Below are 134,578 nucleotides of genomic sequence, written 5' to 3'. Positions count from 1 at the left end.
TGGTGTATATGGGGTCTTACAACGTTAATCCGTTAAAATGTGTGTTTATTTGCTGCCCGCAATTAAGTACGAGTGAAAATTTTCTAGATGGTCGACCGTCTTATATCTTAAAAATTGTACCTGGGGTACGCGCGAACCAGAGCCTGACAGAGTTGAGGGTTTCAAAAAACTTAAAAACAGAATAATCGACAAACTGACATTTTCAATCAGAGGTGAAAAAGGACAGATCATCAACAACAAGGGGGTGAGTATAATGATAGAGTTAGAGATCTTTTAATTTTAAAATCATTTGATATTAAAAACATGAGTGTAGATAATAAGGAATTATACCCCGATATTTCTGGAGATGTACTCCGATTAAATAGTAACGAAGAAACAAAAGTGTACAGACTTAAAAAGATTGAAGAGATTCGATCTTTAATCTTGAGAGAGAGAGACCACTGAGAGCGCACTTATAAAAAAAATTAACAAACTCCAAACTTAACACGATTGAAGAATACGTGTCTCAAGCCATCAACGATGGAGATATATCGCAGAAAGAGTTTTTATTGATTACGAGAGAGCTCGCAAAATTTAACGAGCTTCAGCAGAAAATTAGAACAAAGACCAGCACAAAGCTTCAAAAAATTAAAAACGATTCAGACTTTGAAAAAGAAGTTAAAAAATGGGTAGACGAACAGCTGACAAAAGAAAAAAATCTCTTATCGAAAAACTTACAAGTTCGAATTCTCGGTAAATAAACATTATGAAAGCGATCCACCGAGTTATACATCGATACCCTCTATATCACCTCTAAGAGTGGTACCCTCTGCCCCGCCTTTATTGTAGTGGTCATCGTATCTTTTTAAGGCTTTTATATCAAATTGATTTTGTGTCACTTTAAATAAAGCTCTGACTCGTTCTTTGTCTAGACGTGATGATAACACGCTGCTATTAATGATCTTTTGACGCATCCGTTTCCCCTCAATGTTTTGTAATGAACGAGCTCGTTATATTTATTGATCGTTTCTTGGACGTCTTCTGAGTCTTGCTCTGGAGACACGTATAAAATCAACTTCTTAATATTTGTCTTTTGATTCTTCTTTACAATGGACCAATTGATACATTGTCCTTGCGCATTTTCTGCCGAAAAATCAAAGTAACGTGAGATTATTTCGCCAAAGGTTTTACAAATTAAAAATCCATTCTCGATGATAATCTGGTGATCGCATTGATCTGTTTCGTCCGAGGATGTTATCGTCGGTATTTTATCCCGCAAATTACCAAATACCTCGACATATTCACTCTGAAAAGAAGCCATTGATATATTTAATAAAAACTATACCATTTTTAAAATAATTTTTCAAGTAGTCGTCGGTCTGATTATATTTCTCTCCATTTTTTATATAAAAAATAGCTTCTCTACCTTTTCACAGGTAGAGAAGCTATTGTTTTTTTACATTAGAGTTTCAAGGTCATATTGTTTACGCCAAATTTCAAGGTCACGTTGTTTACGCCAAATTTCTAGCGTGCCTCAACACGTTTCAAGATTATGTTGTTTACGCCAAATTTCAAGGACACATGTTGGTGACCCACAAATTTTTCAAGGTCATGTTGTTTATGCCAAATTTTTTCAAGGTCACGTGGTGGTGACGTCACATCATTTTAGCGACGTCAGATTTATTTTTTAAAACCAGAGCGACAGGTCCTGACTTGACACACATTTTTTCCATTTTGCTCCTGTACCCCCACATCCCCTACTACTACATGTACATGTACATGTACATGTTTATGCAGCTCTGTGGGTTGTTCTTAGGATTTTGAGTCACTTTAGGACCCCATACACTTATATTTTCTATATTTTCATACGGTATTTTAACTTCATACTAAACATATGCCCTCTCCGAACTCAATTAGTATTCACTTTCCTTTTTTGGACTGAGTGATAACGTCATTAAACTAGAAATAACCTGTGCCTGTACATAAACTGTATACTGAAATTTGATACATTTTTGTTTTAAACAAAATCATTGGTTGTCCCCGGCACTTTGGGCACTAAAATAAATCCGATTGCCTTAATACTTGGGCATACACTTAGACCAGTACCTGCTGCTGTGTGCCGAACATTGACGTCATCATGACGTCATCATGAGTCACGTGACATCACAATATAGGTGCATATTTTGAAGGCCTAGGGTAAACTGGGGTAAAAACGCCAGATTTTTTAAGTTTGTGTTAAATATCTCAGTACTACTTGGAGACACCAGGAAATAAATGTGTGGTTTTATGCAATACATGTCCCCTCTATCAGGTGCAAATATAATATCATGGGCATAATATTAATAGGGGGAAATTTTCCCCCCTTTTCGGGAGGAAGTTTGGCGGGCGTTTTTACCCGGGCCTCGGGGTAAAAACGCCCGCCCACATTTATAAAAAAAAAATGGCTATACCACAGGCTTCCCTGATGTATAGTCATATTTTTGAGTGGTCAGGCACAACCCGACCACTCTTTGGATTTGTTGCGATTAATCTTTCTTTCTTCCTTTCTTCCTTTCTTTCTTTCTTTCTTTCTTTTTTATCTGCATAGCACGTTTCCGCAGGTTTTCTCCTAAACGGCATATGATATGAACTTGTAACTTCTAACATATATTGACCCTAATTCCGAGTGGTGCATATTACACTGACATCATTATGACGTCATCGGGTGTCAAATTACAAGCGATTTGTTAAAAAAATTACGATCTTCTTTCATCTATAACTCTTCAACAAAATAATCAATTATGCTCCAACCTTGTAATCAGATAGACCAAAAATTGATAAACATTTTTTTGTCGTGTACGTGAACTCACTTGACCTTTACTTCCGGGTCTACCGGAAGGTCAAAGTTAGGTGAATTCAAAATGAAGACTTTAGCCTGAAATCGAAACAAAGCACAATTTCTTCCAAACAGTTTATGGTATGATCATAAAACCTAGTGTGAACTTGTAACATGTTACGAAGATGTTATAACTGTCGTTACGTAATCATGACGTCATCAGGTATCAAATTACAAGCGATTTGATTGCATGACGTCATCAAACTTGATGTTAGCTGTTATTATTATGTACACTTAATTTCCATATTTCCATGCGTTATTTTTACTTAATGATAAACAAGTGTCCTCCCTTCCCTGTTTTGACTGATGACGCCATCAAACCGGAAATAATTAACTTGTACGTGTACCCAACTGTTTACTGAAATTGATCATACAAAAGACGCATTCTTTTTGAACAAAATAATTGGTACTGGAAAAGTTGAAGTTCTTGGTCCTTTTTTTCTGACATAAACATATTCATAACTTGACTGGACAATGTCTAATGAAATGGTTGTCTATCCGACCACTCTGCGTTTGTAACAACAAACGCGAACCTCTAGTTGTAATTAATTTAATATTGAGGAATACTTCATCAAATACAAATAACTTTTCAAACACAACTGGTTAATTATATCTTCAAACTTGATCATTTGAAACAGGTATTTTTATGTGGAAGGAAGCGGAACATTAGCGTACATAATTCGCCCATAACAAACTTGTATTGAAAAATCTATTTCAATCTTGTTTAGCCAAATCAAAGTTCCATGTTATTAGGCATGTATGTATATTTCTAGCCTTCTGCTGATAACCTAAGGCTTTGTCAAAGGAGAACTACGGTACTAAGATACGCACATTTCTGTAACAACGAGACAGAGTTCTTAGAGAAAAGAAATGTGTTCGTGGACATGATGGAGAAACTTCTACTCTGTAACCACAAGAAAGAGGAAATTGCCAACTGGTCATAAAAGACGTACAATTTGAAATCTGTGAGCAATACATCATGAATGAAACACGACCAAAAGAACCACCTCTAGTCTTCAAGATCACCTACACACCACTCATCAAAACCCAGCGGCTAACAAAAGTATTGCTGAAAGACTGGCATTTAATTCCAGAACGCCTGCAATTATGCAATCCGTTTCCCAGTGGACCAATTACTGCCAAAATAAGGCCAAAAATCTTGAAGGTGTACTTGTCAAATCAAGATTTATCAATAACCAGGAATTGGACTCATTACAAGGTTCACAAAAATGTTATTAGATGCACTTATGTGTATCTATGCACTCTAACATTTGACACGACTAATTTAGCCGAATATAAACTACCGGTTTTGGCGTACTACTAGTGAAGCTCTGCTATTAGAGCATGAGAGCAGAAACCAGTCTAGTTGGGTCTTAGAACCATTTCTAGTCATTTTTACTTATTAAACAAAAAGTACACTGAAATCACCCATAGAGGTGTTATTTTTTTTTCTTGAGAAAATGCCATGAGCTCATGATTTCTCGGGCATTCCCTAACAAATGCTAGTCTGAGTACGTTATCCACGGAGCCCAGACTCCTGTCTAACGTCTGATATATCAAAGCATGCAGATTTATGCGATCTCACGCCTCAGCCAATTTGCAGTTGACGGACTTTATTAAACGTCATTGCATTCCCAAATCAGGACTACCGGTAAAAGTTTAATTGGTTAATTCGAATGCAGTGTTTTGTAATGCAACAACAGCCGGGTGCCTTAATGCGTAACATGATAACAGAGTGCGCGACGCAGGGCTTTTTAATCCATTGTCTATGACGTGCAATGGATGAATGAAGGAAAACCCGATATAGAAAGCGCCCGCTGATTGGTCAAAATCTAGGAGGTCAAAGAGGCGGGGTCTTGGCTTATTAATCAGCGAATCTGCTCACATATCATAGACCCACTATTAGTACATAGACTAAACAAATGCCAGATTCCTTGCCACTACGTAACGTCAGTTAGCTATACGGCCTTACATGTACCTCCCCACTTCACACAATACACTGTTTAATATTTATCTGGTAGGACTCTAATAGCTAATGAGTAAGTACTCATACAACAAACATAATGCAGTAGAAAGTTCTAACAGTGAGGTTTTTGAAGATAAATGAGGCTTCATTAGAGTTTGATGTCAAGGAGAGTACTGGGCGTTTTTACTCCGAGACCCCTGATTTGCCCGGGGTAAAAACGCCCACTCAAATAAACATTATTAAGCAAATATTAAAATAGATTTTAATATTTTAATCATTTTTAATTATGTTATTAACCCTTCTTAATATATATCAACTAAAGAATAATAAAAATATAAAATTCTTTTTTTTATAAAATAATTTTAAGCGATATAGGCTAAAACTTCGACGGCCATTTTTTCAAACTTTTTTTTAAATATTTTTTTCAACAGCACCTATGTACCCTTCAAATATGTTAATGAATTTAATTCTTGTTATTATTAGTTTTTATCTACAGTGTACTTATTAAAAATATATTCCATTGAATAATTCATCTTGTCATTTTTTACTAGCAGTGGAAACAAGTCAAGTGGGCGTTTTTACCCCATGGGCGTTTTTACCCCAGTTTTAGAGATATATCTCTAAAACTACAGATTCGATTTGGTTGAAACCTGGTATGTACCTAGACCGGGATGTGTTATCGATGAAAATTGGCGTGACATCACGATGACAACATCACATGACATGTGACATCATATTAAAAAAAAACCATATTTTGAAGGCCAATATCTACAGAACTACAGATCCGATTGGGTTGAAAGTTGGTATGAACTTAGACCAGGATGTGTTACAGATGATAATTGAAGTGACGTCAAAATGATGTCATCAAGGGTCGCGTGATGTCACGTTAATGATTAATAGATGTAATCTTTGAAAATAAATATAAAATTAACCTTGAGAGTCCTGAACTTGACATTTGCGGGAATAGATGGAATAATCCAGGGTCATCATTTTTTGATATTACATGCAAAATCGCGTGACCCTTCCGGTTGAAACCGGAAGTGCCTTGTAATTTAAAATTGGTAAAATATGTGGATTTGCTTTCAACGATGTATGCTTTGGCTAAGTTGCTTTTTACAAAAACTAACAGTGACGTCATAAAATGTCAGAGCGCCCTCTAGCAGCAAGGTTGTTATAGATGATTAGAGATGGAAATTGATGTGACGTCATCATGACATCACGTGACGTGACCTCATAATTCAAAGCCCTATGTTACCAAAAAATACCGAAACAGCCCTGTGTTTGTCCACAAACATAAGTCTAGTCTACCTGTGTTATTTACTGTAGGACAATAGCTCAGGCTTCCATGGACAGGAAGCGTTTCATTAACAAGTGATTTTAATTAAATAATAAAAAAAACTTTGGTCAATAGTTGATATGGATTTGCTTCCTGTTGGGGCGTGCTTTGCACGTGTGGCATTTTAATAAGATTCGAAGACAGCCATCTCCTAACACATACATGATTGGACATGTATCATTATTGTCATGGTTATTAATTTTATGGTTGTTAAGTTGGTATGTACCTAAACCGGGAAGTGATGTCACGATGACGTGATGTCACATTCAAAGTACATATTTTGAAGGCTGTTTCTCCAGAACTACAGGCCTGGTTGGGTTGAAAGTTGGTATGTACCTAGACCGGGAAGTGTTATAGATGAAAAATGAAGTAACGCCATGACGTCATCATGGGTCACGTGACGTCACGTTAAAGATTAATAGATTTAATATTTGAAAATCAATATAAAATCAATAAGACATCAGAGAAACAGCCGTGTGTTTATGTATAGGTTTGTATTAAAAATAACAGTGATTTATTTCATGATGATTGATTCACTTCAGCATCGCAGCGCTGCGACGCGTCATCTCCTTACGTCATCTCGTATATCCATTGTCATGGTTATTAATTTTATGGTTGTTAAGTTGGTATGTACCTAAACCGGGAAGTGATGTCACGATGACGTGATGTCACATTCAAAGTACATATTTTGAAGGCTGTTTCTCCAGAACTACAGGCCTGGTTGGGTTGAAAGTTGGTATGTACCTAGACCGGGAAGTGTTATAGATGAAAAATGAAGTAACGCCATGACGTCATCATGGGTCACGTGACGTCACGTTAAAGATTAATAGATTTAATATTTGAAAATCAATATAAAATCAATAAGACATCAGAGAAACAGCCGTGTGTTTATGTATAGGTTTGTATTAAAAATAACAGTGATTTATTTCATGATGATTGATTCACTTCAGCATCGCAGCGCTGCGACGCGTCATCTCCTTACGATGCGTCACAGCTGCGACGCGTCCTGCAATCCATTTCATAAAACATGTCGTAAGTGCGACGCGTCGTAGGTGTATTTATACAGCAAAACTCGGTGACTGTTTTATGTATTTAGTCAGCATACAGTAAATAGTTGTCTGATATTCAACAAAGAGTTGTCGGATCTCTGCTCAAAATTTATTCAAGGCTAATTCATAATTATTCTATGAATTTTCTATTTACAACTTTACACACATTGCCTTGGTATTATAATCTCGTTTATGTAATGTTTATGGCATAAAACTGGCTAAGAAAAGGACTCTTCTTATTTGGCGATGACCACTAGACACGTCGTAACTTGCAATGTGTTTTAAGCCGTTGTCAAGGAACTTACAACGCATTCAACTCATCTCATGTTTCATATCACTATGTATTGTACGGGAAGGTTCACCTTATAAGGTTTTCTGACCTGTAGAATCCATTGGTGATGATTTCATCACCGTGTGACGTCACTTTTGGTTGGTCCTCATGTAATGGTTGTTTTCGTGTATTTTAAAGTTTATCTTGTTCAGGAGGGTTCACTTTGTTAGGTTTTCTGTCCCGTCAAATCCAACGATGATGATCATATCAGCATCTGACATTACGAAAATGCTGATTTTTGATTGGCCCTCATGTAATTGCACTTTTATTGTGTATTTTTTGTTTTAAGTATAACAATACAAGTTATTGCTTTGTCCGTATAAAAGATGCAATTACAAGGTGGCTAACATCAGGTTTTTTTTAAAGAAGAATTATGTAATACATTTTAACTGCATGTTCTGACATTATCGTAAACGGATGTTTCGTTGATTGGGTGCGTTGAAAAACAATTGCCCTTTCAGCCAGTCAGTGTTCTCTGTTTCAAAAGTCTTTTTGGTTCGGCTGCTTTCTGCCCATTTCTTCCTCAACTTGTAAAGAAAATCCTGAATGGTTTTCGTCACCGACTGATGAATCTCCTCTGGAATATCACATAATTGTACTTTGAACACATCCGAGAATATTCTAAGCAACTATGACAAGAATGTTCGATGTTTGAAACATCACTGATCGAAGTGACCACTTCAAATAATCGCTGTCTTGGTGAGAACGCCATAACGCACCCAGGTACTGCTCTTAAAAAGACATCCAAAGCTGACCATTAACAACAGTACTACTGACTCATCACAATCTATTTACACACTAAAAGTAATTTAACTGCACAATAAGACATCAAGGGCACAATTTTGCAAAATATTGACTTTCTCAGAGAGCGCCGACCACCAAAATAAGGGCTGCGTGTTTCTCAGTGGGGTGCCCCACAGCAAATAGAGTTCAGAGAAAGGACAAAAACGTAAAGTGATCGCTTCAGAAAAACTGCCCTAAAATTGTGTCCCGCAGGTTTCCAAAATGATGCAGAAAGGTTACTCTATCAGAAAAAGTTAAAATTTAGGCGGCAATCAACGGCAATCCATAGTTTCCGTATTGCTGAACAAAAAAATCTTAAATTTCATGTCATTTTTTGACACAATATTCAGTATTTATTAATACAAAAAATAAAAATAAGTAAAAAAATAATTAAATTTCCTCCAAATATAAACTATAGACAATGTGCAAGAAAATTATTAGCTCAATGCAAAGTGTCTGATTTTGCTTTCTGCAGAATATTGCAACTCTCCACCTATTATCGCCATTTTCTTTGGTGTGGTGTGTACTTTTATGACGTCATAGGCGAGTGGCGAACCTTTGAAAAGAGGCTTTTTTTCAGGAGTTTAAATGCCCCACCCCACCACACACCTACATCATACATCTTTATAAAGCTTAATATGTGTACTTTCAGATAAAACATGATGTGGAGCTTGGAAAATGGGAGAATTGGTGGTTGTTTTTTTAGCAAAATCATGGTGTTTTTTTTGTGAGCAAAGTAAATGTGAAAATGGATGAAAGATCATTTGCACAATAACTTGAGTACGCCTGAATGTATTTTCTGGCCATTTGATTTAATAATTGCAGACATCTATAGAGCAAAGTCACAGTTTGGGTCAAAAAACATGATTTTTAAAATTGTGTATGTTTGATGTCTATGAAACCGGCCTCAACCATTGGGGCAAGTTTTAGACCAAATTGACGTTCCATAAATTCATAATAACCATCTTAAGATTACAAAATGCCCAGTAACTATAGACAATATCTAGTGAAAATGTAACTGCTTGCAAGATGTTTTCGATCAAGCTCGTTTTTTTTAATATAGCGTCATGGAAAACTTAAAAAAACACAACATTGTTCAAAGTTTTGTGTGCTTGGCAATTCTTCGTCTGTCTCAATTAGAAAGTTACATGCTGCTTTAGCCTGGAAATGCATTGAAAACTCCTGAGCTAATAAATGGGAGAGCATTTACTACAAATATCTGCTTCATTTGGGGCATTACGTAGTTCTTCAATTCATGGGATATATGGGTCATCCCACCGGGTTGGGACACAGTGTGTGTTGCATTCCAAATATTATTTGATTACACTCAACATGATATTTGTTATAGGGTGTTTTCAATACTAAAGCAAGTTTGAAATAATTTGATTGTACTTTGACAAAAATATGAGCAAAAATGTAGTAATTCCGACCTAACAATGACACCCTGTCAATGTTACATCCAACTATTATCTCTCCCCCCCCCATATTTTTACACATATGTTTTTACATATGTGAGTATGTAAAAACATGAGGGAGGGGTGGGGAGGATCTTGTTTCCCAACCTTTACTAATTGTTTCATCACCCAAATTGAGGCATTCATACTTTTTATAATATGGTCACATGTCACACATATGATGGAATAACCTGCACTGAATAGTCATTCAACATTTCAAAATCAAAAATTGGGGATGTCAAAGCAATTTAAAAAAAAATGGATTTTGTTTAACACTGACTATTCTGGATGGCCCCTTAAGGCATGCCGCAGTACCACCAATGAGTCCTAAATTAACGCTACACCTGTCGCAAAGCAGGCTGAAGAAATAGGCTCATCTCCTTCCTTTATGAAAAAGCTTGTGATTGACAGCTAATGCACGTCTCATCGCAACCTTTACTTACTTTGGAGAATATTGTCTAATACACATTAGTTTCAAAATAAACTTTCGGAAATCAGACATTTAACTCTAGATGCAGCAAGGTTTTGAAAGGTGATTGTTCAAAATGATCACTGCCCTAATAGTCTGAATCTCACCACTGGGTGAACAAAATACTGTATCACGGCGACATTATCGTCGCATCACTCAGTGCTACTCAGTAGACTACATTTTCTTCTGACCGCTACTGTATACAATGACGACTAACTGGTTTGTATGTCATAAACGAGCAATGACATTACAAACCAGTTGATTGCCTTCTTCCTCTTCTTCTCATGGTTGAAAATGTACAATGGATTTTTGCCAATGGCCCACCCACATATAAGGGTAGGGAAGAAATTACATTTAACTTTGCTTGTCTTTTGTGTTAAATGATAGGACCTGGAACAGTATCGTCAGCGGGCCGAACTCATGTCACAAGAACGCCTTAAATGAATCGAGGGTGACCAAGGAAGGGTGACCGAAAGATGAGTCCTTTTTTTAATTTAATTATTGACAGTTAGTTATTTTTATTCTTTTCATTGTGTTTCTGCATAGTTGTGGAAAAGCCTTTATGTTTATTCTGAATATGTTGCTTTTCCACCGACATTTCAGAAAAGCCTCAATTTTTCTTTGTTTTCTGTTTGGCTTTTCAGCCCGTAATTGCAACGATTCTGGCTTTTTAGTTAGCCTCACTACTTACTGCTAGTAGGCCATCAGCTTGGGGGTTTGGTCAGTATCAAATCAGTTCATTGAATGATTATAGTGTGCTTGCGCGCAGAGTGGTAACAAGCATTTTGATGGACATTTTAAAGAAAAGAGTGATAAACACCCAAAATCTGCCACGCTGCAATGCTATCTTGCCAAAAATCGCTATGACGATTATTTCCCTCATTTGATACCGGTTGTCGAAATGTTGGACCGAGGCTGATGGCCTATAGTCCAATTTTAGCCCACAACGCTGGCAGTCCACTCCATGCCACTGGCTCTTTGCAGTGGCCATTTAATGGCATTGGAATCGTTGTGTATGCTGCACATTAAGCCTGATCGCTACTTCTGGCCTTAGTATGATTTTGAGAAACGATATGATTTTGAGAAACCAGTTATTATTTTTGAAAAGTTGTGACGGGAAATTTGCCCACAAAATCAGATATGAGATTGAGAGTTTGTCTTTAATAAAATAGTTTTTCATTGCTCCAAAATGACCCAGTTGAACAGTTGAAGGGCACAATTAAACATGTTTGTACAGCGTTACAGGGGCCACTCATTTAGCTATACATATACAAAAAGCATTTGCAAAACAAAAGAAACATGCGTTTGTGCCAGATCGTGCAGTATGCTCCATGATAGCATTACTCTATAGAGGACATTCCATAATAAACATAGCTAGAGGGATTGTTTCACGAAACAGGAATGTAAAATTGTTGCAGAAAATCGTTGTTAACTGATAATTTTTGATTTCTTAGAATTGTGGACCAAAAGCTATTTAAGAATGGGAATATATATTAGCTTGGCCAGTATGCTTAGTACGATTAATAAATACCTTGGAGAATTGATGGTTTTCTGATTGGTCGAGACTCGATCACGGGGGTGTATTAACGATGATATAAAGACCGGTTTCAAAGAACAAGCGAAAAAATGGCCCCTGAACCAACATTGATCCAGCCCCATGGAAGGCCATAATGATTGGCCAAATTTACAACAGTCATACGGCAGCTTGTAACAATACAGCACTGCACATACGCTTCAACCACCTTCGCGTGAGACTGACGCGCGGGTACGCAACACGGTCGCTATGGGTGCGCGCGCGTAAGGAAGTTTTGAAACAACATCGTACAGCAGTGCAGTATATACTGAGGATGTTTACAACGAATGAGCGTAGATCTACGATTTATTTTCTTAAAACGCTTCGCCCATCGACATATTTACCTTTCCTAAACCAAGCATCTTTGTAATTCTGGACACAAGGAATGTGTAAACGAAATTTCAGCTTCCTCCACCAGGTAACAATATGAAAACATTGTTGTAATTTGTTTCGCTACGGCAGTCCAAACCCCTCGACGCCGTACGCGTACGCAATGAAGACATGTCCAGCGCAGCCTGGGCCCGGCTGTGGTGTATTGTTGATGAACCCTAACATGGCGCGGCCCCTAACGTGGCGCACTTTGATTTTTCGCCTGTAGCGCCTAGCTAGAGCAAAAGTTTAACTGAAATTTCACAGAAAGTGAAATTTTATGAAGTTCTAAACACTCCCGTTCATAATTGCGAGTTAATTTACCCGCTACAAAGTTAAAAGAAAAATTAATTTTGGCGTGATTTTCCGATTTTATTTTCAAGTGCAAAGTGAAACCTTTGAAAATGTGTATGGTATTGATATTAATGAATGCAGTATTTTTTTTGTGTAGTAGTATTTGCTTTATATTTTCAAGGTTGCCCCAAACCCAGCCTTAAAACATTACTTGAAATCTGAAAGTATTAATTCCTTTTTATTCATACGAAATAATTAAAATGGAAATACTTTTAGCTTTTAGCAAATGCTTTCCAGTAAAAACTTTTTTTTTCATTTTTTAAATGTGAAACTGCATGTTGTCTCGTTAAGATCGTAACAGTTTAATTAAAATGAAATCATGTTTTCGTTACTCACGCCATGCTCGCGCTGCGACGAATTGATTCTGTTTTTACCCCAGACACCGCATACAAAAACAATTGCAAATGTAACGCACAGGCAGGCACCAGACTACTCCTAATTTGCATACGTGTTCAAAAATCTTGCACATGCAATCCAATACCAGGGTGAGAGAGCAGGTAGATGTGGGCGCGTACTGCCCGACACCCTGGGGACGAGGTTGACTAAGTACCTATCCACCGAGGGGTGCATATTGCCATTGATGAACACATTATTACTATTACTCATAAATATTCATCAGGCAACCACGACATTTCATTGGTCCATTCCAGCAACTCAACTGTGTGAAAGTTTTTACTATTTCCCCCGCGTCTTCGTACTCGCGCGTGGCGTGTAAAAACCATGGAGGTACTATCACACCTGGGTCGCAGCCTGAGATTTGTTCCAGTACTGTGATATATATTTACCAACGATGCACGCGCTTTAGTAGCGTACCGTGGAGATCACCAGTGAGGACAGCTGTGCTAGTCTGTAACGGCGTACATCAAAATGGCGACCGGTGGTGCTCGCTCTGCGATTTTAACCGGGGAGGAACACAATAATAACAAATCCAGTGTTCCAGTGAGCAAAAACATGTGGTTCTGGATCTGGTTCTGGTGGAATACTGCATAATCTTTCCAGCAGGGATGTAATATGCAGGCGCGAGGTGACTATTTATGAAATGGGCCCCTCCGATAATGTCATCTATGTTAAGAGATTGAAGTTTCAAATGGGAATGGACAAATGAAATTCCGCAGCTGCCTGATCAATATTTTTGAGGTAAAGTCAACAAATATATCATGTGTTAGCGGAGGAAATAGTGAAAACAAATGATCCCCAATCCCAGTTGGGAGATAATATAGAAATATGGAATGCTTTCGAGTGGTGTAGTAAAATACTAGACTCCCGAGGATCACCATTTTAAAAAATAGAATGCTCCACGGATCACCGAGGGAGGTTAGTTTTACTTCACCACGAGATAAAGCATTCAATATTTGTTTTATAACACTTCACCCACAGACTCTGCTTGATTTTAATATTTAAAGTTATTTCCCTTTCCCCATGGACCGGCGCGCGCAGACGTATAGTACGTTTTGCCAATCAAGCTCTATCTGTGGTTGACGCGTTATAATCCCAACCATCCAACACTTCGGGATCATAAGTTTTCAATATTTTCCCACAACACCATGTTGTATTTGTATAACATTAGTCAGTTGGCATGTGGTCGTATCGTGAGCGACTGGTCCAAAGCATCAAACAACTTGGTAGATAGACTCTTATAGCCTTAGAGAAGATATTTACCTGAAATTAATTTGGGACGGGTGCCTTGTTTGCACTTACCTTGTAATATATTTATTCCCATATTTGGGTATATTTTTATTTTATCAAATTTTTGAAAAGTGTATTTTGGAGATTCTACTTACTGAAAGGTCCAGTCCATCATAATCTGTGCATTTTGTTCTTTCCAAGCAACAAAAGTCCTCAAAATCTAAAGAAAGGTTGATGAATAACTTGACTGACGATAATTTCACAGGGGGTTTAGTTCCCTTACTATTTTTCAACCAAGTATGTTTTTCAACAATTATTACGTCAGTTGGTTTTGATATGTGTAAATGATGTTATTAAAGCCAAATAAACATGTTCCAAAGCATATGAGCGACCGAATGATTACGAGGACAATAGATTGTGCGAAATAACTTTGTCCTTAGAAATCAAGTATAGTCTTTCCAAACCACAGCATTGATGAGCATCAAATTCATAAAGTTACTTACTGGCACCGTTATCCTAACAAAAAACTGATAACATCTTGATATTTATAGCCCCCCCCCGAAACAAGATAAATAAATTGGGCGTAAAATTATGCAAAGGGTTGCTTTAAGTGGAGGGGGGGGGGGACCTGAACAAAATCAAGGAATCCCAAAAATAAAGATCTTTGTTGTTTAAAGTGATCATGTCCTAGTCAAAACGTTTTCTTACAAATAATTTTGTGAATTTCCTTGAACTTGTCCAAGTCTCCCCCTTTAGGCAACCCTTCACCTACTTCCCAACCCCCCCCCCCCCCCCAATTTACGGACACCTCATTTTCTATGTTTTTGCTATCTGGGCTAAATATCACAATGTTATCATTTTTTTTCCATACAGTTTTAATGGGTACCATCTTGATAATTTGACGCTCTAACTATTGACGTTTTACAAGTTTCAAACCAGCTGTGATGTGCACGGTGCATTTGAGATATTTGTTGTTGTTGCTGAACCTTTTCATACATTACCGTCAATTCCACTAACTGTCAAATAACGTATACTGTATTATCCAACGCTAGAAAAAATTTTTTGTGAGTGTTGTGTATTTTAACCACTATTTTTTTTCTAAAAGGGAATTCATTCATTTAATCTTCTCAGGGTTTTTCGATCAGCGGCCATCTTCTTGACAGTCCCATCGTTTTGTTTAATCTTCAAATTACAGGTGAGTTGATTAATCACATTTGTAAACCAACAATATTCAGAGGGAGCTAAATGTTTTTAAAATTTTTTTATTTGTTCCAGAATGTCACCAAGATCACACAGAAGGGAAAAGTAAACATTTATTTGAGTTTTAAACCTTTAACAATTTTCATGTTACAGTTTAGACCGATTACTTTTCTTACACCATTCAAATCTGAACTGTGTTATTATTCCTGCAAAACTATGTGAACATTAGTTTACATTGTCTTCGTTTATCAAACCTGAAATTGATGAGTCTTGTTGCCATTAGAAATAATGTGGCGGATGGGAATTTGCCTGTGTTTTCTCCCCCAAAAAAGTCTTTGTGTGGTTTTCGCCCCTCCTGTAATCAGCGAATTATGAATTTTATTTTTTTTTGATTGCACATTCTCTATGTTCACTGTGTGTGCCTGATCAGCGATGTTGTTCAATACAAACTGCAGTTGAAAGATGTAAGATTACAAAAGGTGTGAGAATCAAGCTTGACGCAGTTGGCTTCTCTCGCGTGCGGCTGCGGTGCAGTGTGTTGCTAAGTTGTTCCTTTGTTTGACACGCGCACCATAGTGTTCGAATATTGTTTTTATTTGTAGTTTGAGTGTACGCAAGGAAACAGTTTTTCTACCGTTATAACCATTTAAACCGTTTTTAGCCGTTTTACTGTTTGGGTCAATAAATTACCGAATACACGGCTTGGAATCTTTTTTCAATGGTATTGCGGAACGCGACAGAATCTGTGAGAAATCGTCGTACATTCATCAGTAAGGAACATCTTAGAAAATGATAAGTAGAAAAACTGTTATGAACACTGTTAGGCAGTTTGATATCGGTACAAAGACCGTTAGATACGTCACTTTAGAAGTTCGTAAACATGGATAGACGGTTGAAATACCGATACCGACTCTAGATATAACTGCTTAGAATAGAGTTGTTAGCTATTCATAACAGTTACCGACTTTCAACATTTGGGTGAAACGTTACGTAATCCTCCTTTTAATTATGGCATTCAAATGGCGCGTGATTTCTATATTGTGACAATTGAAGTGGCGATCCTTCTCGCACGCACAGAGCGATTTCTTTTACAAAGAAAACATCCTCTTCAGCGCTGACTGACTTCAATAGGCCCATACTTAATTTGCATGTGACAGTTGCAGACATACAGTCACCCCTTGACTGTTATGTGAAACTGTTGTACAACTGTTAGACCGGACTGTTGCGTTTAAAGCAATCAAATTGCACTAAAGAACAGTCGTTGTAAGTTGCCACGAAAAGGTCTCCGAGTCCACTGAGGCATCCATCAATTATCCCCATTGCATTGCCTTCTGGGAGTAGTGGTCTCGGCATTCGGCCATCTCATATGCCTTCGATAAATCAAGGGGGCTGAAAGGGCAGCAATCTCGAAATAATATTGCATATATAATCTTCATTTTCACCGAACATTTACAAAATAATAGCAGATGAAGGATATAAACATATTTTTTTATATTTAATTTGTTTTTTTTTAAACATTTTTAAACATTATTCATCAATGGCAGTTTCAAAGCTTCAAGAGCTTCATTGAACTGGGCTCAAATGTGAGCAAAAACTTTTTCACGAAGAAACACTCTCCTAGTTTGAGCGCTCTCCTAGTTTGAGCTTCGTTTCCACGAAGTAAACACTCACCTAGTCTTGTGATACATTGAAACGTTCTACTTATGAAAAAAAATATAGTTTCGCACCTTTTTTGGTTTTACAAACTATCACTCACCCTTTTCTCTTATTTCTTGTTAATTTTGATATACAAACGAGTGAAAACCAGCAAATTCAATACATCAATTGTCCACAACGAGAAACCCAACTGAAAATACTATGCAGTTTTGACGCAAAGTGTTGTTTTCGAAAACGTTCAACTTTAATGCCGTTTACTCCGATTGCTAGTTTTTACTGGTATGAACATGAGTGTTACTTCGTGGTGTCACTTACGAAATAACAACAGATTGTTGATTGGGGAAATAGTTCTCCTCGCCTTCCTTGGATTATAACTTCCCTCGAATCATCAAATATTGTGAGAAAATCTTCACGGGTAACTCCAGTCAAAGTAAACAATAGACGAAGGTGTTCAAGTTAATCATTAAAAACATCTCTTCCTTTTCTCCGGTTCATAAATGAACAGAGCACTGTAAATGTCCCCAAAATTATCTTCACACAACGCGAGAGAGATAATTTGATAAGTCTGCTTGTCTTGTAAAGCAAGGCCAGTATAGCTGCGTCATCCATATATATTTGCCTTGAGCTCAATGATTAACAATTGTTTAATGGCCCAGTATCGGCTCTGTGTGATTTGCTATTGTCATGATTGAGGTAAGCGTGCTACTGTTACGTCATATGCTGTATCAGATTTCACCCAGTGCTCTGTTCGGAACATTTTATGAACCGAGACAAGGAAAGAGATGGTTTTAAATGATTTATGTACTTTAACACACTGATCTATTTTTACTTTGACTGGAGTGCGTTTCCGTGCTATATTTTGTAGGCCTATATATTTGTATCAAAACCCATAGAAAAAAATCTTTCTGGGCTGTTTATTGATCACTGTTCACACTTCAAAACAGAAATCATTTTACTCACATTTATATTTTTAAAAAATAAAAACAAGTATTGCTATCAGTTCACATTGGAATCTTAGTGGTGAAAAAAAGGCTTGAATGCCTCATACAGGCATAACCGCTTATGAAACTAATTAAAGGATTGAAGAACTTTAATCCTCCAACAATTAACCATACCCCCTTTTTTGACAAGGTTTTCAAAGCCGAGTGACCCACAGGATTGCTGGGGTTGCTGTTTAGAAGGCCGATCCTCCGTAATGATCACCACTTCAATGTCACAATAGAAATCACGCGCCATTTGAATGCAATCATTAAAAGGAGGATTACGTAACGTTTCACCCAACTGTTGGAAGTCGGTAACAGTTACGAATAGCCAACAACTCTATTAGAAATAGTCAAGACACATACGCACAGGAAGATAACAATGGATGACAAAACTAGTATTTTGGGGTTATCACGAATAACATCGAGTTCCATTCGGGCGAAGGCTGCAGAAAAACGAGCAGAGCTTCTCTGTAGACAAGGACACCTGAAACCAAAACAAGATCTAGAAGACCTGACGTTACAACAACAACAACAACAGGAAGAGCGAAGATTGAAAAGAGATACAGAGAATTTCAACCTTGAATTTGAGATCAAATTAGCCGATGCTGGATTAAGAGCAATGTGAAGAGGATGAAGACAAGAAAGTTAGATTCAGTCTGCCCGAAAATTGTTAGTAGGCTCAGGGACTATTGAAAGGCATCATCCTCGCAGTGTACATCGTTGGCGAAAATGATATCCAGATGCCATGGTTTGTCGCCACAAGAAGAAACAACGCAAGAAAGTCGGATGGCCAAACAAGACTCGCCAATTGATAAGACAAGACAAGAAATATGGCATCACATCGGGAGCCCGAGCACGATTCCTAGATATCCATGAAGGAAACGTCAAAGCTCAAAAGGGGTCATAACGGCACGGCTCTACAGATGCCCGACAACCGCCAACTGGCTGAAAAAAGAGCTGGATATCTGTAGAGAAGGTTTATAAAAGACCTGGAGTTCAAAGAGAAGTACGTGAAAGGAATGGAAGAAACGATTACGAAAGGCTACGCGGAGAAAGTGCCAGAGAGTCAGATAGATGGAAATGATGGCAAGATGTGGTTTATCTTACCATGGAGTTTACCAACCACTTTAGCAAAGGACTTGCTACCAGATTTGATCAATGGACTCATTGGCGTGCTGGTGAGATTTCGTCAAAAACAAGTTGCAACATTTAAGTGCCGACATTGAAGCAATGTTCTACCAAGTGAAGGTCAGAATCGAAGACAGAGATCAATTAAGACTCGTTCGGTGGCCAGGCGGTGACTTATCCTGTAGATTTATCTATCTATCTACGATCCATTAGGATTGATAAGCCCTGATAAGCATGCAAAGATATTGCTCCAAGACCTATGCAGACAGAAAGTGAGTTGGGATTCACAAACTGACGAAGATCGTTTAAGAGGATGGAACCAGTGGCCTGCTGACCTCCCAAAATTGGACATCTCCAGTGCACATCTCCACGACTGCAGTTTGTAACTTCTTAAGCGAGAGTTGCCCCACTGCAGGAATAATTGATACCAACACTCGAACTAACTACAGCAACCGTTGCCGTAGACTAGACATACCCGTAGACGAGATTTTCTTGTTGACGGATGTGCTATACATCCAGAATGAAACCGCAAGATACAATAGGTTCGTAGCGAACCGAGTGACAAAACTCAAAACCGTCACGGTGTCAAATCAGAGTAAAATCCAGCAGATTGCTCGAGAGGACTGACCATTGATAAAATCTTCGTCAACGAAAGATGGTTCGGAGGACCAAACATTCATGTGGCAGCAAGGAAGACCAGTGGCCAACAAATCCCCACTGAAAAAGCTCCGGAAAGAAATGGTCCCAAAGTGAAGCTTAGCAGCGTATCATCAAATTTATCAGGAGTTCTTTGTCACTCCTAGCTGTATCCTGCCGTAAGATATGGTTAAAGAGGCCAGAAAAGATGCCGTTCACATGCTCTTAGAGTACTACTCCGACTGAGAATGTCTGAGGGAGAGCTGCTGCTTGGTGGTTCAGTGAAAAGAATGTGCTGAAGATCAATAAGGATGCACATATTTCAGGGCATCTCACTACTGAAAAAATTGAAAGGGCCGAGGAAAGTATCCTACAATGTGGAAATCTGAGCGCCTTGAATCCTACCGCCTACTCTGATTCGACCATTCTGCAGAGCTTTAAAAAGGGAAGAAATGATGTCAAAGAAGTACTGTCAGACAATGGTACTAATTTCGTTGGTGCGAAATTGAGACGAAGGCTTTGCAACAATGGAAATGCAATGCAATGGAAAGAATTAGTTAATTTTGAACAAAGCACAGCGTTAAATGAAGGTTCAATTGCCCGTATCGAATTTCGGTCGTGTCTGGGAGCGTCAAATACGCACCATTCGAACGATTTGCTGGCATAACTAAATGAACAACATGTCAGGGAGTGCAGAGATAAGGAGCAGCTCTGAACTCTTATGTGCGAGACAGAGTTTCACTTTCAACAACAGACCACTAACTCATGCTTCAGACGATCGCCATCTCCCGAAATTGATGTGCTCCTCTTCAGACCAAATTATCTTCTAGCACCTCCCAAGCCGTTGTTACTCACAAGGACTTGTATGCAAGAAAACGATTGCGTCAGGTGCAAAATTTAGAAGATCTTTTCTGGAAACGTTGGACAGCAGAATACATACGTCTTATCTGCAATAACGTCAGAAATGGTTCTACCCACAGAAAAACATTAGCTCAGGTGACGTTATTACTTGTAACCGACAACCAAGCGCCTCGAAATTCATGGCCTCTAGGATTGGTCCTGGAAACGTTTCCAGACAGAAATGGTCTAGTGAGAAGTGCAAGAGTTAAAACGAATACCACCGTCCTAGTGAGTCATGTTTATAAACTATGCCAGCTCCTTGAACAAGAAAACATCTCTGCAGTAATTTGGACACTTGAAGAGTCCCTGGCGTCTAATCTGGGGCACCCAAATCGGGTGGGTGTATTCTCCCCTGGACAAATAATTTTCCTCTAAATTGTTAGAACAACTTTAAACCATGTATCAAACCTGATACTTTGGTGTGCCTATTACTTCATGATAACGTCGTCAGGTATCTATTGCAAGTGATATTTTTCTTTAAAAATATAACATAATCTACATATGTACTGTGTTTGTTATATAAGTCATTCAACGTATCAATTTTTATGAATAATCGTCCCTTTGCCTACTGACTTTCAATGGGGAGAGGTACTTAGCCACTTCAATGGCTTCCGTGATAGTTTTGACTATACAAAGTGTTCTCCGAAATTTACTGGGGGGGGGGGCGTCACGTACGTGCCCCTTTGCCAATCTGCTAGATATTTTAATCAACTCTTCTACACAGTTGCACAATTGATAAAAAGAAAACGACCAATAACAAATCATTGGCAGGCATAGTTATGATCGGGCAGGCATTACTAATGATAGTTTTTTTTTCTTTTTTCCCCAGGAGATCGTAAACAAGGTGTGAAAGACATTGGGGTCGTATGTATAAAACCTAGCATTCGCTTTTACCACCCTTTGAAGCATTTACTTGCATTCCGGGAATCTCTGTCTGTCGGTCTTCGATTAACTCCAGAACCGGGCGCTGTATGAAGTGGAAAATCGGCGGTGTGTGTTGCTAAGGACACCAGAATATGCAGTGCCCAAGTTTGAAGTTCTTTGGACGGGCGGTTCTCGAAAAAGCTGCAAAAAAAAGCGGAAAATTGGCACCAATTTCTCCTCATAAAACATTTTAGCCTGTGCAAAGCAAGTGCAAATGGCGCCACTGAGTTGACGTCACAATAACACTACTTGCGTAAAGTTTGGTATACAAAAGAAACGTTTATACCGTACATGTAAAACGTGCGTTTGGAATCTCTGTGTGTCTGTCTGTAACGTCGATCATCTCCATAACCTGGCGCTGTATGAAGTTGAAAATCGGCGGGTATAAATGCTCGGGACCACAGAATGTGCAGTGCCAAATTTGAAGTTGTTTGGATGAGCGGTTTTCGAAAAAGTTGCAAAAATGCAATATTTTCTGAGGCAAACGTGGCAATATAGCCTAGACCACCTCGCGCTGGCGTCTTTTTCAATTGCAAACGTCATGTCTGAGCTAAGGTGCGCGTGCTCAATGCAATGTGATGCAACAAAGGACGGGTACATCTCATTGAAAGGCGATACCATTTTCTAGAATGAGTTGAATATTACTGGATACCATGTTTCCGTATGTACACGTACGTGAGTGGCTGCATTGGCACATGCATTTTGCAGTCGACTTTAGGCGGTCGACTCGGTAACCTTGACTGTTCATTGGGGGTGAATTCGATTAACTCCAGAACCGGGCGCTGTATGAAGTGGAAAATCGGCGGTGTGTGTTGCTAAGGACACCAGAATTGTGTAAGGAGATGAGGATACGTACAAAGTGTGCATTCATCTGTAAGTGTACGTTCAACCTGTGAAAACAACACCATTTGAATCGTGTGCGTTTTCTGCCCCTTCCGAAAAGGCACATTTTCAATGGGCTCTACACTTAGTTTGTATGAATGAATTTAAAGCAAATGCTTTTACTGGCAAACATTTGCTTTTGCTTTTACTGGAAAGCAAATGCTTTTTTACTGAAAAGCAAATGCTTTTGCTTTTACTGCAAAGCATTTGCTCAAAAGATTTCCTTTTGTCGCGATCATTCGTCCAAGGAAATTGGTTTGATATTTAAATACAAAAAGCTTCAAACAATTACAGTGATTTGTAAATGTTTGAAATTAAAAGAAATTGAATGTAATTGGCAACATAATAATAATAATAATAATAATAATAATGGAGTCTACCAACAATTAGGTACTCAAGGTGCTGGAAATTATGTCAACTATTAAAGAAAGGTAAATAAAGTTTATGAGAATTATGAGACCCATTATGCTGCGCCGCACATTAAAATCCCAAGCGTTTGTTCACATCAGTGCGCGGGATTTTATAGCATGTTTGACGGCACCCGGTAGAAAGAAATATTATTTTAATGGCAATTTAAACCCGTTGTAAAGTAAAAAAAAAAAAAAAAAGTCTGCCAAAGCACAAATACAGCAGACTTGTTCCATCTTTTGTTGTTTTGGAAACTGATTTCTTATCTTTTTCCTTGAAAGTCCTTATTTAAATTATTATCTGATTAGGTAATCAGACACTGATACAAATTAATAAGTATACAATAAATTTAGGATATGAGTCAATCAAACTTTGGCATAAATGCTTTAAAAAATGAAGTGAATTGTGATAGGAAACGATTTCATTTGACTTTTTAAATTATGTATGTGTATAACCTGAAGCTGATTTATGTTTATTAGATGTATGTTGGAAATAAATTTTAATGATTAAATATAGGTTTCCCCAGCCAATTTTGCAAAAGAAAGCATGCGAATTCATCTTGATAGTGGCCAATTTGAAGCGAAGTAGTGCCCTGCTGTCATTCCCGTAGTTCTTGTTAGATATCAGGCGTTCAAATTCGTTTATAGACCTGACATTTTCATGTTTACATATCCTAAATTGAAGTTATGTTATTCGGTTTAAGTGATCATTCAATTTAGCAGTTGGTTTGGTTGAGGATTATTTGCATGAGATTAATGTTTTCGTTTTCATTTCCGTGCATTCTATTTAAGACATATGGCATTCAAAATAAAAGCAATACGATACAAGTCTTTTAATTTCTTTTACCTTTTCGTTATTTCTGCTTTTTCCTTTTTTTTTTTTTTTTAAGTCTCTATAAGTCAAAATGTAAGAAGTCAAAATGTAAACAATTGAAGACCTCATTGGTTCAACCTTGTTCCCGATTGATGTTCAAAGTTTGCTGATTTGTTCAACCTCGTTCCCTGAAATTCTAAAAGCATCCCAAGAGTACAATTAGGATGGAAATTTAATAGTCCCTGGGGTAGAAAGGGTTGGATATTAAAAAAAATTCCCTGGGAAGGGGGTTAAATTTTTTTTTTTTTTTTTGGTGTTTTAAGAAGAGCAACCGATATTCAAAGTTTGCTGATTTTTTTCAACCTCGTTCCATAGTCCCCCGGGAAGAAGGAGGTTAAACAAAATAGTCCCTTGGAAAAGTTTAATTTAGTTAAATTAAAGAATTGTGATAAGGGATGTACCCTAAAAACTCAGAATCGATTCTGTATTTGACATTTTGTTTTTACTTCAAAGATTTCCTGTAGCTATGTTGACAAGACATAAAGAGGGGAATTCCCTTTTCAAATCCGATTGTTCTGTAGCGAGCCAACCTAACGTGTCATGCGTCACCAAGCTGTCCATAACTTATGCCGTTGAAGGTAATTTGAAATGCGAACATGCAAGACTCGCGTGAACACAGAAGTTGCCCAAACGTTACTTTTTTCCCACACCATTTTCCTCGAAAAATGTATTCGACCGCTCAGACAATCCGCGTCGTCTTTCTCGCGTCGTATTTTCGGAAGGGCGTAGGGTACATATAAATAAATTTGGTATAATTGAAAAGCTTCTGAAATGCTATTATTCTCGTGCGTTTATCTCAAAAGCCACAGATGGATTTACTAATTATGCCACAAGCACCTTACAATCTAATACACACCTTGTCGATTTTGTCGAATTTTCGTAACTTTCTCTAAATGTGTGCAACCTCGTTTCCAGAGCGTCTATTGATTTGCTCCTACGGATCACAGCTTTTGGAAAGACCCCAACAGGAGACGAGGATCGACGATTATTATTTTTTTTAAAACGAATTCATAAAACTGGTTCAGCGCAATGAACTAAAGCCTGCTGTAAACCAATCACTTTGTTGACAGTCATATTGGTGTGATCTGTCACTTGGATGTTGTTCCATACCATTTGGATCAGTCTGGCAAAGGTGGTGGTAGTCATCCAGTGATTATTGATCGATAGTAAACAGTGGATTGTGAACCCTCAAATGACGATTATTAGACCAGCGGGCCTACTCGCACTAAACTTAGGCCGTTTTGTATCAGCTGTAAATATTAATATTTTCTTTAGGCTTTCAGATCAAGAATGTAAAATGGCTAGCTAGTAAACGTACGGTTTTACGTGACAGTATTGTCTTGTTACGTAATACCGTACGTTTACTAGCTAGCCATTATAGCTATTTATGCAAGCAGTGATATCCCGCGCAAGGATGCTACCTAATGCGGTGAATGGAAACTGCGAAATGTTTTTGGCCTTCACAGTCTCGAGATATTGAAATGTCTTACTGAAACGGAGGAGGGCTTCGAAGAGGATCCCGTTGTGGTGGTGTTAAGGTCGAGGGGTGCAAACGATTAAGGGACAAACGATTAAACGATGCTTGAGCACGCTTTAATCGGCGGGACTTCTCGGCTTTTAAGACTTTCATATTTGTAAACAGTCCTTAAGAAGGCATTTATTGTCCGCTTCGAAAGGAATATCGCAATCAAGACCTTCGTCTTTGATTCTAGCAGTTTTAAGAAGACGAACGTAATGGGACGGCGCGTTGTAGACTCAGCATCTGTGTGTTCCAACTGTTCATGTGTATGAGTTAGATGTATTAAAAAAACAATATCACGCTCCTTTACGCGAAACTTGGACGGTTGAGGTCTTTGTGTTCGGAAAGACGCCTACGAAGCACCACATCTGAGAGGCCTAAATGCGAACTGTCGGCATCTCCTTAAAAGGTTAAACCTTGTAAAATTAAGAAAAACTAGTGCAGGGCCCGTTGAAAATGTGTCTGTTTGGAGGGGGCAGGGAACTGCTCATTCAAACAACGCACACGACATGTTGCTAGCTTGCACAGATTGAACGCTCATTTATAGTTTAAACGCGCACTTTGTACACGTCACCATCCCCTGGCATTGATATTTACCCATACTGGACTATGGTATCATCCTACAGTGAAGGTTGCTCAGTCAGTCGCCTACAGTGATTGTTGCTCAGTCGACGACAAAATGCGTATACCCGTGCAGCCTCTCACATCCTCGTACGCGTACCGTGCTGGCCGTCTAAAATATGTGCTTCAATGCGATTCAATGGTGTTGTTTTCACAGGTTGACACACACTCACGTCAAAGTTTGTGCCAAGTTTGAAATTGTTTGGGCGAGTCGTTCCCAAAAAGGCTGCAAAAAATAGCGCAGATATTACTCACCACTACTGGACAATAGTATCGTCCTGCAGTAAGGTCGCTCAGTCGACTGCAAAAATAATGTGCCCGTGCAGCCATCACGTAGGTGTACATACGGTAACATGGTACGCAATGCTATATATTCACTCATACTGGACAATAGTATCGCCCTACAATGCTCGTGCGCGTGCCATAGAGTTATGGCGCGTGCCCGTCTTTTTTTGCATCGTTGGCGTCATATTGAGCACGCCCGGTTTAGCTTTACATGACGTAAACAATTGAAAAGAACGGCAGTGCGTGGTGTTATGTTCTAAATTATATACTGCCACGCTAGGCTTCAGAAAATACTGCTTTTTTGCAGCTTTTTCGAGAACCCCTCTTCAAACAACTTCAAACTCGACCCTGCACATTCTGTTGTCCCGAGCAGTATGCCTGCCGATTTTCAATTTCATACGGTACCCGGTTCTGGAGATAATCGGCGGACAGACAGACAGACAGACAGAGATTCCTGGAATTATAGTGCAGGGCCAGTCGAAAATGTGCTTGTTCGGAAGGGGCAGTTGAAAACTGCAGCTCGTGCAAACAATGCACATTATTCAATGGTGTGAACACACACTCGCAAGTTAAACGCACAAAATGTCGTCACCCCCCCCCCCCCCCCGCCCGGCACTGATATTTACCCCTACTGGACAATATGGTATCGCCCTACAACTGTAGGGCGTAGTTGTAGGGCGATTCCATATTGTATTATTAAGTTGCTCAGTCGATCGCCTACATACAGAACAGTGATGGTTGCTCATACAGAACAGTGATGGTTGCTCAGTTGACTACAAAATGCATGTGCCCGTGCATGCCACTCACGTATATGTACGTACGACATGGTGTGCAGTGCTATCGCCCTACAGTGTGCCGTCCTTTTTGCACTGTTTGCGTCATATTGAGCACGCGCGCTTAAGCTCGAACATGATGTAAACAATTGAAAAGAACCCCCATGATGTGCCCGTCCTTTTTCCATTGTTGCGTCATATAAAATTAAGCACGCGCGCTTTCGCTCGAACATGACGTTAACAATCGAAAAGGACTGCGCGTGTTCTAAGCTATAATCTGCCACGTTGAGTCTCAGAAAATACTGCTTTTTTGCAGCTTTTTTCGAGAACTCCTAGTCCAAACAACTTCAAACTTGACTTGTTCTGGAGATAATCGGCGGATAGACAGACAGACAGTCAGACAGACAGAGATTCCCTGAATTGTAGTATAGATGTTCTCATCTTCAACCTACTCCCCAGGGCCTTTTCTCGAGCCCTGGTTGTGAATAGTAAGAGAGCTAGAAGTTTTAAGAACTCCCGTTTTAAGAACTTTCAATCCTAAAAAAAACTTTTAATACTACGGACCGAAACAAAACAAAAATCCGGGCAAAAATTACGATATTTTGTTATCAACCTACTTTTTTCCGACCTTGTAGGAGGGCAGGAAATCTAAAGACAGCAGAGTTTGAAAATTTGGGAACGAGGTTGCATCTCTGAATACTTCTTCAAAACAATGCCTCGATTCAAATCCTGAAAATCTTTGATGAATTTTTCAATTAAAAAAAAAAAAAAACTGGGAAAAAATGGGGCAACGAATTTTTTTCACAAATTTTGATTTGGTTGGGAACTCGTTCACAGGACTTTCTTTGTTTCCAACCTCGTTTCAAATAGTAGATAAAAAAACAGTCTTGGGGACATTACTGTCCGACACTCTGGGAACGAGGTTGCATCTCCAGTTTATTATTTATCAAAAATTCTTTTTAGTTGAATACAACCCAACCCACCACCAAAAAAATTCCAGGCACAGTTTTATGAATATTCCATAACATTTATTTATTACTTATGACGTCAACATCAACTTCGTCCACAGGGCCCACTTATTTCCGACCTTGTTTACAATAGTTACACTGCAGTTTCTCTAGGGCGCTTACTATTTTGACAATCTAGGAACAAGGTGTTTATTCGCTTGACTGTTCATAATCGAAGTTTTACAGTATTTCTGCTACTTGACAAATAACGTTTTGCCCATTTAAATGTATTTCCAACATTTTGGGTATTAAAAACAAATGAACTTCAATGTTATCATTGTTACCACATAATTCTGAACTCAATCAATAAGAAGAGGTTATTTTTATTACCTTGAACATCATTTTCACTCATATTCCTTTTGTACAGTGGGATTCACATAATCGCACGGGTTCTTGCAATTACATTTATTAAATCTCAAGCAAGCTGAACCACATTTACAATCATAAAAAGTATCTTTTTTTTGCATTTCGGCCCTACCCAGCTCGTCGGTTTGATTGCCGTCTTAGGACAAAAATAAGCCAATTACTTTAAATTGCAAATTTTGAAAGCCTTTGCAAGATTATTTTTGTAACATAATTCAACGCTATTGCTAAAATGCAATCAATTAATAAGGCTTACAAACTTTTTTTTAAGAGAAAGAATTAAGCATTTTGTCAGTTGCTTCTTTCACCGTTTCCAGCACAAGCACAGCTGCTTGCACCTGCAGAGCCATTTCACGAAGACCACTATCATGACATTTGTTTGCAATCTGAATCCAGGCGTCTGAAGTAGTGTCCAAATCAGAAAGGACCATGTCTTTCACACTTGTTTTAAGATCTCCTGAGAAAGAAAAAAGGTGAAACAGAACAAAAGATTGCATTTTTTAAAACTTTTTTAAAGCAGTTACAAATTGATGTTTGGTTGACTAACCACCAACTTATTTTTTTTTCAAGTAAAATCTCCGAATAGAAGTAATTTTCAGGAAATAATTAGCTGACGCTGTACCAAAGTCTAAAAAATTACGACAGGAGTTGTTGAACCAATGGAACACTGAACGGAGATTTTTATTTTGTAACATCTTCAATTTTTTTTTGGAGATTGTCACGCCTGTAGGAAATTTCTACGCCTGTAGGAAATTCAGAACTTCGTACATACTTAGTTCCAATTTAATTGGACAAATATTTACATTTAGTTTTAAATTTTAACACTTTCATGGAGCTTAAGCACAAAAACGAAAACGTAAGGTTACCGCCAAAACTCCATGCGATTATTGCTCAACTAAACAACAGGTCTGTTAAATATTGCCTAACAAAACAACAGATATTTATATAACCAACATATCTGTTGCTATATATCGCAGGGAGTTTTCGCCGGTAGCCTGAAGCAAGGTTTTTGTGCTAAAAGCATGTTATGCCTAAACAGCTTCAATACAGAGATCGTAGGAAAAGTTTTTTTTCGTGATGCCCTGTTTCTAAATGACGGCAAAACATTTGCGGCCTAAATGTACAGGGCAGTCACTGTATATTTTTAGAGGAGTCTGTAGCCATGATGACAGATAGTGTTTAAGCAATTGAAAAAATTGATGTTTGGGAATGGGATACGTGTGTTACCTGGTTAACATGTCTAACAAACGATAGCAAGAAAAGAGATTTCCAATGCCTACAAATATTTGACCTCCCTTGGAAAATTACGTATAACTCTGTCAAAAAAAAAAATTATCAGATTGTTTGGCGTTTAATTTAACCAAACCTATCTAAGATCTTTCTGGTTACACATTCTACGTCAGGCATTTGCGTTATATTTTGTTGGCATTTTTTAGAAACAGTACATTAATGAAAAAATAATTGAATGACTACAATTCAATAAGTGACCTTGTAAATTCTTCTGCGATTTAACCCGGGACCCGCCAATGATAATCGTGGATCACAAACTGTTTTTTAGCTTACTTTAAAATTAAATCTGAATTTCAGGTCGAATATAATATATTTCAAATCAGAACCGGCCACAACAAAGGCTTTCACCAGTTAATATTTTCACTCTTCAAATTCTTCCAAATTCAAACGTGTTTCAGACCTTGAGAATATATGCGATTGATAATCAGTAAAAGCTGTTATTTCACCCACTGAAGGGCAAGCTAGGAGCGTCTCCCACCTTACGTTTTTACAAAGTTGTTAATGCTGTTGTTTCACGGTCATTTCGACTCGACCTGAGCGTGCAAAAAATACACGCCTGGGTAGTGTACAGGGTGGCTCCAAAAAAAAGGACACCCACTTTTTACAGCAATTTCACCTACTTAATGATCTTATATTAAATACGTTTTCACATAGTAGTAAAGTATAGACCTTAAACCATGCACGGTGAAAAAAAACTGAGTAAAAGTCGTAAAAATAGTGATATTATGCTAATTTGAATACAAGTGACCAAAATCAGTCTTGTCCACAGGTTTTCTGATGCAAATTGGACGTTTTCGTAGTTCATAAAAATTAAGAAAACCTTTCCACCAAAATATATTATGCCCTGGTAACTTTAATTGAAGCTGTCCAGTTATTCGTGTCAGTGTAAAGATCATCCTCTCAATTAGCTGTCGGCTTAAGTTTATTTTTGGCATGACATTTCATAAAATTACAATCAAATTTCATGCCCTTTCAAATAAAGCTCCAACAGCTGAGCTCAGTCAAGCGAAGGGAATTTATAGCTCACCGACAAAATGTGCAAATGCCGCGATTTTTTCATCACATTTGCCTTTAGACCAGTACTTCAATAGCTACTAATCAAAAAATAAATTTTAAAAATAGGTGAAAATTGCTGTCAAATGTGGGTGTCCTTTTTTTTTTTACCACCCTATATTTTCACTTAGATTTATAAAAGGAAACCAATAATCGACACTTGGGCTCTTTCAGGATTAAGTCACTTTGAAATGTTACCAATTTTCTTTTAAAAAAGAATTTCTCCTTTTTTAAAAATTTGTAAACGGAAAATATTATAACGGAGAAATTGTGTTCGCGAATGGCTCCCACAAAATGTGCCTTAATGGCTTCTACAAAATGAGCACTTTTTAACTGGATTTTTAACTTTTATATGATCCAAAATTTGTGATAATTCCATTTAATATCGATGCAACCAAGATCAAAGGCTTCAGTATGTAATTAATAATATTTAATTGCGAAAATTCCTGGTCTAGGTAAACAATTCAGCAACACTTAGTACAACACTTCGTACAATTCTTAGATCTTTACATGGTGTCAGAACAAGAGCATACTCCTGAAAATCCTACTGAAAACTGGAAAAAAGTAAACAGCAGTTTCTAAAACATACAAAACAACTTCAGTGGTCTCGGATCTACACAACAATACGAAGCCACTTCGTATTTTCACCACCAAAAAAAAGAACGATTGATTTCCTAAACAAAATTTACTTTTTGTTTACCAGTAGAAAATCAAGTTGTTGAAAAGAAATTGTTGCAAAACTGAAACAATGTTGAGATGTGCCACGATTAACTTATCATCATCACTGATGAACATCAAAACTCTTCTGCGTTGATGAATTTTATCAATACGCAGTAGTAACCTTTATTGCAACACCACTCAATTTCTTCCTCCCCCCCCTCGCCCCCCAAAATGGGTTGTCCACTTTTTTTGGTCCTCCATAACAGATCCAAGTCACTGGACACCACAGACAAGACAGTAAGTGATGGAGTATATTTGACTGTAACAAGAGCAAACGACCTGGAGTCCAAGAAGATAGGAACATAAAAAGCTAGAAAAAAAATAGATGACAACAAATTCAGTTTTGCGCATTGGTTTAATCAATGGTTTACAATTGAGCTAAACCAATGGTATGTTCCATGGTTTACCATCGAGTGGGATAAGCAAAGCACAGGAGACACGAGTTCACCGTTTATTGAATGATTAGGGACTTGCACATCTGTACATTTGGAAAGTTAATACAACTTGATAATCTGTATGAATTGCAGCTGCTACGTCAACATTGTGCAACAGTAGTGGGTACGATTTGACTACCAAAATTCTTTCTATAAACATTCCTCCGTAGGATTTCAACCTACGACTGGCCACGACTTGATGCTCTGTATTTATATATTAATACAATTGGTAAAACTCTCACTGAACGATCCTTATCGTCATGCTGTAATAGCTTTAACTATTGAACTCAAACGCTTCATCGGAGAAGTTGACTTCCAGGCAAAAAAAACCCGAGATATAAAATTTTTAAATGCTCTGGAAAACCTGTACCCAAAAAACATTCAGAATTCTCCTCGGCGAGGGTGTTGGGCTGCACCCTAACATAATTATACAAGTACTCACAATTTTCCAAACTATTAAAATCAAAATTTCCCAAAAATTTAAGTCTGTGTGCCTCGTGTGGAGTGCTTGATGGAACTGATTTCAAAACTCTTTTCTTCTCTATTTAAATCTTCCAACGCTCTATTATGTAACCATTCACCTGCAATGCGTTGCTCGAATTCTTAAGACATGAAAGATTATGAAAGGTTAACTCAAATAAATATAATCTAACAGAAATTTGTTCTTAAAGACCCAGTTTCTGGGTCACTTCTAACCTCTTTTCAAGTGAGTCTTCTATATATCCATCTCTACCTCTCATCCTGTTTCCAGCGCGCATGTCTCTTTAGACAGCGCTCTTGTCCCTCGTTGCTGGCCCTGGCCGTTACTCCTCCCGCTCTTAGGGAATGTAAACCTAAATCTAGGTTGGGAGCTACAGAAGATAACATCTTGATTATACACTCCCTGGCTCTTGTGTAACTTGACTTTTTATCTTTGGAAATTAGTTTACAACCATCCTTTGATCTAAAAGCGGGTAAGCTGAAGTTGTATTATCCATACCTGCAGCTGACATATATCTTAGCAACATTTTAAAAGGGCATGCTGAAGTGGAACGTTTTGAAATTACTACTTCTTTACCGCAACGATATTGATCCGTCTTGCTTTTTGTCACCGCAACAGTGAAAAAATCTCCAAACATAGTTATTCAGTAAACGTAATGAGCTCAATTCATTGAACCGATAGAAACCTGCAATGCTAAGGTTATCATACATAAATATCTAATTACCAACAAATCTGTTTCTTCAGAATTTCTATCACAAAGCTCTACTTTCATATCGGACGAAACTACATCTTTCTTCTGTGTCTTGTGACCTGTTGTGCGTTTATCGATTCGTGAAGGTTTTTCACGAATGAGTTATTCGTTGGGCCCATTCATCTCATGGGCCCATTTAATGCCGTATAATACTGATGCAATAACGTGATGAAGAAGCCCCCAAGTCAAGGAGCTCCGTTAGATACACTGCGATGAGAATTAGCTGGGCTGGTAATTAGGTGCATCTGCTCCTGGCACAAAAACTCTGCCATTTCTTGAAACTCCTGATGTATTTCTTGACCGTAGCGTCACTCTTGGAAGACATCAAGTGTTGACACATCCGGTCGTTTTTTTTGTCACCCACCACCCCCGCTGTCTCCAAAGCTGCTGAGACGTTATAACCTCAATCCTATCTGTTGGAAAAATTCAAAATCAGCATTAACATTCCCTCCAGCAATTACAATGAAACTTGAAATTCAGAAAACAAGCTTCAAAGCGATCAGCTTGAATTGTTATGGTTCATCTAAAAATATGCCATTACAACCTTGACCTTCAAGGATCACCTGTTGTTGTGGCAGTATCATACTCTTCTCTATGAATGACTTGAAATCTTTACTTTCCGCTACCTAAAATGGCCAAAACGGTACCGACACCCACATCTGAACAATCAATGTACCTTTCGCTTTTTCCACCTCCATCTTCAACAATACTCTCTGAATTAACCTGGGTGGGGGTACTAACCAATTAACTTAATTTGCCCACATCTGACCGAAAAGCGTCTATTCCTTCCGTTTCCGGACACCACCATCTAGAGTTGAACCTTTTCCACTGGTTAATTCAAATTGGATGCAAATCTATCCACGCTATGTGGTCCCCATTATTTACCAAATAATCAATACACCCATTTTTGATTGTATTTTACAATCATCGCTGTCCCTGGTTCTACTCAACAAATCAGCTTTGGTGTTGTTATTTCTTTGGATCCACTCTGGTTTGAGAATTATAGAATTCTTTTCACAAAATCTGTTCACATTCAAAGAGATGTTTTGTAAGCTGGACTTCTTACTTATTCAGCACCTGTTTAACATTTTTGTTATCGTTGAAACATCTAACTCTCTCATTCTTTAACAAAATCTCATTACTTTTGAGAACTCTGTGTACTGCCTCCATCTCTCTCCAAGTGGAGCTACTCTGGGACTGTATTTTGTCCCATGACCCTACTACCTCACTGCCCTCAACTAACTGGACCTCATCTAAGTAAATGTCCTTAGATGAGGTCCAGTTAGTTGACGCTTACCCTCTCCGACATCAATGTACATCCTGTACAATATTGTTATCCTACCTATGTCTTCTACCTCAAAATCTGAAAACTTTACAAGATCACTTATCTTATCTGCCTTGGCAACATCCGCCCTTGCTTGTACATTCGTACTTCTAATGACCGGCTTGACCACAACCCTTGCCCTTGCCGACTGTGGTACCGTCGCTGACGAAACCGCCGAAGTACGCTGCTCCGATGGCCATGACGAATATCTGGTGGTTTTCCTGCTCTTCGCCTGTTCTGTCTTGAGCTTCTTAGAGGCCCTGGCTTCAGTCCTGTACATCTTCTCATTTTCTGAATCCGAAGCAAGTGGGATGGTTTCATACTCCTTAACAATTCTCCATCTGATCCAGCTCTGATGCATCTGACATTCTGACTAGATTTTGTCTGTGATAGCTCAATACCTTCGGATATGTCTTTTGATGCTTGCTGGATGTTAGCCCCGCCCTCCAGATGTAACTCTGATCTTCACAATTCTTGCGTTTGAAGGTGTAACCATCGTTGGCCAAGATACTGCCTTGAATCTTTGTGAGCTGGCTATCAGATATTTCTTTTTGACTACTGTTTATTTTGCTTCGACGTTATTAGGCCGTCAAAGCTTTTCCAAAAGGGCAGCTTGCGAACCGGCCACGGCCTGTCGGACTCGGTCTTCAATGAATTTAGTGCTGGCGTGCGCCTGTAGCTGTTGTTGCTCAATGATGATTGCGTATGTATGCCTCGTGTGGAGTGCTTGCTAGAACTGATTTCAATACTCTTTTCTTCTCTATTTAAACCTTCCAACGCTCTATTACGTAACCATTCACCTGCAATGCGTTGCTCGAATTCCTAAGACAATTATTTCCCGCTATACTTCGAAACGCTGGAAATGTAAATTCCATTCAATGGTAAACCATTAAGTAGTACCAATGGTTTAATCAATAGTATACCATTCAGTGGATCCAATGGTATTATAAATAATACACATGGTAAACTCAATGGTATTCCAATGGTAGCGTTCCAAAACACCATTGCAATGGTTATTAATGGTATCCAATGGTAAATCAATGGTATTAAATCTATGGTTAGTTCAATGGTAATTACCATCGATAAAAACCACTGTCTTAATCAATGGTGCACAATTGCATTGGCATGAACATACGTGAATAGGGATTTGAAAAAAATCCTCTTTAATGTGTTGTCATGTGACACACAATGACGTCAATGCTAGCTATTTGTTCAGATAATGCTTCATGGGGCAGAAACAATTGCACAATAGCATAATGTTTGGCCATTGAAGGGACCTTTGTGCGTTCACGTCCCTTGATTAGTCTGTAATATGTTAATTTACCTGCTTGAATGCTACGGTATACTCTGTCCAAAAGCTGCACTCCAATTGCATAGTTCTCAGTTTGGAGAAGTTCAAATACTACAGTACCAACCGAAAGAGTAGGCTTCCCTGGCGGGCCCCTTGGCTGGATGAGGACCTCCGCGAGTGCAATTGATGGGCAGGCTACAAGAACACCCATATACATATCTAAACAAAAAAAACAAGAGAGGGAGCTCTTCAAAACAGGCAACTTTGTCCTGGTGAAATTTACTATGTCCACAGATTTAAGATTTGCAAAAATTGTTTGTTCAAAATTTCTCTTCAACATTTATGTACTGTCCTAATTGCTTTCCATCTCTGTTACATGCACATTTATACATGTGCGCCATGAGCGTCTTGCTTGGCGGATACCGGCACCTTACAAATTTTCACTATTATTATAATAGGTTTCCCGGTTATTTTAACACTTGTACCACACAAATTCCTTATATCGATACTTTAATTTCGTCCTTCAACATCGCCAAGCTCAATTCTCAATTTGAATTTCAGAAAGCCACCACTAGATTTCATTTTAGGTTCAGTATAATTCAAATTTTTAGCATACTGATTAGTCCTAAATTTGTGAAATTCGTCTCGTGTAGCACTCGGCGATGAATTGATAAAGTAATTCATTTTTTGTCATTAATTTTAATGTTGTTGACATTACATTTCACCTTTGGTGACTTTCAAACGTTACGAACAAAAAAATACGCCCAATCTTTGGCGAAATCTCTTTTTTTTCCCCGCCTGCCTTGATTGCCTTTTCATAGCCTTTTCACTGAGACAATTGGCACAACTTGTACCACAATTGGAAAGTGGCGCAATTCTCCAAATAGAACCTTTTCACAAAATCGGTCACTGTCGCTGATTATTTTTATTTTTTTACCATTCCTGTTACACTGAGGATGATTGAAGCAGACTTTCTCAGATTGCCATCAATTAAAAGGAAAAGTGCATATATGTCATCGAAGACAGCTTAAGAAAGGCTTCGTAAGAGTTATCACCATCAAAGGATGTCCAAGAAAAACTTCCAATTATATGATGTCTGATAACTTGGTGAAGTTTTGTACAAAATACCACTGTAATATAAGTTTTCCCGGCTATTTTAATACTTGTATCACACGAATTCCCCCGAACACCGCCAAGCTCAATTCTCAATTTGAATTCCAAAACTCCACCACTAGATTCAAGGTTCAGTATAATTCAAACTGTTAGCATTTTGATTCGTCCAAAATCTTTGAAATTCGTCTCGTGAAGCAATTGGCGTTGAATTGAAAAAGCAAATTCGTTTTTTTGTCATTCGTTTTAATGTTCTTGTTACATTTCGTCTCTGGTGAATTTTAATGTTTACGTTTAAAAATGTGCCCAATCTTTGGACTTGTTTAATTAAATTTTTATTTTTTAATAGCGGGGGGGGGGGGGGGGTTGATAATTGGGATGAAAATTTTGGAATATGATTGCGCCCACTTCAGAGGTGATGCATTAGGTCATTTGGGGGATATTTTGTATAGGAAGTGGGTATCTAGCATGAAAAAAAAAACCACCCCACCCAAAAAACTCAATCTGCACTGCACGCACAGTGGACAGTGAGTATTATTGCGCAATGAATGCCCTTTTTCCCCTTTTAATTGCTTTGACATTGAACACACCACTGAAGTCAGTAAGACTTTCAAAGATGAGCACATAACTGACAATTCAATGTATTAAGAACATTATTAATGCACTAATGTCACTTACAATTCAATGTATTAAGAACATTATTAATGCAGTAATGTCACTTAATATCACAAACAGTCTTGGCATAGATATACATGTAAATGTTGTATAAAACTGATATAGACCTAGGGGTCTTTCCACATACAAACGGTAACAAAATGTGACATTTTGAGGGAACTAAAGACAGAAGTCGATACATGAAGTACTCTCATGTTTTTTCCTCTTTCTACATCCCATGTCCTAGTAAGAACATTGTCCACCAACAAGTTTGATAAATTTCTCAGAATTCCTTGATACCGAATCTCTCCTCCATAAAGTAGAAGCCTGCTGCAAGTCCGTTGGTCTCTCTTAATGCAAAGAAGACTAAGTACATGGTCATCAACCCATTTACCTCTGACGACGTCACTGCACTAGGTGGTAGTAAGCTTGATAAAGTTGATGACTTCAAGTATCTGGGCTCCTACACCAACACAGCTCAATTACATGAGTGTAGCTCAAGCTTGGTCTGCTCTGTTCTCACTGACCAAAGTATGGAGACCCTCGATCTCCAAACTAAAGATCTTCAAGACCTCAGTAGAATCCATCCTCCTCTACGGTTGCGAGTCCTGGACCCTGACCAGACAGATCTCTGCATCCATTGAATGCCACCTATACACGGATGTTGCGGGCTGTTCAGAACGTTTCTTGACAACAACAACTCCCTAACTCTCTTCTGTATGGTGCCCTTCCCCCTATCTCCACCACCATCAGACAGCGTCGCCTTCAGCTAGCCGGTCACGTTAATCGACATAATGAGCCAGCTAGTCAAGTTCTCCTCTGGAATCCCGAAGCCCCTCGACGAAAAGGTCGTCCAAACATGACCCAAAAAACATCCATCGAGCTGGAAACTGGTCTGAGTGGCCCATCTCTTCCAACACTATTCTCGACAGGGACAGTTGGGCCCAACTCATCATGAAAATGAATAAATGAAGAAGAAGATGCCCCTTGAAAATGTAAATTGATGCAGACTAGGATCTGTGGTATACATATCTGAACAGTATTACAATTTATAGGGCCTACATCAAAAGTTGTTCATAATCTGCCTAAAATCACATTGTGTACAATCAATCTAATGTTGATGTACAAACAGAGCAATTTTGAGAGTTGATGAGGGAATGTTATCAGTAAAATACATAAATGAATTTTTTAGAGTTACTATAGTGTCATGTACATAGCATGTTCAATAGGCCTGTGCTGAGCACAATCAAACTTTTCTAAAAGACAAATTAAGATTGAGTGGTAATCTTTTAATTATACTGATACTTAAAGAATGATTAATTGATTTAAATGTATAGCCTGGCCATTTGTTTTGTTTGATCAAATGATTTAGGTTGAATTAAACCTGCTCTGATTAAGATTTGATTTTTTTCCCAACCAAATGAACCAAATTGTAATGCGAGTAACTGTAATGCGAGTAACCAAAACCCTTCTTTGGCTATCTTTTACTCCCTTTACTTTTTTGTTGGCTTTATTTTGGTTTCAGTGCATACTTTTAAGGTTGTGCAACTCCATGCAGTTAAATTCTGATAAAAATTGTGGGGGCAAATTTTGTATTTGACCCCAGCAAAAGTGTTGGACAAACTGTAATGCGAGTAACCAACCTTTCTCGCTGTATAATTTATATCTGATTTGGGTCTTCATTTTTTATTAACCATTTCAGTTAGGTACTATGGTAGGTGTCCTGTAAATATATTAATTTGGTCATTGCACTTTCAGTTAAAGCAGGACAGGGAATCAAAACAGAGCCGATTTTTAGGCATGTCTTTTTTGTGTAATGCGAGTAACTGTTGGTTTTTTTTTCCAAAGAGTGCCACGATCTTGTCATGGTACGATTTTTTACCATCAGGATGAAGCCTCGAATATAGGGTATATTTATGCAGCATAAGAGATAGATAGTCCGACTCCTGCTAAAACCACAGCAATCGGAACACGAAAGGGTGCAAAAAAGTGTAATGCAAGTAACCGTGGAATCGCCCTGCATGAGAAAGATGAGTGCCAAAAGTTGCCTCAAGAAAAAATGTGCTCAAAGGTCCAAGGAATTTTGCATTGTACGAAAAGCAGAGGAAGAAGAAAAGAAAATCAGAACAAAGAGAAAGGCTTTTCCACAGCCCCTAAAAAAGGTTTCCGGAACTAAAAGTAACCACGTTGCTGTTTGCAACCCCCCAGACAGAGTCCAGTTACCATCCAGAAACCACTAACTTCACCACTGTGACCTTGACCTGATGAATCAAAAACGAATCCTGCTCAAGTTAAAAATCCAAATCTCTTTGCTAACTCAACTTATCATCTGAAAACCAGTCACCTTTGACTCGCCATTGTGACCTTGACATTTGATATTTTGACCCCCAAACGAATCCCAACTTGCCTGTACCCAAGGGCAACCCCCTACCGAAGTTAGACACCAAAATCTCACTTCTAACTTGCATTTTATACCTTAAACCAATCTCTACTTGCCTACTGCAAAGGACAACCCCTACCCAAGTTACAAACCCAAACAACATATTAACTCAAATTATCATCCAAAACTAAGCTGTCCGGACTTCCCAGCCAGATGGAATTCCGGAGTACCTCCATTGTTGTCCAATTGTCCCTATTTCTAAAGATTTCGATGTGGGGTACCCTTTTTTTCTAAAGATTTTATTTGTGGAGTACCCCACGAGTGGTCCAGGGTAAGGGCGGACGCCTGGACGAACATCCGCCCTGACGGTCGACAGAGGGATGCCCGGAAACCCTGACCAACGGTCGTAGGCAATGACAATACCTCTCCAGCCTTTTGGCTAAGGGGTTAAAACTACTTCAGGTTACTTACACATGTAGGTCCAACGATATTTACATTTGTTCATGATTTAGGAAGATTCCCTTCCCGATACAACCCAAAATAAAATCTAAAAATATTTTGATTTCAATAAATTATGATAAACTTTAACAGATTTGTTGGTCAAGATTCTTATTGCTCTTAGGCTTAGTGGAACATCTAGTAAACTTGGCAATTTACAGACCTCACCTTTCTCAAATTCTGCGTTGATTGCATAATCCATCATGGCTTGCACTTTCCCCTGCTTGCACATACATACAGCAGCCTGGATGTGAGCTTCAACCAAAGTATATACAGCTTCGGCCAGAGGAAGACCTTTACTAATAATTCCTGCACCTTTTCCTTGTGTGTAGTTGTAGAGAAGATGACCAAGAGGCTCCGAACATGTCAACCTGTGACACAGAAGTAAGTAAAACAACCAATCATGTACATGTATTGCATTGCTCACTTCTGTTCCAACAATGACAATCATTAGAATTAATTTGTAATGCAAGGACAAAACAATTGTATAAAATAAAATGATGTTTTTTTTTCATTGTATTATAGATTGTGCGAAACAAAAGTTAAGAAATGGAATGCATGAACGAATTAGAAGTTTGAAAACGGAAGTAACATTCCTTGACAACGGAAGTAATATTCCTTTTATTTTCTAATGGAAAAGAGATATACAATACACAGACACGACAGTCGACCGCTGTTAATACGACCTCTTGTACACTATAAAAAAATTCATTTTATCTTATACCTTGTATAATGCATTGCAATGATTTTTTTCCCACTCATGTACAGAGTACAAGTTATATGTTCCAAATTATTCAATGTCTGTAAATGTATAATGAATTGCAATGTGTAATAAATGAAATAAATATGAAAGTAGAGTTGTAAAACTTGTAATAAAGAAACAAACAAAACAACACCCGACTGGACGTAAAGGGCAACCGAGAAAAAACCATGCTTGCACGTCCATTGTACTGGTACCCGCTTCTGCACATAAGTACACTGTATTTGGGAACCATTCTTCTGGAAATAATAAGTCTTATACAGAATTAGATTTTCTAACATGTTCACTTTGAGTCGCTGTGATCGACATCTTTTTTTCGCATTTTGTTGTCTTTATCATCACTTTCCCAGAAAATTTAAAACCCTGCCCTCTATCTTTGGCATACATACCGGTATGTTGAAATTTAGCAATTGTTGAAATTTGTATAGAATTTTTTTTTCCAGCATTATTATTGCGCTCTTCTTGTTCTTCGTTTAATTTTTTTTTTTTTTTTTTTTTTACAATTGTTTTTCACTGCTTTGTAGATGTCATTCGTGGTTAAAAAGGTGCACAAGCACTCCTCTAACTTGGACTTGCATTTACAAAATAATCCAAGTCAGAGGAAGCGGGATCATATATCTTTCTTTTTTTCAATTGTTTAATTGCATTCAAATATTGGGTAGCATTTCTAATCAAACAAAAGCCAGGTGTAATTATCCATTGTTTGTTTGTAACAAAAACCCCATGCAGCTTGGACCCACCGTAATAAAAGTCCCTCTGGCGGCACGCCACACACAGCAAGTGCATATCTTAAAACTGCAGCGCAGGATTAATGAACGGAATAGCATTGGTGCAATTATTGTTGGCAACCTTCCTTCTGAATTCACTGGGATCGAGTAAAAGGTGTTTTCAAATTGTCTTAGTTGTAAACATGTTGATTAATGCTTTTCTATGTAACCGGGCTGATGTTTTTTCATAGCAACTGTTTTCTCGTCCCAAACATGCTTGTAATAATCATCTCAACTGTATATCATTTAACCTTAACTGGCTAAAACACTGTCAAGTGGGGTTCACTAAAATGCATGAAAATGACATCGCACATGAACTACACATGCACTGAGTTAATTACACAACATCCTTACTTGAAATTTTTTGTTACTGGAGACAGCAACCTGTGGGGGTTGTCAAGGCTCATTCCAAAAAAGAAAGTTGCATTTCCTGTCGTTAACAGAATCTTAAAAAGTTCAAAATTGTATATGAATGTTTGACAAGTAAATACACTTACTTGATCAGCATAGTAAAGCGGCCAAATGTGGAAAAGTGTTCTAGATAATAATTTCACAGCATTTTTTGGAAATAGCTGGCATCCATGCTAAATCAATTCTTTGAACCATAATAAACAAGATGTGGGTGGATGCCACCGTTAATTTTTACCCTAAATATACTTCATTTGCATGAATCTTTAATACCTGCCGTGTAATATATTTTTGCCCTTATTTGGGTATACTTTTATTTTTTGAACTTATTTAAGTCAAGTTTACAGACAGCCAGCTCGTTTTTCCCCGCTTTTGTTTGCTGAACTACATATCACAATGTTATCATTGTTCACATGATTTTCCATATTCCATTCTAATAAGAAAAATTTGTGCCAGTTAGCAACTTGCTGAATTTGAAGCTCATCAATACTGAGGTTTGGAGACAAGGTAAATGCACGCAATTGTGGGTAAAATAGTAGCCATTTTGGATCGTTACTATGTCTTCATGATTATTCAATGACTTATATGCTTAAGAAAATGTCATTTAAGTAAGGGTGTGTAATTAGAATCACCAAAATAAACTTTTCAAAAAAATATAAAAGAAAGAATATGCCCAAATATGGGAATAAATACAGTACACTGCAGGGATTAACAATTTATGCAAATTAGGTATATTTAGGGTAAAACTTAAGGGTGGCATCCACCAACGTTTTCTTCTCCATCCTTTGACTGATTGATCTGACATGGTTGCCCGCTTTTTCCACAAAATGCTGTCCAAAGTGTAATACTCCACTTTGGCTGTTCCACTAGCAGGTACTTGTTGAGTTAAAGCTGAACACATTTTTTTTCTCTTGACTGTGGTGTGTTAAAGGGACACTAGGTCCTGGAATAGCCCAGTTGGGCTACAAAACGCGCTTTGAACGAGATGATGATGATCGGAAATAACATTTAAAAGTAGGATATAAACATCCACACAACTATCCTTTCAAAACTGGGCGTTTTTGTGTTATTCCTGTATTATGCGTGCGAGAACGAATTTCGGGTCCACTTTTGCGACCCCATAAATTCGAGCTGTTTGGATGCTAGTTGTTATTTCATTCGTACGCGTTAAGTGTTCGCCTTTGCAGACGTTGAAGAAACCACAATTGTTTGCATTGGTGATTGGTCACCACGCGCTGTTCCCGAGACACACAACATGTTATAGCGTACACTGAGAACGACACGAAAAACGTATTCGTACTCCATCATGTCCAATGTAAACAAGCGGGTTTTTTGGGTCTTTTCTCGGGAACGGTAAGACATTAGGTTGGTTTCCTTTCAACCAGATGTTTGAAATAGTCTAAGTAAACAATCCAAAACATAAAATTTTCAGAGATTTGAGGACCTAGTGCCCCTTTAAAACCCATACTAAGTGGCATTAATCGCTAATGGTATCGTGCCTATGTGCTCTGTGCACAAGAACCCCCTCAACGGTAAAGAAGGGAGAGTTAGGGGAGACCACTTTGAATTACATTCAAATGCATTCCGATAAAGCCTGATGCTCAAGCAAATATGCTATTGCATTGTGCACATTCACAAAACAACTCAGTTCTAAAAAACACACATCTCGCCTACTTTACATCTTGACCTCGGATGACCTTTGATCATGGTATGTGACCTTTGACATCTACAATGTGAAAACTGTTGCATCTACATGTATGATTCAAGTTTTGTTATAATTGAACTTAAACTTTTGAAATGATACGATTCCCCAAAACTGTAACAAAATACCACATACGTATTTACTACATATGTACAGACATAGTGATTGCATAGTCTCTTTCCTGAACAAAGTCCAGGCGGGCCGAAAACTAGTCGTACGTGCCTCGCGCTATAGGGTGGTTAATAGACCCTCTCTTGATCGTGCATGGAGGCTCCCTCTTGTGGTCATGTATGGGCTCCATGATGGAGCCCATACATGACCACAAGAGGGTCCAATTTCCCCTTGCTGAAAGGCCACAGATAATAGCTTCATGATACCATGGGTTTAAGTAAGTAGGAAACCAAGTAAATTTTGTTCACACAATTCTTGGTATAATAAAACAAATAATCAAACCTTTCTTGCAAGAGCCAATGCATCACAAGATCAAGCCTATCTTCGGAAAGGGCACTCTTAACACACTCCAGTGATGTTTCTGCATCAGGCGGTGAACCAACAGCCGGTACTGATGAAATCAAAGCCTCACAATATACCAGAAGAGGTGGTAATTTGCCAGTCCTAGCATGAATTGCTTCAAATAAAAGAAAGGCAAACATAATAATAAATAACGTATCACTCATGTACCCCAATTTAAGGGTAAAGAAACATTTTGGGACAATTCCAGTTACGTGCATTACATTCTGTGAGTGCTGTAATCTTCATAGTTGCTGGACTGTCAATTTTCTTTTAATTTTTTTAAAACATGCCAATATTCAAGGCTTTTCCCTGATGACATTCAAAAGTTGAATGTTCCATCATTTAAGCATGGCACTTTTTGAAAGTACAGTTACTCGCGTAACACAAAATGGACATGCCAAAAAACAGAACATGCCAAAATCTGATTTCTGAAATAAAATTGCAACAACTAAACTAGACTTATGTTTGTAAACAAACACATGGCTGTTTTGGCATTTTGTTAATGTATGTTCAAGTCAAGTTATAAACTGACGTAGGCCTTCCTTAGAAAAATTAACCTCTAATATGACGTCCATGACGTCTACATGACGTCACTTCAATTTTCATCTATAACACTTTACGGTTTAGATACATAACCAACTTTCAACCCAATCGGACCTGACGTTCTGTAGATATAGGCATTCAAATATGCACTTTTTGATATGATGTCACATGTCATGTGATGACATCTCACTGCCTGCATCTCACTTGTTTCTAGTGCCGATAATCTCTTCTGAATATCATTGAACACAGTCAAAAGTTATGTATTTTCACAAGAATCATGTTCTGCAACAGACATTTTGTGACAATTTGTCATTTTTCTTTACGGCGTTGAAAGCCGGATCATCTGACCTGAATAATTAACAGAGCATAGGTCATGAAATCCAAGCCTGTTCCATTGTAATTACTGACATTTGTGATGATGTCATATGACCAATGATGATGTAGCCATGACATCACTCTTCGGAACACAACTTTGCAGTGAGGACAATGCATATGCTTAATTTGAATGATATATGACAAATTTGAATGCCAAAAGTTGTGGGTACAAAAACTGTGTACAAAGTCTATGGGATTTTGCATGGACTAAAGAAAAAAACTATAAAAAAAAAACTAGAGGTTGTAGGAACAACCACACGGTGTTGGGCCATGGATTACCGCAAACTTTGCCACACACATCAACTCAAAATATACATGTTTAAATCCATGTTTGACTTTTCAACATGCCGCCAGAGGGCACTCTAACATTTGATGACGTCACCTGTAAAATTGTTTTACAGTACTGCCTAGGCAGACACTCGAATCGTTGAAAGCAAGTTCGCATCTTCTGCCAATTTAAATTAATAAGGCACTTCCGGTTTTGACCGGAAGGAAGGGTCACGTGATTTTGCACTTAAAACCAAAAATGAAGACCCTGCAATATTTTATCGATTGCCATATAAAACAAAATCAAATCTGTAGCAGTTGATTTCATATTGATTTTCAAAGATTAAATATGGAAATATTTATTTGCTTGTAATATGACACTTGATGACGTCATTGTGACATCATCGCCAGAAACCTCCAGAGCTATATTTACTCTGCTATATATAGCCACATCTTGATTATATCTCTCACGGTTGATTTTTTAGCAATTGTTTAAGGTTTAAAGGTCTTTTCTTTATAACTTCCGGTCTGATGACGTCATCCATCAAATTTCGTCACATACATCAAGTGATAATGCGTTTTCGACATTTTTTTAACTGCCGCTAGAGGGCGCTCTAACATTTGATGACATCACCTGTAATATGTTTGTACAGTACTGCCTAGGCAGACACTCACATCGTTGAAAGCAAGTTCGCATCTTCTACCAATTTCAAATAATAAGGCACTTCCGGTTTCGACCGGAAGGAAGGGTCACGTGATTTTACGCGCACAGGATAAAATGAAGATCATGTATTACCATGTCGATTCCTGCAAATTTCAGGTTCCGGTCTCTCACGGTTGATTTTATATGGAATTGCAAAGATTAAATTTATTAAACTTTCGAATGACGTCACGTGACCCATGATGACGTCAAGATGATGTAATTACAAAAAAGACCATCTGCGGTGGATCGGGCATTTCATGTATTGACAAATGAAGTTCATATATGTTTCCATTTCTCCAAACAGTACCGGAAACGAATTCCTGAGAATATGCTAAGAAGAATACAAATAGTAAAATCTTACAAAAACAATAGGTATTGGGCTCAAGGCCCAACACCTAAAAATCAGAACAAAAACAACTTTAGGCTTTTTTGCAAATTTGCAAAAAAGCAACAATATCAGAACAAAAACAAAAGCTTTTTCGAAAATTTGCAAAAACCCCCAAAAATAAGCACTGAAAAGAAAACAAAAACTGTTTCAGCAAGTTTCTGAAACAGCCAATAACATGTAGTATTTTAAAAGTTGTCTTCCATACTAAATTATACAAGTGGACACTGCACAGCACAGCATCGAGCATGCAATGTATGATTATTCCTTTCCCTATTCATAAGATGGAATTTTCGTGTCTGGTTGATATAAATCAAATTAGGTTTTGCCCTTACACCGACGTATAAACACTATATACTCATTGTGTTACCTCCCGAGTAAAAATTGGAAAAAAAATCACTCGGGTGGGACTCGAACCCACGACCTCCTGCTTTCTAGTGTAGACATCTTACCACTCAACCACCGAGCTAACGGGATCGGTTGGCTGGTTCAAATCTGATGTACAAAGCAACGGGTACCGCATTCACTATTCATAAGATGGGATTTTTTTACGTCAAGGTGATATAAATCAAATTAGGTATTGCCCTTACACCAACGTATAAACACTGTATACTCAGTGTATTACCTCCCGAGTGAAAGTTGGAAAAAATCACTCGGGTTGGACTCGAACCCATGACCTCCTGCTTTTTAGCGCAGATGTCTTACCACTCGGCCACCGAGCTAACGGGATCGGTTGGCTGGTTTGAATCTAATGTACATAGCAGTGAGTACTGCATTCACTATTCATAAGATGGAATTCTTGCATCGGGGTGATATAAATCAAATTAGGCTTTGCCTCACACTGATGTATAAACACTGTATACTCAGTGTGTTACCTCCCGAGTGAAAGTTGGAAAAATAAAATTTCTGTAACACACAGTGTTTAAAAAATAGACGTTGCCAACTATTTTGTTCAACAATTTGTTGTTCAACAATTTGACTTCAAGTTTTATGAAATACCCCTCAGACTTTAATATAGAATGTCCCTCTACAACTCCTCACCTTAGAAGACTGGCGTGCACGTCGCACCTACTGTGCGATGTCGCGCAAAACGCAGCTGGGCTGATGTAGTGTGAATTTTGGACTATATGAAATACTATTTTACTGGTAGTATTGCGCATGCCTACGTGAGGAATGTTCAACCAATGAAACATTAAAAGGCACCCAATTTCATGGGATTCCAAATCTCATGTGACACTGGGTGAGTGTATAGGACCAGCCAGCCATCTCTTTATCATCCATTTAAGACCGGCCACGTGACAATGGAAAATTTGTAGACACTTCTGGCCCATCACTATATCAAATTACCAACTGTACAGGAACAGAAATTCAAAACGCACAATAGCAGAGATAGCTGGAAAAAGATTAAGGTGGCTTAGTAAAGTCTTCATGATGATCTAAAATAGTACTTAAAAAAAACAGCACTTCATTACAACTTAAGGCGCAGACAAAAGACTATTTTTAGAAGAACAGTGCAAGCGGAACTTCAGAAGATGAAACTCACCCGGGCAGAAACAGAAAAGAAGGCTAAGGATATTCCACACTAATGGGCCCAAAAGGTGACATTTGAGAAGACCTTTAAGTTTTCATGATAAAACTACGATCATGGTCTCTCAATTTTTGCTGTAAATATTGCAAGCTTCGAACAAATGTCCTCACCTGCAAATGGTTTAACTGGTTTTGTATTTTAGAAAATATAGTGGATATTGTTTTTAAAAGTGTTACGTATGTAACGAAGGACAGACATTTTAGATAAAGTCACAAAGTAAGCATAAGTTTAATGATCCCCTAATGTTGACTTATTTTTAAGGAGATGTACCCTGGAGGTATGCTTATCAGTCAAAACCTAGAAAACTCAGAGTCAGTGTGAAGAATTATTTGATATTTTATAATCAGGATTTATACATACGAACAGACAGGACATTTGTCACAAAATGTCTGTCCCTGTTCGTACGTAACCCTAATCACATCATAAATTTGAAGCTAGAGTAAAAACTGTTATATTGTTGCTTGATAACAATGTAAAATGGCTTAATAATGTCACTGGAAGTGCCTATTAGAAACTGAATTTGTCCTAAGCACCCTTTTCCTAGCAGTGTGTCTGTCCACATTACATACGTATCACACAGAAAAGATGCCTGTTATTTTCAAACAAAACAAGGTATCATCTATTGTCTTGTCTTTTCCTAGTCACTTTCAACTTAACAAGGTATAGGAAAAAAACCTGAAGAAAATACTAGCTCATCTTTTACCCTTTATACGCAACACCCATAAACTTATCTAATTGGCCCATTAGTGTGGAAATGCCCATTACTGAACTGAGAAGAAATTTGGTTGCAGCTTTATCTCCAACACACAACTTGGCACAAAGTTATTTTACATAGAAAAGTGGGCATGAACAAGTGACGTAATGATGATGTCATAAGTGTTATGGATCATGCAAAAAAGCAGTGTTGTAGTCGAGGCCACAACCTCCGAGGCCGAGGCCAAGGCCGAGGCCACAACCTCCGAGGCCAAGGCCGAGGCCACAACCGCGAGGCCAAGGCCAAGGCCGAGGCCACCACCTCCGAGGCCAAGGCCAAGGCCGAGGCCAGCTATCAAAACACGTAATAAAATATAAATCACTAAAACAAGGCTAAGATTATGTTGGAGTTTTAACATCTTTTAGTTGAATTCACTGAGTTTTGGAGTGCCTGGCTTACAAATTTACAGTTTGCAATGGGTTTCCTCTTGTAGAGAGTCCGGCGAATTTTATTTTTTAAAGAAAGAAATCTCAAGTTTTGTATCACTGAAAGCAAATTACACAACAAAATCAATGGCGTTTGAATCAGGCTCATAGGTGTTTGCCCTTTGGAGATACAACAATTTAAATGGCCAAATTTTGAGTTTCTATTCTGTAAGATTTACATCATTTACTTTTAGCATGTTTTATAAATCTTATTTTCAAAACCTATCAAAATGCTTAATATCATAGGAATCCCCATTAAATAAACAACAACTTGATTTTTGAATCAGGTTTTTACCACTCATAACCAAAAAGTTACGACCATGACCCCCGACCTTCGCACTGTCCTGGCGCGCGCCGAGCAAACACCGCGATGCGACCAGACAATGCCAGACGGCCCGCCGTTACGCACGGGCAAAGCATAGTTCCAATCCCGCTCCACACAACGGGATAAGTGTCCACGCATTATCACTGTTAATACCGCGGTACCAGACAAAGTCTGGCAATGGCCAATCCTGCTCCAAACAACACGGCAACACGGACCATGCGTGCATGATATCACTCAGTTCATCAAAATGACCATGAATTCTCGGATCATCCGATTTGAATCCAATGGCTTCGAAGAATGTTAAGATCATGGCAAGAGGTAGGGAGTCCACAGGTTTTGGCCGTATATCTGTAACCACGCAAAATTAGTCAATATCAAACCGTGCTTATACATGTAATAAGTATCAACATGGCTCTAAAATACAAAAAGTATCCTGGTACCACGAGGAATACTGACTCGTATTATTAAAACATTCATTCAGAACTTTGCATTCATTTGGATGGAAAAACGAATTCTGAAATTGCGCTTTCCATATCGACCATTTGCGCCAAACATTACTGTGCGAGCTGGAACTTTCATTTAAATCACCGTGTAAAAATAAAATCCACTTGATAAATCGTAATTGTTTTTATCATATCTTTATGAAAACAAATGCTACGGACTAGTACACTCGATCGTACCCAGAAAGTTCAGACTTTTACTGAAACAGTGGCCTATAAAAAGAAATGATCAAGCTTGCCGCACCTTGCCGCAATTCATTTTTAAAGGTCGGGGTACAGAGGCGAAACGAGAAAATTTTGTACAACACTGCAACCAGACTAGTCTACTACCAAATGTTATTGTACGCAAATGGGATTGGTGCCAGACTTATGTAGTCTGGCACGCGGTAACAGTTATAACGCTTGCAAGCACGTGGAAAGCTGAAGCGCAGGCTAGGCGAAGATGCTACGTACGTGGGTACGTTCAATGCAACCATTTCCAGTTCATTTGTGCGTACATTGTATATGCGTTCGTTTCACGGAACCCACTGCGGCAGAATCTCGAGGGTTTGATTCGGTAAAAAATTAAAATTAATTAGAATAGAAAACACATCAAAATGGGCGGCCTCGAGCCAGCCTCGACCGATTCGCCGAGGCCGGAAGGCTCCGAGGCCGAGGCCAAGGCCGAGGCCTTGCACCTCCGAGGCCAAGGCCGAGGCCAAGGCCGAGGCCGAGGCCATGAAAATCGGCCTCGAGGCCGGCCTCGAGGCCGAGCTCGAGACCTCCAACACTGCAAAAAAGACAAGGCCCATCGCCATGAAACTTTGGAAAGACATTACAACACTCAAAGTGATGTCTTGATGGACCTGATCAGTCTATTTGTTTGAATCAAATTTTTAATGAGAAATATACTTTTTTTAACTGCAAATATTGTCTGTGAACACGGAAATTGACTGGAGTGGGGTTTGAACCTGCGACCTTCCTTTGTGGCTCATTTGAAAACCCTGTAATAAAAGCTGTAGGCCTATCCTCTTTGAGTGATCCCTGTTTGCTATTTCTCGGTTTTGCAGCATTGCTTATGTTGCTAGCATAATGACTTTGGTGTTATCCCTGGCTAAATGGAACATATGGATTTTTTTCTCCTTGATATAAACCTCTGTGGGAAGTGTCATTCGTTTATGAAATGTGGGCACAATTTTTTCCAAGGTAAGCATAATAATTACCCCCTTTCTTAAATGGCTGCCACGCCCCCAAAAAGGTGCTTTTGTGGGGCTCCACATCTGGAAAACACTTATAATCTATATAGTTATGTCTTTGTGAAGTTTTGTGACAAGTGTGAACAATGTTTTCACTGCGGCACGATAAGTGTCCCCTCCCCCTTTTTTTAAATGGCTGCCGAGCCCCTAAAAGGGTGAATTTGCAATAGCTCCACATCTAAAACATTATCATTAATATAAACACATGTGCCAAGTTTCACGCTTTTATGAAAAAGTGCACAATTTTGTCACATATCCACTGGAGTATTATGGCTTCTGACTAGCAACCCTTGAAAAAGGACATCGACAGACTGTGCCCCCCCCCCCCCTTAGGTGGTAGAACACTGGTATGGCAATTTAAATCAGTATGCCGATCTGCAGCATGGGCATTGTGAAATTCAGTCTCTGGTAAAAAGGAATGACCATTGTTCAGTGTGTAGCTTACATTTGTAAACCAAAATGTCTATTTTAAACACTTTGTCCTACCTCTGAAACGAGAAAGAGTCTCACAGTTCCTCAGTATTCCTTTTGGACTGCTTGCTGCATGCATCACAGCATCTTTGTATTTTCCTTCTTCAAATAATTCATTAAAGTGTTCAATATATTCAAGCAGCATCTCAGCTTCTCGTTCTTTACTTGGGTCATCATCATCAAATATAGAAGATATGACATCCCCACCTGCATAAAAGGTGACAAAAGAAGAATACATTTTTGGTTGTCACTATTATGGTCAAGTCGATTATGACAAAATGCAAATATTATACAGTACATAATATGTGTACAGATTAAAGGTGGATTCCTGATGTGGTTCTTAAAAATTAATAGGCCTATTACATGCTTGGCAATTTCTACTTACAGAACAACATGGGAACAACATGAGTTACGTTGGTCTTTTATCAATTCCATTCTCACCAGACACAGATTGCCACTTGTAAATTACAGGATTTCTAGTTCACCTCATGGCTGGAAAATATTTTGGCGGTTTTCATGTCGTGAGACACTCTTCACTGTTCCATTATCAAGTCAAGCAAGCTCCATGGTGCTGTTGGAAATAGATCTTTACGGGTAAATGGCTAGCTCCCTTTACAGTATACCGCATAGAAGAAGTACTGCACTATGAAACAGACAAGTGCATTAAGACAAGTGCTGTTAAATTCTTGTCCATAACAAGAACTGGAATTCCTTCAGCAATCAAGGTGGCGAACTGTGTCTGTTATTTTCTTTATCATGATTATTATAAATGGCTTAATCTTAATATTTTGCATACAGTAATTTCATGCACAGGCTTCAAAAGAACACATTTCTTTTCGGGAAAACAATTGAAAACATACAAATAGCTCCGAAGTGTCCAATACACAGTGTTGTTGACTTGAGTCGCTGACTCGGAGTAGAGTTGGACTTAAGTCTTTTTTTTTTTGGACTTGAGACTTGAGTTGACTTTGGGAAAAATTACTTGAGACTTGACTTGACTTGAAAAAAATATGACTTGGGACTTGACTTGACTCGAATAAATTTGACTTGCTGACATTAACATGTTCTTAAAGTTACCCAAACAATAAAAAAACACAAACCTCTGGGCGTTTGTGCGCAATAGCATAATTGGTTGAAAAGAATCATTGATATACATAGCGAATTAGCAACCAGCATGGGATAGCTGGGAATCCTGAGCCTGCCACATGTCATGTACGTGACTAGCACCATGCGTGTGTTATGGTGCAGTTTGTGCCATGTGTAGTCTGAGCGGTCATTCCACAGAGACCATAGGCTACAGGTACACATCGAGTGGTTTACCTTTAGCGTGCTAAATGCAACTTGGGTTTAAACAACTGGAAAACGGTTGCTACCCCCAATCCATCATAAAACAAAAAGAATATACATCATGCATAAAATGAAAACGTTCGGAAGGACATTTTGTCAGACGTCCTTCAAACATTCAACATGATGGAACAAATTTGAAAATATTATATCAAAATGCATTTTTTAGACTCTTTAAATACAAATAAGGTGTTTGAGAAAAGATGTTTGAAAAAGTATTATATTTTTATTAATCTCCTTACATGATGCATGCTTTGATAAACCCCGTTCCCATCTCTACTATGACTCCGTCATCAAACACATAAACTGGTTCCTGTACATATAGTATGTGCATCTAATATTTAAAAAACAAATTACTTGAGACTTGACTTGACTTGGAAAAAAACTGACTTGAGACTTGACGTGACTAGCTAAAATTTGACTAGGGAATTGATTTGACTTGGGAAAAAAATGACTTGGTTACAACTTAATACATGAAATACTTTATGACAATCCTCCGCCGCCATTTGCTGGAGTTCAATTTATCCCAAAGGGAGGGAGAGAGAGGTCAAACAGCGGTTAGTGCCATTAAAGTACATGTAGTCCTTTGCCAAAATTTAGTTTTGTTCGTTTGGAGGGCAGAAATAAATAGCCCTCAATGTCTGGCATGTTTGGGCGTTAGTTGCATTCCATTTCTTTCTTAATCTGACTATTGAGGTCTTGTGTACTGATGCGTGTACTGCTATAAAAAAGGATAACGAATGCCAAGCCATTGCATTCATTTCAGGTCTATGTATTCACCGCTGAGTATCGTACCATTTCTAACCTATCTACACGTGAAGTTCCTGTTTTGCTGGTTTTCTTTAATTCTTTTATTTGCAGACTTGTTGTGTGATATGTTTTCAACTGTGACATACACGGACAGTGGTGCCGCGATTGCCTTTTTTGCCACTGCTCCCGGAATCTAGTCACACCGGGTTCAACCTGAAGCACAAACACCAGGCACTCCCCGATTGAAGGACCCGAGTCTAAGAGCTACCACTAAGAGCTACCAATGCAGCAAGGGTAAATTCATCCATGGGTTTAACAGAAATTTGATGTTTGGTCATGTGAATCCAATTATTAGCAAATAGTTGTTGGCCGCACTGTTCATGTATGTATATTTCTTGTTAATATTTTCAAAGTATTGGCAAAAATGTTCAATGGAAGTGGGCAAAACAGCATGCAAAGTATGCTTGATTTTTATGTTTGGATGGCAAGCGATTTCCTGCAGACATGACGTCATAGGGCACGCAGTGGATGCTTGTCCAATTCAGATTGTTTTCAAATTGTGCTTAATGTCAATATACCAGATGCCATTTTGTATTTTGTTTTCTGGTGATGATGTGCTTACAATTTTTAATTCTGAACATTTAATACCTGTATCTAGCAGTCAACACAGCAGTTGGTTACAATGTGATACGAAAAGAGTAATGAATACACAAAAGGAGTCCGAACAAATATAAAAGATAAATATTTGCTTTTGCCAGTTTCTGTAACAAATTGTCGGGTCGGTTAATGGAAAGGTTCTTAGCCTCCAAGTTTGCATAATCGATTACATATGTACTTCATCTACCACAGATAAAGCTGAAATCAATGTAAGATTTATTGTTACGGCCAGGAAGTTTTGAATTGTTTTTCCAATCCTCTTATAGGGACAAAGCGCATAGTACGAGTGGGTTCAATGTTTTAATCTGCATGAAAATGTTCTTTTCTTATGTAGAATACCTTTACAGACAAACAACACAAGACAAAGATAAACAAACTAACAATACATTACAAAATCACGAGAACAGATTGTAAGTATAGTATAATAAGGGAATAACAGTGTGAGGAGCCGGTCTTCACTGCGTGATAATGACCGGGTGTGGGGGTGACCGCTGTTAATGGATCGAGACGAAGTCGAGGCCCATTAACAGCGGTCACCCCCACACCCGGTCATTATCACGCAGTGAAGACCGGATCCTCACACTGTTATTCCCATTAATAAATACCTTTTGAACGAAATAAACAGTTAAAATGCTCCAATTTTGTGACTTTTTTCCGGCGATATTTCCAGACTTTTTTGTGTTCATGTTCATGGGCCATATTTTAGCTTAACAGCTATAACGACGTAAACTCAACAGAAACTGCAGCCGTAGCGAAACAAATTACAACAATGTTTTCATATCTTTACCTGATGGAGGAAGCTGAAATCTCGTTTTCCTTGTGTCCGGAATTACAAAGATGCTTGGTTTAGGAAAGGTAAATATGTCGGTGGGTGAAGTGTTTCAAAGAAAATAAATCATAGATCTACGCTTTCGTCGTAAACATCCTCAGTATATACTGCACTGCTGTACGATGTCGTTTCAAAACTTCCTTACGCACGTGCACGCACGCATCCCTGGCAACTGTGTTGCGTACGCGCGCGTCAGTCTCACGCGATGGGGGTTGAGCGCATGTGCAGTGCTCTATTGCTACAAGCTACCGCAGGACTGTTACTGTATTTTGACCAATCATTGGCTTGCATGGGGCTGAACGGGGCTTGATCAATGCTGGTTCAGGGGCCATTTATTCGCTTATATCTTTGAAGCCGGTCCATTATCACCGTTAATGCCCGGCCACGTGATCGAGTCTGGACCAATCAGAAACCATCAACTCTCCAAGGTATTTATTAATGATATATAAAGCACAAAATAAACAAATAATTGAAAGGGCATTGTTTAATAGAGAGAATGAGCTATGATAGATTACAGGAAACATTTTTTTTCATGCATTTATTTGAAGCAACCTACAGAATTTTGGAATAACACTGAATGTGTGATGAACAAAATGTTTATTTTTATTCTCAAACCTGAAAAGATCAGGCGATTAAGAGAGCAAATAACTCTTATTTGTTTATATTGAAATACATGTACTTTAAAACAAGGATCGATCACTCCAGTAAAAATTCTGAGAGAAAACAGCGTCAATTGATTGAATGAATTTCACTCTGACTTGACTTGGACCTATGTACATGTAGTGAGGGTCTGGAGTACTTTTTAAGTTGAAGCGTCCTCCAAATTTGTATTTGCCTGATCAACATGAAATTTTGTGACTTTTCCCAACTTTTTAACAGTGGTCATTATGGCACCAAACGCACTTCTGTAGTGTGTTCATTATTACCAAAAACATCGGTGCTCATAAACTTTAGTCAAAAATACTTCCATTTTCAAAACCTATCAAGTATTATCTTTAGACTGAAATTCATGGCTACATAACTTAGTTATATCCCTTAAAGCCATTTCTCCGTGTGGAAACTTACTTAAGTACATGTTCTTGACCTTCTACAGGGATTCTCCTGATAACATAGTTATTTCCCTTAAAGCCATTTCTCCCTGTGGAAACTTACTAAAGTACAAGGTCAAGAACATCATAAAGTGTATCGACATGGCTACATAATTAACAACAATACATGCTCATGCAGAGTAATGTGGCTGCCATTGGTGCGAAAAGCCCATGAAATTTTCACCTTTCTGATAGTTATTACATGAATCACTTGCATTATTACATGAATCACTATAGTCCATCATTTGTAATTTGTGCATTTTGTTCGTTTGAAGCAACAAAAGTGCTCAAAATCTCTAAAGAAGGGTGCTGAACAACTAACCTGATGAAGTTTCAGCTCAGCTTCAGCTGAATATTTCGAGAAAAACAACATTCTAGGATTTCGATTTCAAATCAAAAGTTGCTGAATCATGTTTTGAATTGGGCCTGAATTTAGCGTCTGAGACACGTTCTCAGTGAGCCGATTGCAGCTACCGGTACGCGATGTCGCGCACCGATCCGACGAATTATAGCAACTGCGCGCGCGTGTGCGTCATGTCAACGCTTGCGAATACAAAAAATGAACTACTAACGGAAATTTCCAACGATGCTTCTTAAGACTCACCGTTGGAAAAGGCCTTCTTTCGTTGATTTCTTCAAAATGACAGCTTGCCAGAAAGAATAATTTCACAGGGAGTTTAGTCCCCTTACTATCTTTCAACCAAGTATGCTTTTAAACAATAATTACGCTAGTTACTTTTGGGATAGCTGCAAATGATGGACTCTGGCTTTTCATAACATCACCATAATTATGTACATTTACACCAGTTTTGCCAATTCATGTTGAAACCCGCCAATTTTTTGAATGAAATAAGTAGATAGCATATATTTGGCAGTAACAATGGATATGCCTACATACATGTACAATTACCTGACTGGGACCATTTACACATAAAATACAGAAATTATGCCAAAAAAGTTATTTAGACAAGAGTTTGGAAAACATTTAGAAACATCACCTCTAGTGGTATAGTAGCAATATAGAACCAAGAATGTCATATTATAGAGTAATCGCCAACCAATATTCCTGCCAAATCAGTTGTACGAAAATCGGTCAAAGCATATGGAAATCAATGTGGGGATCACAATGTGCTGTACCCCTCCCTTTCAGAAAAAAAATACCCGGCTGATATTGAAATCTGTCCGCACTTGGTTATATTTGATGGGGGAGTTGACATTTTTTTAATTAATATATTAACAAAACATACCAAACAACCCTATAATTTATAAGCACCAATACATTTAAAATCGCTTGCTATGCAACAATGGACACACCACATAAGTGTGGCCATGTTGACTACTGATGACAGTTTGGAAAAGACTCAAAATGTCACGCTGATTATGAATTTACGAATTGTGGGGCATAGCACCACTTACAATGGTACTACAGTCGTGGGGGTCGCAAGGGGGGGGGGGCAAGGGCCAAAGGGGGCAAGGGACAAAAGAGGGGGGGGGGAAAGAGGCGTGAAATCATATTGCTGTTAATTTAATGGGTGGGGGGGGGGAAATGTCCCTGCCTGCTCTCGAAAAATGATAAATCGAGAATATGCTGGAAAAGTACAGGGATTCCGGGGAGAAAATGTGCTAGTTTGCACCCCTCTAGAAAACAAATCTTGGCGACGCCCATGACTATATACGACTTACTATGTACTCGATCTGACCGTAACTATTCAATCAATCAAAATAGAAGTCATTTTGAGTTTTCACTAGAGTGATGTTTAAAGTACATATTGTGACGGACGGAAAGTGTAGTTTTTATGTACATGTACATGTTATTGTATTCTAATCTTATGAATGAACTGTAGTATAGTACACCCGTGACTGGGAGTAGCCACTGATCTCTATATAAAGACTGGATAGCTAATAAAGAGCCGCACAATGTATGAATTTGACGCCATATTGGTGAGACCGGCTGGTGATCTACAAAGGACAAGTTGCCGTCTTTATAGACAGCATGATTTCTTTTGTAACGTCGCAGTTCACTTGACTTATATTTTGGCCACCACCACTGACCAACTGACCAAGGTTTTATAACTGGAATTTTTCTAACGTCGTGGTTAGTTTTATAATGCCGCAAATCACTTTTTCGGCGTTTTTGAAATAATAATCACTACGGACATGTGTCCCTTTTAGAACATCATAATATGTGTACGTGACCAAAATGCGTGTCAACTGTTGATACAACGCGCGCGTATTTACGCGTAGAACGTTCGTGTTATACGCGGCCATCTTTGTGAGACCGGGGGCGAATTGGTCAATATGCAAAGTCTACTGTGTGAATGTTGTATGCATATCCGCTATCCAGTCTTTATATAGAGATCAGTGGGCGTAGCTAAGCAATCAGTGCTTGCGCGTATGCACGCACGCGATTGGTTAACAGAGCCCCATAGGTTTCATGCAGCATAATGGTTTAGTGCATGTACTAAGTATGCGCATAGGTAGATTGCTACACACGTGTACGCACGGAAGGTTTCTGGCAAGTGGCAGCAAGCTGCACGAAAGTGAGTTGAGGGTGCTCTCGCTGTGGTATGTATTGCTATATGGTGATTTGCGCTATATGATACGCACGGGCAGTTTAGCCGTTATCGAACCATATCTCCACAATGGCACTGAGCTATGCAATGCGATATTGTTTAGGCAGTGCAGCAATGGCTTGTGCATTGCTATAGTATTCCTGTAATGCAGCATTGGTTATGCATTGCTATACCGGTAGCATTTCTGTAATGCAGCATTGGTTGTGTATTGCTATAGCGTTCCTGGATGCAGCATTGGTTTGTGCATTGCTATAGCAATGTAATGCAGCATTAGTTGGTGTATTACTTATTGGAGTGAACAGTGCGATATCAGTTATGTATTGCAAATAGGGCACGTTCAAAAACCACAGGGCGTTTTCGAATCCCTGTTCTTGACAACACTCGGGTTAACCCGACACGAGAACAGCGGTCTCGAACGTGACGAACAGACCCGAGAGGGCATTCGCGGATCGATTTTTTCACTCCCCGGTTGATGGAGGGTTCGGCGAGGTGCAGCTTGAACAAAATGGCGGACTGTGCAGATTCGTAAATTGTTTTGTGGTGTTTTTTTTGTTGCTAATACCCTAATGATGGGAATAAGAATACCATTATAGTGCAGGTATGCAATTTCATCCCCGCATGTCTGGTTTTGCAACAGTCGTCCTCGTTCATTTGGAATAGGCCTAAGAACAAATTCAGACGATTGTCTGCCATTTTGCATTGCTTTATATCGATGCGACACGCATCCGCGCGTTCGTAACAACCAGCTCGAGAATACGTTCTCGTGTTACCCGCGTGTTGTCAAGAACAGGGATTCGAAAACGCCCACAGATTGTAATAAAGGTACCCAAGACAATTATTACCAAATCATTTAATCATTTAAAGTGTTGTTGTCTCTGTAATTAATCATCGTCGTTACTTGAATTACCGACCATTTAGTTGCCAGTTGTCCTTGTTATTGTGGAATTGCCTTAATAACAGAAGGTCTAAGAATCCATTCCTACGGCGGTAGATTTCCACCCAAAACGAGCCTGCATCCTTTAGCCTTTAGGCTGCTTTGTGTAGTCCCTGGTCCAAGGAATAACTTGGTTTGGGAACAGTCCCGCCACAATATAATTCAATACAAACAAATGAGTTATTTGCTCTCTAAATCGCCACTTTTTCTGTATTGAAAATAACAAAATAAATGCATTTTTGTTCAATAACTTACAGCATTATGTACGATGAACATGAATGCATGTATCCATATATATTTAACCCCCCCCCCCCACCTCCCCTGCGGTTTACAGATATTCAAAACAAGTCCCATGTTGAAATTTGTTTTTTGGGTGTGAAATTTACCATTTTTGGAGTGCTACTGCACAAATGATATACAATTACCCAAGATTTTCTCACCAAATATGAAAAGACCAATGTGTCTGAACTAACCATAGCCAAAGAGAAATTATTCTGAGTGCCCTGGTAAGTGGCATTTTGGATGGTTAAAAATGGGGTAAAAAATGCAATTTTGCTAGTTGTAAAAACATGCTATATTGTAGTGCTTAAAACTATATAAAGGTGATTTTTCAAAAGTGTTTCCATTTTCTTCTTGTACTTAAAGGGTAAGGATGATACTTTGTCGTGATATAGTTACCTTTGTGACATTACTTCGCCTTTTGGCTTGATGACCTTTGAAAATAACGCAAATAAAATAGATTTTTGCAGCCTCAATATTGCCCCAAAATGGCCAAAACACAAAAGTCTATGTTACTTAGTCCCCAATTCCTTTCATACCACCAAGTATGAAAAGAATTCGATTTTGTTTTAGCGTGGACACTTATATGAAGTATTTACACAAAATGACTCTTATGAATGATTTTAGATCAGACTAATGCGCGAAAAGAACAAAAAAGGGGACGTGGCTGTCGTTCTTTTTCATTTTTTTGCTGATACCATTGCAACACAAGGGGAGAGGAGAAAATTAAACCAGTTTACACTGATATAAAAATATAACTTAAAATTGATTTTAGGTCACACTAATTACCTTCAAGGGAATGTACAACATTTGCTTTTGCTGCAATTTTCAGAAAGAAATTAATTTGGAAGATCAGTAACATATCAAATATTGCTAAAATAATTTATTTCACGTTTTGGGTTTGAAGATGCTGGAAAAACCAAGAAAAACAATCATGTTCTTATAGTGTGGTTCCCTGACACCACTGAGGATGAAACAGCACAATTTATAGACTTTTGGGAATTGTAAGGTCAGAGAATCAGTCTAGCAGGCCAGTACTCCTTCACAGGTGTGTGATTAATTGCACAGAAAATGCGGAGTAAAGAATTATGGAAAATTAGGAGCAGTTTTTTTGGAAAAAAAAAACAGTTTTCTCCAACGCTGGTCGGCCCAAAAAAACCCCCATTTTTTCGAAAATGTCAGCACACAATTAGCCACGATTTTACAGGATGCTTTAGACTGTCATTCTCTAACAATCCAGTAAGGTATTTTATGATGATATGATTATTTTGTTTTGTGATGTTTGCAAATGTTGTATCTTCCCTTTAAAAGCGATGGGAAAAGTGCGGAGGGGACAGCGCCTCAACCCCCCACCATGTCCATTTTGGCTCCTATCGTCGCAAGGCATTATTTTGTTAAATCTTGCCAAGTTTCTCTGACAGTTGTTTTGATGTCTTGCTTTTATTTTGACACCAAATTTATTAAAATAGGGCTACTTTCATCACAAATTTCCAGTTACCAAAGCAGTATAGGGGTTAAATGTTAACTTTTCCATTACATGGAGCATATATAACGTACATCGGAGGGCGCAAAAGAGCATCGACTTTAATAACCATGACAACAGAACATTTTAACAGGATGAATTGAAAGTTTACAGATGTACGACAGATATTCGGAGTCCTGTCATTAGAGGTATCAACTTTTGCTTAAGATAATGGGTAATTATCCGAAAGCACAGGTAGCAGGAGCTGGCGAATTAAAAATATATATATATATATATATATATATATATATATATATAGTTCTTTGTACATATCAGTTTTCCAGAAAACTGATATGTACAATGTGCTATATAATTTTTTTTTTTTAATTTGCCAGCTCCTGCTACCTGTGCTTTCGCATAATTACCCATTATCTTAAGCAAAAGTTGATACCGTTGGGCAAGGAGGTCATTGGGAAATTAGAACCACAGAATTAATAAGGGATACCTTGAACACAACAAAGTCTTTCCAAACAAACAGTAAGACAACATGTGCAAAATGATGGTTTGAGGGCAGATAGTTGATATAAGCTCTTTGGGTATATAGTGTGAAAGTCTGGCAAGTCACATTCACTTTTTGTCTAGTCAGTTATATACACATTTTAGGTCCATTACATGGTGCACTGATGTGCACTGTTCTGGTAAAATCTTGCAAGGTTTTTGAGGTTAACTAACATGTTCTATTGGAAGTGAACTAAACCTCGTTCATATTAACAAAAACATTGGTTGAGTTACCCGTCAATTATCTCGGCAGAACACTGCTGTGTGTGCGTTGCTGGCTAGGACAATGTTTATGTGTGCGCACTCCCCTGTTCGACAATTCCATGATTGTTTCATATAGCACATTATGTAGTGGACTAGTGCATGAGTAATCTGTGTATTAGTATACAAAATAACATGGTTTGAGGGTGGACAGTCGATATTCGCTCCCCGAGGTATTGGAAGTTGACAAACTAGTTCCTGAGGCAAAGCCGAGGAAACTAGTTTGTCAACTTCCAATACCAAGGGGAGCTAATATCAATGACCAATCGAAATAAACCATGTTATATTTGTTTTACTATACCTTATACATTTTTTTGTTGCAGGATGCATCTAAAACAAAATCTTTGAAGAAACTTGTCCAGCTCACCTAAAGAACCTTATTTCTCAACTTCACTAGTTCGGTTCGTTTGCAACACAGCAACTACAGTCTAAAAACAGTAGTTTGTGGACAACTGTCTTTTGTACAGAATGCATCTTTATCATCCATAACTATTCTCCAGTTGATTTCACGAAAAAGTGCATAGCTTGCGCCATGTGTAAGACTTACGCAACAAATTTGTTGCGCAGCTGTGCAATAAACTTACGATCGATTTCACAAAAACTTGGCGTAGCTGCACAACGTTTTGAATAATTTAAACATCTTGGACAAGGATAAAAACAGCATTTACGACGGCTGTTTGTGTGTGAATTTGTTCTTTCGCAAAACAGTAGTTGGATCACCTCAGGCTGTCATTTTGAAAACGAATTTGTCTGACTTTTCTTTCGTTCAGCAACTCTCAAAATCATGTTACAAGTAAAATAGAATTTCATTTACTTCAAACATAAACTTGTGAGTGTCTTGTATCAACCTTGTTAAGTTGTGCAATAACGGGCTCTACAAGAGTGCCGATTTGCTGGTAAAATATGTCATTTTCAGTCGCTACGCCACAACTTACACCACCTAAAATAATTGCGCAAGTTACGCCATATTTTGTGAAATGTGTCATAAGTAAACTGTTGCGCAGCATGAAATGTTGTGCAACTTACGCAATAAATTGTTGCGCAAGTGGAGTTGCGCCATTGCGTAAGGTTTCGTGAAATCGGCTGCAGTCTGTCATCATTGAACTTGGGAAAATTAGCATTTACGTGTACCGTGCAGCCATCTCTTTGTGTGTAGCTCACTTTGGCAATTTTCGTGCGTGCGTACTATACCCATGCAACAGTTCCACGAAAGTGCATGTGTAGGAGACTGTTGCATGGGTAACCTGTGTTACATTATACTATGCATGCGTATTTACCCTGTGCGCAAATCCTAGTGCGCGCTTGGTAAACAGCAAAAATAACATCTGGCACGTGATGGTGAATTGACCAACGAGAATTCGGTTCTCAATCATGAATATTATACAAATATAACATGGTTTGAGGGTGGACAGTCGATATTTGCTCACGAGATATTGGAAGTTGACTAACTAGTTCCTGAGGCGAAGCCGAGGGAACTAGTTTGTCTATGTTATATTAGTTTTACTATTCCTCATTCAGTTGGCAATTTTTTTTTTATACATGCACCTAAAACAAATTTTTTGGAGAAACCTGTACAGCTCACCAAAAGAATATTGTTGCTCAACTTCACTAGTTAGGTTCGTTTGCAATACAGTAACTACAGCTGTAAATTCCCCCCCCCCCCACAGAAGTGTGGTTGGGGTCTACGAACGAATACTTACCTGTAGAGCAATACTACTTATGCATATTCCCCCTACCGGCAGGTATTTTCCGCTAAGAGTTATATACAATAGCGCCCTCCGGCGCCCTACCCATAATACCCCGCGGCATGCGTGCCTCGTGAGCGTCCTCTTTTCTCGAGCGCTAAGTCGGAATACAACAAAGTACCCAAGGCATCGAGAAGAGTGGGGTAGGGGGGAGGGATGCTCTACAGGTAAGTATTCATTCGTAGACCCCAACCACACTTCTGTGGGGGGGGGGGGGGAGTCTACTTCACTCTACTTACTTGTAGAGCAATACTACTTATGCATAGACTAGCACCGTCAAGGAGGTGGGTCATGCGAGATGCTATTGTGCTTTCACAGGGGCACGTAACAATACGTGTAAACCCTGGATGGGCCCGTCGCTCCACATGTGGGTGGACAAGGCAGCCCAAAAAGGTCGGCATGATAAAGACATTAGTCATAATGGTAGCCTCAACATGCCAACAGAGATGTGATCCCCGATTTTGGGAATCACATGTAATGAATTACAGCCCACCGATACCTACACATAAGAGTTCGGTGGGTCACACAAAATAAAAATTATCATGAAAAGCAAAACATCATAACATGGTACATATAGACACTATAATATGCACATGTACATGTACAGAGCTCAATAAAGAATCAGAGTTAGGAGACACCAATGCTGGGGAGGTCTCCGGTCTGAAAATGTCTTGAGAACATGGTGGGGCTCAGTCAGTCGCCCTCAACACTGTTCTCCCATGCTCTGCCTTTCATTTTGTGCATGCGGACCAATCACACGGATTCTGCCGTTGATATGCCCGTGGTTTCATGGATGACCGTAGCCAACCTTCAGGCAATCTTGTCATGAAAGCCTGCAGGTATGGTGGGGTCACCATGATAAATACATGTCATGAAAGGCCTGCCTGTATGGCAGGGTCGTCATGACAAAAAACATGTCACGAGAAGCCTGCTTGTATGGCAGGGTTGTCATGACAAATACGCGTCGCGAGAAGCCTGTTGGTATGGCAGGGTTGTCGTGACAAATACATTTGTAACTGCAAGTGACCGGTTCAAAGCGTCCCAGTGCAGCTAATGTACGACGTTAAAAGTCATGATTGGCACCAAATATTCTCCGTCTGGACAAGAATGATTTGATGCCCGGAACAAAGACGTCCGGAGGCACAGAGGGCTCCGACAGTCCTTAGTATAAATCCCTCCTTAGGGAGCAGACATCAAGTCATGATCAGCACCAAAATTCGCTGTCTGAAACGGACAAGAATCATTTGATGCCCAGAACAAAGACGACTTCGACCGTCTTAGCTCAAAAAAACTTCCGTAGGGATCAGACGCCAAAGTCATGAGCGGCACCAACATTTTTCATCTGGAATGTACAATGATTTGATGCCTAGAACAAAGATGTCCGGAGCATTACAGCATCCAGTACATCAGGAGAAATTCCTGCGGAGCTGGGTGAAGGAAACCCAAGCTGTGCTGGAACAGAATATTGTTCTGCTTGGAAGAACATTTGTACCTTCAACTGGTGAACCAAGGGAATGGTTATAGCCCTGGAAAACCAATCAATGGGGTCAACATGGAGTTAAGAAGAGGACCTCGTCGTCCTTCTGCTCCAGTTGATTAAGTACCCGAGGGATAAGAGGAAGACGACAGGAAGGTGTATATAAGTAGCCTGTCCGCCTTCCTCACCATCGTATTCGTGTGCCATGTGTAGGGGTCAGGAATCCTCATTCATTAGCCTGGAAATCTGTGACTAGTTCATGAAACAAGTCAGATTGACATGTGGTTAGTTGTCCTTGCTTGGGAGGAGGACCGTTGAAAGCAAGAAGCTATGAGGAAAAAACCCCAATGGGGTATTTCTCAAGTGAGTGTACACAGGTGTGCAGGCTGCCTGCCCACCTGGTCGTCGATGTAAACTACAACTGTGTCAAAGTCACATTTAACCAGGATCATCTGGCACAACACCGAATATAGAAGTAATATCGCAGTTTCTCCGAGACTGCCAGCATCTCAAGTATGTTAATGGAACTTGAATGATGCTCACACAGGGCCTCACCAATCCGCCACTAGATGCGTGTGGTGGGAAGTTAACTGGCAGGGTAACATGTCCGCCATGACAGTTAATGAATTAGGCTGCAATCTGTGAGAGGCCCACCCTTGTGAGGTTGGCAACGCCGAACCACAGGAGGTACTGCACAAGTCAGGTCATGGCCTGCACTGAATGCAGTGAGGACTGGGCCGATACAAGCAAATAGGTGAATGCCACCAATCTTTGTTTCCACGGCGCAGTCATATCGCCTTTACTATCTGAGCAGAGGCCAGGAGTGAGGCGGAAAAAAGGCTGGATGGAGACCCCATGAAGTTGCAGCGAGAATCTTGGTTTGAAAACCGCGAAATTTTCAGTGCTCTGGCCTGAAAATGAGTTGCAGTTGTGTACCCTTCAGGCCAGGGCTCATTTGCTATGCTGATGTGTTAGACAGTCGACTAAATCTTATCAACATCTTTCCAAGGGAAATACAAGACGGGCGCAACACTGTGCTGGCCCGATGGTATTGATGTCAGCCTCAAAGTCTCTCTGACGAGCTCCTACGAGACAGATGGGTGGAGGTCGTCATGAGTCAGGTAGGTCACTTATGGAAATCATCAAAACAACTGAAGCCGAATCGAAATCGCTGTTACATTATCCTATGTGGCATGGCGTACAGAAAATGTTGCTAGCATAGCCACACAAAATCATCTGGGCAAACTTCAAGAGGTATGCAGTTGAGAAAACAAACAACTGTTTGTTCTTCACCTGCGCTGGCCCACATGTAGTTGACATCGACCAATATGGATGTAAACATCGATATCCACAGCAAAAGAAAAGATCTTTGTCCGTTAAAAACTTAAAAGGTGGGACTCGAATCTTTGGCGGGCGCCCTTTGACGGGAGAAACAGTTCATCAATCATGTTACCCCGGCGGGCCAAGATTGCTAGGGTCTGCACTCGAGTAAAATTATAGAGTACCGAGTGCAGACCGTGAAATTGATAAAGAAAATAGCGGTCAACACGTCCGCTAAGACTGTCGAGTCAAGATTAAAACATTAAACCTAATGTACTTCATGAGGGTAAAGAGGGAGGCTGAACGCGTATCGCCGAGCCCACTTTAATTCTACTGCAAAGTGTATTCAAGCTTCTGCGAGTATTATTTACGAAGAGCCGCTTGAATAATGGGGTCCCTCTACTGCTGACAGCTTGTGCTTAGCTGCATTGAAGAGGGAAGATGTGACAAAAAAATACAGAATTTCGCTAACGGAAAACGGTAATGATCACATTATTGCTTGAAGAGCAGCAGGCAGTTTGAACACAGGCACAATCTTTCGAATGTGGTCCACAACATGCCTGCAAGAGTCGAATAGACCCCGTAAACGAGAACCGTAAAACATATCTGGAGGGACGAGTTGCACACGGCCACAGTCAGTTGTCGAACAACTCCCTCGGAGACAATGGACAGTGTACATACACAAGTAATGCACACATGTACAATGTACATGAAAAATGTAGCGATCTCAGTACAGCAAGAAACACCGCCACACGGCTAAGCACTGCGCGGCGTGTCCCATTGTCCTTGAGTCACCCAACCCTGATTAATGTAGAGGGCTACAGAGTTCACGGCTCGCAACTGAACTAAGACGGACGTTTCATTAACGTGCACGCCTGACAATACATGTACATGTATAAAACGTATATGACCGATAATAAAGCTGAGAACAATTGCAAGGCTTGTAATGAGTGGGCCGAAAAACCGAGTCCTCATCCCGGTAGCGTATGCTGCGGTGGGATCGGTGCAATAAACTCGCCCGGATTAGAAAAAAATAATGAAGCTGTTCCCGCCTGGGAAATGGACACCACTTTGTCCGTTGTCGATGTGTTTCACATTTGATCCAACAGAGGTCATTGTTAGATGTGGAGCCCGTCCTGCGCTTGATTTGAAAAAAAAAATTATCGGGCGGAGGGGGCTCATCGGCGGAGGGTAATTTAAGTACCCGTGTAATGTCCCTCTGCAGCAAACGGAATTTCGTTTCCGCGATGTACAGCCATTGTAACCGGTCTGATTCTTCGTCATCATCGGATGAATCAGCCGAATGCGAAGGCCAAAATGACCCCGATGACTGAGAGCCGTCTGGAGGGGCTAGTTGTACAGAACCACGCGGTGGTGGCTGGGCAACACCCTCGGAGATAATAGACATACATCGTGCATAATACTATGCAGATGGTGAAGTCCCGTTCGCCGTAGGCCGGGCTTCCGGTATAGCGCGCAACCATGTGTGGTATACATGAACGTGTACATGTATGAACATGTGTTTTTTCATTTTTGTACATGTACATGTACCTCATTGTGCTTGGCCACGCAATCGTGACCAATGAGTGACGACTATGAAGCATTCACTGCAGATAAAGACTCCAGGAGCAAGGCTAACTGTGTGCGGTATGTCCCTTTGTTCACGGAGACTGTAAGGCTAGACCAACAACCGAGGGTTGTGGGGCGTGGCTCGCCACTCCAGGGGGGCCACCATTAGGGCCCGTCTGGCGTCCTGCAGACATAGCCGATAGTGTAAGTAAAATCGACTGAAATGACTGTAGGAAAACAGACCTCGAGATCGAGTCCTCACGTCAGGAGCGTTTGCCCCGGTGGGACCGGTCAGAGGAACCTTCAGAATCTGAAGAAGAACGGCGTAATCGGCGATCAGTTTTCTTCTTCTTGCTATTCCTCTTTGAAGAACGGCCCCAGGATGTGTTTGACTACAAGTCAGAAGACACCTGGGGCACCGGGACCCCCGAACAACGGAAAAAATCCGATTATGAGAGTCGTTCCTCTGAGCGAGATAGCACGGGGCCATCGGTCCGGGATCCCCCCGGTCGACCGGCTCCGCATCGCTCATAATGTACCCGGCCGACAGCGCCTCAGGCCCCGTGGGCTGAGTGAGCGCTGGACGGACCGGTAGCCTGTTTAATAGCCCATCCCGACAACCAGTGGTGTTCGGCACTGTGTCGGGAGGACACGGGTGACTAGAGCCCACCGAAGTGTGACGGCTAGTCCCCTCGGGCTGCCCCGTGATCGGGGGAGGGCCAGGTGACACAGCGGTGCTCGTTGCCGAGCCACGCTTGCCCTGACGGCCCTTCTTAGGCTTTGCTCCGGCACAGGAGATATGTTTTGGAGGAACCTTGCCGGAGTGTGCCTTTAGTTTGGGTGTTCTGCCTGAGTTGACCGGAGAAGGTGACCGAGGTCCCCTTAACTGATCGGCGGAACTGCCAACTCCCCCAGCCGACTGTGGCTGAGGGTGCCGGACGAGAGACTGCTGCCGCGGTAATGTCGTAGCGTTAACGGCAGAGTCCCCCGAGAACTCGGTCCGTCCCGTGGGAGAGGAATTCCCCCCGGTTTGTGACAGATCGGTTCTCCCCAAACGCTGCAAAATAATCAAATAAATACAACCAAGAAGATGATGAGAAACTCTACAAACTGTTGTTTTATTAACTCTTTTATTATAAACTTCTCTTAAGCGCAAAAAAGGGTAGTAAATGACGAGGAAAACAGCGAGCTATTTTACACACGTCCTACCCGACCTGCCGCTAAGAGAAAAGAGGACGCTCACGAGGCACGCATGCCGCGGGGTATTATGGGTAGGGCGCCGGAGGGCGCTATTGTATATAACTCTTAGCGGAAAATACCTGCCGGTAGGGGGAATATGCATAAGTAGTATTGCTCTACAGGTAAGTAGAGTGTAGTAGACACAGTTGTTTGAGTTCAACTTTCTTTTGTACAGGAGTCAATGTTATTGTCCATAAATTTCTCCAGTACGGCATCATTGAGTTCGGGAAAAATTACACGAACTGTGAAATCATGCATCTCTCTTGGGCGATGCGTAGTAGACTGTCGCACGGGCAGTCTACTACGTGAATCCTTGCACGCGCATTTGGTGAACAGCAAGAATAATACCTGGCACATGATGGCGAATTGACCAATAAGACTTCGGCTCTCGATCATGAATATGTATGAGGTATAGTAAAGTAATCTACTACACAAGCTAATTTACCCTGTGCCTATGAATCCTCAAAGGCATGGTCGGTAAAAAAAAAAACTAGCAGCTGACATAGACCAGTAAAAATTTGGCTCTCCATTATGAATATGTATGAGGTATAAGTAGGCCCTAATAGATGTTACGGTATAATAACGACTAGGTTTCCTACATGTAGCTTGACATACACTGTAGTTATTTTATGATTAAATAAAAATAGAAGACTTTCCAATTCTTGAGCAAAACTCTTTTTAATAATCTTATACTCACTTCTGGAGCTCATCATTGAGTTTGAACGAGTAAGTGCACGAATTACTGCCTCTGCTTGTGTTGGTCCTAAGAGAGGATCCTTTTCGAACACTCGGAGAGCATCATATGCAATGCGTAATTTTCGGCACCTTCAGAAAGAACAGGAAAAGTTGTGTTATACAAACACAAATGCCCCGTCACAGTGACTGTTCGCATAAGAGGACAACACCCTTTGAACATAAGGTTTCCTTGGAGCTATCTGGGCCAAAATGAATCCCCCAAATCAAAGGTGATTTGTGAGTCCATGACGGGACAATACTTACCTGCTAAACTTTACAAGTGCATATTTCTCTAGCCTAAGGTTCCCAATCGCTAGCTTTTTAAACCACAGTAAATAGTGCCCTCAGTACCCGCATCAGTCTAGTACTCTCATCCTCTTTATCCCTAGGCAAGTACTCACAAATCACCTTTGATTTGGGGGGAGTCCACTTCTGGAACTTTCTTACCTGTTAAACCTTACATTTGCATAGATAAGCACCCGCTGTAGCAGGAGGGCTAAGAAAAGGTAGCCTTAAGTATTACTATTATTAGCACTGTCTGGATTAGATTGGAATGTCCCCTCATGTCTTCACCAAAATTGAAAGGTAGACATTGCCAAAGTATGTGGAAATGGAGTGCCAGTCGACTAGATGCTAGAGGCAGTTAATCTGTCCTGACAGTTAGTTGGGATGAGATGCCATGGCAGCCGAGAGGGCTACTTGTCCCGTTTAGCCTTCTGAACATAAAATGTCCTTCAGGTAGCAACAGACACAGGTTGATGGCATTTTCCAAGCAGCCACCTGTAAAACGTTTGGCAGGGGCCATATTCACAAAACTCAAATTTAAGTCACAAATCTAAGCACCCTGCTAACTTAAAGGGAATGTACATCATTGGCTTTTGCTGTAATTTTCAGAAATGAACTATTTGAGGGATTAATATAAGAGATAAAATATTGTTACACTGACATGTTTGAAGTTTTGTGTTCGAAAATACTGGAATCACCAAGAAAACAAAAATCCTTCAAGTAGTCTGGTTCCCTGACTCCACTAAAGATGAAATGGATCAATTTATAGATGCCGGAAAATTGTAAGGTAAGGGAACCAGTGTAGCTGGCCTGCACCCGTTCATGAACATTTAACCAATAGTAAACAAAACTTGGACTAAAAAATTGGTAAATTTGGAGCAGTTGTTGAAAAATTGTTGGGTTTTTCCAACGGTGGTCGGCTGACCACCGTTGGAAATTTGTACAATTTACCACTTTTCTTAAAAATGACTTCACACCAGGTGCCATAATTTTACAGGATGCTTTGGACTGCCATTTACCAACATCCTAGTAAGGTATTTCATAAAAATGTGGTAGTTTTGTTTTTCGATGTTTGCAAATGTTGTATATTCTCTTTAAGCTTAATTGGGATATTCACGAAAGATCTAAGCACCCCACTTATCTTAGTGCTCAACTTAACTTAAGTGTTCAAAGCAATCACTCTTGCTCATGCGCAAAACATTTAAGACATAAACGTTGCTATGCAGCAGCAGTTCAATCAGTGTGTGCATGTTTCCTTAACATAATCATGCGACGCAGTTTCCTAGCTGAAGTTTAGTGCATGGAAAATGTCTGCGTCACGCACGTGCACGTGTACGTCCAACGAGTTAGTCATGTACAGGGTTCTCCCCTGGATTTTTTCAAAACTGTGGGGGAAGTTTTGTTGTGATTCACCAACCTGTGAAGCCACGGCGTGGTAGGTCAAAAAAATTATTTCGCCAATTTTTTGGGCTGCTGATTGAATCATGGAGAAATAAAAACACATGATGGAATGGAGCATATTGAACAAGGAATCATGTAGTTTTGTGCCTGGATTATTTTCCTTTGTACCACGAAAATTATCAAGACTGACCATCAAAAGTGATTAAAACTTGCCTCACCTAATTAAAAATATATTTGAGGTGGTTGATTCCACTATATGCTTAACGTACATGTACATCACGGCCCCTCGCGCCATCAACATTCAGTCTGGCCGGCCGTACATCGCGCCTTGCACACGGCGCAGTTATCAGTGTGCATTACTGCACTGTGTACGGCCCATCCCACGTGGCCGAAAATTTTGCACTACTGCTTCTAAGAAGCACGCTACGATGTTTCGCCACAAGTTCGAGCTTTGCAATCTCGTCATTTTAATGGAAAATGCATGCACATAAAAATAAGATCACGTTCTGTGAATTAATTTGCAGAAATTCTCTTTCTCCATCGATGTTTGTTTGGTGTTTTTAGGATCCAACTTCAGCCAACATCATCATCATGTACATGTGCATGCACGCACGAGGCAGTAGTCGCTGGTTCCAGTCCTTCATCTTAGCATTGATACTGTTGCACGCGATGGGAACCAGTGTACCATGCTGTATGCGCTAATATATAGCTGGGTCCTGGCGGTAGACGCGAACAACCCGTCATCGTGTGCATTTTGATCACACATGCATCAGAAATACGGGATTTTTGTCCAGATTTTGCATGTCAAGATGAAAAAATGGCGTATGAAACGATTATGTTGTGCATTTTAATGGCTTGTATAATAATTATATTGTGCGTATCGGGGGCTGAAAAATGTGATCGGCATTTTTGTCGGCGTATCGGGCCGCAAGTCCAGCGTATCGGGCCAATACGCACGTTTGTACGTGGGGAGAACCCTGATGTAGTCAGGTGGCATACGGTCGGAATCGGTCCAAAGCACCAAACTTGCCAGATAGATTCTTATAGCCCTAAAGGGAATATTTAGAAGGTGTGACACCTGAAATTGTTTTGGGAAGGGTGCCTAATTTGCATAAAGCGTTAATCCCTGCCATGTAATATATTTGTTCCCATCTTTGGGTAGATGTTTATTTTTCATGCTGTGTAATATATTTGTTCCCATCTTTGGGTAGATATATATTTTTCATTTTTTGAAAAGTATATTTTGGGGATTTTACATACATACCCTTATTCTTAAGTAACATTTTCTAAAGAATATCGGAGACTTGAAGATTATCAGGACATAATAAAGATAAAAAATGGCTACCATTATACCCTAAAGTTGCGCGCATTTCCTTTTCCTCAGATATCATCACATAGTATTGCCAATACTCAGTATTGATGAGCTCCATTGCACGGTTTGACTGCTGCCAGTGGTGGCGCTGCGGAACATCTTTTAACTTGCATAAATTGGATATAAAAGTTCTGAACTTGTTGCACTGTTCAAGTTCTGAACTTGTGGAACAGCTTTTAAGTTGCCTTGCATAAATTGGTAATAAAAGTTCTGAATTGTTGAACTGTTTGAGTTCTACACTTGTGGAACAGTTTTAAATCAAGATGAAATGAATATGGTAGTTCTCAACCTGTTGAACAGTTTGCATAAATTGAATATGATAGCTCTGAACTTGTCGAACTTTTAAACAGTTGTTAACTTGAATAAATTGGCTATTAAAAGTCAACCAATCAGATGACGAGGATTTATTCAGGTGTTATATAAAACAAGTAATGAATGTTTCACGTTCGTGCAATGGAAAGAATAATTTCATTCGGTGACAGATGAAATGTCCCATTCCACTCGGCTTCGCCTCGTGGAATGGAACATTTCATCTGTCACCTCATGAAATCATTCTAACCATTGCACTCACAAACATTCATTATTTGTATAATATTGTTCAACATCCCCTATTGAATGCATAAACAAATTCATGTACACACGGAAGTATAAGGCAAACACAGTACGCCCCTTCAGCAGCTTCGCTGGTGGGGCATAAAAAGCTGTGATCATTACAAATATTTGCCATAGTACAGATGTGTATATTATTTTCCATCATAAGCAGAGAAAGGTAATATATATGAAAAAAAAAATGAAACAGAACACAAAAAAAGCCCACAAAATATGCCATTCATAACCCACTAAGAGGGGGTGGTGGGTGGGGGGGGGGAGGGTGTTCAAACCATACTTTTAATTGGGGCGCTGTTCAAATTCGACGATTATTAACACTTTATCACAGAATAGCAGGGGGAGGGTGGTTTCAATTTTTTCACGAATTTTTATGGGGAAAAAAAGCTGTTTTTTTCCGGTTATTTTGGTGGGAGGGGTCATTTAGATATGATGACATCATCGAATGTTTGTTTACAACTTGAAAAACCAGTTTAGTTGACACAAATATATATGACAAACCTTGCTTTCAGCTGCAAATTTTTCTCTGTGACATGATCTTTTGCTTTGGTCTTAGTAGACAGCTGCATTTTCAATTTATCTTTTTGTTCTCTTGTTGCGTAACAATTCTTTTTAGACTGATGAAGGTCCTTAAATTGCTGGGCAAAGCTGGAACTGAGTTTGTACAGATGTGCAACATCAATCGATTCCCCAATCATTAATCCTGTTGAGAAAGCAAAAACAAAAAATATCATAATTGCATCTTCAGAGAAAAAGATGAGAATCAATTTATTATTGAGATGGTTTCAAACATCATTGTTGATGTCTGAAATAGAATTCAGCCTATTCATGTACATGTCCTATCAGTTTTGAACATGACATAAAATGCAATACAAAAATGCTGAAACAGCCATGTGCTTGTCCATGAACATAAATCTAGTTTTTAATTTCAACTGTTAAATCCAGAGATGAAACTGGCAGTTTCAAGGCAAAAATGTTTGAAAATAGGCTGGGGTGCAAGGCAGTCATCTAACCTACACTTGGTGTTATCGTCCATTTCTTCTGAAACCTCAGAAAATAATGCAATATGTGGAAGCATGGGAAACTATAATTTCAAATACGTTATGGGTTAGTGCTTAAACTAATTTCAAGCCATAACCTACCGTGCCATACTAAGATCTTTCTTATGTGTTCCTACCATACAAACTGTGTATTGACGACTGGTATATGCTTGTAGTACATAACGGTATCTGCTGTTTTTATCAAATTTGTTGAATTTTTTTAATTGGATCTTCCACGGAAAAATATGACCTTTGGAAAGAATTTTAAAAGTCGGAATCCTGATTAAAATCGAAAAAATTTCATCTATGTTGTAAAAAATTCCCTCCTACTAGTAAGGCAAAGAAAGCAATAACAACTTCTGCTTCCGATTACATTGCATTTGAAAATAGAGTAGGTAGGGTTGGCCTAATAAGTAGTTAATTAATTAATGCACTGTGATAATTAAACAGTTACCAGGCAGAAGTCTTTTAGGTGTATCTGTCTTATTTGCCTCCACTGTCACCACTTTCTGCTGTGCATCTGGAAGATGACTTCCTTGCTTTTCCAGAATGTTCTTTTTTTCATGATTTAGCTGCTTGTTGTTGGACTCTATCACATGTAATCTGAAATAAAACACAATGCTATTTCATTTTAGATTTAAGAAGTCAAAATTCCTGCAGTCTACCGGTAAGTCTTGTATACGTACACTTGTACATGTAGTCCAGTAAGCAGTGAAATTTAAGTGCCCTACCCTGACATTTTAGTAAAAGCCAATTCCTTTTTACTCAAAAACCTTTCAATGGTTGCCATTAACAAACAGAAAAAAAATCCTCCATATTTTTCCTTTGGGGAAATATGTTGTTTAAGCTCAAAATATACCCATTCCTGCACCAGAAATATCCTTGACCCAATTTCTCATGCCCAAGTTGGAATAATGCTTTCCCAATACATAAGATTACACTTCAGCGGCCATCTTAGCCTCGTTCAGAAGTTGTGATCAAAACAGTACAGCCTCACGACAGAGAACATGCCAATGCAATGAACTCAGTTTTTTTTCACCACTTCCTGGACAGATTTCATGAAACAAGTGAGATCTAAAACGCGATTTTTATCCTGTATTTTGGTAAAATTCCTTGCATTTCGTGCAACAGTTTAGCAATGTGGCATTTTGTAAACAGTTCAAGCGATGTAAACAGTTCAAGTGTTGGTTTTTTTTTAAATCTGGAACCTGGCTTTGTTTTTGACACAATGTTTGCAGGTCTAGGGCCTATACATTAGCACAGCAGCTTAGCCAGCTTGACCAGTTGATTTGACTGATTCAAGAATGGTTAGAACAGAAAAGTAACAGATTTCAGTACTGAATGAACTACAGGACAAACTTGTGATCTTCTCCGATTTGATGGGAAATCACGTGCGAAGTTGATGTGATGTTCCAACTTGGTATGCTCCAACCTGACGGAATGAGCGTGGACTTAACTGCGTTTGTTCTACCAGACAACATGCCATAGTCCCCTGAAGAAGGTGGACTGCACCGAAAACTCGGGAGTAATTTTCCGTCGAGCACTGTAATAAATCTTTTACTTCCTGTCATACATATATCTTATAAAAGCCTTGCACTGGGCGACCACATAGGCTAAAAGTCTGACTGGGCAACCGCATAGATAAATTGGCCGAGAGGGAAGTCTTCATTACTTTGAAGGACCACAAGGAAAACTTCAATAACAAATCATCACGTCGACTAATCAGCCCAACAAAATCAGAGATAGGACATATAAGTAAGGTGATCCTCCACAGAATTGTCGGTACAGTCATAAACGCGACGGAATTCAACCTGTGGAAAAGCACTGAGGCCATACTGGACTGGCACAAGAAAATCCTAAACAAGCAAGAATCGAGCTTCAAAAATTTCGACATTGTGGAGTTCTACCCCTCAATAACAGAAAAGCTTCTCCTGAAGGCCCTTGAGTTTGCAGAAAACATTAGCAACAAAGAGAAAGATATTATTGTAGTGAAATGATCGTTTTTGTCAGGCCATGTATTTTTCCTTATTGCGATCATTAGAGGGCGTCAGATAAGACCTATTAAAAGTAACCGCATCTGGGCAGACCCGCCGAGGTCACCAGGGTCATACGCAAGATAATAAATGATGACAATGTATACATTTGAGGCGCGGGAAAAGAGTACGTGAAAGGAAAAATGAGTTGCATGATAATATGTGGAGACACAAGTTTAGGCATGATTTTCGGTAGACAGTGGAACTTTGAATGGAGGTGAAAGCAGAATAAATCGGCTCAACAAGTAAATCAGATGAGAAGAGTCTGTGTGTATGTTTTCGTTCCAGTTTTGTTAGGGTGTAGGCATGCTGCTGTGATGCCAGGGGACAACGGAGGCGTGAAGCTTCGAAACTCGCTTGGTCTGGGCCTACTGTGGTGTGGGGAGCTCGAGAGGGCAACAGTCAAGTCTGCTACACCTGTATGGAGTGACGGTTCAACGCTGTGGTGGATGAACTGGTGTAGGCCTACATGGACTTCATGCAAGGACAGCACATCGAGGATTGACAAGTTTTCGGCCTGGATCGACTGGTGAAACAGCTCATGGTATTGTAACTTAGGCAGGACTGACTAATGAACTCCCACTTTTAATTGTATTTTGAACAGTAGGCTACAATTTCATTAAGGTTTGCATTGAAAAAAATACCCAGTTGTTATATATTGTCGAGGTGTGTTTGATGTCAGCTGCCTAATACATGTAGTTTGCTCATTATCTCATTTACCTGTACACATGCAGCAGTGTGTCCCAAATTATGAATGTTTGATTGGGAGTGCTTGAGGCTTTTTTGGCACTTAAACAAATATTATGGCTAACTCAGAAATAGATTTTATAACCAAGTTGGTGACAGGGCTGACAAATGCCCAAAAGTAGGATAAGCCTCGGGCTATATCACAGCGCCCAATCAAGCTTTCAAAGTTTGTGGGTAAACCAACAAGGGCAGGGGACCCCACTATAATAGAATGGTTAAATGAAGTAGATGTGTACATTCAGCAATGCAGTATCCCGGAGGATGAGCAAGGGAGGAGATTAAGTGCCATGGGGATTAAATTAAAAACAATATTGCTTCCCTAACGAAACTGCTTAAGAGGAGTTTTGGTGCGGACGAGACTGTTCAGTTTCTTCAAAAAGCCCTGTATGAGCACATCCAAAGGGAGGAAGAGTCACCGATGGATTTTTCTAGATCGCTTATGCGACTCCATGACCGAATCCTTAAAGTCGCGACAGGGTATTAATCAGCCAGTTTGTCGCTGGTGCTAGAATTGAATCCGTTAGGCTGGAGCTGCGCAGGCTTGAGTTAGCCAATCCTTCCCAAAGTTTCAGTGAGATGCGCAATGCAGCATGGGAACTTTTCTGTGATATGGAAGGGGGGTCACCTCCAAACAGGGTCAAGTGTATCAGGTGTCAGCTGAAGGTGTATCACCTGAAGATAGTACACAGGGGGTCAAGGTCAATTAATTTTCAGTTAGTTGGGGTAATGGCCAGTTGCAGCAGGTGTTAGCACAACAGCTGTTGCGATGTCTCCAGTCACAACAGGGTATGTTGTTAAAGCAACAGGAAAAGTTGGATACATTGTTGAAACGTGTACATGTAGGGCAAGATGCGAAAATTCCATGGGTATCGGATACTGCCGGGAACAGACCACCTGTGGTTTGTTTTTACTGTAAACAACCACGGCATATCAAGGCTCATTGCAAGCGCAGAATAGCTAAGGAGGTAGCGACAACAGCTCAGCCATCACGCAAACAAGAGCTACATGTAAGTAGTAATGTGCAGGGTAAAGTAGTAGGGGAGGGGCTAAACCCCCACGCTCCACTGTAGGCCGAGTGGTGGAGGACAAGGTCAAAAAGGCATCACAAAAAGGAGATTCCCAATGTGGAAGGATGCAGTCAGAGTCTTCCATTGATGAGGTGCTCTCTAAGTTGGTACGAGAAAGCCCAAAGGCTTGTGTGACTTTGGCAGGTGTCAAAACCACATGTGTACTTGACACCGGAGCAGAGGCATCTCAAATTTCTGCATCTTTCTACAGGGAGAATCTAGCTAAAAAGATGGTCGGGTTGAAACAGATAGGAAGGCATTTGCTGGTATTCGGAGCAAGTTGCATTGAACCACCAATTGAGGGGTATGTTAAAGTTCCTTTGAGTATTTACAACTACACAGTTGTAGGCCATTTTTTAGCAGTGAAGGATTCTGTGGAGGCTGACCCAAAACATAGACCTTGTCCAGTGTTGCTTGGATGCAACGTACTGCACTTACTGAAAGATCTTACTATAGAACCTAAGCATGAAGATGCTAGTGCATGGTCATTGGCATTACAATGGTATGGGCTTTCAAGGGGATTGGACCAAACTAAAACTGAAAATATAGTCAAGGAGACATCTGGCAAGGGACCAGTTGCTGCGCGTACAGGCAGAAACCCAACCATGATATTGCCAAGAGAGGTGCGCAACATACCATGTTACTTAAGAGCACCGACTGGCACCTTAGAAGGGTGTACGGTTTTGGTTGAGGGTCTGCCTGGCGTGAACGAAATAGGGTTCAGTAGTAGTACAGGGGAACAATCTGACTCTGGTACATGTACTTTGGGTGCCAACTTTAAGGTTTATGATTCATGTGAGATAACCAGGGGTAGAATGGTCCATGTGTTGGTGGTCAATGTGTTGGTGGCAAATGTGGGAGCCCATGTACTTGAAATACCCTCACACTTTAAACTTGCCAGCATCACAAAGATCGCAACCAGGCCCAATGTTGAACATAAGGAAGGGTCAGATGGGATTCATGTTTCAGTGAGTAATATCCTTTGTGAATCTTTGGGTATCAGGAGTTGGCCCAGACTGATTTAGGCAAACCTGTGGACCATGATGTTGAAAAAAGTGATGGGGAGTCATTGCCGAAAGGCAAGTTGTACATTTTCGAGGATGGTTCGGAGTAGTTACCCATTGGGTTAAGTCTTGACTTGGGTATAGAATAGAGCAGAGAGGATCGGGATCAAATAGTGCATTTGATGAAACATGACTCAGTGTTTTCAAAAGATCCACTGGACCTTGGGTTTTGTGACCAAGTCCCTCACAAATTTCGGACAACCGATGACCATCTGATTAACCAACTGTATCGGCGTATCCCTCCACACCACTTAAAGAAGTTAGGGAGTTAATTGAAAAATTCCTGGACCAGGGCATTGTGCAAAAGAGTAGTAGTCCATATGCGAGCCCTATAGTGCTTGTACAAAAGAACGATGGGTCCTTAAGGATTTGTGTCGATTACAGGCCGCTGAATGCCAAAACGGTGCGTGACTCCTTTCCTTTGCCTCGAATTGAGGAGTCACTGGAGGCACTCCGGGGGGCTAAGTATTTTTTATCTTTGAATCTTGCACATCATCGGATGGCGATGGGCCCTGACTTTGTCAATAAAACTGCGTTTCGGGTCCCCTTTGGCTTGTACGAATACCACAGAATGCCTTTCGGGCTAGTAAATGCACCAAGAACCTTTCAGAGGGTCATGGAGATGTGTCTCGGGGACATGAACCAGTGTGAGTTACTGATTTATCTTGATGATATTTTGGTATTTTCGTCTACTGTTCAAGAACATATCGACAGGTTGGACAGGGTTTTCTCTAGGCTTGCTCAGTTTAGATTAAAGGTGAAGGGCTCAAAGTGTCACTTATTTAGTGAACATGTGTCCTACCTGGGGAATGTGGTTGGGCCAGAGGGTGTGGCTGTGGATGAAGACAAAATACACAGAATACCCCAAATCTAAAGGGATTTGGTAGTCCACGAGGGGCCGATACTTACCTGCTAATTCCTACATATATGCATTATTCCTTATAGGCCGCAGGCCATACCCGCTAGATTTTACGTCTACCACAGCGCCCTCTGGGCCAATACCCGATACCCATGATGCAAAGCGGCATATCATCCTCTTTTCTGAAAGCGTAAAAACAAGAAATCCCACGCCCAATGTGGGGTAGGAGGGAGGGAGAATTAGCAGGTAAGTATCGGCCCCTCATGGACTACCAAATCCCTTCAGACTTGTGGTAGTCCACTTCGGGCCCTCTCTTACCTGCTAATTCCTACATATGCATAGATTAGCACTGAAAGGAGGAGGGTATAGGCGAGATTTTCATGGGAACCTCAAAATAGCAGTGAAAAAACACCGAAAGCATCGGCCCATCATACACACCATTAGAAACCTGTACATGTAAACTGATATGTGAATACAATGTAAGTGACATGGTAACTCACCGAAAAAGAAGGGGGTTACTGTCTGATAGGGATCATTCCATCACTCCGGTGTCTCCCTTGGCCGGTTGGGTCTACCCCATCATCATGGTCTTTCTCGTAAGTCGAGGGCATCAAAGTTGTGATGACCACACGGCCCATCTGCCCCTCAGTCTGCAAGACATCTTTGAGGTAGCATGAGACAAAAGTGGAAGCTGTCTTTCAGGCCGCTGCTTGCAATATCTCATGCATGGGAACCCCTTTGAGAAAGGCCCAAGACGTTGCAGTAGCCCGAGTTTCATGGTCCGGACCAGTTGATTTAGTTGGCCAGTCTGAGATAGACGTTTGAATGGCCCTAACCACCCAACGAGAAATAGTATCCCGGGTGGCTGATCTGTGAGGCGATGTAGTTTTAATAAACAGCTGGCAAATGGTACCTCGGAGAGTTTTGGTGTGAGCAAGGTACCATTTAAGCGCCCGAACAGGGCACCAAAACTTGTCTTCCACAACTGTCAAACAGTCTTTATCTGCGGAACGAAGATGTCCGGGGGGGGGGGGGGGGGGGGAACCGAGGATGACTGGTTCTTGGTCAGGAAACGTTGGCTAGGTATCAGTCGGACACCATCATGACCATGTGGCTCCCATCTGATGTGTCCATCAGCAATTGTAAGAGCATGGAGCTCACTTCGCCTTCTGGCTGTGGCCGCAGCTAGAAGAAAAATAACAGCGTTGCTGTTGAAACCCCTCAGCCAGAGTCAAATTATCATCCAGAAACCATTAACCTTTAACTCAACATGGTGACCTTGACCTTTGGTCTTTGACCCCAGAACCAGTCCCAACATGCCTATACCGATGGAAAACCCCCTACCAAAGTCAAACACCAAAATTTCATTTCTAACTCAAGTTATCATTCGGAACCATTTAAATTGAACTCACCACCTTGACCTTTGACCTTTAGACCCCAAAACAAATCCCAGCTTGCCTGTACCCAAGGGCAACCCCCTACCTAAGTCAAACACCAAAATATCATTTCTTACTCAAGTTATCATCCGGAAACCATTTACCTTTAACTCACCATGGTGACCTTGACCTTTGACCTTTGACCCCAAAACCAATCCCAACTTGCCTACTCCCAAGGGCAACCCTCTACCAAAGTTACACACCAAAATCTCATTTCTAACTCAAGTTATCATCCGGAAACCATTTACCTTTAACTCACCACGGTGACCTTGACCTTTGACCTTTTGACCTCAAAACCAATCCCAACTTGTCTACTCCCAAGGGCAACCCCCTACCGAAGTTACAACCCCAAACAACATTTCTAACTCAAGTTATCATCCAGAAACCAAGCTACCCGGACGGACGGACGTTCCAGCCAGACGGAATTGTGGGGTGATAGCATTGTGTTCCCATTATCCCTTTTTCTAAAGATTCCCTTCTGGGGTGATGTTTTTCTATTGTGAAAAAAGTGGGGTGATGTGTCCTGAAAGGAACATCACCCCACAAGGGTGGTATGGTCAGAACGGACATACGGACGGACGCCCTAGGCGATGACAATACCCCTCGAGCCTCTCGGCTGAGGGGTAAAAACCGTCTTCACAGTCAGGTTCATCAGGGAAGCCCTGGAAAGTGGCTCAAATGGAGGCTTGGCTAACACTTGCAGGACCCTACCCAGATCCAAAGAGGGCACCAGAAGGCGTTGCAGGGGCCGCTCGATAAACATGCCCTTGAGAAGTGAGATAGTGCATTACTAGTCGAAACAGTTGAACCATCCGTAAATCCCTTATGGATCACAGCAATAGCCGAGCAATAACCCCTAATAGTTGCCACGGAATAATCTTGCGAGAAGAGCGCCATTAGAAAGTCCCCAATGGCGGTTAAAGGTGCAGAGCAGGGATCAACAGCTTCCCTTCTGCACCATCTAAGACAATGTTGTACTGCCATTGTATGTTCGATGTGTGGACTCCCTTCGGCCCTTGGCTGCCAGGGTTGCAGCGTTTGCCGAAAGGCCTGCTGTTCAGAGGGAAGATTCGACAAAGGCCAGCAGGTTAGATCAGATCAAGACGGCAAGAAAGACAAAGTTAGGGTTTGTTTTTACGTAGTCAGCTAATAAACATGTTCCGTCAACAACATTTCTCAGGTGTAAATGTAACGATAGCATTCCAAGATTATATTTTTTGCTATAAATGCTAAATAAATGTTTTAATAATCAACATCTACTGGTACATGTGGACCTGGGCACGGAAACATGCCACACGTGACAGAACTTTGGGGCCCGTACGTGGTCGCGTGATCAGTTTATGGCGCGAAGTAATAATCGCGTTATCATTATCCTGTTTTGATGGAATGTGTGTTATCGTCAGTTGTGTTTTGACATCACAGTTGTTAACGTGATGTTTTGTGAACAGATAGGGGCCTATGTACTAATGTGACAAAATATTGGATGGAGTCATTAATAACGGAATGTCTCCTTGTACGGAAAGAATGCTAATGTAACTTTTTAAGGACGGAACATGTGCTACATGTATGGTGACGAATACTGGACAGCAAAATAGATAAAATAATAATAATAATAAATGGAGTCTTATATAGCGCACGTATCTACCAACAATTAGGTACTCAAGGCGCTGGAAATTATGTCAATTATTAAAGAAAGGTAAATAAAGTTTATGAGAAATATGAGACCCATTATGTAGCACCTTATAATGGTTTACAAGATGCTATGACATCCTCATGGATGGACAAAATGCCAATGTGACTTTTTTTGGACGGAAGTCGTGCAAGGGTGACGAATATTGGACAGTGGAACTAATAATGTGACATCTTTATTTGATGGACAAAATGCCAACGTGACCATTTTTGGATGGAAGCCGTGCTATGGTTGACAAATATTGGACAGGTTTCAGGAAGATCATTTGTTTTTGCATTCGTTTTTCTTCAAATTAACAAGAAAAGGAACAAAAGGTCTGCCAGTTTCCTTGGACCTAAATTAAAACCACGTCAAAGGGTCGCTTTGATGAGGCTCTTATACGGATCCAGCAAACACAAGGAAACTTGTACAAGTAAACCAATTTATTCTGCAGGTTGCAAAACTTTAAAGTCTGACCTCACTGAACATAAAACACCGATGGCTCTCCGTACCAAGCACCACCCATTAGTCTCCATGGCAGCACTGTTGCTAGGCAGCCATGCGGTACTGTGACAATGCCAATGCACAATATCAATGCCAATGTCGGAACCACAAAAACATGCCAATGAAAAAAATTAAACTGGTGGCATCCTCAAAGACTTGGCGGTCCCAGGCAGAACCCAAGTTATACTCGAGAGACACCAGTGTCCACCTGACCAATGAGGTTGGTTGTCAATCACTCTTGAAATGATATTCCAGGGGCTGAATATGAACGCAGCCTGTATTGTTATTCTGGTACTTATTATATACAGTATATTGAAAATAAACACTCAGTCCCAGATCGTACTAGAGAAAAATATATTGATAGCTGAAATTCCAGAGAATATTGAGACTCTGGCCAGACGACACCCCATGCAGGCCTCACCAGGAAAAAAAAAATTGTGCCTCACTTTTATTTTTAATTACAGATTGAGGTCGATAAATTAATGGAATCAGAAAGTCTTCTATTTTAGTTTATGGATGATATAGGATATGTTTAGTAGTATCACCAGAATTTATTCGAAACGTCTTCAAAGTTTTTTAAGTTGAATGGCCCCTCCACAAAAAGGAAAAGGTCTTTTAAAAACTTTTTGTTAATTCGCATTTTAACCTAAGAATATAATGTCCATACTGTATTCCACACGTGAACTAAATGGTTGTGGTATGTGGGCAATTCATTTTTTTCCCTCCCAAATAAGAAAAGTGAGAATAAATTGTATTAAATTTCTCCCTTACATTTCTCCCTTAAATATATTGGAAAAATGTTTAGGAAATCAAAAAGTTAAATTTTAAAGTCCCCTTACTACACTTTCTGAAAAAAGAATGTTCCATTGTTAATTTCCATTAAATCGGGAATTTATTCTGTGTCTGTACTGAAAGGGTTTGGAAATAATAGTCTTGGGCATTATTTTTTTCATGCTACATGGTATACCAGATATATTTGTGATTGTTTTAATGGCCATTAAAGCCAACAATCGTGGGTAAAGATCGCTTTTGTTAGTTACAAGTAAAACTGGATAAATCATTTTATATTTCCCCCTAAAATATATTTGGTAAATGTTTAGGAGTTAAGAAATGAGGTTTTAAATGGTTTTAACATGTTTTCTGTAAAAACAAGGAAAAAAGAATTACCGGTACATTCCATTAAATTAACCTCTCGAATATATATTCTGGGTCTCTGTACCCGTTTTCATGCTACACCCGTATTCAATGTATATCAGTGAACTTTTGCTTAAAGGCCTGTAAATTTAATGATAGTTGTATTAGATCGCCTTTACAAGAACATGTAAATCGTATTAAATTTCCCCCTGGAATTTGTTGAGAAGGCGTTTCAAATTTAATAGGCCTACACTTAGGGTTTTGATTTTTAAATATGATTAGCCCGTGACTTATTCTGATGTCTAATTGGTGTCTTTGAATGGATGGGCTCGGTTATTTTTTGCCTTTATGTGAAAGAAATAAAATTAATTAATTAATTAAAAAATTAAATAAAATTAATTAGCACATCTGGGAATTTACTGGGTTGTGGATTGCTAATTTTTCAGACACAGTTTCCTATATCATGGGGCGATAAATGCATTTCGTAAATTTCACTTTGGGAAATGTTTGACCTTTTTCTTGGGATTACGTTTGGGTCAAAAAGGTATAAACTCATCCAAGGAATAAAATTACAACGGTTTTTCAAATAAATTCCTCCTCTGAAGAGCTTCCAGTCAGTGATTGACATCCGATATGGATATAAGCAGGCCAGTGGAAATTCTTTGAGTCGGCGCTTTTAGATTGATAAAGGCTTGTGAGATTATTTGTGCTGAACGAAGACGCATTTATCAACCAATAATAATCAAGAGGATTTAAACTAAATTTCAGGATTGGATGATATCTTGACACCAGGGCATCAAGCGGCACTTGGGTTTGCTGACTATATGGTAGCTATGCTGGGATGATTGTACTGGCGATCAGAATGGCAGGCGGTGATCGTAGATGAAATCACAGAAACGTGGAGGGTTTATTCAGGTGTCCACCTTTTATACCATATAAGGCTTACAAATGTTGCTTCAAATGTTGCTTGGAATTCAAACCACATTTTGGAGAATACCGTGGTATTGAAATTCCATACACGAAGTTTGTCGGTACTTCGGTATTTCGACAACATCATTCGGTATTGTTCGTTTTTTTTTTTTAATACCGTGACTATACCTATACATACCAAAATACTTGACCACAATCCATGAATACAGGTAAGGTTACAGTGTTTTGTTTTGAAACTGCTTTCAAATGTTAATATTCTAAAATTTCGGATGATCTGTTGAAAGGGAGTGTCTATTTTCTATAAATGGTACTCCTGAAGTTAAGTATGCAAATGTCCTCACAAGTACTCTACGTGCAGGACACTCCACATGCATTTCAATAATTAATCAGTGTGCTTGTACTGATGGGGAAACCAGCAATTTGTTTTCAATGAGAACAGTAGAGGGCTTGGGTTTAAGTTGAATTGTTAATGCCCTGGTTACGTTCAATACTATGGGTGGAAGAATAATGCAGTTTTAAAACACCCTTATTAATTTTTTAATTTAAAAATAAAATAAGCTGAGGTTTTGGCAGACTGTTTTTTTTCTAAAATTGATTCATCTACTTTTGGTAAGTGCATTTTTTTGGGGGGGGGGGGGGAGAGAGTAACTTCATTTTTTCCAGGGATTTTATTTTCAAGCACAATAAATGCTCTTGCGTTCGGGGCGGGACCATACATGACAGCTGCCGTAAACTTAAAGATTCCCCTTTGATGGCACAGGACAAACACCCATTGTCGGCATTTTTCGTTCGGGCAGCACCATAAAGAATCGCTCTGATAGCCAAGAACTGCAAGCAACTATTCTCCGTTTTTAGCCCCCTCATGTAGCATGTGAAAATTCAAACAACTGTGTGCTTTAGCATAAAAACTGTAGCACTGAAGTTGGCATGCATTATCAAGGTGCCAATTAAAACTAAATAGGTTAGTCGATTGACAAAATCTAACAATAGATGTGAACTTGCCAGACCGCAAAAAATGTTCCTCTAAATGGTCATCTCGTATCACCCAAGCTTGTATTAAGCATTTTTTCCCTCATAGTAATATGCACACTTAGGTCGGGACTGACGGTCGGGACTGACAAAATATGCTCGTCTAAACCGTCTAAATCTCGTCTACATGTAAACCGTGCTCGTATTAACGAAAATCGACTATATATACCATTGACACATGCGTTGTGAATTTTATACTTATATATTTTACCTTCTTTTCAAATTATGTTTTTAATCTACAGGTGTTGAATTCATATCATGTCAATATACAAGTATGAATTTTCCCCCAATTTGCATTAATATTTTTAAGTCTGATAAAGTCTGTTTCGCATGTTTGCTATCAACCTTCATGGTTCACAAACCTGTCACATTTAACACTGCTTTTAACAAAAGCTAGTCAATTATGACTGAATAAAAATGTGCCATTTTTGGAAAATTTAATCCACTTTGTAAGGGCCTTTTTCTGCTGTTGGCCCTTGCATGGGATTTTGAAGATCATAGGCCACATTGGCCTAATTTACCTAAATGGCGAAACATTGCAGAACTGAACGCACAGGCTTAAGAGCCCTTAACATGTTACAAATGAAAATCATTTCTTTCAGTAAATTTTCAAAATAAAGCAACTAATAGAACTAGAGGTATATTTATATACACATATGTATATGGGCATTTCCACACTAAAGGGGTACAAAATTGTGACATGAGATAATAATATCAAGTTGTTTTTCCTATTTTCCACTTGTACATTCCCAACTCATTGTTGAGGATTGTGCTTTTAAAGAATGTGTACGGGTTCTTCCAGCAGTCCCCTTTTCTGTATCTGAAAACGAAGTTCCAAGCAGTTGAGTTCAGGAAGTTGTCACGCTGAGTGTTTCCTGAGCTTGAGATTTTGATCCTCGATTTCGGGAGGGCACTCTATGGTGGCACCGACAATCGAGCGATCATGGTCACAGAGGCTTGAAGATGATGCTAGATGACTGTACGAGCATTTGCTTGATGATGAAGCCTCTTGAAGGCTCAGTGCGAGCAATGTAGTTCTAAAGAGCTCGCATGGGGCACCACCATATCCTCTGCTACTAATGAAGAGGAAGTCAACTTGGCCGGAAATATCTGGTCTGGTAATAAGTTGATTTATTCCATGTGTTGAACTTCACCTATGGGATAAAGTAAATGTGGTCATGTGCCCATGGCTAATAAGACCTGGTAAATTAGTGAAATTCCCTTCTTAAGGCAAGCTACTGCAGCAGCCAGTGAGGACAGTACAGTACATGGACAGTACAGTACTTGGACAGTACTTGGATCCAAGATGCTAGGCCTATCTACCGGTACTTAACAGAAGGAGGTCAACTGATAAACCTGCTGTGCATCAGAGTGATTTTGAGGAAACTGAAGATCTATCATTGGAACCCTGATAGAGGACTACAATTATGGCTCGTCGGAAACCCCGGACAGTAGATATATATCTGAAACTGGTGTGGAATATTGTCAGCGAAATCCCAAATGATGGTGCAGATGCAGATTGGGATTGGCAGCTACTATCATACCCCATGGGGAATCAACTTGCTTCTGACTGTAAAGACTGTAGCTTCAGATAATGAAAGCATCCAGGTACAAGATGGAGAGTACATGTAGCTGTGTATGCGTGTAGAATTATTGTTGTGAGACCAAGGTGGTCCAGGAGTAAAGGGATTATGGCTGCTGTGGCCAGAAAGGAGCTACATGTATGAGTGTTACAATTATTTTCATAACTCTGTCCATCAAATGTGTGAATCCTGTCGCGTTGAAGCTGAAGGATTCCTCTAGACCAGAGGACCATAGGATGAGTATAAACTTGGCGAAAGGCTGGAGTTGGAAGCTGGTAGCCTGGAAGGGATGCAAATACATGTAGATAGGTGCAAGTAACGGTAGCATTCTGAGAATGTTGAGGACCTTTATCTGAATACTGATCGGAGAAGAAATTATTCTGTTGAAGTGAATTCAATACCTTCTTTCTGGCCAGGAGGAACGTTAGAAGGAACAGCCAACTGGGTGGCTCTGAAGTGGGCAGCCAGGCAGAAAGAGTGAGTTCCCCGGACAAAGCATGTAGTACACTACATCTGAACTGTGGAATTGTCCATCTGGACCAAGACAAGCTTGATTAGGACTTTGGATATGAGCAAATGCAAGGCCTTGAGCACTGTCAATAGCTCTGGTTGAAGGAATGCAAATGGCTCTCTTTAGTTGGCCAAGTGCTTGGTACTAACCATCCAGATGGAATCTGAAACCCTGTCCGAGGTACCCATTGCGATGGTAGAAGATGTAGTTACCCAGCACATTGTCCTGAAAAGGCCATCAGTGCAGTAAGTCATAGCTAAGATGGGTAACTGGAATCCCTTTGGAGATGAATCTTAGCCTAGATGGGAAGACAAGGAAAGGCTGCTCAGAGCGCCTGTGTGTCATGCACCAGGGAACTAGGTCTATCATCAAGATGCCAGAAGGTTCTGATGCCATCACGTTGTGTCTAACGTTCCCCAGTAATGCCTGAAACAAAGTTGGAAATGTTTCAAGGTAGGTCAACTGTCGTGAAGGAGCTTGATACTGAAGATGGCAAACAACATCAAGTGCGAGTTAGGCAGACTGTTGTTAAAGGCTATACTGGAGATACATGTAAGGTCTGTTATAGCTTATCATCTAAGTACAAGAGCAAATTGATCTGTTTTGCTGTAAAAAGAATGTTTCCACAACAACAGTGATTCTTATAAAGATCCAAAGGAGCTGTGAAAATCCAAAAGGTCTGTAGCGAAACCCTGTAGGTATGCGGAACTCCAACTTCTGATGATCCACGTATGGGTATTAGTATCCCAATGATTGATGGAAGCAGCAAACCAACCTGTCTTCAGAGACTGGAGGGAAGTAGAAAGCATTTTCATCTGAATTCTTTTGCTGCATGTCAAAGTTTGATAATGAGTCGCCGTATGTCAGACTGCTACCGACTGAGAAAAAAAGGTGAAGTAAGCCGAAACGCGATCCAGTTGGAAGTATCCTGATCTAGATCATTCCTTTAGGAAAGATATCCTTCTCTAAAGCAACAAACAAGTGTATGTTGAGGCAGAAGCTCGTGGTCAGGGAGAACCGAGTTAGATAAGAATTCCAGACAATGCTTTGAAGAAGTGTCTGACAAACCCCTTATGAAGTTACATAAAACCACGTCTAGCCAGACTCTGTAGGACAAATACTTGTTCTAAAGACTCGAAGCAGTGAAGATATGTCAAGATTCTGCTGTAAGCTAAGGATGAAGAAGAAGACCGGTCTACAAAACTCCTGGCTGAAGAAATTAATCTCAGTCAGTAGAATCATGCTGGTTTGAGACCCGGTTGGAGACCGACGTAGAAGATGTAAATGCATGCTAAGCACCGATGAGGATTAACTTATCTCGAAGTATGGAATCCTGCACCATAGTCTTGCCATTTAACCTGACACTATGCAATAGAAACATTCATCCAAGACAAGAATGCCATATAGCCAGAATTTGCAACAAGTCCCACTGCAATTCCAACAATAAAGCAGAATGATAAAATCTCCAATAAAAACTGCATCAGTGTAGAGAGATATCATGGTAACTTGCAAGGGCACCAGACAAAGGAATATTCTGTGAAGGTCCCGTGTCATAGATGGATTGAAAAGTAAGGCAGTAATCCTTGGTCTATTATAATAATCAACAAACCATCCCAACAGGCTAATGAATATAAACAGGTCAGCTGAGCAAGTTATTCAAGTGATAGAATATCAAGGAATCTGTAGAAGGAAGTCTCATTCATGACATTCCCCAACACAATTGTATCTATTGGGAAGAAGCAGGGAAAGAATGCAGCATCCAGACGGCAGTAACGTTTGAGTACAAGTCTATGGAGAGTCAAGACTTTTTTTTAATTTTTTTTTAACAATCTTGTAAATGATCTCAAACTAAAAGTGGCATCAGGTTGCAACATACTATCCAAAGGTAGCTTGAGCGTAGATACATGTGAGCCTGTATTATGAACATGCTCAAGAGGACCAACCCACTGTCAAGGATGGAAAAACTGAAAGCTATTACCCTTAGCCGGTCGAGTGCTGCTAATGGAAAGGCTGTTATCACAAATTCACTGAATAAATGGAATTAAAGGGAATATACAACATTTGCAAACATCGAAAAATAAAACTACCAAGTTTTTGCGAAATACCTTAATAGGATGTTGGTAAATGACAGTCTAAAGCATCCTGTAAAATTATGGCACCTGGTATACTGTCATTTTCAAGAAAAGTGGTATTTTTGTATCAATTTCCAACGCTGATCGGCCGATCAGCGTTGGAAACAACTGGCTTTTTTTCCAAATACTGGCCCCAATTGACCATTGCACCTGTTTGCAATCGATTACAAACCTATGAACGGGTACGGGCCAGCTAGGCTGGTTCCCTGACCTTACAATTCCCCAATGTATGTAAACTGCTCTGTTTCTTCTTATATGGAGTCAGGGAACCAGACTACAGGAAAATGATCGTTTTTCTTGCTTTTTATAGCATTTTCGAACCCAAAACCTCCAAAAAGTCAGTGTAACTATATTTGCTATATATTTCCAACCCCCCAATTCCATCCATTTCTGAAAATTACAGCAAAAGCAAATGATGTATACTCCCTTTAAAAGAGAAAACCCAGAAGGCAATTTCGAAAATCGGAGACGACTCCAATGAATAATGAAGTAATCACAATCCAATCGGCCCGAACGTCCAAAGAGGATCGAGCAGTTGGTTAGATTAACCGGAGTCTATGTTGAGAAAACACCATGGCGGTGCGTACATTGGATGAAAAATCCACGGTAGAATGGAATCTTTGTCTCGGAGTTAAAAAGGAACCCCAAAATCCTTCAAAGAGTGTAAAGAAATCCCACCTTGTTAAGTTTCTCAAAATTTAACATTTCAGTTCATTTAAATCCAGTGTTCACAATAAAAGTACATCAAACTTTATTCCTTGTATTTTAGATGAAGATGGCGGTGGTCGGGTGGTGCCCCGCCTCTGTGACCGGGCGGGCTGGTCGAATTACTGAGGGACCTATGGGTATCGAATGCCAAGCCTCGCCTACCAGCAAGCACATGAGTGACAATCTCTGATTCTTGCATGTGCTGTTGTAGACTGTCCAATGTGTGAGATTTTTCAGGAATCTTGCAGTGACTCACGCTGGAGAGAAGTGCCTGTTCCCAGGGTATTTCATACCGTCGAACCCAGGGATGCGACCCGGTCGTAGTGGCGGGATTTTCCGGGAATCTTGCAGTGACTTTCGCTGGAGAGAAGTGTCTGTTCTCGGGGTATTTCCTACAGTGGAACCCGTGGATTAGACCAGGTCGTAGTGGCTGAAATATCATGCTTGGAGTGTTGGATCATGGAGGGTGATTTAATTTCCTTCACAAGAATGACTTGAACTAACAGTAACAGTTTTACTATTTTTGGCGAAGTCCGCCATGGTTTTACAGGCACAACGAGTACGTTTAAATTGTACGTGTTGACGCTATGCGTCGCTAAAAAAACTAGGAGTCGTCTGCGTGTAACAGGGCAATTTAAGGGACATGTAGTGGGCGCAGAGGGTGAGGCTTGGGCGCTATTCTTTTCAGCGAATGTTTGTGCGCATGCGCGCTGATATGCAAATGTAGGTAAACAGAGGTAAGATGTTTTCTGTAATGGAATTATAGTGTTAACAATTTACCAAAAAAAGCAAAACAAAACCAAAGAATTAAGTTTTTTCCTTTGCCAACCATGACTTCGGAGGACGATAACCAAGATTATTCAAAATGTATTTAGAAATCAACTTACATTTGCTTCAGCTGGTCAACCCGTTTGGCAAAGTAACTCAATGTTGTTTGTTCAGCCGCCATGCATTTGACTTTTCCCGAAAGATAAAGGGCTTCCTGATTTCCTCGTCTGATGGTTTGTATGCAGCGTTCAAATTCTCCTTTGACTGCCACGAACAAAGAACAATATCCAGGCAAATACTCAATTAGCTGCAAAAGATAAAATCATTTATTATTATTATTAGTAATATTTTTTTTTGTACTTTGACGTTATTTGTACAAATAGATTTGACAGAATTCAATCTGGATCACCCCTTAGACAAAGCCAAGGGAATACATGGGCAAGATGCAACCTGGTTCCTTCATACACGTACACTTCACATATGAAATAATAAAATTAAAATGTACGGGAACAATGTCAGGTTCAGTTGTTTTCCTTGTGGACAGAAAGTGATTGTGCAACAATAGAAGGTGTTATAACACCTCACCCGCAGATTCTGTGTCTTGATTGGCCGCGAGTGAGTCACATGATACTTTCTATTTTTGCTATCTTTCTGTGCACGGCCAAAAGTACCGTACAATACCATTAGCAACCAAAGTACTATTTCCACGGCGCGGTATTTGTGTGCAAATGCATGCTGGTGAGCGTGTTGCGCGTTTTGTTCCAAAGAGAGCGCGCCACAGAGTTGGGTTCAAACATTTCGCGAAGGGGAGGTTTGGAAGAGAGAAATACATTTTCCACCAATTTTGTATTGAAATTGAAGTTTATTTCAACTGTGTTCAGATTTAAATAATTTAAAATATTAAAACCAAGCAGAATCTGTGGGTGAAGTGTTATAAAACAAATATTGAATGCTTTATCTCGTGGTGAAGTAAAACTAGCCTCCCTCGGTGATCCATGGAGCATTTTATTTTCCCTCGGCTTCGCCTCGGGAAAATAGAATGTCCATGGATCACCTCGGGAGGCTAGTTTTACTACTCCACTCGAAGCATTCAATATTTGTATACTATAATATACCCAACTAGAAATGGCAAGTACAGGTACCAGTACTTTTTTGGGGGGGGGGGGGGGAGAGAAGGGATTATGACAAAAATGTACATGACCCTTTCCAGATTCTAACATACTTCCTGGCAAGGGAAGCACACTTTACTTTTACAATCACCGATATCATTGTAAAGGGGTACTTTCAAACTCATGCAACAAGTGTAACCTATGATCCTTTTGAGTTTTTACGATTAATTGAGTGGTTGGGTTGTGCCGGACCACTGTCTGGAATGGTTCTCATTAATATTTTTTCTTTCTTTCTTTCTTTCTGATAGTGTGCTTGTATTTTTAGGCTCTGGTTATTTGATGTGAGTGTATTGTAGTTATGCTGGTGTATGTGTTACATTCTGAGATTTTCTTGTATATTCTTGAGGTATTTTGGCAGGTTAGACTTGTGTCGTGTGTGTTGAATCTCTCCCACACAGACCAATGCCATTATGGCAGGTCGAGGGGGGAGAACAGGCATGCACATAGCAAGAAACAATAATACAACAATAGTCCTATTTGGCATAACAATACATGTTTGTTCCAGAGACTATGCTGTAACAATGAAGTAGTTTTTGAAGGGAAAGAAGAAACTCCACTGTCGTTTTATGTGAACGAAATGGCCAAGTCCGTACCTGCCAAAGCAATCTTGTTTGCTTCAAGAATCGTTGGCAACCGTATTGCCATGTACTTTGAAAACAGAACATTTGCAGAGGAAGTTGTGTTGAACGGTATGGTTGTGAATAATTATCTGGTTGACATTATTCCCCTAGTACATCAAACAACTGGGTTAGTTCTTTTGAATGTTTATCCAGAGTTACTTGATCATGTTTTTGCTGATAATATTAGCAGTCTTTGTAATATAGCGTCCCTTATCATGGCATGAAAGATAATTTTTCTAACGTTTTGTCGTTTCGATGTCAGGTACACGTACTCATTGACAGAAACATATATATCCCAAACCATATCAATATTTTCCACGTAGGTGGGAAATACAGGGTATATTTGTCCAACAATGTTGTGAAGTGTTTTGCTTGCGGAGAAAGCGGCCATACAAGAGAGCATTGTCAGAACCCTCTTAACGAAGACAACAAAGATAATCGGGCTAATACTGACAACAATCCATTTAATCCTCCCTCGGTTTTCATGCAATCCAAAAAAATTAGACCGTAAACATCGATCAAAGTCCTCTAAAACTCCTCAGGTTAACTCCAACTGATCCTATGATAATGAGGTACGACCACTCTCCTTATCACCTCCCCCTCCCTCCACACCACTCCTTCCTACCTTACCTCCACCTATCTCACATCTTGAACCATTCCTCTCATAACATCCACTATCCCCATCTTCAACCCTTTCTCTCCCCCTTGAACCACCATCTCCACAAGCACCAGCCCCTCCCAAACCTGTCGCTTCCAAACCAACTGAAAATATCAGTGTTTGGGGCTCTCCCCCGGCCCCTCAAGAACGCCCTTCTCGGAAGTTGTTGTGAAGCGAAAGAAGACATCCTCATCTCCGCCCTGCAAGGGACTAATCAAACTTATGGCCGTATCTCCTCCTAAATAGGTTGCCAAGCCATCCAGGCCTGAACACGTTAAAAACCCAACTCTCTCACAGGCTTTAATTCCAAGTATTCTTTTCACCGTAACCATCTCAGAAGGATCCATCTCCACAAACAACGTGTGTTAGCGTCACTGAGATGAACAACTCGATGTCAACGATTTCAGCTCCCAGCTCCCAACTCAACAAAGATGACAAAGAATGTGACTTGTCACTCTCCGCAGGCCATCTCAACAACAAACAAATGTCGCACTTCTTGTCTAGTGTCAAAACTTGAAAGAAACCTGGAGATATCGCCAAAAAATTCTCCAGTGATATGCCGGGTTTGGTCAAACATTCAGCCCTTAGGTAATTCCCCCTGCTTAAAGAGAACATGCAGATGGGGATACATAAACTGATCAAAGTTTGGGTGACCGAGACAGCTCACACCTGATCCCCAAATGAAAATAAACATGCACTTTTTTTCATGTTGTCATGGCAATCTTCCTTGTAACAATCAATACAGGAGGATGCTCTAGCCCAATCAAAAATACTGCCCTCCAGCAGTAAATCAACTTTCTTGTCACAGCCCGGATATTGTATTTCTTCAAGAAATCCCCCCCACAGAAGTGTGGTTGGGGTCTACGAGCGAATACTTACCTGTAGAGCAATACTACTTTTGCATATTCCCTAGACCGGCAGGTATTTTCCGCTAAGAGTATTACACAATAGCGCCCTACAATACAATTATGTTCTACCCATAATTCCCCATGGCATGTATGCCTCATGAGCGTCCTCTTTTCTCGAGCAGTAAGTTGGAATACAAAATGTACTCATGGCGTCGAGAAGAGTGAGGTAGGAGGGAGGGATGCTCTACAGGTAAGTATTCACTCGTAGACCCCAACCACACTTCTGTGGGGGGAGTCTACTTCACTCTACTTACCTGTAGAGCAATACTACTTTTGCATAGACTAGCACCGTCAAGGCGGTGGATCATGCGAGATGCTATTGTTCTTTCACTGGGGCACGTAACACAACACGTAAACCCCGCCAATATGGCAGGTTCGTCATGACAAAATGCGTTGTGAGAAGCCTGTTGGTATGGCACGGTTGTCACAACAAAAATGTGTCATGAGAAGCCTGCTGATCAGCGATCAGCCTTCTTTGACTTCTTTGAAGAACGGCCCCGGGTTGTGTCAGAGGAAATGCCAGAAGACCCCTGGGGCACCAGGACCCCCGAACAATAGAAAAAAATCCGATGACGAGAATGGTCCCTCAGAGCGAAATAGAATGGGGGCCGTCGGGCCGGGGTATCCCCGGGCGAACAGCTCCACATCGCTCATAGCATAACCCACCAATGCCTCAGGCACCGTGGGCTGAGCGAGCGCTGGCCGTTCCGATAGCCCATGCAATAGCCCGTCCCGGCCACCAGTGGTACTTGGCACTGTGTCGGGAGGACACGGGTGACTAGAGCACACTGAAGCGTGGCGGCTATTCCCCTCGGGCTGCCCCGTGCTCGGGGAAGTGCCGGGGTATGGCGTAGCTCATAGCATACCCGGCTGACAGCGTCTCAAGCCGCGTGGGCTGAGCAAGCGCTAGTCGGTCTGATAGCCTGTGCAGTAGCCCGTCCCAGCAACCAGTGGAACTCGGCACTGTGTCGGGAGGGCATGGGTGACTGGAGCCCACTGAAGCATGGCGGCTAGAGTACCCGAGTATGGTATAGCGTACCCGAGCCATGCCTGTTAATGATGTGCATTGGGTCGGGTCGAGCAGGCCAAACCGACCCGAAACATAAAAGATATAAACCGAACCCGAACCGAAACCGATCTTAACTCCCTCAATCCGACCCGACACGACCCGACAAAAAATAAATTAAAACCGACCCGAACCGACCCAACACGAAAAAACTCGAAAAACCCCTGAATACCTGACTTGGACAAAGTGATCACTTTTTTGTGCCTGCCCTTACCCACGTGGCAAGAATTCTTTTGCAAATCGTCTCTCGCTCTACTCAGTGGGCTGATCGAGAGTAACTCCGCTTATAAACGCATGGTCACCGCGCGGTATCATGGAAACTGTTTCAATCTATCTATTTCACTGTCAGTCCCGATCCAACTGGAGAAATTAATACCGTGGGAACTTGATAGTGCGCTCGGTGGCCACACCACACAATGGGCTGGGGTCACAGTGACTGTCAATAATATTGCACCACCTTAAACTGTTTCAACTGTTTCGGTTTATTTTGGTTTATTTCGGTTTAAACCGACCCGACCCGACCCGAAAATGTAAATGCAAAAGACCCGACCTGAAGTCGGTTTCGGGTTGGGTCAGTTCGGTTTCGGGTCGGGTTTGCACATCATTAACGCCTGCCCTGTCTGCTCTTTTTAAGCTTTGCTCCGGCACAGGAAATATGTTTTATAGAAACCTTGCCGGAGCGTGCTTTTTGTTTGGGTGCTCTGCTTGAATTGACCGGAGAAGGAGACCAAGGTCCCCTTAACTGGTCAGCGGGCCATTTGAGACAACCAATGTGCATTGTCACAGGTTATGGATGCGCAGTTGGAACTCCGAAAAAGGCTTATTGAATAAATACAACAACTGAATCAATTAGACGATGAGAAACTCTACAAACTGTTGTTATTTAACTCTATTAATAAATAAACTTCTCTTAGGCAAAAAAAGGGTAGCAAAATGACGAGGAAAACAGGAGCTATTTTACACACGTCCTACCCAACCCGCCGCTAAGAGAAAAGAGGACGCTCACGAGGCTCGCATGCCATGGGGCATTATGGGTAGGACACCAGAGGGCGCTATTGTATAAAACTCTTAGAGGAAAATACCTGCCAGTCTAGGGAATATGCAAAAGTAATATTGCTCTACAAGTAAGTAGAGTGAAGTAGACATCAATTTACCGGTTTCCTCCTCTGTGTGGAAAAACTGGCCATATCAGGTAATTGCACTCCTGGAAAATTCAAAGGATCAGGTGTACCTACCCTCTCTAAACCTGATTATGCTGTTCCGAATCAAAATGTTATCCTTGAAAGTTATGTGCTTTATGTTCAAGTAAAACATGAATGTAATATTCATCATTTGTATAATGTGTATGTTCCACAAGGTGATAAAGAAGCCCAACAACTTTTTCAGGCCCTGGAACAGCATTGTGCTCAACCTGTCGATAGAGAAATTATTATTGCTTGGGATTGTAATTGCACAACGAATCCGACTCTTGAACGTTTTCGTATGAATTATGAAAAGCGTCACAAGACGGCTACCAGTCTTTCCAATTTAGTCAGTCATTACTCTCTTTGTGATGTTTGGCGTGAGAGAAACCCCAATAAGACCAAAAAACAAACAAACAATGAGGCGATGTAGAAAGCCTGACTAGATCGTTGTTATTTGCCTCGTAGCTTAATTCCTTCTGTTGTTAAATGTGATATTATTCCGTGCACGTTGTCAGATCACAGTGCAGTCACTGTCACGTGTTTTGTTGGCGTCACACAATAGGGGAAGTGCGAACTTGCGTTTTGACAATTCTCTCTTACAAGACAAATAGTACAAGTGTATTATCACTCAGTTCTGATTCGTCAAGGATGTCCTCTTTCAGGACTCTTGTACTCAATAGCAATAGAGCCTCTGTTACACCAAATTAGACTAAAAATGTTTCGGTACGGACTTTCTGTGCCCGGTTCTGACGGCACTCTGACGGTCTTGGCGTCAGCTGATTACATCTAGTTTAGTCGGAAAAGGGGGGTATCGTGCACCCTCGGAAATCAATTTCTAATCAACGTTTCTAGGTAAGAAAAAATGCGTAGAAAACGATTTGCTATGTTAAAAAATTCAAAAAATGTCCCACGTATTGTTTTTATGCAAATTAGTGCCGCCATTACCGAAAAATCTATTTTTAATTATATCTCAGCCAATATTGCAGATAACTGAACGAACTAGGTGTCTAAACCCATGTTTTCAAGGTCAGAGATCACAATAAAACTATTCTGGAAGTGACCACATGTGTCTGTGGCATAGGAATATGCAAATTAGTGCCGCTAATACCGGAAAGTCATGTTTTTGGCATATCTCGGCCAATATAGCACATAACTACACCAGTAAGGTGTCTAAATCCATGTTTTGAGGGTCAAGTATCATTAGAAGACTATTCATGAAGTAACTATGTGTGTCTTTGGCATGAAAATATGTAAATAATAAAGTGTCGGTTTATCCGCTCTTTGATTTTTAGCCAATATCTCGGCCAATATTGCACTTAACTACACAAGTAAGGTGTCTAAACCCATGTTTTGAGGGTCAGGTATCATTAGAAGACCATTCACGAAGTAACTAGTTATGTGCTATATTGGCGAAATATGCCAAAAACATGACTTTCCGGTATTTGCGGCACTAATTTGCATATTCCTATGCCACAGACACATGTGGTCACTTCCAGAATAGTTTTGGCTGAGATATAGTTACAAATAGATTTTTCGTTAATGGCGGCACTAATTTGCATAAAAACAATACGTGGGACATTTTTTGAATTTTTTAACATAGCAAATCATTTTCTACGCATTTTTTCTAACCTAGAAACGTTGATTAGAAATTGATTTCCGAGGGTGCACGATACCCCCCTTTTCCGACTGAACTAATCACTGTGTTCGTCATATCAAATAAAGGATTTAAAATTCTTGAACAAATTTATACTCTGTATAATCGTGCCTCATCTGCATGTTTAAATCACAATAAGTGCCAAGGGCTACAGCTGGGAGCGAAAGAATTTAGACTCCGCGATAACACGCATACCAAGCTATTTACATTTTATCACTAGCTAGGTTTAGCGTGTGTTTATCGCGCTAATCACGCGTGGTTATCGCGTGTACCCGCAGTGTTTTTCACATGGGCACTGACAGAAAGACGGAGACCGGCTCCACGTGTTAATCACGTGTGGGAAAAATATGCGGGAACAGATTTGGCGCTTTGTCCCACGCGCGGGAAAAACTATCCCACGCGTGGGAAGACAGACCGCACACCGCCCCGGAATACCGGCTTGGCTTTGCGCCTGGGACGGCCGTCTTTGCGCCGTTAATTTCCCGCAAGTTGGCGGCTGAATGATATCCACTCAAGGAGGAACAAGTTTTTACACCTTAAAAATTCCCGCCCAGTAAAAAAAAGTCGGCTCCTTCTCAAGTTCTATGAAAGAAAACTTCCCAAGGCAGTACTGCCGTCCAATCAAACACAAGTGGAACGAAGCTGAATGACAGAATGACAAATGACGACCAATCACATCTTGCCATCTCACAAATTCCTACTTTAATTGGCTGCAGACCATGACCCTTAGTCAACAAAGAAACTCTACACGGATGTAATTCGAGAAGTCAATTGGACAACAGAGGCATGCTGCCGACGACACTGCTATTAGTTGGCTGTCAATCATTCTTTGGGAAGTGTTTTTTTTATTCTCCGGAGCAGATTATTATGAAAGATACTGGCCCTTTTTTAACTGGCTCTGTTCATATTCCTCTTGAATAAAAACATGAATGAAAACTTGGAACTTTACCACAGCATCATTTTTTTCGTATATGGGTCCGAAGAGATCTTTCCCCCTCATGTTATAATAGTGTTTTCCTGGTTTGCGAGAATATTTTTCCCGCCTAGTTTTCCTCGGTATAGGATATTCTGTTCCCTATCTCTTCAGAGAATTTATGTCCCAAATATTCTATTCCCATGCAGGAAACTTGAAATGTCCAGTCCCGAACAAAGACTCATTTCGTTCTTCGGAATAATACTTCTTTCCTTCATTTTGCCATTTCTGTCATGTCCGTCGAATAACCATCACAACAATATGCATTTTCAAAATTCTTTGTGCATATTGCAATGAACCACAGTGACTCAACATGTACTGCTGTGTTCATATTGAAATCTATGCACAACGTGCGGCGTGATCCGCGCGCTAACCACGCAGACATTTTGTGTGTTGTATTGATGGTTTCTCAAATGTATTACATTTCTGGGCCACGCGGTAAAAACTGTGCCAAAATCAGTACGCACTAGGATGGTGCGCGCGTGTGTGGTGCCGGCTTATATGTACATTTGTGTACTGTGAACTGTAACGACAGCGCTTGGACAATTTATTGCACTGCGCTATGTGTTTTTAGTTTTAATTCACTGGGGGAAGCCGTCAGCATGTCTTACTCAGATTTTAGTCCGGAAACCAAAAGACGGCGGGTGATTTGTTTGTTAATTTATTGTTCTGCACATTTTCAAAGTGTTTTACCTTGCCATATGAATGACCCAATCTACATTAAAACATTGGCGTCAGTGCTGTCCGGAGTTGGAGATCGCATTCGAATTTAACACTTGCAATACTAATGCTTACCGGAGGTGTTAAACTCCGTAGCTTTAACTCACATTGTAGGATCGACGAAACGCCAGTTCTCTCAGCTCTGAGTACTCTGTGCACAATTTGCAACAGTGGCTGGCGTAACAAAAATTGCGAAGGGCTTACTTAAATCAGTTTATTGTGATTCGCCTGCAAAAACCTGTACGCCATTTATCAGGCATGAAACTTTTCCTCAGATCAGCTGATTTCCTCCTTTTTTTACTTCCCATGTGTGCCATTGAACACAGAAAAACACTGTACAAAGTCTGTGAAAAATTTGAATGTCCTCTTTCTTTTGTGATTTCCCAGTTGCATGCCTGATTTATATAACCTGATACATGTACATTTATTACTTTTGATTTATTTAATTAACCCCGGTTCTATTATTATTTTTTTCGCCACTGTAATTACCTGAAGAACGGGATTCATGATCAATAAATGGGTAGGTATTTCTGGGGGAAAATTCACTCTTGAATATAACTGTTGTGGCGTTAATATGATTTCTTTAAATATGCGGTGTGTAGAGCACTACATGTACACTTCATTTCAGGAACCCAGTTATCAAGTACAGTGTTTCACACGTTTTTCCTGTGGAAAGTTAAATGAAAAGCACCTGTAGGAAAACAAGAAGGTTCCAGTAAATGTAATTTTCTTTCTCCTGTGGTTGTATTTTTCTTGTCCATTTTATGCCATTGTTTTGAATTTAATTGCCTTTAGACTGTTTTGCTCTTAGAATTTTTATCCGGGTTGATTGGTGTTCTAATTTGGATGTTTCAAATTTGTTTTTGTTTTCTCCAATTTTTTTTCGCTGTTTTTCTTTAATTCGCCAACGTGTTTAATATGAATTTTTATGATCTTATAAAATGTAGTAAGTTACACTGTAGGACTATAATTTTTCTTTTCGTCTGACACATCATCGCCGTGGCAGTTTTTACAAACTTTTGCCTAAACCAGGAAACGTTTTCTTTTTCTTTTGAACACCGAACGTGGCCGAGTTAACTCGTGGCTCAAGTGTAATAAACTGAATACATGTATCTCCAAGCGCAATACATGTACAAAGGCCTAACTTGGAACAGCTCGTAAACTTGATCGCACTGAGAATGTTGAAGTCGGCATTGATCATATTACCTTGGGAAAAAAGAAAGTGTCTTTTTACTTGGGAGTCTTGGATGATAGTAATACTTATTGCCAAAATCATGTCACAAAGACAGCGTTAAAATTTAAAAACAAAAGCTGTTTATTTTAGAATTCTGACTTTCATAGGTTCCTGATTTTATTGTTCGTTGTCAGTGTTTTGTTACAGGGCACACCTCAGACGGTAACCGCAAGGTGATGGTTTCGTGTGTAGTAGCATTTGATCGCCAGTACAATCAACCGAGCACAGCTTCACATGTTTTCAGCAAACCCCAAGTCCCGGCAAAACCAATGCCCCAGTGACAAGATCATCAATTCGTCATCCAATGGGTTTAAAAGATCAATTCTCGCGTGCCATTTGGTCTCTTTTAGCGCCGCCTCAAAAGAATTTCCCCTGGCCTACTTATCTCCGAAAAACTTCTTATCTCCGAAAAATATACACTGTATTACAAATGCAAGTCGGCTGTCAATCATTGACTGGAAGCCCAAGCTTTGCCCCAAAGGAATTTATTTAAAAGATTCTCGTAATTTTATTCCCCGGATGAATTCGCCTTTTGGCCCAAAACCCTTATTCAACCTGTTAATCCCAAGAAACAGGGCCTAACATATTCAAAATAACTTCATACATTTGTTCTTTGTCCACTTGTAGGAAATTGTATTCGAAAATTAGTTTTAAAAAATCCACTACCCCATCAATTCCAAAATGACCTTAATAATTTCCAAACACATTTTTTCTCGCTTTCACATAGAGAAACAGTTAAATTATTTTACCAGCCCATTCATTTAAAGACCTCAAAAACTCAACAAATAGATTTTGTTGATTAATTTATTGAGTAGTTTACGGTTTATCAATTTAGACAATCTAAAAAAAAAAACCTTAGTCAATTAAATTTACGGAACTCCCAAACTCATTCACGACAGATTCCAGGGGGAAATTTTTATACGATTTATGTCTGGGTTTTCTTGTATCAAATATAAACAAGTGATCTATATCCATGGAAATTAAATTACAGGCCTTAAATAAAATCTTTACTTTACCCACATATTACGAGGTGAGAATAAATACGTAAGAATAAATCAAGATACTGTGTACTATGATGAATGTACTATGAAAAACAAAGATAAATCCTGAACCTTTTATAAATTTACCCCAGAACAGAATAAATTCCAGTGGTTAATTTAATTGACCTTTTTCTGATTCCCTTGTTTTTAAACAAAAAATGGCAAGGGGGAGTTTCAATGTTGCTTTTCTGATCTCCTACATATTTTCCCAATGGATTTCAAAGGGAGTTCTCTGTTTTTCTTGTTCGTGATGAAATGTGAATATTGTACACAACCATTTAGTTGACAAGAATTATATTCTAAGGCTCAATACAAATATAAACGGTTTCATAAAATAGTTCTTAAAAAGTCAAAGCTATACACCGCCCCTATCAAACCTTGGTCGGTTTCCTTTGATTAATTCCTGTTGTTCGAGAACTACACATCGAGGCTCTTATTGGTTGTTCGATAACGACGGTTGTCTTCCAAAGGATTCTGATTGGTGGAGTGTCTGGGCCGGGAAAGACTAATAGCGATTTATATCAAACAGCGGGACGCGCTCAGACGTATGGTCTTTCTTGAAGCGGAACAATTTAACTAGTAGGCGGTTTGCGCAAGCTGACTTGGAATTCTGTAGCGGACAAAGGTAAAGGGCGGACTCCTTCTGACCGGAAAATCCAGAGATCGTCTTACGGTCTAATTTGGTCGTGATGGGTGAAGGTTTTCGAGAAAGAATTTATTTGAAAGACACTCGTACATTTATTCCCCAGATGGACTTATTCGGGCTCTCTTGGCCCAAACCATATTTCAACCTGTATTTAATCTCAAAGACCGGCTTACATTTCAAAGTAAGTAAAATTTACAAAACGCATTTTTTTTCTCAACTCGTAGGAAATTGTGTCTTGAAAAAAAAAAAAAATTACCCACTGCAGTAAAATATTCCAAATAAATTTTAGGGGTTATTTACCACATATTATATGGCTTTCTAGACACTTTAAGAAAGAAAAAACATTGTATAACCAGCCCTTTTGTTTAAAGACCTCAACAAGACAACGGATAAATTACGGAGATATAATTAATGCCTATAACATTAATGTTCCATCGCTTTAATTTAAAAACCTTAAATTTTACAGAACTCATAAACACGTTCCCAGCATATTCCACGGGGAAATTTAATACTATCCATGTCTGGTTGTTCTTGTATCTACAAAGAGTTTATAATAATGCACAACTGCAATTCTTGGCAATATCATAGCAGATTGTTCCCGCCCGAAGCTGAAAAGTGCATCATACCCACATAATGATCATTACGAGGTAAGAATATTAAATAGGTAAGACTAAATCGAGGAACATGTAGTATAAAATCCTGAACTGTAGTTCACGGACATGGAATAAATTCCAGAGGTTAATTTAATGGAATTTATTCCTGGTTCTACAATTGTTTTTAATGAAAACTGGGAATGTAGACTTTAAATCTTAAGTTTCTGAACTTTAAAAACATTCCAATAGATTTTCACGGGGAAATTTTACTATGATTTACGTTTTGTTTTTCTCGTTTGGGACGAAATATGAATTGGCAACGACCATTCAGTTAACGAGCAATATATTCGAGAGCTAAAATAATTCGAAATAATTTAAAAGGCCTCTTTCCCCTGTAACGAATCTCATACCGTACAGAAACACTAAATAATTTGGAGGGGTTAATGTAACATAATTTATGTCTAGTGCTAGTGTTTGAAGGAGAAAATATTTTAATTGACATGAGCCCATTAAAACCAGGAACTCAACAATTTTACGAATTACATCCAGAGTTTCTAGGTTTATTATTTTTTAAGTATTTCATCTCCGGTATTTTAAAAATAATAAGTGTACTGCACACAATAGATCATTGTTTGATTCTGGCGGGGCCGACAGCGATGTGGACAGTCTCTTATTCAAAAAAGCATGTTCCAAAATGATAACACAATCGAATCTTTTGGCTGTGACTGCTGCACTGGCACCACTGTAATTTCTCACTGTGCACATTGAGATCCTGCTAGGGCAGTTAAAGTCATGGAGTTCAACACCTACTCCTGGCAGTAACCAAGTAAATAATGCGGTCTTACTACACACAGCACGCCAATAATAATTTAGCATAAATTGGGTCATTCAAGTAGCAAATTAAAACACTGAAATGTACGGACTACTACAGAACAATGCAATTAATAAGCAAATCACCCGCCATCCTTTGTTTCCGTAATAAAATCATGGTAAGACCATGAAGCTATAAATCGGAGTTTCATAACTCTATAGGCTAAGACATTATACTGACGGCCTCCCAGTAAACACATGGGGCAGCGTAAATTACAAAATGTCTGAGTGTTGTTTCTCAGTACAACGTACGTGTACATTATATGCGTTAAACATGTACAAAACCCAAACGTATGCGCTCTGCGTGTTCATACTGTGTGGCCGTTGATCGTATGCGTATTAGTTGATCTCCATTAGATTATATCAATGTGTGTGGCCATGTGTGCGGCACAGAAATGTAAACCGATCGATAAAAAAGAATGTTTGCGCGTGCCGCGCGTGCGCAGGTCACACAGAACGTAGTGCGTAGATTTCAATGTGTAAATGGCCATCCAGACTTTCATCTGTGTCATAATTCCGTGTGGTAATGAAAGAAGGAGTTTTGTACATGACACGTACATATAATGTACATGTAGTAGGCTATGGGGCATAAACCTCAGAAAGCCCCCTTTGCTGTTCACCCTTCCTTTCAGTTTCTAGACACAATAAAGTGGATATGTAAGGTCCTCGAGAGTCGTAAGTAAAATATCTGACTGAATAAAAGCCTACGAATGTCCGAATTATGATAAAAAGATGAGCAATGAAAAGCTATTTCACAAGGAAGGAAAAATACCTGACAAAAGATAAAATAATCCGCAGAAAAAAAATATCCAATTATTTTGAAGGAAGCAAGCATCTACATGGATAGCGACGAAAGAGTCTGCAATCAAGACTGGAAATTTCACGCTTCATGCAGGGGAACAGAATGCTCTAGGGATAAATTCACCGCAGAGATAGGGACAAAATATACTAACTGGCGAAACTGTCGGTGGTGGGTGGGGGGGGGGGGGGGGCGGGGCGTAATCTCCTTCCATTTTTCCGAAAATTCTAACACATCAATTGAAACACGTTGTGCTTTAATGACAAGTTACGATTTTTTATTCAAACGAGGAATGAAATCTTGGCCGGTGAGAAAATGGCCAGTATATCTTTCAAAATACATGTATTACTGTTCTGAAAAAAATAGAACCTCTCAAGTAATCGCTGACAGCCAGATGATAACAGTGTATCTCTTCTTTCAGAAAGAGTCGGCAGCATGCTTCTCCTGTTGCATCCATGAGGAAAGTCTTTGACGATTAAGAGGAGAAGTACTAGGCCCCGCAAGGCAAAACCTCTCGAAGTATAGATGAGGCAAAACAAATGCTCTTCGGCAAAATGATTTTTTTTTTCAATGTAAGATGATGTCTCATAACCGCCAAACCTACTGGTTTGCTGGAATCCTGCTTCTGCATGCACAATTTTAACGTGTTTTTACATAGGGTTATGTTGCCTCTCTGGGCATTCATATATTTTTTTTACTAAATTAAGTCGGGCTCAATTTACAGACGGTGTTGTAATTTTGTAATTGTGCGTCAGCTGGAAGCCAGACTGAGGGAGCGATGGTCATTGTATCTGGAACCTCTAAACGCTTTTAATAAATTAGTAATGAATTATCACAATATGTAAGGGAGCAGACTGATGACCACCCTGGCCTGGCAGCGCATACACGATGTCAATTTCACCTTATGGTCTGACGTAAAACCAACTGCATTTTTGAACCACAAATTCAAGACAATGGTGCTCCGTGATGCGTGATCCTGGAATGTAAGCCAAGGTATCATTAAAAAGTACAAAGCTTCATCTTTAACATGATACTAAACTTTTTGCTGGTAAACGTATTGTCTGGCCATAAAGTAGGATTACTTTTTTTTCTTCTTCGACACCCTGCTGTTTTTAAGTAAGTCCGTAATCTAAATAAATAAAGAAGAAACTGAATCGTCTGCAAGTGTTGTCAAATCAAGTGTAACTTACTTAAAACAAATCTCAACGCCTGAGGAAGATATTTGCATTTTTTTGTTTAGCTCCGAGTTTCTTTTAAAAAAACACACCTTTCATAGAACAACGGAAATGGAAAGCGGCAGCACCGTCTCGAGCAGCTGCAGGCTGCGAGAATAATAGTCACATCCTCTGTCTCTTGAACAAGATTTCTGGCTACGCAACTGGCAGTCCCGGACATCGCAGGGAGCCTCCCTAGCAACAGTATTTCTAGGCAACCGGGTTGGAATGAGACTGGTCACGCTCCGTGGCTCGAATTACAACGTGATTGGCAATCACTCCGGTTGAGCGTCGGTGTAAGGAACGTCCTATATGAAAGCAACCAATGGCGTAATTATTTGCCGGGAACCGGCTCATTTAATTGGCTGAGATATTATCATCCCTGTTCACCAGCAAAGAACCCTCCATTTACTGGCAGCACGTCACAAATTCGGGTTTCCTACAGCTGAATTCAAACAAGAGATGTATTGTGTCAATTTCATTGAATAATGTCACTACCAATCATTTTCTGGAAGGCTTTTTCGGAGCTGAGCTTTGATTTGAGACTTTTTTTTCAGAAACCGGGGAAGATTTTGTGTACTTGAACATAGATAAACAAGGGGGATTAATATTCCAAGTCAAAATAATTTATTAAATGTTGCGCCACGTTATGTTTGGCGGGGTTTTTTTTGTCGTAGTAGATTTCATTCTTTGCTCATTAAAAAAAACGTTTGGCCTGCAATATTTTGTGTAAATGTTGCTCTAGAATATAATTATTTCGGAATATATTTTGACATTAGGTATTAGGTGAAAGGGTTTTTGTTAATCTTATTGACTTATTCCTTTCAAAATTATTTTCCAAAACTATTGCATCATTCATATTATGATAATATGATTCCCCTTTATCTACAGAAGAATTAACTGAGTCTTAATTCAGAAAGTAATGCATGGGCAAGGGTGTTTGAAATCATTTTACTTAAAATAAAAAAAAAACAATATAAAGAGAATGAGACATATTAAATCACATCGAAATAACTCCTATTTATTTGTTGTCTCTCTCTAGCTCTCTGCGGCCGAGACGATTATAGGGGTGACGATTTTATTCTTCGTTTATTACAAAAAGCTGCATGGCCTACATTATTCTGTTTAAATATTCTACTCTTGAATGTATTTTGGAACATGTACACATTGCTTTTGACGTTCAGTATTAAATTTAAGGGCTATTGTTAGTCTTGATCATATTCATTTAAAAATTTTTTTTTAAGTATTATTCGTATTAAATTTCTTCTGGAATTTACAAAAGAAAAACTTAGAGTTCAAAATTTAACGGGCTAGGGTTTTTGAAACTGTTTTGCTTTAACAAAGAAAAAGAAAAGAAACAAATCCCATAAAAATACGAAAAACCGAGCCTACCTCGTATTAAATTTTCCCCTGGAATCTACAAAACAATTAACTGAAAGTTCAAAATGTAACGGACTAGGGTGTTTGAAATTGTTCTAATTTTAATTTTAAAAAATGAGAGAACCAGACATAAATCTCTCTCTCTGAGAAAATAATCTCTCTCGGAGAAAATAACAGGGGCTGACGATTTTATTCCGAGTCTATTTTCAAAAAAAAAAAAAAAAGCCTTCCCAATAATGATTGACAGCTAACTGATAACAACGTGTCTCTTCGTTCACAAAGAGTTGGCAGCATGCTTCTCTTGTTACATTTAGTTCTTGTATTACATCCGTTGGAGTTTCTTTGATGATTAAGGGCCAGGTCTGCAGCCAATTAAAATAAGAATTTGTGAAAAGGCAAAGCCAAACCGGTATTTCCGGCGATGTGCGGTCTGTCTTCCACACACAGGCGTTCCCCACTCGTGAAGCCACACGTGGTACAATTCGCCAAAGAGGAGCCGACTTTTTTTACTGGGAGAGAATTTTTAAGGTGTAAAAACATGTTCCTCTTTGAATGGACATCATTCAGCCGCCAATTTGCGGGAAATTAACGGCGCAAAGACGGCCGTCCCAGGCGCAAAGCAAAGCCGGTATTCCGGGGCGGTGTGCGGTCTGTCTTCCCACGCGTGGGATAGTTTTCCCCGCGCGTGGAGCCACGCGTGGGACAAAGCGCCAAATTTGTTCCCGCATTTTTTTCCCGCGCGTGATTATCGCGTGGAGCCGGTCTCCATCTTTCTGTCAGTGCCCATGTGAATAACACTGCGGCGTACAGGCAATAACCACGCGTGATTAGCGCGATAAACACGCGCTAAACCTAGCTAGTGATAAAATGTAAATAGCTTGGTATGCGTGTTATCGCGGAGTCTAAATTCTTTCGCTCCCAGCCGTATGGGTCGGATCCTGGGCTTACAGATCTGACTGTCCACTCAGTTCAAATAGAATAATCAGGATTTAAAATTTCTTGGAGTTTATCTGGGGAATACTATTATTATTATTATTATTATTATTATTATTAATCATTTCTGGTAATGAAACCAAGGATTCCTCAAAAGCGCCCTAGGCACTGTAGCTCGCAAGCCTGAAGAAACCTGTGGAGAGAATACAATGAGAAGAAGTTACAGTTTTAGAGGTGGGAGGAAAAGCCCAGAAGAATATTCTAGGGAAAACCCACGGAATCAGGCAGGGACTGAAAACCCAATCCACATATTTGCCCAGGCGGGATTCAAACCCGGGTCACAGTGGAAGGCGAGCAAAGTACCGCTACCCCAACCTGACTCCTCCCGCCAAAAAAACCCTGAAAGCTGTGCAAAGACAAATTGAACAACGCCCTCTCACGATGGAGTGGCTAGGCTCGAACCATGTCCTTTAAAGGAAGAATACCAATTGCCAATCAACTTGCTTCCACCAGACTTCTTCACTGTTTGACTGTTCTTCCGCCTAGTAATAGTCACATTCTAGATGATCTCCAAGAAATCCTTATTAGTTTTATATGGGTTGGTGAACGCCATTGGCTTAAAAAAACAAGTCTTGTTTCAGCCTCGTGAGAAAAGGCGCTTGGGATTAATTTGTTCGAAAGTCTGTGTTATGACGTACAGATTTTTTGCTCAAGTGATTTATATGAAAAAGTAAGTGGCCATCTTTTTATTTTCTTGTACAACGAGTACAACTTTTGTACTCTGAGCTTGAAAGCAAATTCTTACTAGCCTTCCCGTTTTGCATGGAGAACTTCTCCAATCTTGGATAACATCCAGAGCCTCGATGAGCATGCCACCTAATTCATTTGAATTAACTTGTAAATTAGGCCCAAAACAAAAATATTCGGTCTCTGGTCAGACCAAAGTTCCGGAATTGACGCGGCCACGCTGCTTTTTTTTTTTTTTTGGCTTTTTTTTTTTTTTTCTTCAAGCTTGGATTGTACAGACAAGGTGGGGTACTGTTTTGCTTTTTTGGTGTCCTCATGTACATGGTGTCCTCCATAATTTGCCTTGGTGCTTTTGATCATTTGCCTTGGTGCAATTTCCCATTCCTTGGTGCTCTTTGGTAAAAAAATTGAGGGCGCTGTTGGAGCTACCGCGGAACATTTTGGAAAAAAAAAGATCGACGCGCATGAATATCAGGGGTTGCTTTTAACTTTTTTTTTGACTGGCCAGCCGGACCAGGTGGCTAGAATTTTGACTGGTCCGCCAGGTTTTTGACTGGTCCGTCTTATACAGTGTGTACCCACCAGTTAATCAGTTTCACATAAGTCATAATTAGACTATAGTCAACACCCATATCATCATGGCACCTGAGCAATAGAGGTCTATTTTCTTCCTCCATGATCTGAGGCCGCAAAAAAAATATATAGTTCTGCCTCAGACTACATGCCTCTTAAAACTAGGGTCGGTCGGTCGAATTTTAGGGGGTTTCTTTTTGGCCAATTTAGCTTGAATGCCATATGGGGTATTCAATTAGGCCTCAGTAGGCAAAGTTTTAGCCTGATTTATTTTCATTGCACTACGAAAGCTATACACAAAATGATGGCCACAAAAAGTGAATAAAACCTACCTTAATTAGGCCCCAAAAAAATAGTTCTGCTTCTGATTACATGCCTTTCAAAAATAGGGTCGGTCTGTCGGAAATTCTTCTCTTTTTTTTGACAATTTTTTTATGCAGATTGAATGGGGTGTTCAATTATATGCGAAGTATTAGCCTGAACTATTTTCATTGCACTACGAAAGCTATACACGAAATGGCGACAAAAAGTGAATAAAACCTACCTTTAATTATTGTCAATATATTTACGTTCGATAATTTCAAAAAATAATGGAAAATTCAGGTCGTTCGCACCATGTGCACAACGCTAGTCAAGACGCGGGGAGCTGGCCAAAACTCCGAGGTGTGTGATGCATGCGTGTGTGGCGAGCGGCCCACCATGGGCCGACAGACCCTTTTTGACGGTCAAAAATTTCGGGAAACACACGGCATGTATCACTCCAAATACGAGTAGTGCGATCTAAAAATGAACTCTTGAACACAGAAAATACATACACAGACAAGCTAGATCAATTCTGTAAATTATCTTGCAAAAATGTTCTTTTTCCATCGGTGTTTTCTTGGCATTTTTACAATGTCGAATCCGACCAGTTGACAGAGCTGCACGTGCCTGGCGCCTGCACAATGCATATAGCCATGCTAGTGCTATCGATCGCATAGCCGTGCACAGACTAGTTACCGCATTTTCATCACGATGTCAGTCATCGCCGCATTGGGCTGGATTTACGCACATGATTATAGTCACCGTGACATCGAATTGCGAAGTAGTCATATCGCGAAGCGAATTTGTAAAAATAACGGAGGTTTCTTTTGAAAAAAAAATAGCGAATGTAAGTAAGAAACCAAATAAATACAACAAGCATTTTTTCGACACAGATTTTTTTCGGCTGGCCAGCCGGACCACTTGGCAAGGTGTTTCAGCTGGTCCACCGGCAATTCAACTGGCATTTGGCCAGCGGACCACCGCTAAGGTTGAACCCTGATGATTAAAATCGATGCGCACGCTGACCAGAGACCGACTTATTTTTTTTTGGCCTTACCGATAAATAATATCTTATTCTGTAGTCATGCTGATGTCAACCTGCTCTCAGGCCGTCTCCTGTCACTAAGCATCACGCTAGTGCAGAATCTCCTCAGAGAAGACAGCAGAGTTGCAACCAAGTCAAATTTTAGCAAGTCAAGTCAAGTCCCAAGTATTTTTTTTTTTCAAGTCAAGTCGAGTCTCAAGACATTTTGAAAAAAATATTAGATGCACATACTACATACCGGAACCAGTTTATGTGTTCGATGACGGAGCCGTAGTAGAGATGGGAATGGGGTTTAGCAAAGCATGCATCATGTAACGAGATTTTTAAAATATATCATACTTTTCAAACATTTTCTCTCAAACACGTTATTTGTATCTAAAGAGTCTAAAATGCATTTTGATATAATACTTTCAAACTTGTTTCATCATGTAAACTGTTTGAAGGACGTCTGACAAAATGTCCTTCCGAACGTGTTCGTTTAATGCATGATGTGAAGTCCTTTTGTTTTATCTGTTTATGGTGGATTGGGGGTAGCAGCCCTTTTCCAGTCGTTTAAACCCTAGTTGCATTTAGCACACTTACAGTAAATCACTCAATGAGTACCTGTAGCCTATGGTCTCTATGGAATGACCGCTCTATAACAACGGATGGTACTCAGGCTATGCACGGCACAAACTTCACCATAACACACGCATGGTGCTAGTCATGTGGCAGGCTCAGGATGCTGGTTGCTAATTGGTTGCTAATGTACCTAATTATGCTAATGCTAATGTATGCTAATGTAGAGGGCAATTCCACACCAAAGTGGACATGACACCGAAAAATACAAATTTTTAATTTATTTGTAAAACTTGCAGTATGAATGCAATGAAAGTTATTATGTAAAGCAAGTTTAGGTAGGCCTTCAATATGACATTATAACTGACACTTCTGTACTTCTTGTTTTTTAATTACAATTAATTAAATCACGTCCTTCCGTTACCAAATTGGCTGCCATCACCATTCACGGACATTAGGGAAAGATTTATTTACACAATTTATGTGAAGCCATTCCAGTAGCAAATTAAGTTAAAAATGAGATGGCAGAAAGTACCGGTACTATTGGGCACTTTCATAAATTTACATGTGTAAGACACGTGAGGTGCAATTTTCGACAAATTACGCCTCTTTTTATTCTAAACCAAATCCCATAGACTTTGTACACGGTTTATTAACCACGCCACTTTTGACCTAAAACAAACTCGTATTCTGATGAAACTTACAATATATAACTACCCCATAGTGAGCTTGTGTCCTGAAGAGACGTCACGATTATGTCATCATGGGTCACATGACGTCATCTTAAACATGCAAATTTAAGACCCTATATCTAAAGAACTGTAAGTCCGATTGGGTTGAAACTCAGTATGTAGGTTGAACGGGATGTGTATTAGGTAAAAATTGAGGTGATGTCATCATGATGTCATCGCGTGATTTTATATAGATTTTTGAAGTTTTGGACCTTTAAGCCGTATCTCACGAATGCAATATGCTAAATTCAAAATTCTTTTTGTATTATGTTTGTTAGGTTTAACAGGTAAATTCACAAAATTGTGAAAATTGTGTGACGTAATTATGACGTCATCAAAAATGCGATTTTTCAAACACATATAAGGGAATGTCCAATCGTCATGAAACTTGCTGGGTGGGTAGATAATAGAACTAGTACACAAAATCTGAAATGACGTCACGATGACGTCATCGGTAGATTTTTTATGATTTTAAAATATTTACAATTTTATCCTGCTTCAAAAATTTAACACTTTTATTCATCCGACTGGCTTCAAACATACTAAATTCAAAATTCTTTTTGTATTAGGTTTGTTTTATAATCTGGTATCTACACATTTTTTGGGAAAAATATGTGAAGTCACGATGACGTCATCAAAAATGCAATTTTTAAACACACTTATAAGGGTAAGACCGATTATCTTGAAACTTGGTGGGTAGGTAGATAGTCTTAATAGTATGCAAAATCTGAAGTGACGTCATGATGACGTCATCACCAATTTTTTCAATTAATTTATCAATTTGTTTACATTTTCTTGTATTATTATTTTTAGGGTGTCTAGTGAAAGAATTTTGATGTTCCCAAGATCAAATATTGTCCCATGGGGTTCATTTGGTGGCCATCTTGGTGGCCATCTTGGATTTCGACAATAATCAGTAATTGACATTTTGAGCTGAGGCCATCATAGAAAGAAAATTGAACATGTTTTTCGGGGTCGGGGTAATTTCGGTGTGAGGAATCAATTGAAATGTTATTTTTATGATATGGCGGCCATCTTGGCGGCCATCTTGGATTTTGTCAAAAATCGGTTATTTAATAAATATTTGAACTAGGCATCATGGGAAGGAAAACTAATACGTTTTTTGGGGTAATTTGGGTGTGAGGAATCGATTGAAAGCATTATTTTCATAATTTGGTGGCCATCTTGAATTTGGACGAAAATCGGTTACGTAATAACTTTTGAACTAGGCATCATAGGAAGACAAATTAAGGTGTAGGTTTAATCTTGTAGGAATAGCTGCTAATCGTAATAGTAAACTAACAATCTGTAGCATAGTTATAGTGCGGTGGTGGAAAATCATGCCAGTATGGTGATGCGGCCCATCCTTGAGTCACTCATTGACTTACTGCAAAAACTGTTGAGGAAGCAGAGAATCAATAGTAGAAAGAGCATCAAGAGATTGATTATGATGAGGTTCTTGAAGATCACGACTAGACGTTGCAATGAAATGTCATTGATTACCACTTCTCTAGCTTGTCATGTCGCTCAAGATGCAGTTGTATTACAACAATTTCCTCTTCACTATTGCTTTGTGTACTCATATATTTTTGCCCATTACAATTACTGATATTTTAGTCTGTTCCAATTTTCCATTGGAATTTTACAACAACTACCATACGTCATGGCTGAGCACACCAAGTCTGAGCTATCGCGTCAGTAGATCGGTCAATGTCTGTCGCACTTTCTAGTGTAACTGTTAAAACCCACTCTTGAGTGGCAGTCTCCACCACATCGCAGGTCAAGGATGAGGGTACCTGAGGTGAACATGTCCGCTTCTTTCGTCTGGCTCGATTGTCAGTCAGGAAGTCATTTCTGGCATTTTCAGCCCACCTTCCTGTCGTCTGCAGTGCGTTCCCAGTTATTGGGGCCTATTCAAGAAGACTTTAAGTCCCGCTTGCAGATGTCCCTATAGCGGAGATACGGTCGCCTTACAGGTCTTGTACCTTCAGCAAGTTCTCCATAAAGGAGGGCCTTTCAGGAGCCGACCCGAGTCCATCCTCTTGACATGGCACATGCCATCTAAGACGTCTCATGCTGAGGAGAGCAAACGTGCTTGGGATACCAGCACACTCTAAAACCTGTGGGTCACTCGATCCTGCCAGCTTAGGCAGAGGATGTGTCTGAGGCATTGGAGATGTAAGCTTCTCCTGGCCAGCGTAGGTTGTCTAGGCTTCACAACCGTGTATAAATGAGAACACAGGCCTGATACACTTGCATCTTGGTGTACACAGTCACCGTGATGGTTGTTCCAGACTCTCTTGCTCAGTCCAGTTAGGACAGCTGCGGCTCTGTGTCAAGAAACAGTGTGCTGGAGATGGCTGAACGAAGGTAGCTGAAGGTATCCACCACCTAAAAAATGTGTCCGTTCATGGTGATGGAAGGAGGGTGGACTATGTTCTGTGCCACGATATGTTGGTCTTTTTCAGGCTGATGGTCAACTCAATTTGAATGCTTGGGACAGGCAATCAACAAGCTGCTGGAACTGGTCTTCATTGTGGGACCCCAACGCTGCATCATCAGCAAATACCAGTTTTGCGGATGAGGACCTCGCGAAGTTCTAGAGTGAAGGCGAGCATTGTTAAAAAGCTAGCCATCAGCTTGAGTGTGCAGGTATAGACACACGTGGTGCAGTCTCCGAAAACGTACTGTAGGAGCATTGACAAAAACATACCGAAGAGAATGTCACCCAATACGCACCCGTTTTATTCCACTTCTCATTGGGAAGGCTGATGTTGCACCATTGAAGTACATTCTACTGTGCATGCCTTCATGGAAGGATGTTATCATGCCCAGCAGCCTAGGGGGCAGCCGATCTTATGCAGCTGACCAGGCCGAAAACCTTTGTCAGGTCAATGAAGTCAGTAGAGAGTGGCATTTCCTGCTCCTGACACACCTCCTGCAGCTGGTGAAATGGGAAGATCATATCCACAGTGGATCTGCCCACAGTGGATCTGCCTGCTCTAAAACCACTGTGACTTGGGGTAGACACTCTGAGACCGTCAACAAACGGCTCAGTAGACGCGCACGGGTCAGGAAAATGTGTGTGAAGACCTTACCGACTAAGCTGAGGAGAAAGATTCTGCGATAGGTAATAAAACCTGTTGCCCTTGTTTTTGAACAATGTGATGATGCTTGCATCATGCATGACCTGTGGAACGTGGCCCTTTTCCCAGCAGAGGCAGGGGAGTTCATGAAGGCATCGCATCAGCGTTTGTTTCCCACTCTTTTGGACTGCAGGTAGGATATTCGGTCCTATTGCCTTCTTGGTGCCCTCATACAGCCCTCTCGCATCACTGGTCTCTTGTGGCCCTGAAAGCATCTTGTGTGCTTGGACTGGAACCCTTTTTGTGGGCAAGGAGAGTTTTTCTTTGGCATATTCTCTCTTCCCTTAATTAGGCAGAAATGGCGAGGCTGTTGATCATCACGCAGGCGGAACAACTTGTATTCAACAGTCATCACCGCCTGTAGGTTTTGCCAGAGCCTCTTCAAGACTGTCAACAAACGTCTGAGTCCTCTCTGGGTTGTTGATACAACAGGTGGTGTTTCGCAGTGACCCCTCGTCTTAATGTGTTGGTGCTGTTTTGGTATGAGCTTCGCTTTGCTGGCTATGAGGGAATGGGTTGTATCACCACCAACCGCCTTAGGGGCTCCACTCCTGATTTTTCAGTAGGAGTTTACTCCCTTTAACCTTTACCATTCATTTGGGTTATCCGCAAGGCAGCGGCTGAAATTGAGGTACATGTAGACTGTCAACCACGACTAATGAGCTTGACCAACCTGGGTTTGGGATCAGAGTTTTCCTTCTCCTACCGGTAGGCAGAATGCCTACTCAGGCGTACGAGTTTGACCTTCAAGGGGTTAATCACAAACCCTAAAAAGTAAAATGTAAAGTTCATGTGAACACAGGCTTGTCCCCTTTACCATTTACTTTTTAGGGTTTGTTATCAGAGTTGTCCTTCTCCAAGGTGGACAGACAACCAATTCTAATGAATTCCACCTACCCGAAGCAACCTTGTTATGGCACCATGGACTCGCTGACACTATCTGTCATTCAGCAGAAACAGGGTTGGTACGAGAAGCCACACAGTAGGATTTGGTTTAGAGAAGCTAATGGTGAGACGTTGTACAATGGGAAATATTCTCCATTTCACCCAGCACATCCTAACCCTTTAACCTCGGGAATATTATACTTTGGAATACATGTGGATATTAGTGTTTTGAAAGAGTCTGAGTGCAAATTATAATTTTCAAGGTTTTTAACTTGTTTCAATCATTAAAGAAATACACCACCGCACTATAACTATGCTATGATTGTTCATGAAAGTTCGTTATCACCAGTTCAAGCTAATACAAGATTAAGCCTACACCTTAATTTGTCTTCCTATGATGATGCCTGGTTCAAAAGCAGTATTAAATAACCGATTTTCGTCGAAATCCAAGATTTTGGCCACCAAGATGGCCGCGAAGTTGGCCGCCAAAGAATGAAAATAATGCTTTTAGTTGATTCCTCACACCCAAATTACCCCAACAAACGTGTTCGTTTTCCTTCCCATGATGCCTAGTTCAAAAGTTACATTAAATAACTGATTTTCATCAAAATCCAAATTAGCTGCCAAGATGGCCGCCAAATTATAAAAACAACGCTTTCAATCAATTCCTCACACCAAAATTACCCTGAAAAACATGTTCATTTCCCTTCCTATGATGCCTGGCTCAAAAGTTATGTCAATAACCGATTTTTGTCAAAATCCAAAATGGCCGCCAAGATGGCCACCAAATGAACCCCATGAGTCAATATTTGATCTTGGGAACATCAAATTCATTCACTACAGACCCTAAGGATTACAAAAAAGTAGGTTAAAAAAATATATCCAGGGGGTGCATAAGAACCCTATCTTCCGACTAGACTATATATCTCATGAACAGTAAGTGCAGATTGGGTTGAAACTTGGTATAGGGGTAGGCCGAGATGTGTTACAAATAAATATTGAGGTGACGTCATCATGACGTCATCTTGTGATTATATATATATTTTTTAAATTTTGAAGACTTTTGCCATATCTCACAAACTTAATATGCCAAAATCAAAATTCTTTTTGAATTAGGTTTGTTAGACAGAAGGTGAATGCACACAGTTTTGCACAAAACAGAAAAACATGACCTCAATTAAAAAAACAACATAATGCGGAAAAGCCCAAAGTTCTGTTGGAAACAGACATAAGACCTCTAGTTTTTCTCTCTTTTTTTAAAGCTGTTTCAGCTCTTGTTTTCATTAAGATTTTATTTTTTATTTTTTTTTATTTTTGTGGCTTTCCGCAAAATTGCGAAAAAACCTTTGTTTTTGTTCTGATATTTTTTCTTTCTTCTTCTTTTTGTCGCCTCAAAATCACATAGACATTGTACACCTTTTCCAGCCTCCACTTTTGCCATTAAATATCTTTGTCGTACATCATGCAAAGTCAGCATAAGCATTGTCCTTATAGCATAGATGTGCCCCAAAGAGTGACGTCATGATGACGTCATCATGGGTCACGTGACGTCATCACAAACGTGCATATTTTGAAGTCATATTTCTACAGAACTGTAAGTCCGATTGGGTTAAAACTCGGTATGTAGATAGACCGGGATGTGTTAGGCCTATAGGTAAAAATTGAGGAGACGTCATGATGATGTCATCATGCGATTTTATATGATTTTTTGAAATTTTGGACCTTTAAGCCATATCTCACGAATGCAACATGCAAAATTTAAAATCCTTTTTGTATTATGTTTGTTAGGTAATAGGTATATGCACAAAATTTTGAAAAATGTGTGACATCATCATGATGTCATCAAAAATGCTGTTTATAAGGGATAGTCCAATCGACATGAAACTTGGTGGATAGCCAGATAATGGTACTGGTATGCATAATCCAAAATGATGTCACCATGACATCATCGCATGAATTTGTATGATTTTTTTAATATTTACAATTTCATTTCGCTTCTAAAATGTAAAACTTCCTTTCATTGGAATGACTTCAAGCTTGGTACAAACCAAGACCAAACTTAGCCTTGGACAATGCTCTCGTCGTTATTCGTCCCGTACGCGGTCAATCGTCGGCATATATCCTCACGCGCTATGCACATGCATGTAAAAATACAGCGCGAACAGCGACCTCATGCAGCCACTATTTTTTTATGCATATCAGTTGAGGACGATCTCGAGCCTTGGTTCAATCGTCCATGTGAGGTTTTGGGGGTGGTGCTCATTATGTTAATAGCCTTAGCTGACCTTAAATGTCGTTTTCTTATTGGTCGATCATTGCGTGGAACCTTGCATAGTGAAACTTGGCACCGTACATAATCCATACACGTACACGTTGTGTGTCTCTGCACACGGCACCAATTTATGCACGAAAACTGTGGTTCCTGTCACGTCCGCAAAAGGCGAATAGCTGCAAATAATTTGATGACGTCCGGATTTACCAAGGTCTGATTGGACACCCCACATATTAGCCCCGCCTACACTTATCTGTATTCGCATACGAGGTCGTGCGCTAGAAATCCAGCGCATAATAAAGAAAAACATAAGCTTTTGCCGACGATTGAACCAAGGCTCGAGATCGTCCTCAACTGATTTGCATAAACAAATAGTGGCCGCATGAGGTCGCTGTTCGCGCTGTATTTTTACATGCATGTGCATAGCGCATGAGGATATATGCCGACAATTGACCTCGTACGGGACGAATAACGACGAGAGCATTGACCAAGGCTAGACCACTCTGCAAAAATGTGCATTGACAAGTGTTATCAAAATAAGGTCATCGCAGGGCATGTGGCGCTATCATTATTTTTTAAAGTCTCATATTGACAAAACTATCAGTCCGAATGGGTCAAAATTGCGTATAAAGGTAGTCCGACTCGTCTGATTTAATATGGATTTATTTCTTTTGCACAATAATATATCTTACAGACGCTACATGCTAAATTAAAAAATTGTTGTACCGTATACCTTGAAATGTTGTATGCAGAGTCTGGGACGAGTTATTGATAAAAAAAAAAACAAGCATAATGCGGAAAAGCCCCATGTTCTGTTGCAAACAGACATAGATCTCTAGTTTTTTGCTTTTTCGCTTCAAAGCGAAAATTTTGGACTTAAAACAAACAAGTATTCTAATGAAACTTGTCCCATAGTGCCATTGTGTACCGAAGAGTGACACAAATTTGGGGGGTTGATTTGACACTGAATGACCCCAATGTCAAATGACAAAATGTTGTTTAAAGTACCCCGAAAAGCAACTAAGGACGAGAGTTATTAGATAGTATATATTATGTCGTATTTTTGGCCATCGCATTTTTCTTTGCTAAAGAAGGAATTTTTCTCATATTTGGATACAGTTTACCTTCCTAAGCTGGAAATCCATTGGTAACATTTTTTTCCATCTACCATGTGGCGGCCGTCTTGGAATTCAAAATGGTCACCATTTCAAGCCTAATTTGTATCTAACTTCGGACCTGATTGTCATGTGAATTAAGTTCATTTTGATGGCAAACCCCATGTTTTTGATACCACGAAACCCGAGAAAATCATTGTTGATGGGGTATACTCCCAGTGGAGTACCCCATCAACAATGATTATTACTTGGGTTCCTTGGTATCAAGAACATGCAGTTTGCCACCAAAATGGACTTCATACGACATTCAGGTGCCACCTTATTATTTGAATGAAATCCAAGATGGCCGCTATTTTTGAATATCAGATATGGCTGCCCTCCATTTGGGATGCCTAAATGTGTTAATTGGATTCCTTGGTATCAAATTTATGGGGTTTGCCACCAATAGTGACTTCATACGACATTCAAGTCCAAATTTAATATGCAAATTAGTTCAATATGGCGGCAATTATAAAATATCCAAGATGGCTGCCATCAATTGTTAGTACCCCGTCCACAGTGATTTACTTGAGTTCATTCAAAAACATGGACTTCATAGGACATAAATTCAGGTACAATGTTATTATAAATGAAATTCAAGATGGCGGCCATTTTGAAATATCCAAGATGGCTGCCATCCATTTGGAGTACATCATAAACAATAATGTACTCAGGTTCCTTTGTATCAAAAACATGGGGTTTGCCATCAAAATGAACTTTACGTGACAATCAGGTCCGAAGTTACATGATACAAATTAGGATCGATATGGCGGCCATTTTTAAATCCAAGATGGCCGCCACATGGTAGCTGGGAAAAAAATGTCTCCAATGCATATCTGATCAACTTAGTGAGGTTAACTCTTTCCAAATATGGCAAAAATTCCTTTTTAAACAAAAAAATGCAGGTACATAACGGCCTACACTATATGGCCAAATCATATGAAAATCATGTAATTAGCGAGCGGCCTTTTGAATTTATGCAAATTAGGCATATTTCCACCACTTGGATTTTTAACAACTTTTTTTAGGGACCTTATAGCAATGCACTGTGTTGTGAAATTTGGCTTGATTTAGCAGGGAAAATTCAATCGGTACATGTCCACACATGGCATCCATTATTTCAACTTTAATTTAGGCAAATTGATATACGGCATTTATGCAAATTATACGGCATTTGGAAAATTTGGGAAACATAGGGATCTTGAAAGTAACGTAGGACTAGAATGATGAGTAAATCAATGTAAAAGGACTAAAACTGTCGTTAAAAGTACCTCCAAATTTTCCCTATTATTAGGCAGATCACTCTGCACGAAAAAATGTCCTCCCACCATGCATATTCCACACACGTACAACCGTCGGCCACCGACACTGACACGGTCGAATGTGAAAAATTGGTACAGATCAAAGTCGTTGTAGGGAGAAACGGATCATTCAAAAAAGAAAACAATTACATGAATAAAAAATATAGACTTCCTCTGTGTTTGTCTGCTTAATTGATCCATATTGGTATAAAAAATATAGACTTCCTCTGTGTTTGTCTGCTTAATTGATCCATATTGGTAAAGAAATATAGATTTTACAGTAGTTTTGGGTTGCCTAGTTTGTCGGTCCCGCAAGGAGCAGCGGCGCGTGGGAGGGCAAAAAAATACCGCCGCGCAGCTTAATCCCCCCTATTCTCTGATATAATGGACGATTCCGGAGTGCATCTGGTGACGTAGGACCCTGTGAAGCTATTTTTAGGATGGGGAAACTCACACTCTTAGTGCGTCCGTCTTCGAAATTTTCAAAATGGCGGCCAGTAGAAGCGGAAAACGACGCGCAGGTAAGCCGCCCTTTTTTTCCCCCTAAATATCTCAAATATGAATACTTCGGTACTAGAACATGAAAATATACATTCTAAAGTTTGTTATGATGTGCAGATTGTTGAATTTCGTTTTCCGATGCATATCGAAATAGCGCTCTAAAATAGGACATTTGTGCTTTGTCAATTTAGAACCGCCGGGAACGGTTGAGCTCAATGACCGTGCGTTCGCGAACGAAGTTGAACATATCTCTGGCTGGACATCAGACGAACTTGACCTGTTGCTCATGGAATACAGCGTTCCAGGTAAGAAATAAATACTTTCCTTATTTTCAAAGATAATATATTTTAATAATATCGTTATAAAATTACCCTCTGTGTAGATTTATTGGGTAAAATTAGAGAGTAAACTTCGGAATGTTACAAGAAATGGGTAATTCAGGGCGGGTGTACAGCGAACGTAATGGCCAAAAAAAGTCACGTGACACATTTATCAAAGGGTTGACCAATCAGATGTCGCTATTGTGTGATCAAGGCTGTTCCATATATTGCCGTTACTCCGTATGGTCTTGGGAATGGTTTGTCGGATTTTTCACATTTTTCAAAGTTGTGTACTCAGATTGATATAGAAAATGCTTTTATAATAAATGCATAAATGTAATAAAGGGAATAGTTAAAATAAATTTAACCCTTTTAAATGTGCCTCTTTCATTCAGTATTTTTTAACTGTCATGAAAAGAGAATTTTAATTCTTTTTTTTTTTTTTTTTTTGGGTCACCAGATCATTGGAATGGAATTCCGACCACAGCATTGTTGGAGTCAATCAGAAATCGTATTGAGCACTCGACCACCAAAACCTACAAACATGATTTCCCACCAATATTTTCTGCCCTCAACCTCAACTTGCCTGCCAGTACCAACTTAATTGGACTACTCCAAAAAGTACAACGACATGTAGCCAAATCAAAACGAACCCACATCATCACAGACCTCCTCCAAGAAGTGCCTGGACTTCTAAAACACAACGAGCACACCATCGGACCACACTGTGAAAAGAGCAGATTAACACCTGCCTCGCTACTTCATTCAACAGACTTCAGTGCACAAAACCTCAACAATGCAATGATCATTGAACTAAATCGGTTCCGGGAGAAATCACACACAACCTGGCAAACTGTTCGAGAAACATGGTGGCCAAATCTGTTTTCAGCAGATTTCAGTCCTCCACCAATTGGCACCATCCAGACTAACTGGCACAACTTGGCTCTGAAGCGACAGAAATTACGACAAGATGCACTGAAGGAATTTCTGGAAACATCTTACAGACTTCCAACCCCAAAACCTCCAGCACAAAGTATTGACAGCAAAGATGACGACGACGATGAAGATGATGATTCAGATCTGGAATTGTATCCAGACGTGATTTCAGAACACACTCTTGACCATATGGGTAACTGTATGGAGAATTTAACAGACCTTTGGCAGGAGGAGGTTGAAGACAATCAGAAGACTCAAAAAGAGTTAAGCAGAGTATCAAAAGCATTGGAAGATGCGAAAGCAATAAATCATTTTCTGAAAAAAGAGCTTGGCAGTTTGAAAGAGAAGAATGTGGTACGACGCTTACAAAGAAGAGAGCAAGATTTGGAAGAAGAGAAAAAGACCAGTCAAAAACTTAACAAGAAAATGGAAAAGCTAGAGGAAACAGTGAAACTGTTGCGAAAGTCAAAGAAGAACAAAGGTGATTCCAGAAGATATTTCAAGAATGATCGTGATGAAAGTGACAAAGCAAAGCAAACCTTGAAAAAACAGGTGAAAGAATTGGAGACTGAAAATGAGGACTTAAAGTGTCAACTTGATGATATTCTAAATGATCGTGAGTTCCAGAGCTATGAAAATGGCAAATACATCAATGACATCAGGCTAACATGTTTTGAACTTACATGTATTGCCCGAGGAGTCAGTAGCAGAAATGTGTCCGACATAATAAGGATACCGGTAGTTCTAAAAGATGTAGCCAAGATGAAAGTCGGAAGATTACCAAAGCCAACTCTCATACGCTATCTATGCATAGAACAAGCTATGCTCAGCAAAGAAGCAGCACGAGCTAAAATTGAATCCTCGGAACATTCCGTAACACTTCAAGTTGATGGTACTACCAAGAAGAGGAAGGGATATACCACATTTTTAGCTTCCACAGATGAGGGGACTGTTGGCATGAGCCTTCATGACATCCACACTGAAAGCGCAGAGAGCTTACTTGAAGAAACAAAGGACACACTGGTCGAGTTGATCACGCTGAACATAAAGGACGACCCAAAGCAAACCCTTCAACTTCTAGCCAAAATAAAGAACACAATGACTGACCGATGCATCGTATATAAAGCATATATCACAAAACTAGAAAAATGGAGAGCTGCTGCACTACCACAGGTGACTGACAATTGGGAAGAGATTGATGATGATGTCAAACATCAACTTAGCACCATCAATGATCTTTTCTGCGGAAAGCACTTGGTCCTCAACTTACAAGAGTATGCTGCCTCTGCACTCTACGAATGGGAACGCATCGAGGCAGATGATGGGAAACTGGGGAGGGAAACCAAACTGCTTTGGAGTAGGGGGAAGGAGAGTGCGACATTACTTACTGTCCGCTCATTCTGTAATTTATTAGGACCAGAATGTGATGAACAATCCGGCATGGTTGAAGATTTCAAATCTGTATTGAAGACACATCACTAATGCAAATCACATCTTCAATCGTACAGAGGGAATCGTTTCAACATTCCATTCCAGAATTCTGCTGCGGTGTTCCACCATAGAGAACACTTCAACACGTTGTGCTCATCTCTCGACTCCAAGCGCGAGGAAAACATGTTCGTCAAATGTCTCAAACTAGACCTGCAGGATGAAATACTATTGGCAGGGATGAGAGCAATGGGGATTATATCCCAGCATATAACGACTCCACTAATGCAGATGATTGAAAGTAATCTCCATGTACTCGACACAGATAAATTCTATACCAGGCTGCACCAGAAAGTCCAAGAGTGGATGATAGACCCTCCCCGCTCGTCAATGACAGTACCATCCTGTTTACAGAATTCCCACCAGTCAAGAATGAAATCCACATGTCGCTATATGAACGAACAACAGGTAACATTGAAAACCTGACCAAGCAAGCACTCTCAGTGATAATGCACAATCTTCATGTGTGTATCAGTCGTCAGGTCGCTGATCACCTTCCTGGGGGAAGATTTCACAATGCTACAGATCTCAGAGAAGAAACATCTACCTGCCCCAAGGACAATCTTGCACCTGAGCGTATGTTTGCTGGTCTCGATTATCTTAGGCGTAAGATGCCTAATGCCAATACAGTGGCTTTTGAAGGCATTCTCCTTTGGAGCTTGAATAAGACGAGAGAATACCTAGATGATATGGATGAGGACACGAGAAATAAATTCCTTGGCAATGCTCGCAAACACAGAAGCTCGTTTCTAAAGTTATACCAGCGCAAGAGTGCAGGAATCAAGAAAACAGTTGCTGATAAACTGAAAGTCAACCAGGAAAAAAAAGAGGCCAGACAGCGCTTACTCACAAAACAAGCAGCGGAAAATACTGGAAACGCTTTGAAGGTTTGCGGCATCCTGTGCAACTCCCCAGAAGATGTAGACCATTTGAAAGACAAACATAAGGGAAAGGATCTTGAACAAGCCTTGACAACCCAAATAAAGCATTGGAAGAGTGCCAGCAAAGGAGGAATTCGAAAAGACCTCTTCTATCTCACCAACAAAGGAAAGAAACTACTTAGTGTAGATCAGTTGGAAAGTAACTTGAGAAATATTATTGAACAGGTCATAACACAAGATACCCCAGATGAAGACGCAGGCACCTCACAGAGTTCTTCATCACATGAACACATAGACAAAGAGAAGCAGAAAAGTGAATTGAAAAAGAAACTTCTATCCAAGTTGTTTCCTACCAAAAAGAGACATAAAGGTCCATTTCCAGGGGATCGGATAATCCAAAAAAGAATACGCCATATGTTCCTAGAGTCTAAAGGGGGTGATTTAATCGAATATAAGGCCATAGTTATGAGGAAAGCCACAGAAGAAGACATTGATGAATTGGTCGAACCAGGTGACAAAAAATACATCGGGGTGCACACATTTTATACCATTATGTACGACCCTCCATATCAGGAAATGCTATGTTACCCATTAGAGAAAGAATGGGATGAAGGCACATTAGATTTAATGTAGATTTAATATAAAATCTTGTAACACAACAGCTCCCTGTAAGGTAGTTCATACACAACTGTATAAGGTGATCATGCTGCATTTAAAGTAAAATAAGGTACACTTCACTCCAGATTTACAATTTTTAATTTATTTTTCTTCTTTAAGAATTTCACAATATTTGTCAGTTGTGAACATTATCTACACTCAGAAAAGAAATTATGGAGATGTACATGAACTTTAGGTAAACAATGATCAGACCACAAATCTAATCTCATGACAAGGAAAGAGAATTTTATTGATTGACCAGCAGTACATGTATAATGATCTGGTTTTCGTTTGCAGTTGTGGTGGGTCTGAAAAGAACCCTTGTTGTTTACAACTCAACGTTTTGATCAATATGCTCTGATTGTCTTCAGGGGAAAGAAGGTCAGGTCGAAACGTCGAGTTGTAACACCAGCCTTTCTTTTGAGATCCATCACAACTCATAATTGATTATTCGACACATAAACACATGGTGCTACCGCAAAACCGTATAAGATGCTAATTAACATAATTGTTTGCTAATTTTTGATATTTCTCATTTTCTGTATGAGATGCATATATAAATGAGGGGAATTTTCAGAATGATGTATGAAACCCCGTAAATAACTACTGTAAATAAAGATATGTGCACAAACATTCATTGTGCCAAGTTTCATGGTTGTAGGTGCTTGCGTTAACCCAGGAGAGTCTCACGCATATTTAATTAGGTAATTGTGCGTACAAATGAATAATTAATTAGGCTAATTTGCATAATGACATGTAAAACTTTGAAATAAACACTTTAAAATGAATGTCTGTACACAAACAATAATTTTGCCAAGTTTCATAGCTGTAACTGCTTTAGTTATCCCAGGAGAGCTTCGCGCATATTTAATTAGCTGGACTTAGTCATTTTTTGAACATTTTGGGGTTTCCCGTTATAGAATTTTTGATAATGTGCCAGTTTTGGCGACCATTAAAAAAAAAAAAATGTGATTGAAGCCCCATTTCTCTTTTGCAAGTAGGTTTGACCTGTGTACTATAAAAAAAACAAGCACTAACGGGTTTTAAAATTTAGAAAAAACAATGAAAACTATAAGGAAAAATTGAAAAAAGTGCATTTTCCACTTTTTGTCCAAAATGGTTAAAACAATGCTTCAAACGGCATAATTATTTTTGGCATAGAAAGAGAACCGAATGTCAGATTTCAATTTGGTTTTCAGTTCTTTGTTTCTTTCATCAAGCTGAACAATATGAGCCTAATTTTGAAGGCATTGGCAGAACCTTGAAAAATAGTGTGATCTGCTTACTATTATGAGAAATATGACCTAATCAATGCGAAAGTCCCAACATATGCGGCCATTTTGGATTTATGCAAATTAGGCATATTTCCACCACCTGGATTTCTTAAGACTTTTAGTATGTCATTTTAGGGACCTTATAAAAATGCACTGTGGTGAAAAAAAATCTGTTGCAATTTGTTTGAGGTCAAACCTTATATTGCCTGTACTATGAGAAGAATTGGATAGAGGTAGACAAATTCGAATAGATTGCAGGAAAAAAAAAACAGGCATAAAACTTTCAAGCTTTCCAAGACTTTATGCTGTGTTTTTCAATTCTCAGTGGCATAAGTGTGAAGTCACAAATGAGAAATTAGCTAAGATAAATCTGAGAAAAAGTTAAATTCCTGCAACAGACAAAAAAAAAATACATACCCACCTGGTTAAAGGCGTCATTTATCAACGAGTGCCTCTGTTCCTGAATACACTGATCAAAAAGGAGCTCAAGATCAATCATTTCTCCTGTGACAATCATTTCAAGGCTGTTCATCAACTTCTGCCAGCTGTTTAAATCCAATATACCTGGCTTAGTTGGGTGAAGAACATCCCTGCACGGTGAGGTGAATTCTTGAGCAGAATGTTGCATAGTTCATCAAATTACATCCAAAAGCTCAATCATCAGTCGAAATCTGAAAAATACATTTAAATTTGCTTAGGCCAACACGAAAAAATATACCTTTGGTTCAGGTCAGCCGACCGACTTTTCGAAAGCGATAAAATGCGACCCCAAACAGTTTTATTGTTTTTTGGGGGGCAAGAAATTATTACGATACTGACTTCTGATCAAATTTGGTCAAAATCGCTGACTGCCAGAACAATTTATAGGCATGTACACATGTATGTACGGAGGAACATGAGACACACAGACCAGACTTATTGGACTGCGTTGCAATGATGATTATGTGACGGAGGACCCAAGTGATTTTTTTCTTTCTAAGGTATTATCTGAAAGAAAACATCGAAAGACTGCTTGGGTCATCCATTACGTAATCGTCATTGCAACGCAGTCCATAAAGTCTGGTCTGCCTGTCTCATGTTCCTCCATACATACACACGTGTGTGCAAACAGTGTGGCATTGCATGTCATGGGAAATTCCCATGGTAATGTATGTGCCCAACAAGCAATTCTATTGAATGACCACGAGTTACATGATTGCACAGACTTTCAAGCCTAGTTATGCTATGCATCATAAAAAACGATTTTCGCTGAAACTTTTGTTTAAAATTGTGGGAGAAATCCTGAAAGCAAAGTGTCCAAACGACCTTTTTTAAAACTAAATGTTTTTAGATTGCTGAAAGCAAGTCTTTGTTGACATCAGGTTAGCTTATAGGAAAATCTGTTATGCGATATCATTCCACCCATCAGATTTGAAAACATAGGTAGCACCAAAAATAATAATGACTGGAAAGCCAATTTCATAAGCCATATTTCATTCCATGAAAAATATTACTGAAATTGCCCAATCCATTCAAAGAATATCACCATTTAAACGCAATTCCCTCTTTATGCTCTGCCATAAGTTTGCATGCTCTACCATAAGCATGCAGAGCCTCGATCTGGCAACTTGACACAATAAATATAGCCGATATAGTGATTCCTGCGCCAGATTGAGGCTCTGCATGCTTATGGCGGAAGCATGCACAAAAGGCGAATGACCCTAAAACCTGTTACGTCCACACACACACACACACAAATTTATTGTGTATTTTGTCTGTTTGAAACAACAAAGAAACTTACACCGAATACTTGATTCAACAACTGTCAACAACTGTAGTACACAACATCTTTATTAACAACCCTGGTTAGGCAAATAATATGATTTACAAAATCCATTTTTTTTTTAAAAGACGGGTCTTCAAAGGGACTTTGTTGAATATTTTTGACTTTTAAACCAAGGTTTTATAGCTGGTGATGTTTGAAGGCAATTGCGACGACGATTCTTGAAATCGCATTTTTGGACAAAAGAGGTTTTAGGGTCATTGTGTTAAATTAATTTTATCAACTGAACGATACAATATTTTACACGCAGCACGAATGGGTTTTAAATTTAATGGTGATATTCTTTGAACGAATTGAGCAATTTCAGTAATTTTTTTCATCTAAAAGTACATGTAACTTGGCTTTCCAAGTCATTATTATTTTTGGTGCTACATATTTTTTTAAATATGAAATATAATTTTGGGGGGTTTGGGTTCTGCTTTTTTTACCTACCCTATATAATAAAAGTGGAAACAGGAATAAAAAGTGTAGCAACTGTGCAACACAGAGAGACATTAAGTGCACACACAAACAAGGTGGTTCTCGAACCGTGTGTCTCACCTGCTTACATGGTTATTGTTAAAGAGTGACCTTTAACCTTGGTGTGTGACCTTTGACATCATTACTAAATGAAGATTCCCATGTTGCATCTATGATTCAAGTTTAGTCCCAATTGGACTTCAACTTTTGAATTATAAGGATTTGATATTTTCAAGTTTAAACGAAAACAAATCAAATCCATTTAGAAATTTCCCCAAATGTTTAAACGGAACTCAAATTGGGACATTGGATTTTGCGCAATCTACCCTACAGTTTATTTACAAAGAATCTACAATGTTTGTAATTCTATTTAATTTTTACAGAATTTGAATCGCCTTTTATAGTAGTTGATCACCTTCCATGAAGTTTTATTGATACATTGTTAAATGATCTGCAACTGTCTTGTGTCAATTTTTTTTTACTGGGCCAAGATCGATGCCTGCCGCAGACGGCACCTCTCCTAGGGTTTATTCTGATTAAAATACCAAGTTTTAAAACATTTCCGAGTCTCTCACTTTTCTGTATTTTTCTCTTCACTTAAATTTGCTGAAATCATCACTTGGTATGTGCAGTAATCAAACCAATGGCTAGCAATTTCATAATGATTTTAAAAACCGACGAGAAAAAAAATAAAAATAACAGCGTTGCTGTTGAAACCCCTCAGCCAGAGTCAAGTTATCATCCGGAAACCATTAACCTTTAACTCGACATGGTGACCTTGACCTTTGACCTCAGAACCAATCCCAACATGCCTGTACTTTTGGCAAACCCCTACCAAAGTTAGACACTAAACTTTCATTTCTAACTCAAGTTATCATCAGGAAACCATTTACCTTTAACTCACCACAGTGACCTTAACCTTTGACCTTTTGACCCCAAAACCAATCCCAATTTGCCGGTACCCAAGGGCAACCCCCTACCTAAGTAAGACACCACAATCTCATTTCCAAGTCGAGTTATCATCCTGAAACCATTTACCTTTAACTCACCACAGTGACCTTAACCTTCGACCTTTTGACCCAAAACCAATCCCAACTTGCCTGTACCCAAAGGCAATCGCAACCCCCTACCTAAGTAAGACACCAAAATCATTTCCAACTGAAGTTATCATCCTGAAACCATTTACCTTTAACTCACTACGGTGACCTTGACCTTTGACCTTTTGACCCCAAAACCAATCCCAACTTGCCTACATCTAAGGGCAACCCCCTACCGAAGTTAGGCACCAAAATCTCATGGCCAACTGAAGTTATCATCCGGAAACCATTTACCTTTAACTTACCACAGTGACCTTGACCTTGACCTTTTGACCCCAAAACCAATCCCAACTTGCCTACTCCAAAGGGCAACCCCCTACCAAAGTCAGACACCAAAATCTCATTTCTAACTGAAGTTATCATCCGGAAACCATTTACCTTTAACTCACCTCGGCGACCTTGACCTTTGACCTTTTGACCCCCAAACCAATCCCAACTTGTCTACTCTCAAGGGCAACCCCCTACCAAAGTTAGACACCAAAATCTCATTTCTAACTCAAGTTATCATCTGGAAACCATTTATTTTTAACTCACCACGGTGACATTGACCTTTGACCTTTTGACCTCAAAACCACTCCCAACTTGCCTCCTCTTAAGGGCAACCCCCTACCGAAGTTACAATCCCAAACAACATTTCTCACTCAAGTTATCGTCCGAAAACTAAGCTGCCCGGACAGACATACGCCCCTATGGACAGACGGACACCCACACTTACATAGGCATAGAAGTGGGGTACATGTACTTCCTTTGTTCTCGTGTACTAACATTTTGCAACGTCGCACATTTATGTCAAAATGCTCTTATTTTAACCATAGTTAATTTCCTGGGCTGTAATTCGGACTTAATATCCCTTTTCTAAAACTCTTCCATTGGCGACCCAACCCACCTTGGAAATTCCTAGTTTTTTAGTAAAATCCATATACATGTATCTATTTCGTGAAAAACTTGTGGGATACCAAAACAGTACCCCGCAAGTCAGTGGGCGTTCCTTGTGGGGTACCTCACCATTGTTCCAGTACCCCACAAGGCAGTGGTTGTAC

General features: G+C 39.8%; 1 protein-coding gene and 1 long non-coding RNA gene across 4 annotated transcripts; one reads left to right on the top strand and one right to left on the bottom strand.

Annotated features, from left to right (window-relative positions):
* Nucleotides 1–12,985: 12,985 nt before the first annotated feature.
* On the top strand, nucleotides 12,986–23,717 carry LOC119743463. Its single transcript, XR_005273032.1, has 2 exons — nucleotides 12,986–15,359; nucleotides 21,497–23,717. It is a non-coding gene; the product is annotated as an uncharacterized LOC119743463 (long non-coding RNA).
* Nucleotides 23,718–27,870: 4,153 nt separating this feature from the next.
* LOC119743444 (clathrin heavy chain linker domain-containing protein 1-like) lies at nucleotides 27,871–94,031 on the bottom strand. 3 transcript variants are annotated; one of them, XM_038219857.1, is made up of 10 exons: nucleotides 93,847–94,031; nucleotides 76,008–76,156; nucleotides 75,015–75,216; nucleotides 70,812–70,939; nucleotides 52,045–52,236; nucleotides 44,399–44,573; nucleotides 40,477–40,679; nucleotides 35,700–35,885; nucleotides 34,440–34,666; nucleotides 31,079–33,460 (listed from the first exon to the last, which is right to left on the bottom strand). In XM_038219857.1, exons 1-10 carry the CDS (start codon nucleotides 93,906–93,908, stop codon nucleotides 33,455–33,457), a joined length of 1,530 nt encoding a protein of 509 aa, XP_038075785.1. In that variant the 5' UTR covers nucleotides 93,909–94,031; the 3' UTR covers nucleotides 31,079–33,454. The 3 variants fall into 3 exon arrangements, with proteins under 3 accessions (XP_038075793.1, XP_038075785.1, XP_038075777.1); XM_038219849.1 differs by having other exon boundaries at nucleotides 31,081–33,460; nucleotides 34,436–34,666; XM_038219865.1 differs by lacking the exons at nucleotides 31,079–33,460; nucleotides 34,440–34,666 and adding an exon at nucleotides 27,871–28,779.
* Nucleotides 94,032–134,578: the final 40,547 nt, after the last annotated feature.

This window comes from Patiria miniata, unplaced genomic scaffold, assembly GCF_015706575.1.
Source record: "Patiria miniata isolate m_02_andy unplaced genomic scaffold, ASM1570657v1 HiC_scaffold_11, whole genome shotgun sequence".
Taxonomy (NCBI): domain Eukaryota; kingdom Metazoa; phylum Echinodermata; class Asteroidea; order Valvatida; family Asterinidae; genus Patiria; species Patiria miniata.
The sequence above is the reverse complement of the archived record's forward strand: the minus strand, read 5'-3'. Positions and strand labels throughout refer to the sequence as shown.

Excerpts from the sequence above, each read along its gene's own strand:
- LOC119743444 (XM_038219849.1), bottom strand. The coding sequence starts at position 93,908 with ATGGCGGCTGAACAAACAACATTGAGTTACTTTGCCAAACGGGTTGAC. Across the intron at positions 40,680-44,398 it reads CATTGGCTCTTGCAAGAAAG|GTTGACATGTTCGGAGCCTC; the intron begins GTTTGATTATTT and ends TCTGTGTCACAG. Across the intron at positions 35,886-40,476 it reads CAACGCAGAATTTGAGAAAG|ATATGTATATGGGTGTTCTT; the intron begins GTGAGGTCTGTA and ends TTTTTTGTTTAG.